General features: G+C 42.1%; 2 protein-coding genes across 16 annotated transcripts; one reads left to right on the forward strand and one right to left on the reverse strand.

Annotated features, from left to right (window-relative positions):
* Positions 1-14,089: 14,089 nt before the first annotated feature.
* On the forward strand, positions 14,090-24,981 carry Mettl21a (methyltransferase like 21A). 4 transcript variants are annotated; one of them, XM_028886693.2, is made up of 4 exons: positions 14,090-14,452; positions 15,222-15,406; positions 16,497-16,608; positions 23,294-24,981. In XM_028886693.2, exons 2-4 carry the CDS (start codon positions 15,260-15,262, stop codon positions 23,689-23,691), a joined length of 657 nt encoding a protein of 218 aa, XP_028742526.1. In that variant the 5' UTR covers positions 14,090-14,452; positions 15,222-15,259; the 3' UTR covers positions 23,692-24,981. The 4 variants fall into 4 exon arrangements, with proteins under 4 accessions (XP_028742526.1, XP_037066234.1, XP_028742528.1 ...); XM_037210339.1 differs by having other exon boundaries at positions 14,444-14,524; XM_028886695.2 differs by lacking the exon at positions 14,090-14,452 and adding an exon at positions 14,661-14,776.
* A 4,369-nt stretch (positions 24,982-29,350) lies between these two features.
* Creb1 (cAMP responsive element binding protein 1) lies at positions 29,351-96,409 on the reverse strand. Of its 12 annotated transcripts, none has more exons than XR_003736346.2 (10): positions 96,208-96,291; positions 77,185-77,306; positions 70,702-70,848; positions 69,965-70,006; positions 63,091-63,191; positions 58,243-58,385; positions 53,179-53,361; positions 51,134-51,284; positions 34,848-35,258; positions 29,351-33,452 (listed from the first exon to the last, which is right to left on the reverse strand). XR_003736346.2 is itself a non-coding variant. In XM_028886685.2 (10 exons), exons 3-10 carry the CDS (start codon positions 77,296-77,298, stop codon positions 35,114-35,116), a joined length of 1,026 nt encoding a protein of 341 aa, XP_028742518.1. In that variant the 5' UTR covers positions 77,299-77,306; positions 77,501-77,730; positions 96,208-96,293; the 3' UTR covers positions 29,351-35,113. The 12 variants fall into 12 exon arrangements, 11 of the variants coding, with proteins under 11 accessions (XP_028742518.1, XP_028742522.1, XP_037066233.1 ...); XM_028886685.2 differs by adding an exon at positions 77,501-77,730 and having other exon boundaries at positions 29,351-35,258; positions 96,208-96,293; XM_028886689.2 differs by lacking the exon at positions 96,208-96,291 and adding an exon at positions 96,324-96,409 and having other exon boundaries at positions 29,351-35,258.
* Between the last annotated feature and the right edge of the window lie 47,770 nt (positions 96,410-144,179).

Here is a 144,179-nt window from a genome sequence, read left to right on the forward strand (position 1 = left end):
TGTCTTCTCTGTGGTGAGGCACTGAGAAATCAGTGAAGAACTTAGAAAAGGCAGTGACTCTGCTGTTAAAGACTGGCCCCATGGGGTTCTTACATGACATCAACTTGAACTGGATTATTTCTGGCTTGAAAATAGATTATTTTGGTCACGTAATATCTCCTGATTACTGTTTTCCTTCCCTCTACCCCTCACACCTCCTCTCCCATCTGGATCCACCCCCTTTCTGTCTCTTACTAGAAAATAAACAGCCTTTTAGGGATAATAAAATAAAATAAAACAAAGCAAAAACTAACACATTGGAATAGGACAAAACAAACAGAAGGAAAAGAACCCAAGAAAAGACACAAGAAACAAATATAGATGCAGAGACCCAATTCTTTGCACACTCAGGAATCCTGTAAAAACATTAAACTGAAAGCTATATACACAAAGGACCTGCAGGGTGAAAAGACAGAATATATGTAGATATATATGTCTATATATGTGTGCGTATATATGATCTCTCTATATATTTGTATATATGATCTAAATATATATATGAATGCATGGTCTGAAAAGCCCTAATATGACACTATGAGAAAAGGAACCTCCAAAGATGCCACTGAATTCCTTTTCTGTTGGCTATCTACTGCTGGGCATGCAACCTACCCTTTAGAGTAGTTTTTCTCCCCCAGTGAGACTCCCTTGGAGAAAAATAAATTTCTGTTTGCAAGTGGTTATCAACAGGACATAGCTTCTGGGTTAGGGATGGGGGCACATGTCCGCTTCTCCTTTCAGCTCTAAGGCCCTGTTTAGTGCAGACCTATGTAGTCCCTGTGCATACTGCTTCAATCTCTGTGAGTGAAGTCCTTGGTTTTATCCTAGGTCCCTGGCCTATCTAGTCTCAGACTCTTGGTCACCCAAGTAGTGTTGGGTATGGTTCTGCCTTGTGGAGGAGACTTTAAGTAAAAATCTGTAGTGGTATTTGCTCTGCCCATGACCTTGGGCTATAGGGCCCAAAGGAGGCGGTGCTTCCTGCTGTTATAAGTGGCCTCTCAAAAGGAGAAGGGTCACATGTCCCTTCTCCCTGCTCTTGCCTGTGAGGTGGATTTGCTCCCAGTCAGATCAGAGGATGACTTCAGTTGTCTACTCCATTCTATATTCATAAGTATATTTCCTCAATTTACCTTAATAAATTTCCCCAATACTTCTTAAACAGACTCCCGTAGATTTATTGCTTTATGGCTAGCTCAGTTGGTAGAGCATAGGACTCCTAATCTCAGGGTCATGGTTCATGCCTCTCATTGGGTGCCAAATTGTAGACAGAAATTTCTCTGGTCCTGCCTTGCCCAGTAGTCTGGACAAATCTCTTCCACCTGTGGTCCCGCAGCTGCCTATAAAATAATTACTCAGAGGCTTATATTAATTACAAACTGTATGGCCTATGGATTCAGTTTCTTGCTAGCTAGCTCTTTCATCTTAAATTAACCCATTCCTATTAATCTATATGTTGCCACATGGCCATGGCATTACCGGTCTGCTGGCATCTCTCTCTTGACTCTGCCCCTCTCTCTGTATCTCTGCTTGGATTTCCTGCGTGGTTGTAAGCTTTCTCGCCATAGGCCAAAACAGCTTTATTTATTATCCAGTGGAAGCCAAACATATTTACAGCAGACAGAAAGACATCCCACAGCACAAATCAGATATAGTTTGGTTACTCCCACAAGCTTTGTGCCGCCATTGCCTTAGCATATCTTGCAGGCACGGCATCATTGCAGTTCAAAGGGTTTGTGGCTGGGTTGGTGTTTACTTTTCTCTTTTGGTAGCATGCAGAGTACCTTTCTGTACCAAAGATTCTAGAATATAGGTACAAAGGCTGTATGTAGGCACCAGCTCAACTTCCATATGGTTAGCCAGTGGTACAGAAGTTGGTTTCAGCAATGGGTCCTTACTGTCAGTTTGTGGAGCAGCCTACAGTCTTGGGAACAGCTTGGACTGTTTGGAGGTTCCTATGGGACCACTTTGGCCAACAGCTCAATGAGATGTAACCAATTCCTGGTACCAGAAGCTTCATTTGCTAACAAGATATCCACTTGGGGCTCTGTCTTCCCCATTATTTGCAATTTTCATTTAGATCACCTTCATCTATGTATTTTAGGAAGCTTCTACTGTATTAGGTTTCCATACTACACCTCAAATGGCCCTTAATCTTGGCTTTCTTTTCCTTATTCCCTTCCTCATCATCCTATCCCCTCTCATCCCCCTCTCCACTTGATTCTCCTGTTCCAGCCCCCCACCCACCCATAACTATTCTATTTTACTTTTCCAGAGAGATCTATTTTCCCCCACCCCAGTCCCTTACTCTATTCCTAACCTCTGGTTCTACAGACTATAGCTTAGTTATCATTGGCTTATACCAAATATATACCATATTTGTCTTTCTGGGTTAAAGGTTACCTCACTCAGGATGATTTTTTTTCTAGTTCCATCTATTTAACCACAAATTTCATGATGTCATTTTTTTAAACAACTGAGTAATACTCCACTGTATAATTGTACCACATTTTCTTTATCTACTTTGCTGGGGACATCTAGGTTGTTTTCAATGTCTGGCTATTCTGAATAGAGCTGCAATGAACATGGTTGAGCAAGGGTCTCTGTGGTAGGATAAAGTGTCCTTTGGGTATATGCACAATAATGATAAGCTGGATCTTGTGGTAGATCTATTCCCATCCTCCTGAGGAACCACCACGCAGAGTTCCAAGTGGCTGTACAAGTTTACACTCCGGCCAGCAATGGATGAGTACTCCCCTTACTCCATATCCTCACCAGCATGAGCTGTTATTTGTTTTGTTGATCTTAGCCATTCTGACAGGTGTGAGATGAAATCTCAAAGTAGTTTTGATTTGGTCTTTCTTTTCTGGTCCAGTCTATTTAGTGTTCTGTAAGCTTCTTGTGCCTTGACAGTCATCTCCTTCATTAGGCTGGGGTCATTTTCTTCTATGGTTTTATTGAAAATATTTTCTGTGTCTTTGACCTGGGTTTTTTCTCTTTCCTCTCTTTCTATTATTCTTAGTTTTGGTCTTTTCATAGTGTCCCAGATTTCCTAGTGGTTTCATGCCAAGATGATGATGATGATGATGATGATATTATTTAGATTTAACATTTTCTTTGACAGATGTATGTGCTACAGAGCTGGGGGTGAGAATGGGAAATTAAATTTGGGGAAATGGAGGGAGAGGTGAAGGTCTTCAATTAGCCTGTGTCCCTAGTCTGAGTGGCCTTTGGGTTCCCAGGCAGTTCTTGTTGGAGTCAGGGGCTGGGATAAAATGATGAGTGGGAGGAGGGAATTTGAGAGGGGAAGATCTGTGTGATCCATCTGAGGTGAGGGTAATGGAGGAGGGAGGTCTCAGCATGTATTCTGCTACAGAGCGAGGGGTGAGTCTGGGGAATTGGATTTGGAGGAGAAGAGGGAGGGGTGAAGATCTGCAGTTAGCACACCTGCCCAATGTAGACATGTGCTTGTTAATGCTGTGTGTGTGTGTGTGTGTGTGTGTGTGTGTGTGTGTGTGTGTGTAGGCGTGTGACTCTGCACCTGTATACATGCATGTGGTGGCCAGAGCTGGACATCTGTTTTCTTCTCTGTTGCTTCCCACCTTATTGCCTTGAAACATTTTTCTCGAAGGACCAGAAGTTTGCCAACTAAGCATCAAGTGGCCTGGATTACAGTTTGGAAACACCAGCAACTCGAAGATGTCTCCTTACTTTTCTGTGTGTTGGAGATTCATAGCCTAACCAATTTACCTGGGCTTGCACTAATGAAATTTTACCACAGACTAAACTTTCTGGCAACAAAACTAATTTTTGACTGTATACTCTGTAAACAGTTTTTAAACTTTGAATGATGGTATATTTTGCTACCCTCAATATGATAAGCTTAGGGGTTAGGGGATGGAGATAGCCTGGTTAGTAAAGCACTAACTTGCCTTACAGGTGTGGGGACCTAACTTTGATCCCAAGCATCCATGGGAAAACCATAGAAAGCAAGGCATGGTAGTGTACATATGAAATCTCAGCGATGGTGGGATGGAGGCTGAGAGTGTGAGCCCTGGAACTCCATGTCTGGCTGGCCTTGCCTATGAGGGGACGTTCCAGGCCACTGAGAGGCTCTGTCTCAAACAAAAGGTAGGAAGTGCCTGAGGACTGACACCCGATCTCCACATGCACAAACGTGAACCTGTGCACACACACACGAGCACACACACAGACATACAGACACACATTGGTTTAAGTAAAATTCCTTTCTTTCTTTCTTCCTTTCTTCCTTCCTTCCTTCCTTCCTTCCTTCCTTCCTTCCTTCCTTCCTTCCTTCCTTTCTTTCTTTCTTTCTGGTTTTTTGAGACAGGGTTTCTCTGTATAGTTTTGGTGTCTGTCCTGGAACTCACTCTGTAGACCAGGCTGGCCTCGAACTCACAGAGATCTGCCTGCCTCTGCCTCCCGGGTGCTGGGATTAAAGGCGTGCGCTGCTGCTGCTGCTGCTGCTGTTGCCGCCGCCGCCGCCGCCGCCGCCGCCGCCGCCGCCGCCGCCACCACCACCACCACCACCACCACATGGCAAAATTACTTTCTTATAGCCCACTACAGAAGCTTATCACAGCAATGTGATATTTATAATCACGTGACCTTAACATAGATCGTAAGCTATGGGCTGCGGGTGCAAAGGATGCAGTTTACAAAATGACAGCTAAGATTTGCCCGAGTACACCATAGTGCTTGACTTAGGGTTTGATAACAAGGGATTTATTTAAAGTATTTTTAACGTTCTGATTCTAGAAAACTAAAACCAAACGAAACAAAGCAGTAAGTCAGCATTACCCACTACTGCTGTGAGTTAATAACAGCCAAGTCCAGTGGAGCAAGGACTTGCTGTGGGTAGGTGCTGTGTGGCAACTGACACGTTTTTATCTGGTTTGCCCTTACTTTCCAGTTCTCCGGTGATGGAGATGTTACTGTCGTGTTTTACAAATGTGAAGAAGTTGATCTTGAAGATTTAAACCCAGGCACTGGCCCACGCCTGTTTACAGTGTAAAATGGCGGAGTTCAAACAAATGCATATTTTGTGAATATTTTCATCAAATTGTCCTTACCCGTCTGTCTTTGCAGTTTGGGTTACTGGCTATTTCGTCTCCCGGGCCTCATGGAGAAGAGCTGAAGTCCTAAGCACCCTGTATCAGTTACTTTTCTGTGGCTGTGACAGAGCATCGTGACCAAAAGCATCTTACGGGAGAAAGAGATTATTTGGCTTATGGTTCCAGAGGGAGAGTCCACAGCGGGGTGGGGAGGTGGGGAGGTGGGGGGTGGGGAGGTGGGGGGGGGATGGGACATCATAGCTGCAGGCAGCCAGAGGAGGAAGCTGACCGAGAACATCTCAGTCATAGACAGGAAGCAGAGACACCAGACCGGAAGCAGGGCAAGGCTGTAAGCTCACAAAGCCAGCCTCCAGCGGCACAGGTGGAGTATTTCCTCCAGCAGGGCTGGACCTCCTGAAGGTTCCAGAAGCCACCCACACAGCACCGACTGGAGACCAAGTGTTTCAACACCTGAGCCTACTGGGAGCGTTTCTCATTCAGACCACCACACACCCTGACCTGGGAATGTGGCAGTGTCTGCAAATACAGATGTTCCTTAAGGTATGGGATTGGCTCCCTATAAATCAATCATAAGTTGAAAATGTTTTGAGTCAAGCATGCATTGAAGAGATGACATGGTGTTACAGGCCTAGAATTCTAGCTACGTGAGAGGCTGGGGCAGGAGGCCAGCCTGGACTTACAGAATCAGTCTAAGGCTAACCCTAGGCAACTTAGTGAAACCCTGTTTCCAAGTCTCCGAAAAGTAAAAAGAGGGCTGGGATATTGCTCAGCGGAGTGCTTGCCTTGCATGCTTGAAGCTACAGGGTTAATCCCTAGGACCAGGAAAGAGGGAGGCGCTGAATAGTACTCAGCCTAGGGAACATCACAACTGAGCAGTATGGTGCACGGTGGTGTGTGTATGGCTTCTCCCTAAGATCAAGAGGTTGACTGTGAGATGATGGCCAGCATCTCAAGTCACTCACCCAACACTGCTAGCCGGGAAAGGGGGCGGGGCAAACAAACTTGGAAGTGCAGTTTCTACTGAACACACACACTGCGTTCCCTACTGCTGCACCAAACCACTATAAGTCAGGGACCATCCAGACTCATTTGCAGATATAATAAAATAAAGATGAGGTAGTATGGAGTTAGGGTGGGTCCAAAACCCAGTAACCGAAGTCCTATGAAAAAAAGAGAGCTCACATACAGGGAGAAGATGCCATGTGAAGGTGGCAATAGCCTGGCCTTGTCCTATAGCCAAGGAACATATCCACGGCCACCAGAGGCAAAGGAGGATCCTTTCCTGGTACCTATGGAGGGAACATGGCCCTGCTGATTTGTGACTTCCAAAATTCTTTGTATGTACACGGGCATATTTTAAGCTAACTAGCTTGTTGTCATGGCAGCCCTGGGAATTAATATAGTGGCCTGCTGGCCTGGAGCCAGTTGAATGTAAAATCTGGAGAACGAGGTCATGACCCTGTCCTGCTGTGGCAGGCGCAAGTGGATTCTTCTGGAGAGATGGTCATGGTAAGAGCAGTAGCTAGAATGAACTGAACTCCTCATGTGATGCTGTATGACTTTTCTGGGGGAGATGTAAACACTCAGGATAGTGTACTGGCAACAGACTCAAGCCTGACTGCACCCCTCTAGGGTAGTCAAACAGTGAGTTATTGGGGTCACTTACAGGGGTATGGATGACTCAGAGGCAGCTGCAGCCCTCAAAAGCCCACCCCAGCCCGAGTGGTGAGTCATGAAAGCCACATTCTCAGAGGCTGCTGCCCAGCCTAAAGGCAGCTCTGTGATGTGAGGGGAGAGACTCCTCTCCTGAGAAATTCTTGCTGCTTTTGTAACCTTGAGAAGGGGCCGTTATGAACACTGATTTGTTTACTTTTTGAGTCTTTCCCAGTCCCAAGAGGGAATGTTCTAATTTGGAGGAAATAGCTGCTCAGCATCCGGTCCTGACTCTGAGCAGATTTTAATGGTCTAGTTATGGAGTGAGGTCACTGAGAATGGAGCAATGAGATCCTGCCTCAGGTATTTGCTGGTGTAAGGTGAGGAGTGGTATATTAAATTCGACACAATAAACTTCAAGGCAACGAGGAGCGCTTGGAAACATGCACAGGCAACAGAGAGGGGTAGGGTCGGGGATGTGGCGGGGCGGTGGTTGTTCCAAGGAGAGGACCACAGAGGAGGTGATCTGGAGGGAAGACCTAGAGAGGTGGAGCACTGACCAATGGCTGCGACTCCCTGTGATGCCCCAAGAGCTGAGGATTTGCCCCCTCAGGTCACCCCAGGACAGTGCCAGCCTGGCCACCCCTAGCTGCTGCTGCTGCTGGCACACAGACGGGAAGGTGGCCGGTCTAGAAATAATAGTGTTTGCCTCAGAGGGGGAAGGGTGGCTTCAGGGAGAAGCAAGGGGACTTCTGCCATGCATGAAGGACCAAGTTCAGACGAAGAAGCCGAAAGCTGGCAAGTGATTGAAGCCCTTCACAGGACCTTCAGGACGCCACAGCCAGGGCTGCAGGAGGCCAAGGTAAAGGGAGATGGAGGCGTGGGCTTCTTTCCTGGGGGCGGCTCTGGCGAGAGTCCCATTGAGGACGGAGGCCACCTGGGATTACAGAAGCTCTCACTGAGCAGATGTAAAATGTTGACACTTGAGAGGCAAGAAGGGGTGAAGTGTGACTCTCTCAGGTTACAAATCCGGTTTTCTGGGGGAAAGCTGGCCCAGCACTTTCCCAGTCTCCGAGCGTGTGCAGATCACCTTCCCCGTCATGGGCCATCAGTACTTGTCCCTACTCTGCAGATGAGGAAAACGACATACAGAAATGCTAAAGTCCCCAAAGGTGCACTATGAGAAAGACAGCCAGGTGTTTAACCGTGGTGCCTTAATTCCTGTTGCTGGTCTGAATTAGGATTAGTACATGCCGCACTGCCCAGTGGGCTTTTCCATACAGTGCAGGATGGACCTCATCAGTAACTCCATACAGTACAGGATGGACCTCATCACTAACCCCATACAGTGCAGGATGGACCTCATCACTAACCCCATACAGTATAGGATGGACCTCATCACTAACCCCATACAGTATAGGATGGACCTCATCACTAACCCCATACAGTACAGGATGGACCTCATCACTAACCCATACAGTACAGGATGGACCTCATCACTAACCCCATACAGTACAGGATGGACCTCATCACTAACCCCATACAGTACAGGATGGACCTCATCACTAACCCCATACAGTACAGGATGGACCTCATCACTAACCCCATACAGTACAGGATGGACCTCATCACTAGCCCCATACAGTGCAGGATGGACCTCATCACTAGCCCCATACAGTACAGGATGGACCTCATCACTAGCCCCATACAGTGCAGGATGGACCTCATCACTAACCCCATACAGTACAGGATGGACCTCATCACTAACCTTCCCCACAGTACAGGATGGACCTCATCACTAACCCCATACAGTGCAGGATGGACCTCATCACTAACCCCATACAGTACAGGATGGACCTCATCACTAGCCCCATACAGTGCAGGATGGACCTCATCACTAACTCCACACAGTACAGGATGGACCTCATCACTAACCCCATACAGTGCAGGATGGACCTCATCACTAACCCCATACAGTGCAGGATGGACCTCATCACTAGCCCCCCTCTCCAGAACAGGAAACAAGCTCACCGAGTTTTAGTGAACTCCACCAAGGTCACACTGTTAGAGAACACAGCACAAGTTCAAGCCCTATCCTAGCAAATGCTCTGTTCTTTCCAAGGCATCACTCAGGTTGCTGCAGAGGACCTGGCTTGTTTTAAGATGCACTTGTGAACAAATTAGATTTGAGTAAAGTGGCCCAGTCCGCAGGGTTGTAGGAAAAAAAATGAAAAGCGAGCTTCCTTGGAAGCAGCATCCTAGGGAAAGCCTGGAGGCAGTGTTAGGGAAGTAGGACAAAGGCAAGACCGGAGATAGTTGCTCCAAATGTCCCAGAAGAAAGCTGTGAGGCCAGCAGGGCCCCCTTAAGTGCTGTAGAAAAGTCTGAGGGTGACGGAGGATGAGGCAGGGCCAGGATCTGGGGGGTGGCTGGGTTTGGCCCAGTGGCTCAAGGAAGATATCTTCACAGCGTTCAGAGAGCAGAGGACAGACTGCAGGGAGGGGACCAGGCCACAAGAACTCTGAGGCAAGTCGGGGTCACTTACAATCCTGACCATGTTGGAAAGGAAGAGAGAAGAGCAGAGAGAAGGTTCCCTAAAGGGAACAGGAGACAGTTGGTGTGTGCTTCCTCAGGACCAGGGAGGGGACCAGGCTGGACCAGTCTCTAGGGCATTTGTGCTAGTGTACTATTTTGTCCTAGAATGGACGTGCTTCATGCCACAGCTGTTTTTTTTTTTTTTTTTTTTTTTTTTTTTTTTTTTTTTTTTGAGACACTGTCTCACTGTATATGTGAGAACTGAACAGGTCTGAACTTACTATGTAGACAGAGATCCGCCTGCCTCTGCCTCCTGAGTGCTGGGATTAAAGGCGTGCACCATCACACCTGGCCTGCCGTGCCATAAATGTTTATGGAGCCTATTCTAACCCGAGCCATTTGCTGACTGCGTGGTAGGAACCGGATGTCTGTGGACACACCTTCATCTTTTAGGACAAGGTTGCTTTGGCAAATGTGATGCCCAGTTAGCATCACTAAGTCATGTTTGTGTTCTGTCTACATGACTTACTGAAACACAAGAACAAAAACCAAACTACAGTTCACCTATTCATTAGGATCCTGGGCTGTATGTCTCAGATAATCAAGCAGCATTAAGCATAAAGGACACTTTATCCCATTACTCTGGTACCCACGGGGTCCCAGGAGTCCACATGTATCCAGGAAGGGCTTAGTACTAGAAATACTTGGCAGCCTAGCAGCTCTGCCCCTGGGTTTCTGCAGGCATCTGCTTCTCCATTTCCAGAGCACTCTGACAATCATGAGCTTGATTTTTTTTAGCATGATTTTTTTTATCTTCTTTGTTCAAGGGATCAGCCAGACTGAATACATTACGACAGTTTTCCTTCTACAGAAAAACAACACCAAAAAAAACATCTCAAAGGGTGTAATCTAATTAAAGAATTTAATGGCTCACATAATGGAAAATTCTAGGCTGACTGGATCCAGGTGGGTAGAGGGCAGTAACAGAAACCACCTCTCCTTCTGTCGTGACCATACCCTACTGGTTCAGTTCTCTTGGGAGCAGAGACTGGACCACTTCAAGCTTCTCTCCTTCACCTGACTATCTGCGTGTGCCAACCAGCCTTACGGTGGGCTCTGGTCAAGCCTCGCTTTATCCACACATTCACTTCTACTGCACATCTGTTTCAGAGGGAAGGAATGTGCCCAACAGCCAGGCCTGGGACCTGTGCCTACTCATAGAATTGGGTCCCAGGATAGTACACCCCAAATATAGAGCAGGAACAGCAACTATTATATGTGGTGTCCTGTTTAGGGGGCCAGTTCTCACTAGGAACTCAGTACCTTCTTCATTTTTTAATTCAGTCACCTCATTATTCTTATTTTATATATGGACAACTGAGACATGAGCCCTCACAGCTAATACAACTCCCAACTTGTAATAATTTGACCTTACATCGCTGTAAAAATGATGTGCATTTAATAGAAACCATACTTTGAGCTTGGCGCTTTTCCCAGGCTGGTGATATATGCAGCAGGAACCTCCCTAGGGATGCTGAACAGGGCAGCAAGCTGCAGCTTCCAGTCAGCCGCATGGTCACAAGGAGAAACAACGGACTGTCTGCAGCATTCTGGGTTCCTAAGCCGTATGACGTTAGGTTCAGGGTAGTCTGTTCATTTTCAATGCCCGGTATTTTTGATTGACAATGGGCTTATTTGAGTGGAACCACTTGGTAAGCAGAGGGGCATCTGTAAGGTGTAGACTGGGAGCTGACTCAGAACCTGGATCCTAGAAGCAGGGGTTCTGACCATTAGCAGGAGAACTGCTCCAGGAAAACAGGAAACAGACGCTGAGCAGGCAATGACAGCAGATGGCCACAGAAACTCTGAAGTCTACATAAAGCCTCGGGTTGGGCTCCCATTTGGTGGGAGGTGAGAGGAGAAAGAAACCAAGTTGTAGTAAGGTGATGATGACTGCTCCTGTGACCTCAAACATGGAAGAATTCCAGAAAACAGGAAGGACAAAAGAAGCGCCCTCCTTGATTCTTCTTGGAGATGCTGCATCATGGGAGTAGGCAGTTTTTGTTCGGTTGATAAAAATAAAACAAGTATGGCAGAGCTAGGGGGATGGTTCCGTGGGCAGGGCTTGATTTTGGATCCCCAGGACCACTAAGGCCATGTGTCTGTAATCCCAGTGTTCCTACAGTGACACAGAGAAGCCAGGAGGGGGCTCCCAGAAGCTTGCAGGCCAGCCAACATGGCACCTGCTGCTGCGGACAATGCCATCCTGTCCCAGACGAGGAAAGTGAAGACTATCCACACAAAGGTGCTTTCTTTCCACAAAGGTGCCATGGCACACATGCCATGTGTACACACACACATGCGCGCGCGCGCACGCACACACACACACACACACACACACACACACACACACACACACACACAGAGTTATTGCAGCAGGGAGGGATCTTTCCACTTACCTATCTCTGAAGGTTTAATGATCGTGTCTTTGAGTGCACTGACCGCAGACAGACTGAGAGGGAAAGGCAATTCTGTTGTATGCAGGGTGAACCAGAGGAAAGGAAAGTGAATACCTTTAAGCCTCTGAGATCTGGAAATTTAGAGGACCCTGGACTACAGAAAGCAACAGGAGAAGAAGGAAACCTGAGAGAAAGCCCCCTAGTAACCTCAGTAGAAAATAACATCCCCAGCCTTTCCACTTCAGGGTGGCATTCCCCGAACTCCTTCACTCTCAACTAATGGCCTCTGCCCTATGTGAACGCTAGCCTACCCTGAGTGTGCAGGAAGGTGGCCACCTGTCATCCTGTGAAGGTGCACAGGGAGGCTGCCCATCTGGAGGAGGCACCAAGCAGGTTCCCTGTCTGGTTCTAATGTCCCAGGAAGACCACAGAAATGAGCCCAGGCCATCTTTCTAGAAGGAAAAAAAGCACAATTCTATGGATCATTATATTTAAATGCACTTTAGAATCATCCCCAGACAACACAAAGAGTAGACCCTTTTGCATATCCCCAACAAGACTGAAAGTAAGGCCAGGTATGGTGGCTCACACATACGATACCAGCATTCAGCAAGCTGAGGCAGGAGGATTGTCATGAGTTCCAGAAAAGGCCAGGCTATAGAGGGAGAGCCTGCCTGAAACAAAACTAAACAATCATGTATTTGGCATTTTCTTTGGGCTGACAACCAAAGACAACCAATAAAGACATGGAGACTTATTGTGAATGCTGGGCCTTAGCATAGGCTTATCCCACTAGCTCTTTTAACTTAATTTAATCTGTTTCTATTCATTTACATTTTGCCTCCGGGCTGTTTACCTTCCTTTCATTTGTATATCCTACTTTCTTGTTTCCTCTGTGTCTGTCTGTCTGGCCCCTGGTGTCTCCCTGTCCTCTCTTTTTCTCTCTGCCCCCAGCCTAAGTTCCTCCTCCTCCTTACTCTCCCTGTCTATACTTCCTCCCTCGCTATTGGCCATTCAGCTCTCTATTAGACCAATCAGGTGCCTTAGGCAGGCAAGGTAAAACAGCAACACATCTTTACACAGTTAAACAAATAATGCGCAACACAACCAAAACCCAGTCAAATGAGGCTGTCGGTGAAGTGTCTTCTCAGTTCTTAGAACTGCAGTTTAATTAGTGAGTCCTCCTCTGATGCTGACACTGAGTCAAGTGGACAACCAGGAAGTTCTTATATGCCTGGAGAGTCTCCAAAAGAATTCCTACCTAGCCAAACAGCTCAACACCCACACTCAAACATTTACCTCATTTAAACTTCTTTTCTATGCCTTGTGTGTGTGTGTGTGTGTGTGTGTGTGTGTGTGTGTGTGTGACTCTTTTGACTGTACATATATATATGTGCACCCTATGCGTGCTTGGTACCTGCAGGGGCCAGAAGAAGGCACTGGGCCCCTGGAACTGGAGTCTTGGGTGTTTGTGAGCCATTAGGTGGGTGCTGGGTACTGAACCTGCGTCCTCTGCAAGAGCAACAGGTGTTCTCAAAGCTCTAAGTCGTCACTCCAGGCCCCTGTACCCCCACTTTTGAAGTCTCCAAGCTTGCTCACACCCCTGTTCCGCTGCCCCTAAGTAACGCCGCAACATCCCCAGATGGCCACAATTACAGCAAAGGTTTCTATCTCACTTTGGCTTCAGTTCTGCTCCAACTGGGGACCTTGTACTAAAGAGCTCCTGAGTGTAAGACCCAAGTCCTTTAAGTATTCACTGAATAAATCAGAGTAATTAACATTTCTCCTAGCGGAAAACCAGTGAGATTTAAAAATAAGGAAAGGAAAAGGGGGAGCTGAGAGGCTGAGACAGCACAGACCCATGGAGCAAGTAAGGCGAAGACGTACTAAGAGAAAAATGGAGAGGAAAAAAAAAATGACCCACACAGAACACTCAGTAACTTGAGGAAAAGGATCTTACTGGCTTACTGGTTTCCACAGTTTCCTCCAAGTCACCTGTCCCTAGTCCTGCGTGGGCTGGTGCTGGAAATGCGGAGGTCAGGCACGCCGCCTGCCGGCTGGGTGAGGCGAGGCACCCGGAGACCCTCGGGTGGCGGGGTCGGGGTCGGGGTCGGGGTTGGGGTCGGGGGTTTGCAGCCCAGGCCGTAGGGCAGAATCTAGAAAGGTGGCCGCGTCGGCCGGCTGGGTGTCGGCCGGCGGAGCGAGGCGAGCGCCCGAGCCGGCTGCACGTGGTCCGGCTCCAAACCCGGCCGGGGCGCCGCCCGGCCCCTCCACCCCATCCCACCCCCCACCCCACCCCACCCGCGCCGTAGTAAAGGGATGCTCGGCGTGACTTTCCCACTTCACGGCCACAAAACGGACAGTGACTTCGCTTCGTACCCTACTTGTTGGCCACGCGTCCCCGGGAACCAACTGCACCACGACCTGTCCACTTTGAAAAATAAGATCGGCACAAGAGCTTAGCCGGTGCAGAGTATCCCACGCCCCTGCGCGCTCGCCCTCCCTTCCTGGCGGCCCCCCAAAACCGTGGGGGCCCTACGAAAAGAGGAACGAAAGAACCGGGGCGGTCAACCCAGTGCTGCGCCATTAAAGTGACGGACCGGAAGCCGCCCCGCCCGCCTCCAGTCCATCGGCCTTTTTAAGGCGGAGCTTTGCACGCGAGGGAACCTCCGGGAAGAGTGAGTGTCACAGCCTTGAGTCGCCGTCGCCGCAGGGTGGCTTGCGAGCTCCGTCTCCTCCCTTCCGCCAAGGTCCCAGAGGGCGGGGGTGGATCGCCCTGCCGAGTCCTCTTTCCACCCGCGGCGGGTTCTCGGGACCCTGCCGTGGGCATGAGGACGGCGCATCTGTTGGCCCCGAGGTGGCGGGCGGGACCGGGGTGGGGTGGGGTGGGGGGATCCTGCAGATGTGCTTCGGTGCTCAGCGCGATTTCTGCCAGTGTGGTCGACTCCAGCCTTCAGAGTGACCCTCCACCACCGCCATAGCGAGCCAGCGAGGATCGAAAGGCAGGGCGGACCGTTAAGATTCAGCCTAACTATCCATTCGGCTCCCTTGTCCCAGCTAGACGTGGGGATGTAGGCGGGAAGACCAAGAAAACAGCAAAAATACGGAAGTCGGGAAGTGGTTGTTCTGTCGTGTCGGGACAGGTCAGATGCCCAGGGCTGTCACTTCTTGCACCTTTATGGAGCTCCAGACCCATGCAGAGTAGCAGGAGCCTGTATGTAGGGCGCCCCTCACGGAGTTGGCGAGGTCTGGGTGTCCCCCACCCCCCCAGAGGTTATCAGTTGACAGGAACTCAGAGCCAAATTTCACTCCCCGTAAGACTCAGGAAAAGTTGTCGAAGAAACTGGATGTACCTCAACCTGTTTCTTTGAGCTTGTAGAATAGCTTCAATAGCTTTTTAAAGTTACTTAGGATACGGCGTCACTCAGGATTCTTTTTGCATGACAGGTCTCAGCCAGTTGCGGAGTTAGTTAGACTCAGGAGAAATGGCCCTGGTGCCCTATGACGAGAGCGCGGGCATAGGACTCCAGAAATTCCACAAGCCTCTTGCCACTTTCTCTTTTGCGAACCACACCATCCAGATCCGTCAGGACTGGAGGCAGCTGGGAGTCGCAGCGGTGGTTTGGGATGCGGTAAGTCAGCTCTGGAGGGTCTCTGGAAATGTCCACCACCATAAGACTGATTGAGATCTAATTCACATATGCTCTCCGCCAATGTAAAGTATGCAGAAATCACTGGGTTGTTCAGTGTATTCATGGCAGTGCACCCATTACTACCCCAGTTTACAAGCTTTTCATCATCTCTGCGTCCTCTTACACATCGCGTTTTGAAAGCTGAGGGAAGTGAAATGACCGACCAGTGATTGCCCAGTGAATATCAGAAAACTGACAGGAAAGCAGGAGCCTATTTGCCCTGGTCACTCATTAAGTTAGTTTCTGAAATACCACACAAAGAACGTGTAGAGACAGAGCTCGACAACATCTTGCCTTAATTTTTCCATAGTTCAAAGAGATTCTTTGAACTTCTGATAGTTCTGTCTTTGGCTGTTAAATAAATGATCGTCATGAAGACATTCCATTATACTCCTAGTATATAGTTGTGGGGGGAAAAAGAGTAAAAAGGATGGGATTGTAAGCAAATGCTCACTGAACATGTGGAATTCTAAAACTTTTGGTGAAAACCTACCTTCTGATGCCCACCCAGCACATGACCAGGGTCTCTGTTGGGCAGTGACCCAGCAGCAGAGCCCAGAGAGCCGTGGGTGTTATAATGCTTCTTTTTAGTTTGGCTCAGGAACTGGACATTGCCTGGAGGAAAACCAAAGATCATTCAAATCATTTCTTCCAGAATAGTTTCTAAACCTCACAGAATGTGCTGTGACACATAAATCATTAAGCTTTTCAGATATAGCTGTTCACTGGTTAGCATGTACTCTACATAAGGAGTGCTGGGCACATGGTGCCTGTGTCTGCTCTAATAGGTTACCTCACAGCAGCAGGTAAGGTCCTGTTCTTGAGGAATTAAACTTTGCAGGCAGGGAGGGAGGGAGGAAGGAAAGGGAAGAGAGGAGGGAAGGGGGAAGAGAGGGAGAGAGAGAGAGAGATGAATGTGGATATGGATATGTTTGGTCATTGTTCTTCCTGACAGCGTTTGGCATCTTGAAGCCATACAGCTCTGTGACTGGCTGACCTTAATCATAATCACATTGTGTCTTTGACTCAGGCCATTGTTCTTTCCACGTATCTGGAGATGGGTGCTGTGGAGCTCCGAGGCCGCTCTGCCGTGGAGCTGGGTGCTGGCACAGGGCTGGTGGGCATCGTGGCTGCCCTGCTGGGTGAGTGCAATGGGCTAGCTCACTCCCTCGGGAGCAGAGCTCACCGAGAGCCACGCTTGCTGTGCCCTGACTGTGTGAACGTCTTCCTCCCATGCTTATGAGCTGTGGGCCGCCTGCCGGTGCTCTCCGCACTGGGGGCCGACAGTCGTTTCTTCTCCTTCTGTCGTCCTCTCATTCACACTTCTACTGAGAGGTCACCTTGCTCTCTGATTGTATGATGCACACGGTAGAACTGGACAACAGCCCTGTGCACAGCTTCTTTGGCTTAAAGTGCTAAGTCCAGAGACCACTAGACCCGATCCTGTGAGGTAAGGGAACAGTCATTGCCCTTCATTGTTGAGAAAGGGGCTGGTTGTTCCCTCCTAGGGAGGATGGGTCCCTCAAGTGTACACTGACATCTTATTTTAAGAAATTATATTCATGGTGTGCAAGTCTTAGTTGATACCAACCTATCTATCACTCTTCATCTGATACGGGGATTAGTTTTTTTTTTTTTTTTCTTGTTGTGTCTTACAGTGCTGGCCAGGCTGGCCTTGAATTTGTAAGCCTCCGAAGTAGCTGGGATTACAGGCATGTTGTACCACTGTGCTTGGCTGCTTAGAACATTTTATTTATATTTATTTATTTATTGCCTAGAACATTTGAAAGTTTCCTTTTTTTTTTTTTTTTACTTGCTGTTGACGTCTTCCTACAACTTCTGACTTGTTGTTCAAGTTAACCAGTGATAAAGACACACTAACTTCTAGGGTTTCATCTGTCCTATCAGCCACCTAAGTATTGTCACCTGGGGTTCTTCTTACAGAGTGGTTTCTGGTTCATGGCTTGGGAGGGGGATTCAGGAGTTTGCATTTGTAAAAAGCTCCCAGGCTAATAATCCCAACGCTGCTGGTTCTTGGGGAAACTGACCTGGGGCAGGGGCGGGGGTGGGAGTGGGGTGGGGGTGGGGTGGGGGGTGGGTGGTGGTGGTGGTGGGGGGTGGGGGGAGTGGGAGGGGTGGGGGTGGTGGTGGTGGTGGTGGTGGTGGTGGTGGTGGTGCATCTGGAGTTGCAGAACATTGAATTATTTGTCCTGTACGGGTATTTTAGGCCTAAGCTAAACCCCTCTTGTCCCACCCTTTTCTCTGATGACTTATTATTTTTCAGTATTCTCTTTTCTGTTTCCGGTCTAAAGTCTGTATTGTTTTCTTCAGTCTTGACTGGAGAGCAGTGTCGGGGTTAGTGGATAAAAGTACCCGTAGAGAGAGGGACGGCTCAGGAGTTAGAACACTGCTGCTCTTTCAGAGGACCTGGGTTGGATTCCCAGTGCCCCTGTGGCTGTCCACAAAAGCCTATGACCTCAGTGCCAGGGGGTCCAGCACACTTTTCTGATTCTTTTTTTTTTTTTTTCTTCGAGACAGGGTTTCTCTGTGTAGCTTTGTGCCTTTCCTGGAACTCACTTGGTAGCCCAGGCTGGCCTTGAACTCACAAGGATCCGCCTGCCTCTGCCTCCGGAGTGATGGGATTAAAGGCGTGCGCCACCACCGCCCAGCTCACTTTTCTGATTCTGTAGAAACTGTGCACGTGGTACACAGACGTCCGTGCAGGTAGAACTCCCATACACATAACATAAAAACCAAGGTTAAAAAAAATTTAAGGTACACATTAATTAATTGTTCTGTCTGTCTAGAAGCAAAACCATAATGATGTTTTTCTTTTGGTTTAGCGGCTGCACATGAATCTACTGATATTTTAATTGTTGTCTGTGGCCTCACAGCCCAGGACACCCCACCCACAACACCATTAAGTCATTGGTGAGACTCTTGTTGGCCCGTGTTGTTTATTATCCTTAGATGATCCTTCAGACATTGCCATGTATGTTCTACATTACTTTTAATTTTATTTTCAGCTGAAACTGGTATTTTGAGACAGTCAGCCACGATCAGCATCCTTATCAGCAGAGATCTGAGACTCAAAAGCAGTCTTGCCAGGCACAGGAGCTCACATTAAGGTTCTTTGTATGTTACCCCGCACCTACCCCACCCTCCGTTTTCGCCTGTAAACACAGGCAAAATTTTGTTGGCTGGTGTAGAGACATGTTAGTGCATACATATATGGTTATAGTTGGAACTAATGTTGATACCTTGATTGTTCCCGCTGTTTGATCCTGGGCACAGTGTTTAACCTCTAACAGTGACGTCTCTGTCTGTAAAATGGGGACAGTGACAGTACTGGCTCCCCAGTGCGGCTCAGGATGGGCTGGTCACCGTCCATCCCTAGTAGCTAGAGTAGCTCATTAGCCGACAGAAGGTGTACCGTGGGGTGTGCGCGTGTGCGTGCGTGTGCTGCTATTCTTGGTGCTGCTTTTTCTAAGGAGAAATCTAGACGGAGGGGGGTGAAGAAGTGAGGATAAAATTCTTCAAACACTAGTTCGGAATGAAGTGAAACCATGACTCGTTCTGTGTCCTTGACCCTTGAACAGTACCAGCCACTCAGATACTGGGATAATTGTATAGTTTGGGAATAAGTCATGAAGGAACTGGGGGCTAGAGATGGCTAGGTAGAGAAGAGCATGTTGCGATGACCTACTTCTTGCACGGGACCTGATTGGTTCCCAACACCCACTTCAGGTTCACAACTGACTGTAACTCCAGCTCCAAGGGATCCAGCCCGCCCTTCTAGACTCTAGGGACACTTGCACTCACACATGCATACACATACATACATACATACATACATACATACATACACATAGCTTAAAACTTAAAAACAAGCCGGGTGGTGACGACACCTGCCTTTAATCCCAGCACTTGAGAGGCAGAGACAGGAGGATCTTAGTGAATTCAAGGCCAGCCTGGTCTACAAAGTGAGTTTCAGGGCAGCTAGAACTATTACACAGAGAAACTCTGCCTCGAAAAACCAAAACCAAACAAATAAACAAACTTACATGAACCAACTAGATTGATGACTTTTTGGAAGTCATGAAAAATAATAATACTGATGCAACTCTGTTGTAAAAATAATTATCATTGCAGCAGAACTCCTGTTTGCATTTGGATGTATTTCCTTTTGTTTTCTTTTCTCCATCTGTATTTTACATACTCGCGGTTGTCATTATGGTTTTATAGGTCTGTGTATGTGTGTTTCTTCATATGCCTGTCATAAGCATTTGTGTGGCTGCATGATTTTCATACTCACTATAAAGTATTAGATTGGAGAAATTTCAATGTTAAAAACAGAAAAATGTTTTAAAAACAGTAACAGAAGTAAAACGTGATTTTGAAACATTTTGGAAAGGGATTGGTTATTCTCTCTTTAAAGGTCATGGTTTGGTACCCAGTCATTTATCCCTGAGTCCAGGAATTACCTACCAAGTGCCTGCTGGGACAGTGTGGGGAGCATAGGGTGACCAGGCAGGTAGATGGGCATCTTAGGAAGCGGCTTACATTCTAAGTCCCGAGGGAAGGACTTGGTAAAGACAGATTGCATAAAAAGTAGATGATGCTTTGCCGGTGTTAGTACTGGGCATGAGGCTTCCTCAGGAAGAGGAGCCTTCTCGTGTGCGGTTGGGCTGTATCTTCCCCGTATCAGTCTCAGAGTGGACTTGCTCATGGGTTTTCCTCAAGTGTTGACAAAGAGTTAATAGAGAGTAAATGACCTTGCCCAGGCTTGCAAAGCTATGGATTATGGCAAGACTTTGAATCTAGTTCTGACTTTCAAACTAGGGTTTTAGTTTGAAAATCTCCTGAATCTTTATGCTACTTGGGAACAATTTATAAATGGGGTAAAAATCCCATTTTGAAGCTAGGATTCTGTTAGTTGGGTTAGGTTAGAGAATCTGCATTTTAAAAATCTCCCATGTAATTTGGTGCCCAGTTAGGCCTGGAGACGCCTGTCCTGAAATCCGTGCTCAGGAAGATGTCTGATGACTTGCTGTCGTTCCACACAGCGGCTGAGCCGTGGACCCGGGAAACTAGCACCACTCCTTGGCTATTTCCTAGTACCTCAGGCGGCACGAGATAAACCCGGCGTTTCCTCCCTTGTTCGGAGTTAGTATCCTTGTCCAGGTAGTCACCGGAGTTGAGGGATGGATGTATAGTCAGTCTCATCCTGCTTGACACGTAGAGCCGATCTGCTCTCTTCATCTGCTATAATGAATGGACCACAGAGTTAATGGGCTGCGGTTCCGAATTCAACAGCCCTGAGTTCTGTGGAGTCTATCTTAACTATTTCTCTAATGCTGACTCCAGCCCTCACCATCTGTCCCCTGCATGACTGTAGCCTCCTCCCACCTGGTCTCTCTGCTTTCTCACTTCCTGGAGTAGCTGCCAGATGCTTATCTGAAAGGTGCAATTAATTGATGGTGTGGTCTGTGTTTAAACATCCATGCCTTTTCGTTGCTGCAGACCACATCCCCAGCTTGTTGGCAAGGCTTTGTCATCTCCTCCCGCACAGCTCCTCAGCTTCTTTCAGGCTTTGAGAAGTTCCCAGGACCCGCACTGCTCATGCCTGCCGCCTTTTGCCTTGAAGGACCTTTCTCCTTCCCCAGCTCCTGGCCTTATCTTAGCGTGAGTTCAGGTTTCTCTTCCTTTGGCCTCTTCCTCTCTTGAGGAATTTCTGACTGTGTGATTCCTGGTGCACAGCACATTCCTGCTGCTCTGCCTCCCACTGCATCGTGGTTCTTAGCTTTCTCTCACTCATGAGATTTTGCTCCAGGTGAGGATCTTCTTGCTCAGCTTTGTGTTTCTAGCACATGGTTATGTTTGAATGTTTAATCAAAAGTAAATCAGTGCTTATAAAACAAAAACTGTGCTAGGCAGTGGTGGTGCACACCTCTGATCCCAGGCCTCAGGGAGGCAGAGGCAGGCGGATCTCTGAATTCAAGGCCAGCTTGGTCTACAGGGTGAGTTCCAGGGCAGTCAGGGCTACACAGAGAAACCCTGCCTCAAAAAACCAAAACCAAAACAAACAAACAAACAAACAAAAGAAGAAAACTGAAACTAAAAGTGACGACAGAGGTTTCCACATTGTTTTTCCATTCCGGAGTGACAGCCCTGGGGTTTTCACTAGGCCCCTCCCCTTTCCATTGTCCTTTATGAACAATAGTAGCTTGCTTTTCTACTTGTAGTACATCTCTTACAGGAAACCATTTTATATCTTCTTGTTTGGTCCAACATCATGCCCTTCCTTACCACATCTTATTGACCAGGCTGTAACCAACCTGGGTCAAATGCAGGTTTTCCTACCAGGCCTGTGCTGGCTCAGCTGAGTGTGCCTGGGGTGAGCACTGTGCTGGGGCTCCCTGGCTGGTAGTAGTCACTTAGATATATGTAGACTTGGTAGATGTTCAGGGTAATGTTCGGTTGCCATTAAGATACTACGCCAGCTCTGGAATACCTAGTAAGTTAGTAGTACTTAGTAGGTAGAGATCCCCAGGATAGGCATTAGGTTTCTCAGAGAAAGTACCGAGCTGAAGCTTAGATGATTAGATCACTCTGGTATTGCCAGGAGAGTGCTCTGTATCCTGCCAAGAAATACACATTAAAAGTACTAATTCAAACCAGGAAGGCTGCGTGCTGTTTTCCTTCTCAGAGAACAGTCACTGAATTCTGCTTTTTGGGCAACACAGCCTGTCAGTGAATCATAGAGTGGTAGGTCCAGGCTTGAAGACTCAGCTTGAGCATTTTTATGGGTGTCTCCATCTAGACCTGTAACCTCAGATTTAATTCCACACTGCCTTAGTGTTTTATCAAGATAAGAAACACCTGGTGCAAGCTGCCACGGGGAAGGTGCCGGGATCCTTTGGGAGATTAGAAAACATACAAAAGAAAGATACTATTATGAAGGAATAAAACACTTAACTTTCAAACTTTCTCATGTCAAAGCTAGACATGATTACACTTTATAGATAAGCTATAATAAGACTAACCTAATATGGATGGTTGGCTGTGGTTCAGTTTTCTCTTTTCCCACATTGGTTAAAAGCAAATAGATCTTACAGTTCACTCAGTAACCCATAAAGACAGATGGATAAATACTGTGCCAGTAATCTCCTCATTTGCATGTGGAGCAGCACGTGGAGAACATGAACTAGCGTTTAACATGATACCCAGTACATACCAAGGCTGTCCAGTGACTCGGAGGACAGTTTTTCAGTAGATATGCATGTATCCCACAACAGCCTAGCTGCTTCAGAGCAGCGCGACGGTCCCCTGCAGGTTCTCAGTAGCTGAGCTGTCTCTTGTGAAAACTGTTTTGACTTCAGTCCCTCCGAAGCAGACTTTTGGTTTGTCTCTTCTCATCTTGATGGCCATATTCTGCTTCTCCATTTTCCATTCTTGGATTTTATTTTACCCTGAGCCCTACTGATTGGAAGGTTATAACCCACTGATTGAGTTGAATGGTGGGTACTCCTGAAGGTTGGGTCAGCTCCACTTGGAGAATTCGGAGCATCAGCGTGTGTCACTCTGGGAGGCTACAGTTTACTAGAACCGCTTTGGCAAACAGTAGGTGTGCCACAGAAGGAAGCTGAAGGTTTACTTTTATTTACACAGCATAAACGGAGTTTGTTCTGGACTGGTGACCAGGTCGTGGTACTCTGCATACCATCTGGGATGTTTAGATAAGGCCTGTTTTAACCGGAGCAGACCCTCTCTGTCCACTGTGGTCCTATGATGTTCACCTAACTTTCTGTTTGTTCCACATTGTAGGTGCTCATGTGACTATCACGGATCGACAAGTAGCATTAGAATTTCTTAAGTCAAATGTTGAAGCCAACTTACCTCCCCATATCAAACCCAAAGTTGTTGTTAAGGAGTTGACTTGGGGACAAAATTTGGAAAGGTTTTCACCTGGAGAATTTGATCTCATACTTGGAGCTGATGTCATATACTTAGAAGATACCTTCACAGATCTTCTTCAAACACTGGGACATCTCTGTAGCAACCGCTCTGTGATTCTTTTAGCTTGCCGAATTCGCTATGAACGGGACAATAACTTCGTAACAATGCTGGAGAGGCAATTTACTGTGAGTAAGGTTCACTACGATCCGGAGAAGGATGTACATATTTACAAAGCACAAAAGAGAAACCAGCAGAAGGACTTGTAGTGGCATTATTTTCTAAGAATTGAGTGTGTCAGCTAAGGTTTTACAACTAGAACTCCCTTGCTCATGTGATGGCAGACCGCAAGTCCGTCCAACCAGAGCTGCTCAAGGAAGAGAGAACATGTGTTCTGTGTAGACAGATTCATACCTTGTCCCATTGCCGTAACTGTTATGATTGGCTCACTGCCGAGCAGTAAATGTGCACGTGAGGCTTGGATGATGTTCTTTCCTTACCCAGCGTGCCCTCTTGGGAAGCAGTTTCCACTGACGATCTGAAAAGAACGGTGTAAAGGTGTCTTTGAACTGGTGAGATTCAGTCATACATGGGCTGTATGTTTGTCTCAGTTTCTCGTCTGCTGAGTGTAAACAGGGTTTCCTGCACATACTCCTCAAAGGGTTGTGCTGTTGAAGTCTCTTACTTTTTTTGTGAGATAAGGCCTTACTCTGTAGCCCTGGCTGGGTCCGAAACTGTGTAGACCAGGCCGACCTCAGACTTAGAATGATTCTCTTGCCGCTCCCTCTGAGTGCTGGGATTACTTACAGGTGTGGGCCACGACACCCCGCTTACATGAGCTGAAGAAGAACTTTCTGTTTCTCATATCATACCTTTTTGCCAGATTTCAGGGGTAAGTATGTAAGCAAAGGAATAAATGAAAATAAATTTTTACATTTCAAATGACATAAAACTGTGGGCTGCAAGTTTCTTCCACGGGGATTCTGTCTCAGCTTTGCTGACTCTCAATGTGGTATCTAGTTCTAGGTGGTTTTTTTTTTCCTTTTAATATGTCAGTTTGTAACAGTTAACTCTCACTTCTTCACAAAGGTTAGCTCCCAAGGTACAAACCCTGTATTATAACCTATAATCGCTCCTCGGATAGCAGGCTCCCTGGTGGGTTGCGAGCTGCTGGAGGCCTCTTTCCTTTTCCTTCTCTAGTTTCAGTAAAAAGCATAGAACCATGTGAGCAGGGTAGATTCTGTTTAGAGGCCCCTGCTGTTCTGTGCTGCTAGGGACCAAATCCAAGGTTGTGCACGTACTAGGCAAACACTAACCCCGAGTTATAACATCCCTAGCCAGAGGTTACTGGGTTTTCTCTGAGTAGACTTTATGAATAAAGTTATCAGTACAAGCTTTTCTTCTACATTAAAGTCTAACTAAAAACTTAAGCACTGTAGACCATAGCACATTATGATCTCACAATGGCATTTGGTAATAGAAATTTGTTGAATTTGTTGTATAGACTACTGAAGGCCTCATTTTCTTTTAATAAATATTTTGGATATCAGAATACCTGACATTGTTGTCTTCTACATCTATTTAAAATTGTAGTTGTATTAGTCAGGGTCCCCTCTGGAGGAACAGAATGGGGGGGAGGAGAGAGGAGAGGAGGGGAGACTAGAGTGGCTTGCAGGCTGTGGTTCACCTAGTCCACAGTGGCTGTCTACCAGTGGAAGGTCCAGGAATCCACTAGTTGGTCAGTCCACAAGGCTGGCTGTCTCAGCTGGTCTGCAGTAGATGCCAGAATCCCAGAGGAGGAGGCCCGAATGCAGGTGAAGGAATGGACTTGCCAGTGAGTGAGGGCAAGCAGGCAGAGGGAGGGCTTCCTTCTTCCATGTCCTTTATACAGGCTGCCCCCTGAAGCTATGGCCCACATTAGGTGGATCTTCCCACCTCAAAACATCTGTATTTAGAGGGAGTCTTCCCGCATCAGTTTAATTAAGAAAAATCCTTCACAGGTATACCCAGCCCCTTAGATTTTAGTTAATTTTAGATGTAGTCAAGTTAAAGTTTTACTTTAATAAAGGTGAGCTAAAAGCTATCAGCATTTGGTGATGTCCTGTCTCAACAGTTCTGATAAATGACATGAAATGGGGGTGTACATAGCTTACTGACTGAAATACTACTGTACCATGACATTGAAGCTCTCTGAAACAAATGAAAGCCTGACAGTGTCACCAACACTGCAAAGACAACCCAATGCTGTTGGGTTCAGTCCCTGTAAGGTCGCAGACTTTGGGAAAAGGTAATCAAGTGAGGTGGGGTGAGCTGGGGAACTGAGACACCTGCTGCTCTACCAGGGCTGCTAAGACGTTAGTTACTAGACTTCTTGTGATCTCATAACTACTAACCAAGGATCAGGAAAGGTTGGACGGACTGCCACCCTACTCCATGTGTACTACAAATAGTGTGTGTGTGTGTGTGTGTGTGTGTGTGTGTGAGAGAGAGAGAGAGAGAGAGACAGAGAGAGAGAGACAGAGAGACAGACAGAGACAGAGAGAGACAGAGAGGGAGAGAAAGGTTGGTTATTATAAGTGAAAATCAAGTTCTTTTATTGGTTTGGGGTTTGGGATCTTTTTCCAAGTCAGATTCCCTCAGGGAACGAACACACACACACACACACACACACACACACACACACACACACACACACTGGCCTTTACATCTCTGTGTGGTTTGGCCATTGGTTGTAAGGGGCACAACCTTGGGCTGAAGAAAATACCTGTAGAGGGGTACAGTTGTTAGAAAATGATTCTTTTTCATAGAAATCAGAATTGTAATAGTTGTCCAAGTAAATTAATGGAATACTAGATTTTAAAAATTGGTTTTAATTATGTGTGCCTGTGCGCAGGCATATACATGTTTGTGTAGAAGCTGGAGTGGTTGGATCTTCTGGAGCTAGAATTACAGGGTATTGTGAGCTGTCTGGGTGCTGGGAATTGAACTTGGTCCTCTGAAAGAACAGCAAGTGCTCCTTACCACTGAGCCACCTCTCCAGCCCTGAATGCTAGATTCTTTTGGGGATAGAAGCATAACTGTTACTACATTTAGACAGCTCAGCCGTGCTGTCCAGGCTGACCAGAAACAACTACCTCCACCTCTCCAGCAACAGGATTACAGATGTATACCATCACTCCCAGCTTGCCTGCAACATTCCTAACAGATACGAGTTATACTGGGAATACAGTATACCACTAAATTTTAAGTAGTCATAAAGGCAGCTAGCTTGATAACCCTGATACCAAAAAAAAAAAAAAAATCATTATGGATGATTTACCTAAATGGATCACTTCATTTTTGTTTTTCTCTCTCCTTCCCCAAGGTGTATCTCCAAGAAATACTCTCAGGCTATTAAAATAACAAAACATACTCTCAATAATGAAACTGCATGAATGTATATTTACCAATAACCAGTGCCATTTAACTGCTCTAATTTTCTTTGCCACTTGAGACCTGGTCTCACTATATAGTCCAGGATGATCTTAAACCAATCCTCCTGTCTCAGTCTCCTATACACTTTTCTATAACCCCAGATAACTGCTATACTTTATTGGAAGCATCGTCTACCAGTTCTTTAGCAGAACAAAACTTTAGGGTACTTTAAGACCCACCAATGTACTCAGTATTGGTAACTGAGTTGGTAGAAGGCAAGCGTTTATGTTGTAACCTTTCTGCTGCCCATAACCACCCTAGGGAAAACAGCACCCGAGTTCTTTAAAGACCATGGGCAGTCATTGTAGTGAGAGGCTTGCACTAGCAAACTGGAGGCGTGTTCTCACACTTGCACGAGCTGAGCAATCTAGGCAGTCCTGAGCTGTGCTTCAACATCAGAAGCCTTGTTAGCCCAAAGGTCCTTAATGCTGTAAAACTATAAACATTTCTTGGTATAATCAGGAAAGTCTTACGATTGAAAATTCCGAGACAGTCCAAGCAAAGGAATACTGTCAACATGGGATGCTAATTATGAGGGTAGAAAGCAAAACTAAGACTAGAAAAGTCTACCCATGCCATAACCTTGTGTGGAAGTAGTAGCTCTGCTATTTCAGTTTTTCTTCCCAAACCAGCAAGGATGGTGGAGTCAGCTAGGAAAGAAGTTAACGGAGTGCAGTTCAGTGGTAGATTACTTGCCTAGCATGCAGGACCCCAGGGTTTAGTCCCCACATACTTGAAGGTACAGGATGTGACAGAGCACTTGACTTGTATGACCAGGGTACGGGGTTGAATTCCAGTGTCAGAAACACGTTTAATGGAAAAAGCTAGACACAAAGTCATACGCATTATGTGGATGATACTTGAAATTACTCAGAATTGGTAAATTCCCAGAAAGCAGATTGTCGGTCGCCAGAGCTCTGAAGGAAGAAAAAAGGGAAGCTAAGCATTTAGTGGGAGTAAGAGTTTATCCAGGTGCTGGAAATGTTTGTGAAGTGTACAGAAACGGTGGTTGCACAAGTGTGTGAATGCACTGCTACTGCCGAGCGGTTCACTTTCAAACATAACCTTGCTACTTGTATCAATTAAAAAGCAAAAATAATATTCACTCCCGGAAACGAGCCTGCCTTCTACTGATGTTAGTCCCCATCTGATGACGTATCTAACGGGCAAGGTGGCACGGATGAAGACAGGACTTCCCTGGGATTGACAATCTAATGGGAAGTGGCAGCATTTATGACATGGAAAATGCCTGAAGGGACAGGTTTGGAGAAATGAGAAGTTCTGTGTTTGGGACCTGTGCTTTGCAGTGAGTGTAACACACGAAGTCTAGAATTCATTGCAGAGGGAAGGGGTGCCAACTATACAAAGTTATTACAATTACATTTGAGGAATGTTTTTAGAATTTGAGAAAAAGGACTGTCACTCCAGTTTCTAGAGGTGTGCCCTCAAATGAATGTCAGGGGACAGCCAATATGAAGACAGGTATTCTCATTATTCCAGAGGTCCACAGCTTACAAGTAATATGATCACAGGATTGAAATGCTTGGCACAACTCTGGTTACACCTCGTCCTCACAAAATTGATAGCATCCTTTCAATGTTTTTCCCTCTGGTGTTTTAAGAAAGGGTCTCACTATGTAGTTCTGACTGCCCTGGAACTCACTATGTAGATCAGGCCTGCCCCTGCCTTCCAAGTGCTGGGATTAAAGGTGTGCACCACCATACCAGGTCCCATTCTTTCCCTCTGCAAGTCTGCAATTCAGTGAAGTGTGATTGTTCTGTAGAAGGGAGAAACATAAATCCAAGTGACTCAAGCTTCAAGACTGCATTTGATGACCAGGAAACATTACACAGCTTAGGAGTAACCTGTTAACTTTTTACAAGTTTCAGAACTTACCTCAGAATATTACCGATACCTTTTATTCTTGGTTCTTTGACAACAGTAACCACACCCACTCAGAACCACTCGTCCACACCCTTCCCACTTTCCCCATAGGACCTTACTGGAGATAACCCAACCAAGCCTTTGGTTCTGCCTCCTGTGGTCCTGAGTCTGGAATTACAAGAGCATGCTATTGTATCCACCTTCTGTTGCAATTTGCACAATTATTAATTCAGAATAAAGGCGATCTGAGAGGTTATGTTATCAGTCAGTACACTAACTGTAAGCTGCTGTACATGCCTCCATTAGTTACTCAACAGCAGCACTTAGAAATCTTTAGGTCACTGCTCAGCACCACTAAAAAAAAGTGCTAAAAGTAAGTTCAGCAAAATTGACTCTAGACGTGTTGTATGAATTACAATCTTCTGTTGCTAAGCATTACAAAAGCTTGTGATATAGTCAATACAAACTTTGCTCATTTAACCAAATTAATATACTCAAATCCAAGAAAATGGGTAAAAATGTATTAGCTGGAAGAAAAAAAGGTTCCCCACCCAAAAAAGAGACATTACAGCGTTTTAAAAGCATGTTTATGTGTCTGCACATAAATGTCTGTGTAAAAAGGGTATTATGACAGTTGATACCACAAAGATCACAGTAAGAAAAGCACGGTATGACAATATTTCACAAATTCACAAGGATCACTTTAATATACAAAGCAACTGCTACCATTCTGAACACAAAGCAGCCAGTATGTACATAGTGTTAATAAAATGCACGGTAGTTTAGTACCTTTATTCTTTACACATAAAGCACAAAAAGATTTAGGTAAAAAAATTTAAACAGGGATGTTTCTCGATTGTAGGGAATTTTATTAGAAATGTATTTCCCTCCTCATAGTTATTAGTACTCAACTCCAATGGAAACATCAGAGTTAGAAGCTGATACCCTGTTTTGTGCTGACAGTTCTAGGGGAGGTATTCTCTACTCCAGTACTCAAGGAAAAACCAAAAGCCAAAGAGCATCCTAGGACTTCCCTGGTTAGTTATCTTTTCAGAAGTTTCAAGTGACATGTCTGGGTTGGAAACGATCCCTTCTGCTGGGGGCATTGTAACCACTGTGCACAGATCAGCTGAAGACAGCTTCACACAGAAAACTGCTAACTAACACACTTCGCCATCCTAATAAATCTACATGCACAGAGAAATGTTGACAAACTTCCCACTTTTAATATAAATAATTTTATTACATACACATTGAAGTGGCACCTGGGTAAAAATACGTCTATAAAGCATTTACCAATTCAATTTTAAAAAACATAAGAAAATAAAACCTCCCAAATATAATAAATCATTTCATGTGGCCAACATAGATCATGATCTGCAGAGACATTTCTTCCCTACTGTTTTTTTTTTTAAAAAATCTCAGATTTACTCCCATCTCTGAGATGCCCCTCAGCAGAAGCTTAGAAATGCTGGACTTCTATGGGCAAGCGTGACTCATGCCTGGGAAGTAGGAGTTCCTACTGTTCGAACCTTCTCACATACTCCTATAGATTACTCACCTTCCTCTTACTTGCTGGTAATAACTGACACTTACCCACCTGGGACCTGCCCCCACAACTACCAGAATGAGGACTGGCCAGCATTGGCTCCGCCTGTTCTTATACCACCAACTTGCTTCCCAAACTTGTCTCTCCTACTTATTTTTTTAATTTTTCTTTTTTTAAAAAATAAATTTCAAGCTAAAACACCTGAAATATAACTCCTCCATTCAAATGTTTCTGGTCCTTGTTAACGTTTGTTTGTCTGCCCCTGAGGACGCATACATTCACTCATCAGCAAACATACCATGGGCAGACGAGTCAGCCGGAACTTCAGCACCCTGTTAATTTGTTTGAAATTCTTCCACGCTGACTCAACTTCATGCTATGTCCAACCCCTCAAGGACTATATGCCTCTCTCGGCCACTGATTCTAGAAAGTCAAGGAAACCAGTTCCTAGTACATAACAGTGACTGTTAACTTAAAAGTCAACATTATTAACATTGAAAGTAATCAAGACACATAAGCCACCCACCAGAAACTCTAGTTGTGCTTTGTACAACTCTGTGAACAAGTTTATTCTGTAGTAATAATTCACCTGTACAGGCCTAACAAAGCGTACTTCTCCCTCATCTGAAACCAGTCAAGTTTAGGCAGCATTTCTTTGAAGTTAACAAAGCCGAATTTAAAATGGAAATACTTTAGTAACAATGATTATTACATGGTTTCCCGTGATGACAATAAGTTAACTGTTTAACAAAGTCTGTACTATCCTGGAAAATTTTTTGGCATAGTCTACATAGAATTAATAATGGGTTGAGGATGAAATTTAAAGTTACAGGTATTTATTTTTCCTTCAGTATTTACTCATGATGAAAAAGTCTCAGCTCACTTTTTAATTAACTGGACTAGTCAACTCTAATTCCCAGATATTTAGCTTTTATAACATGCTTTAGACCAGCTATGACATTGTAATCACTGAAGAGCTTCCATTAAGGAGTCATGATTTGAAGAGAGGAGGAAGACAAAGCATCAGTGGAGAACTAACCCATGAGGGAATTTCCCAAGTTGCTGATACCCAAACTGGGTCATTAAAAAAAAAGTGCAAGTTACACCGAACATTTACAAAGAACTAATGTAAATACAACCCCAAGTAAATATACAACCTTTGTATTGGGCCCCAGGGAATGATATGCCAATAGTTTTCAGTGTTACAGAGGCAGAACAAAGAAAGCCTCTGGAAGGGACCGAAACGAAGCAGCTATTGGCAGAGAAACAAACTCGTGCGTGCTACTAGCTGACTGGAGTCGGCAGAGAATGAAAGCTTCTTAACAGGAAAGAAGACTTTGGGTTGAAGTCACTCCAAGTAATTAAAAGCACCCAAGGTAGAGAACTCCATTTGTTTCTAGGCCCCAATCTTTGTAAGATCCCATGTCACCCTAAATGGTGGCAAACAGCAGGGAGGAGTCCTGAGAGACAGACAAACTCCAGCCAGATGACTTGTGACGGGACAGCCTGTCTGACTGGCTTTGTGCTTTAGACACATGCTTGCTGACCTGCCTTCAAAACACATTTCCTGATGAAAATCCCTGTTCAAATGAAACACCAGAAGTCTGCCCAATGTGATTCTCAAAAGAAAAAAAAAAATCTCTTAAAAGCTATTTTCAAAACGTTCTTGCCAATTCTATAGCTGCCAGAAACAAAGCAGGAAGAAACAAAAACAAAAGAGCTTTGGGGGTTAGGAGTTTTCAAGTGACTGGTAACATACCAGAAGCCAAGCCAAAGAAAACTAATGAAAAACTGGAAGAAAAATAAAGGATAAAAAGCAGTTATGAGTGCTGGAGTAATACAGCCACTGAACCCCCAGAAGAGATGCGGGAGAACACACAGAGTGTGGAATTTCATCTGACCTCACTATGCTGTAATCCTCAGCATTCCTGACATAACAGCTCTCTCAGAGCGTTTAGATGATATACTGTATGTATGTATATATGTACACATATATTACAAAATGCCACTTCCCCACCCATTCTATAACATCTAAACAAGCACAGCACCTATGACAATATGACGGTTGCTAATATGGTATTTGCTTTTGATAAAGAACTTAAATTGTGTCTCATCAATTTTTTTAATATGAACATTGGATCTAGCCCTTTCTAAATCACTTTTCAGTTAAACACTATCAAAGCTTGAAAACTCAGAAGAGTAATATATCAAAAATAAACCCCTTCCCATTTCATTTTTATTAGAGTTAATCTGTCCTATAGATAAAAGTGCCACCTGGCCCTATATATGCAAAGTGAGCAATACCAAACTTGCTAGTTTCTAGGCAAATCAGTAGCATATGTACAGATTCCTATGACAACATTTTCATTCCCTTTTGGCCAATATCAAGAAAAACATCACTGGTAATATGGCCACATACAATCTTGGATATAAGAGTTTTTAAAAAATTATGTCATTTTCTTAATAAAGATTCTCCAAGTAGCTCAAAAACAAAGCATTTTTTTTTCTAATTCTTATATTAAAAAAACAGCTTGCATTAAAGATGCTTGATTTCTTTCGGTATAAACTGAAAATTTCAAGTCAGATTTAGCAACACCATGTATTTCTCACCTTATTAAATAACCAGCTTCAAACCAGTGCAGCCAGGCTCCAGGCACAACGGCTCAGGCCTCTGGGAATTCAAATCCATCCATCTAGTTAGTAGGTATGCCTGAGACTGCCTGGGCGTGTAAAGGCTAAGAAGACCATCGATTTCCTTAGTTATGTAGAAAGCCTCAACTTTTGCAGACACCTAGAAATTACAACTTCTACACACTGGCAATTTTTTCACTTGTGACATTTTAAAATGCTCAATCTGACATTTTGACTTAATGTGAAGTAATTCCAGCTCGTAAACAGATTTGTGATTTTGTTTCATTTCTGTTTAACCAGGTTTAGCAAATGATATATCTACATGCTGGTATACAGACAGTTCTTATGCTATCTCTTTCCAGTAAGCTCAGCAGGACAAACATCAAACTTTATAGTTGTTTGAAAGCCTTCTTGAGAATCTGGTGAACTGTCCAAACATAAGGATTACATCACTCAAGTCTTAGAATGATGCTCCTTCACAAACTGTTCATCCTTGAAAAAAGACAATGGTTTGTTACAAACAAGATAAAACATTTACAGATAGTAACCTAAAGTCTTATTTTAAAAAAAAGAGGCCAAATATCTAGTGCTCATATGTATATACTGCCATTAAAACCAGCATTCTTAATATCCCATGAGCAAATATAAAACAACCTTCTGAGTTCAAATTCTTTCTCAAACAGAAGTTATCTAACATGCCAACCTCCACCTTCCTCATATTTGTCTTTTAAAGAGTAACTTTTAGATTTTATCAGACTTACTGAATAAAATGAGTTATTACTAAGTTTTTATCAGAACATTACACATAAATGCAGACTATTGAGTCAGGATTTAAGTAGGGAGCTTCTTTAGAAACAACAGAATAGCTACTGGATAGCTAAAGCAGTACCACCTTTTATGGGAGGAAAAGAGTGTTTTGCCAAATTCTGTAGCACAGCAGACACTCCAATGCCTGAAGAAAACTGCTTTTCTTGTGTGCATTTAATACTACACTTTAGAATCACAACTTTGTAATTCTTTCATTTAAAAAATCCCAAGAGATCTTCTGATCAACTCTTCGAATACAGAAAAGGTTATACATTTAGTCCTTCTCTAGAGCAGTCACCCTGCTTGGACATCTTGAAAGCTTTCCCAATGGTGGCACAACGTAAATACAACAGGGAATTACAAATAGCTTTTTAGGCAAATGAGTGACAATATAAGGATTCTGAAAGCAAGGACAAAAGCTTTTATTTATTAAAACCTTGTTATAGATAACTCAAGGAGCTGGCTTCCTGGCCAGTGTCTGTTCATTAAGATTTAGTACTAACCCAAATAAGCTTTGCACTTGGATTTTAACTGAACTCACAATTCAAATACCATCTTGTTTTCACTTGGTTACTTCTTTTAATGTGCTCCAACTGCCGAACACACAGAACTGAGTTCAGAAGTAACAACTGCCCTATAGAACAGCTGTGCCTAACACAGAAGTCTGCTCAGAACCAAGGATAACTTAGTTAGTACTGAAGAAAAGTATCCACATCCGTGGACCGTTTACTCCTCAACATCGAACTAAAATCTGTTTTTAGAGGGTATGTCTTTCAACAGTTCTACATAATTCACAATGAAACTAAAAACATCGACTTGGCAATCAACCTTTCTTCACTGCACCTTACCTACTTTCCTCATATGCCCCACACATTACTTCAGCTCAAAAGGTTGGGTAATTCTGTCCCTAAGGCAATCATGGAGCTCAGCACAAACCTTGAAATCATCAAAAGGAAACAAAACAAAACAAAACAAACAAACAAACAAACAAACATAACCAAACCTAAAACAAAACCAAAAAAAGCCAAGATTTCATTTTCCTCATTTCCCCCAACAATTTACAAATAAACACATTATTACTTCTTGAGGAGGGTGGGCGATGGAGAGCAGAAGTCTCTTCATGATTCCTGGTGCTGCACATGTCTTGAGGGAGAAGTGGAAGCAGGTGCTGGAACATTCACAGTTTAATGCAAAAGCAGAAATGAACGAGATTCTGTAGTTGCTTTCAGGCAGTTTTGCGCATAGAAAAAAAGAAATGTTTAGAAAATAAATGTTTATTTTGTCTTTCTGTTTGTGGCCAATCCAGTCCATTTTCCACCGTAACAGGTGAAAATTTAAATCCCAAATTAATCTGATTTGTGGCAGTAAAGGTCCTTAAGTGCTTTTAGTTCCTCAATCAATGTCTTGTTTTGGTTTTCAAGCACTGCCACTCTGTTCTCTAAACATTTCACATATTCTTTCTTCTTTCTACGACATTCTCTTGCTGCTTCCCTAAAAATGAAAACACAAAAAATTTTGTGTTCATGAATTCCATTCCACTAGTTTTAGAATATAATTTTTTCCAGAGAAACAGCTGAAATGAACAAGTGGTCAGTGTTGTACATACAATAAATACTCAATAAATGAAGTTGAGGTTGCCTGGTGAGATCTCACGTATGTAATGGCCCTTATTTCCACCCTGAGTTTAACCCCTGGATCCCATGTGGAAGAAGGTGAGAACCTACTTCCTTTTCTTTCCACATGTGCTTGCATACTCACAGATACACACACACACACACACACACACACACACACACACACACACACACACAACGTTAAAAACATTCTTTCAACTACTTAAACAATGTTTCAGGGCGCAGAGGAAACAGCCGGTAGGCAGAGTGCCAGACACACTAGCAGGAGGACTGGACTCCTATCCCTAGCAGCCTGGGAAAAGCCAACAGTGGGGAGCGACAGAAGACAGAAAGAAGGACCCGTGGAGGGAACTGGCCATAAGGCCTAGCTCAGTCACTGAGCTCCAGGTTTAGGACTGTCTCGAAGAGGAAGGTTGGTGGGAGCGAGTGTGCTACCTGCACATCTCCCCGCACCTTTGCTCCAGCTCCACTGATCACAGCTCTCCCCTTCCAGCCGCCCTCCCCCACTCATTACTATGTCCCAGATCCCAACTCCAGCAGGCACTCGTGGGAATCCACAGGCCACTCTGACCAGGGAAACAGGCAGGCTAACTGCAGAGCTTTACCGATCTCTCCTCTCCTCCAAATCTAATCTAATCCCCCAGTCTCATCCACGGTTCTGCAGCAGATCACCTGCTGAGGCCTAGACCATCCCTATTCCTAAGTATCAGACCCCAATACCTACACATACACATTTTACCCTGAACCCCCAGTGGCCACACCTATCAGAATCCCAGAAGAATTTCTTACTAGGCAACATAGAGCAACCACACTCTCCTAAGAACCAGAGGGCAACAGAAACCAAGGAATAAAACCCTCCCAAAGCAAGACCAGATACCAGCACCTAAAATGACATTCTTCTCCAAGCAGACGCCGAGATGGCGGCATAGAAACAGCAACAGCCAGGACAATGTCTCCAGGAGAGCCAGGAGCCCTAGCACCCTGAGCACTGCAACAGAGCTGAAGCACAACAGAGACTTAGAAATAGCCTTTATCAATAGAACAGAGGTCCTTAAAGACATCTCTGACAACACAGTGCAAGGAAAGATTCAACAGCTCAAAACTGAGAGTGGAAATAGACTTAACAAAGCAAATCCACACTGAGAGAAAGCTAGAAAATGAAAACTTTAGGAACTTGGACAAGACATAGACTAATAGAATGGATGAGAAAAGAGGATCCTTCCTGCTGCATTCAAGAAACACACCTTGACATCAACTCAGGGTAATGGACCGAAAAAGGAACCCCTAGAAGGAAGCTGGTGTAACCATTTTAGTACCTGACAAAATAGACTTCAAACCAAATTTAATCAGAAGAGATAGGGAAGGATATTACATACTCAAAGGAAAATTCCACTAAGAGGGCATTGCAATCCTCAACATCTATATACCAAACATAAGGGCATCCAAGCTCATAAAACAATCACTACTACAACAGCTTAAGTCACATACTGAATCTCACATCTGGATAGTGGGAGACTGCAATCATCCACTTCGCCAATAGACAGGGCATCCAGACAAAAACTACAAGAGAACTGCTGGCACTAATGGACATCATAGACAAAATGGACTTAACAGGGATCTACAGAACATTTCACCCAAACACAAAAGAATCTTCTTTTCAGCAGAGAACATGTAATGTTCTCCAAAACTGATCACATACTTGGACACAAAACAATTCTCAACAGATAAAAGAAAACCGAAATAACACCCTGCATTCTATCTGACCACCCTAGATTAAAGTTAGGAATCAACAGCAGTAGAAATAACAGAAAGCTTACAAACTCATGAAAACTGAACAACTCACTGCTGAATGAAAAATAGATGGAGAGAAATTAAGAACGAAATCAAAGACTTTCTAGACTTGAATGAAAATGAATACACAACATACCCAAACATATGGACATAAAGACGGTGGTTCAAAGAGGCAAGTTCATAGCACTAAGTGCCTATATTAAAAAAAAAAAAAAAAGAAAGAAAGAAAGAAACTTTGCAGATATCTACAAGTAACTTGACAGCACACATGAAAGCTCTAGAATAAAAGAAGAAAGGGCAAGAAATAATCAAACTTGGGGCTGAGACCAATAAAATAGAAATAAACAAAATAAAGAATCAGTGAAACAAGGAATTGGTTCTTTGAGAAATATCAGTAAGATTGACAAACCCTTATCCAAATTAATTAAAGGGCAGAGCGAGAATATCCAAATTAACAAAATTAAAAATGAAAAGTGGTAGATGACAGCAGACACCGAGGAAACCCGGAGACTCATAAAAACATACTTTATTTATTTATTTTTTTAAAAACAGGGTTTTTCTGGGTAGCCCTGGCTGTCCTGGAACTTGTGCTGTAGACCAGGCTGACCTTGAACTCAGAGATCTATCTGCCTCTGCCTCTGCAGTGCTGGGTTTAAAGGTATTCATCACCATCACCCAACTAAAGGTTTTTATTTTATTTTATTTTTGGTTTAGGACCGACTTGAAAAATGGTTATTCTACAAAACTGGAAAAACCTAAAAGAAATGGCTAATTTTCTTGATAGATACTACTTACTAAGGTTAAATCAAGATCAGATAAGCAATTTCAATAGACCTTGAAATTGAAGCAGTCATTAACTGCCTCCCAACCAAAATAAAAAGCCAAGGACCAGATGATGGTTTTAGCATAGAATTCTATCAGACTTTCAAAGAAGAGTTAATGCCAACATTCCTCAAATTTTTCTGTAAAACAGAAAAAGGAACACTGCCCAATTTGTTTTGCAAGGCCATAGTTACTCTGATACCCAAACCACATACAGACCCAACAAAGAGAGAGAATTACAGACCTATTTCCCATAATGAACATAGATGCAAAAATTCTCAATAAAATACTTGCAAACTGAATCCAAGAACAAATCAAAAAGATCATCCACAATGATCAAGTAGGCTTCATCCCATTGATGCAGGGATGGTTCAACATATATAAATCAATAAATATAATCCATCATATAAACAAATGGAAAGACAAAAACCACATGGTCATCTCATAAGATACAGGAAAGGCCTTTGACAAAATCCAATGACCCTTCACGATCAAAGTCTTAGAGAGAATAGGGATACAAGGGACATACATCTATATAATAAAGGCAGTTTATAGTAAGCCCATAGCCAAAATTAATTTAAATGGAGAGAAACTCAAAGCAATTCCATTGAAATCAGGAACAAGACAAGGTAGACCACTCTTTCCACATCTATTCAATATAATACCTGAAATTTTAGCTAGAGCAATAAGACAACTGAAGATCAAGGGCATACAAATAGAAAAGGAAAAAGTCAAAGTATCTTTACTCACAGATGATATAATAGTATACATAAATGACTCAAACAGTTCCACCAGGAAACTCCTACAGCCGAAAAACACTTTCAGCAAAGTTGTTGGATATAAAATTAACTCATAAAAATCAGTAGCTCTCCTATACAAACGACAAATGGACTGAGAAAGAAATCAGGGGAACAACACCTTTCATAACAGTCTCAAATAATATAAAGTATCTTGGGTAACTACCCAAGCTAGTGAAAGACTTGTGTGATAAAAACTTTAAGACACTGAAGAAAGAAATTGAAGAAGATATCAGAAGATGGGAAGATCTTGGCCATCCTACCAAAAGCAATCTACAGATTCACTGCAATCTCCATCAAAATTCCAACACAATTCTACACAGATCTTCACACACACACACACACACACACACACACACACACACACACACACCCCAAACAAACAGGATAGCTAAAACCATCCTGAATAAAAAAAAAGAACTGTGGGCGGTATCACTATCCCTGGCCTCATCTTGTATACAAAGCTATGGTAATAACAACAGCATGGTTGTGGTACAAGAGCAGACACACTGGTCAATGAAATTTAATTAAAAACCCAGACATAAATCCACACATCTATGGACACCTGATTTTTTATAAGGAATCCAGAAATACACACTGGAATAAGGTCAGTATCTTCAACAAATGGTACTGGTCAAGCTGAATGGCTGCATGGGGAAGAGTCCAAATAGATCCGTGCTTATCACCCTGCACAAACTTCAACTCCAAACGGATCGAAGATCTGAATATAAAACCAGATCCACTGAATCTGATACAAAAGAAAGTGGGGAATAGCCTTGAAATCATTGGCATAGGACTTTCTGAACAGTACACCATTAGTATAGGCATTAAGATCAACAGTTAATAAAGGAGCCCTCATAAAACCGAAAAGCTTGTGCATGGCAAAGGACACCATCATTCGGACGAAGTGGCAGCCTACGGAATGAGAAAAGATTTTTACCAACTATACATCAGATAATGGGATAATATCCAAAATATATAGAAGAACCAAAAGAAAAGAAAAGAAAAAAAAAAAAAGATGTCAAGAAAACCAATAACACAATTAAAAAATGGAGCCGGGTGGTGGCAGTGCACGCCTTTAATCTCAGCACTTGGGAGGCAGAGGCAGGCGGATCTCTGAAGGCTAGTCTGGTCTTTACAGTGAATTCTGGGGCAGACGGGGATACACTGGGAAACTCTCTTGAAAAACAAAAAAACAAACAAAAAAGGGAAGGGGGTGCAGATACAGATCTAAATAGAGAATTTTCAAAAGTGGAAACTCAAACTCAAATGGCTGAGAAACATACAAACATTCAACATCCTTAGTCATCAGAGAAATGCAAATCAAAACTACTTTGAGATTTCATCTTACACCTGTCAGAATGGCTAAGATCAACAAAACAAATGACAGCTCATGCTGGTGAGGATATGGAGTAAGGGGAGTACTCATCCATTGCTGGCCGGAGTGCAAACTTGTACAGCCACTTGGAACTCTGTGTGGTGGTTCCTCAGGAGGATGGGAATAGATCTACCACAAGATCCAGCTTATCATTCTTGTGCATATACCCAAAGGACACTTTATCCTACCACAGAGACCCTTGCTCAACCATGTTCACTGCACTCTATTCATAATAGCCAGAAACTGGAAACAACCTAGATGTTTGTGAACCAGAAATACAAATATAGTATGTATTTGCTTACATGAAGATATTAGCTGTTAAGTCAATGATAGCCAGGCTACAATCTGTAAAACCACAGAGGTCAGGTTAGGGAATGGGCAGTGGACAGATAGATCTCATTTGGAAAGCAAACTAGAATATAATTTTTGATGGATGGAGGTGTGTGTGGCTGGGATAGAAAGATCAAATGGGAAGAGGGACAGGAGAGGACAAGGGAGAGACTATGGGGAAAGACAGCTAAAATCAAGGGCCATTTGAAGAGTACAGAAATCTGATACAGTAGAAGGGTCCCAAAATACATACGTATATGAAGGCGATCTACATAAAATCATCAAATAATAAAGTAGAGCCCCAACTGGATATCTCTTGTCACTAAATGAAGCTTCCAGTACTGGAACTGGGTTACATCTAACTGAGTTGTTAGCTAAAGTACTCCCATGGGACCCCCAAACAACTCAGTGTGTTGCCCTGCTCTCTATAAACTGGTGGTACTGATCCACTGCTGAAACCAACATCTACTCATTGACCAAACTGAAGTGAGCTGGTGCCTACATGGAATCTTCATGTGTATGTTCCAGCATGTTCTGTTTGTTTTTTATTTTTTTTGTACAGGAAGGTACTCTGGAAGCTACCAAAGGAGAAACATTAACATCAACACAGTCACACTTTCAAACTACAAGTGTATTCTGAATGCAAGACATGCTAGGACCATGGTGGCATGAAGTCTGCGGGAGTAACCAAACAATATCTGAACTGACTTTAGGCTCACTCCACAAGATGGAACCCATACCTACACTGCTTTGGTTAACAAGAATCTGAGATCTTTACATATCTGTTTCTAAAACACTCTTCACAATATTCACAATACACAAAAGCAATCCGAGTGTCCCTTGACGGATAAAGAAAATGTGGTACATACATAAATGAAATGTTACTTGGCCTTTACAATGAAGGAAATCTTGATAAATGCTGTATGTGGACACTGCTATTTGAAATAAATTAGTCATGAAAGACAAAATTGTAGAATTCTACTTCTAAGAGGTAGCTGAAATAAAAATTCATAGGACTGAATAGGGCTGCCAAGGGATAGGGATAGGGGTAGTGGGGAGTTAAGTACAGAGAGGGTTTTAGGGTTGTTGCTTTGAGATGGGATCTCACGCTACAGCTCAGGATAGCCTGGAACTCACTATGCAGCCTGGGTTGGTCTCAAACTCAGAGCAAACCTTCTACCGCAGACACCTGGGTAGCTGAGATTACAGGCATGAGCCATCAGGCTGAGTGCTTGGCAAAATAAAAATGTCCTGCAAATCTATTAAACCATGATGACAAATACATAGCATTACTGAACTGTAAATTTAAAAATAGTCAAGATATTAAATTTTGCTTTTTTGTTTTTTGTTTTGATTTTTCAAGACAGGGTTTCTTGTGTAGTTTTGGTGCCTGTCCTGGATCTCGCTCTGTAGACCAGGCTGGCCTCAAACTCACAGAGATCCACTTGGGTCTGCCTCCTGAGTGCTGGGATTAAAGGCATGTGCCACCACTGCCCGGCTTGTGTCATTTTTTATAGTGATTAAAATAAAGGTTAGAAAAAATCTTAACAGATTAAGAGAATAAAAATTTATTCTTTAGTAAGCTTCAACACAAATTCACAAACTCAAAAGCTACATCTATTGTTCAATGATCCTAGCAATTAGAAGTACAGACTCTAGTTTTGTAAAAGATGGAAAACTGAGCAATTTTACAGCCAATCATTTATAATGAAAGCAGATATACATGTCCCTTACGAATTATGCAAGGAAGAGGTAAAGTACTCAGCCTTATTACTGAGTATAAAAAGAGATGACAATGTTATGTACCTCAAAAGTTTTACACGGAATACATAAACCAATATGTAAAACACATAAAGCACTGCCTGTTATGTTATTATTTCTAGATAATTCAAGTGGTGATATGGCTATGACAGATGTGAACATCACACTAACACTGAAGAAAGTTTCTCCAGAAATGAGACTTAGAAAATCCAGCATTCCACTAGACAATAAGGAAGGCAAGTGGAGTGCTTCAGGGCCCAGAGGACGGGGCTGGTCTGAAGAGGAGGACAGTGGGAATGAGTCAGGTCAATTCAGTATTCGGTTTATACTTTCTTCAGCATCTTCAATCCTTCCACACTACCACCTTTTCTCTTCTGCCTACAAACTTATACAAGTTTTAACTGGGTGTGGTGATACGTGTTTACAAAACCTAGTACCTATGAGGCTAAAGCAGGAAGAGTGTACATCTGAGTCATGTACTGTACACCAGGTCAACCTGTGCTACACAAAAACATCCCATCTAAAATACAGTTTCTACAGGTCTTTCCAATCTTGATCTGCATTAATGATTCAACTAAAAACTATGTGTCCTGGGGACTGAGGAGATGGTTCAGTTGGTAGGGTTTGCCTTACAAGCATGGAGACACAAGTTTGACCCCAGAGCCAAGTAAAAAAACCAGGCATGGTGGCCATGTGTTTGTAATGCCACCACTGGGGAGGCAGAGACAGAGGGTACCTAGAGCTTGCTGGCCAGCCAGTCAAGCTTGCTTGATGAGCTCCAGACCAATGAGAGAAATATGGATGATACCTGAGACACCAGCAGAGATGTTTTCTGGACTCCACACACAAATAAAAAATGTGCATTGGTTCTGGCTTTTGCCCCAGGATGGAGTGAAAGGATTAGTCACTCCTACTCTAACTGTTATAAAGAGGGTTACTAAAATTTAAGGTGACAAATCACACCATCACTTGGGATAGAGGCAACTGGCTAACAGTAAATGTATTTTATCGATTCACCTGAAATAGGTGAAATTTACAGGAGGGTAGTTTTAACCTCTGAAGAATACAGAAAACGGAGCAATGTGCACGCTTTACATGTTTTCTTCTCTAGGCACCCCATCAGGCAGTTAAGGAAAGAATTCTATGTAGTACACACAGAGGTGGGGGAACAAGAAACTGTGGTGAGTGACGTGCATGACAGCACATCTCTCCTCCTCCCCAGACTCTAGCTCAGTAGATCAGGCTGGCCTCAAAAATCTCAGTCCTCTGACCCGAGTGCTGGGATTACAGGAGCCCACCACGCCCTGGTTTAAAGAATGAAGGGAAGGCAACATTTCTGGCTTTAGGGAACTGGCAATGAGCACTCACTGTAGCTGAGAGAAATGTGTGTGGTCCAGCACTTAGAGAGAGAGAGAGAGAGAGAGAGAGAGAGAGAGAGAGAGAGAGAGAGAGAGAGAGAGAGAGAGAGATATGGATGCCTGAGGCTAAACCTTAATCAGAACAGACACCCTACAACTCCTGGAAAAATCACTCTAACTATAAATACCTTATGTAAGCCACAGTACAAAAATCCAAATCAAACAGCTAAGGCTCTTTAGACTATTCCTTACCCTAAAAACAAACTAGTTCTCCACACACCTGAAGCCTGTGGTATAGTGACAGTGACCCTAACAGAACAGTCCAACTCCTCCCCTAGGCACCACCAGTGCCCTCCTTCCAGAGAGACAATGTGCCTACTTCCAGGCTTAAATGACCCATCCCAGTTATTTAAAGTCCTTTGTCCTTATGTCTGACTTTCTTTTCTTTTTTTTTTTTGAGACAGGGTTTCTCTGTGTAGCTTTGCACCTTTCCTGACACTCGCTCTGTAGCCCAGGCTGGCCTTGAACTCACAGAGATCCACCTGCCTCTGCCTCCCAAGTGCTGGGATTGAAGGCGTGCGCCACCAACACCGGCTGTCTGACTTTCAAGTACTGAACAGATTTGAATAAGCAAGCAAATTCACAAACTATGACCCAGATGTCGGAAATATTTAATGGAAAATACAAGGTAACTAAAACTAATAGGCTAATGTCCCAGAAAAGGTGCATGGCATGCATATCAGAAGGTCATTTCAGCAGTGCGGTGGACACTAACAGCAACAGATCAAAAGCCACTGATCTCGTCATATGAATGGAAGTGACAGAGCTGAAGAAACAAACCATCAGTGTGGTCGAAGACAGGCCACTAGAAACTACTCCAAGAGAAAACTGAGGGGAAAATAACCAAGGACTGTGCCGTGGTCTCAAACACTAACCTATGTGACACCAAACTGTTAGAAATGCGATGGAGAAAACTTCAGAATTAACGATAATATAACACAGGCATTTCTAGAACTCACAGGTAAAACTGAAGACAGAAAAAACTATCTTAAATGTGATCAAATATTTTCTCAGTGCTGGGAAGAATTCACTGCCAATGGATGCATATTTCTGAGAAATAGATTTGAAATTAGTTTTTGAGGAAAAAAACAATATATCAGCCTAACCATGGACTTAAAAAAAAAAAACCCGTAAAGTTGAATATATTAAAAATTTTCAATTTTTAAAAATATTCTAAAAAAGATGTGTCCAACCCATGACACACAGGCTGCATGTGTCCCAGGGTCCTTACCCAGGGCAGACTCCATATGTTACAATACCATTCTGTTTGGCAAAACAGCCCATAGGTGTGTGAAACAGCGGCATGACTGTTACATAAGAGGCAAAACCTTCTTTCTGATTGGACTCAAGGCCTGCTCCACAGGAGGAAATTCATGCCTGCTAGGGTAAACATGTTCAAATGCCCATGGCCCGGGAGGATACAGTCCCTAAGCACGGACACATGTCCCTAGTATGTGACAATCTAGTACAGCTGTTTGGCTGGATGGGCACAGATTGTTAAACTGACTTCCAACTGTATGTTTATACCCATAGATTAGTGCTGTTCTTAACCTTTTTTTGCAGTGGGCAGCAGTCAATACAGAGGCTCCTAACTGAACAAAAGTGTTTTGACTGTTGAATGCTCTGCCCTAAATAAAACCTCGATGCTATGTCTTACAAAGCTCAGGGAGTATCCCAGGCGGAGGCAGGAAGAGAGAGCGAGATGGAGCATGCAGAGGAGTGCTGGGTAGTGCTAGCTTCTTGGATCTAAGGTAACCACCGCACTCCTCAACTCCCAACAGCTATAGACACTTGCCTAAGATCTTCCTTAAAGTTGAGCCAATGTGTTTCTTAGTTTTGATAAATGTGCTCTGGTTATATAATAATTCAAATGACAGAAAGTTGAAGGAAGAGTATTTGGAACTAATTTTTTTTTTTTTAGACAGGATTTCCCAATGTAGCGTTGGCTGTCCTAGAACTCAGACATCCTCCTGCCTCTGCCTCCTAGTGCTGAGATGAAAGACCTGTGGTACCATGCTTGGCTTAGAACTCATTTTTTCTCATTCTATTGTAAATCTAAAAGTATTTCAAATAAAAGGTTAAAAATTACACACCAAAATGTGTATGTTTATATGTACACACACACACACACACACACACACACACACACGGCAGGATTTTAATATTGTAGATGGAACAGTCAAGAGGCAGTTAAACTTTTTCTTTATGCTTAAATTTATAAGAAGCATGTTTTTCTTTTATTTTTTTTCACTTGTAGTGAATTGCAAAAATGATAATTTTTTGGTAACTTGATTTTCTTCCACAAAGAATATTCTAAGATATATTTTTATTTTTAATGGCAAGCTATATACAATTGGAAGGAGGCACCTTGCTTAGAATTTTTCATAATTTTTACCATATTCATTTTCCGTAAATATGCATCCGTATCTTCAATTCTAACCTGACATTGTTAAAATGCCTAATTTAATGCTTACTTTGCTATTTTTCTTTTGTTCTTCACAGAACAAAGGTTTTTAAATTTAATAAGGACAAATCTATTTAACTGTTTATTACCTCCATCTTTGAAAAAAATCTATTGAAATCCCTGTATACTATAGGTTATGTAATAGTAAACTGTATTACTCTTAGAATCATCCCCTCTGTGGGAAGAAACACCATCTACACCATACAGACTCCAGTGCCATATAGTGGAACACAAGTGGACCCAGAGCCATGATTTAAAAAGCAGTGGTAGGCTGGGGAGACCTGCCAGGGATAAAGGCACATGTGGAGCAAGCCTACAGTGCACTCCATCTGCATGTCAAAGCTGGATTTGTAGCCCAGCACTCCCAGTGCAGTGCAAGGGGAGAAGTGAGAGACTGTGCCTCCTTAGCCCTACCCTACCCACTCGGGCATCCCCTCAAATGCAGAAATAAAAGCAGTACCGCCCTTTCCTTGTTACCACAGAAAGGCTATGTCCTAGAGGTGCTTCTTCCTCAGTGGGGATCCAGGAAGCAGCTGGCAATGAAGATGAGCTATGAAGACAAGCCATGGCAACCAACTTGGAGCTGTCAAGTTGGAAGTGAGAGGAAGAGGTCATGTTGTTCTAAAACATTGAGATTTTGCAACTGTTGCTGTAGTAACACAGAATGCTTGCAAACTACTTTTACTCTGGAATAAATGACAATTTGGACACAGTAGAATTTTGGGGCTCCCCAACTTTTTCTTGTTCAGTATAAGGCAGGCTGTGCTCGATGGACACAAGGGTCACTACTCTGGTGATGCTGCTCTAACTTGTCTACTGAAGCACCCCCAGTAAAGAGGACACCGACACAGGGACTCTGGGGACAGCCTAAAGCAATCACTACAGTATCAATTTCTTCTGAACCTCGTGTTTCACCTGAAAATCGGAGTTTATTTCTCTGACTCTTTAAGCAAAATGGGTATCCAGGAAAGCATTCTACATTTATTTCCTGGTGCTGTGTATCTCCTGACATAGTACTTTTTACTCTGCTTAGAGGCACAGCAGGGAAGTAACATGTTCATTGTTCATTTATCACCAGACACAAGTTCAAATCTGCCTTATAGGTTCCTTAAAATACAGGACCTTTGAATGCATGTTTAGCTTTTTTCTGATATTTACCTTCCTTTTCCTCTGCAAAGTGGGAATAAGATTTTATCCTGCTATGAAGAGATTTGTGTGTGTGTGTGTGTGTGTGTGTGTGTGTGTGTATAGGTTGAGTGCCTAATACACACTATAATTTAGCATAAACCAAAGAAGAGTAGGGTAATAAGCATTCAAAAATTGGATACTCCACAGAGGTAAAATTAAACGAGAAGAACATACTAGACTTATGAGGTATATGGCGGAGCCCGTACTTTTCTAGACACATGTAAGTGATTTGATAGTCACAGAAGCCAGATTCTCGTAACGCTTAAAAAGTAACCTGGGAAAAGAAAGGGAACCACTTCAGAGTGTGGAAAATGTTCCTTTGACGGATAGTAGAACTAAATCTATGCAAAGGCATTTTATTACCATCCATGTTTTTAATGCCAGGCAGCTTTGTAGACTTCATGTAAGCAACTATCTTAAGAACTGTGGCCCTACAGGGCGGTGGTGGCTCACGCCTTTAATCCCAGCACTCCCAGCACTCGGGAGGCAGGAGCAGGCAGATCTCTGTGAGTTCGAAGCCAGCGTGGGCTACAGAGTGAGATCCAGGACAGGACAGGCTCCAAAGCTACAGAGAGAAATCCTGTCTTGAAAAAAACCAAAAACCAAAAACCCACACTGTGGCCATTCCTAACGTGGTGTGTGCTGGAGGTGGTTATAATATAACACAGTATGTTATAGTTTCACCTGGAATGCTGCTCAAAAGGCTTGACTACTGGTACAGCAAAGTTCTGAGGAGTTCCTCAATTACGAGGCTCCTGACCTCATTCAAGGATTAATCCATGGATAGGTTCATACCTGCATAGAGAAATTTAGGAGGTGGAGCTTAGCTGAAGGGAAATGAGTCATTATGGTGTGCTCTTGGGGACTAGGTGGTAATTTCCAGTCACAACAACTTACATTCACTCATTCATATCAGTGTGTGGTATAAGCATGTGTAATGTTCATATGTGCACATGTGTGTACAGGTACACGTGCATGTATGCTTGTGGAAACCAGGTCAATGAGTGTCTTCTTCAATCACTTCCTACACTACCACCTTTCAATTTTCACTCACTCACTCACTCACTCACTCATTCACTCACTCACTCACTCACGGTTGACTGACTGACTGATTGATTTAGTGTGTAGAAGAGGTGACTGGGGCCCATGTACGCTGCAGCACACACAAGGAGACCAGAGGACAGTTTGGGAGAGCCCATCCTCTCTCTCCCCCATGTGAGATCCACTACTAGTCCCCAAATACTTCCTTCTGTCTCTGCCTCTGGTCTGCTATGAAGTGGGCCACTCTGTTCCACTGCAGGATCCTGGCTATGATGTTTTGCCTTACCAGGGCCCAAAACAATGGTGCCAAGTGAGCACAGACTGCTGAAACTGAGTCAAATAACCCTTTTCTTCTTTAAATTGATTTCTCAGGTATTTTTGTCACAGTGACTTTCAGAACGCCAACACAGAGAAAATTCAAATCTGAAGAGAAAAATGAATGGAGAAAAAGTGAAATGTAACAGGTATTTATAAACGGGCAATGCTCTGAGCAGGTAAGAAGCTGTTAATGCTAGTAGGCTTGCCTGGCACAGGTTTATAATCTCAGCTACTCAGGAGTCTGAGAAAGGAAGACTGAAAGTAGCCTGCTTAGGCTACAGAGTGACTCAGGTCAGTCTGCATAAAGGCAAGACCCTTTTTAACAATTAGAAAAGGGCTGGGGGCGGGGTCCAGATCAGTGGCAGAGTGCTCGCCTTACATGACAATGGCCCCCAGGTCAATCCCCAGTATGCAAGGAAGGGAAGGGGGGGAAAGAAGCTGGAGCGCTGCCTCTTCCTGCTCATGGTCCCAGACTCTCCATCTTTCTCTGTAAGGGATGGATCTCTGTTCAACAGAGATAATCCAAAGTCCTTTTTAATTCTGACTACTGTCTACTTACAACTGTTTGCTTTAGTAAGTGCTGCTGCCTTCAATTTTATAATTAGGTCTTTACTTTTACTTTAGGAAAGGTCAACCATTTCTTAACAAATACTTTAAAACTGAACTTATTAATTAGTAATTTCATTCGTCTTTTCAAATACATGTAAATAAAAGTTAGGCATTTACATTTCTATTATGACTTAACCACTTACAGTTGTTTGGTGCACAAATAAAGGTCACCAGGTGTCTCTCCAACTTTCCCCTAGTGTCTCAGCACGGCTCTCCTCTTTCTCAGAGCTAGATATAATTGACTAAGACTGTGACAGTTAAGACTATTTTAGGAACAAAGAGGCTGATCCACCGAAACATGGAACTACTCAAAGAGAATCATGAGTTCTTTCAGAACCACAGCTGAAGAGTGAAGTTAGGTCTTGAAGTGAGATCTTCTAAGTCAGTTTGTTTCATTCACTTTATCAGAGTATACAGACTCTCGGGGTAAATACAAGAATTTCACCAAATACTTTCCATCTTTGTCTACTCCTGGTTCACCCCACCCTCACCCACCTGACTACATTATTTTCACTTTTGTTGTTGTTGTTGTTAGTGGAGACTATCTTCCTTGATGTTTTACTCCCAGCTTAATCTTTCGTGACAGAGTTTCTTAAAAACCAGAACTCACAGAAACAGGCAGTTTAACTTAACCGGCTTGCCCTAGGAACCCCATCTCTGCCATCCGACTAGAATTACAGGCCCTACCAAGCATTTCCCATGGGTTCTGGGGGTCTGAACTCCAGTGCTCTTGCTTATGTGGCAAGCACTTTAACAAATGAGCTACTTCCCCAGAGCATTTGTTTTGGTTTGTTTTTTCTTAATCATATCCACATTAATAACTTCCTTTTGTTTTTAGATGGCAAAACCACTGAAAGCAAGTAAGTTCCTAAGAAAGGCTTATGTATGTTTTATAGATTCTTCTATTGACACTTTAATTACTCACAACGAAAACTAAGTGTACATTAAGGCTCTGTCAGGAATACCATATTTTTTAGAATTAATCTATTTTCAAAGAGTGTTTGAATGGTAAATTATCATTGTGAGTAAATAAAATGAATGCTCCCTAAAGCCTGGCACGGTAGCACAGGCATGTAAACCCAGCACTCACAGACTGAGGCAGGAGGATCAAGAGTTCCAGGCTACTCTAGCCCACATAGCAAGACTCTAATTCAGAAATACCAAACAAGGGGCTGGAGAGAGAGAGCTGAGCAGTTAAGAGCACTTACTATTCTTGCAGAGGACCTGGGTCCAGTTCAAATCACCCACATCAGGTGGATGACAACTACCTGTCACTCTAGTTCCAAGAGATCTAATGCCTTCTTTGGCCTGTGTGGGCACCAGGTATTAATATGGTACTTCATACACACATACAGGCATTCACACATATGCCTAAAATATACATAAATAAATCTTAAGTGAATAAAAAATGCAAAAGGAAGCATTCATTAAAAGAAAAAAGGCAACCATACATTTACTATAAAGAAACTTAATGCAAATAAACTATGACACTTTGATGAATATTACTAATGAAAAAAAGTTTAATTAACCTACCCAGTTGGTTGGGATAAAGTACAAATTCATTAAAGCTATGTATTAAATCTCTTGTGGAAATACTATTAAAAAAAAAACAACTTTATGATTGAAGTTCCATTAGCTACCTTATAAATGTAGTTTAATAAATAAAGAAGCTTCAGCAAGATCCATTAGTTCTACCAGAAAGAAAAAAAAAATCAATGTACAGAACCTACTGTGAGTAGATGTAAAGGTACCCATGGAGGAATGTATAGACATACTTGACCCACAGCAGCATTTAAGTATCTGGGGTATCTATACCTGTTCTTCATTAGACGAACCTCTCTCTTCCGTGCTGCTTCTTCGGCAGGCTGTGTAGGAAGTGCTGGGGAGGATGCCATAACAACTCCAGGGGCGATAGTGCTAGTGGGTGCTGTGCGAATCTGGTATGTTTGTACATCGCCAGAGGCAGCTGCAACAAAGAACGAACACGTGTAAGATACTGAAACACTACAATTTAATTTAAGTGTGTGTCAATCAATCTAAACATACTTGGATTATGAGGGAAACGGAACAGATGATTCTGACTAAAAAGAAGATGCCAATTTACTGTCCTATTAGTACAGGTAAGGATGTTTTAATGTCTCTGCTGGGTCTTACATTTATGTTTTATTGGAATGGAGATCTAGTCTGTGGTTAACATGCTTACCAACCTTAAGTCTAAAAGGAAAGTGAGGCCCAGCATAGATGATCTTCCTAGATATAGTCCTCAGTGTCTTCCTTTGATTTGGATAAATTCATATTAAAAAATTTCAAGCAGACTCTTGCCACGACATAAAAACGACCATGACTTTTCATAAATAACAAAATGAAAGAGAAAATAAGCATATGGTCAACTATTATAAATTTCTAATTCAAATAAAACTCAAAGCATGAAAAAGTGGGCTATTGGGTGCTAATCATGGTTAATGTAAACATTATTTTAATGTAAGTGATAATAAATAAAGTCAAGCTGGATTTTTTTTTTCTTTTCCTTTTTGGTTTTCTGGTACAGGGTCTCACTATGTTGTCCTGGCACTTACTCTGTAGACCAAGCTGGTCTAGAACTCAAGAGATTCACCTGCCTTTGCCTCCCAAGGGCTGGGATTAAGATGTCCACCACTTTGCCTGGCTTTGGGTTTTTCTAACCATACAATCTACCATATGTGAAAAGAAACATAATCACAGTTTGTCAATTATTTGCTTCTAAAAACAGCTTAATGACATACTGTCCTAATAAGTAACCTAACACTATGTGAGAGATTTTGAAGGTCTCGATAAAATCATCATATCAGTTAAAAATATCAATTGTATCGTTTGAGTGACAAAGATTTATATACTAAACATGTTACCATCTTCAAACTGACGTTGAGAATTCAAATTCACTGACATCCTGCTTTACAATTTTTTGAGTACCTGCATGTAAAGTGAAAAGGTGTTTTACTCCCATTAATAAGCAAAATATTTTTTCAAATATCATTGGTCTAATAACAGGATATATTGTATAAATATATTAGGGATTTCTACTTGGTGTTTTGGTACCATTCAAAAGTAATTATCCATGGTGAAAGGATGTAACTCTCATTAACACAGGCAACATTCGTTATTATTAACAAAAATATTTTTAGAAGCAAATGTTATTATTTCTCAGCCTATCCATCTTTAATCTGGTATAAACTATGAACTGTTCAAATAATTAATGGAGAATAGTTAACTCTCCAGACTCCTGAAATGAAGGGAAAAACCCCCAAATTCTTTAGTCCACTGAGGACGTAAGAACAATTTCCAAAGAGCAGAAGATTTACATAATGATATATGTTCTTTGGAATGTTTTTATCTGAAATCAAAATTCACAACTTTAGGGGGAAAAAACTAAGCTTCTTTTAAATAAAAAAAATAATAATAATTAAAAAAAAAAACCCAACAGAGAACAGTCCACTAAAAACTTTTCATAGTGACTTAGCACACATGAGGTAGGGCCCACAGTAGTTGGGTGTTACTTAAGTCATATAGCCTAGCTGGGATTGCCTCAGTTTTCTTCTCATTTATGCTATTTCTCCTAGCCCTGAATACTGAAGGTATTAAAGACAGGTATTTCCCCTCTAAAGCTCCAAGATAGTTGTTTTTATGCCATGACATTTTCGTCCAAGTGAAAAAATAGAAAACTTCACGAGAAATATTTATGTATTAAATGCATACATAGCTAATCTTTAATATCTAAATCTATACTGAAGAAACTACTTTAATAGTGCTTTGCAGTATACTTACTTTTCCTGAGTGTACACAATAAGTTTTAAAAGAATGGATCATACTGTGTACTCCATTACCTTGAACAACAACTTGGTTGCTGGGCACTAGGATCTGCTGTCCATCAGTGGTCTGTGCGTACTGTAGAATAGTGGTACCCGGCTGAGTGGCAGCTGCATTGGTCATGGTTAACGTCTGAAGGCCCTGTACCCCATCGGTGCCATTGTTAGCCAGCTGGATTGCTCCTCCTTGGGTAATGGCAACTAAAACCCAATGAATTTGATTGTTACAAGTTTAATTAATATCATGTAAGACTTTCAAAACACACTAAACTCATGCAATTAGAAAAGCATAATGTAGGAGAAATTATTATAGACAGCAGCATCACTAAGAAAGACTTGTTATATTTAAGTAAATGTGTTCTCAGGAAAGTATACCCAGTTTTTATAAGAGAAATATACTCTATGAACTGTACTATAATGAATAATGTGTGATAATATAAAAATTAAGTGAAAAATTCAAATTCTTTTTTAACGTATTTAAACTCTTGAGGAAGTCTTCCTTCACAATGATACTTTACAGCACCATTAATTGCCTCATCTATTACTTAATATCTGTTACCTTAGTCATAAATACATTTCTTGTAGGTAGGAAATTAATTAATTAATATAGGAGGCACCCAATAAATGCTCATTAAAATATAATTAATAGAGCCATCTATCAGTGAAGTATATTTTCTAACTCTTAGAGTGATTTATAAATCTGTCGGTAGTACACTTAAACATCCATGTGAATGGCATGAAACTTCTTAAGGGGTTAAGGCAGAGAATTCACTTGAGTTAGGAGTTTTGAGACCGGCCTGGGAAAAAATAGTAATATCTCATCTCAAACAAATAAACTAAATAAGTAATTTTTTAAAAAAATAAAAAGAAGAATGCAGTAATACACTGCTTGACATGAATGTTTAAGGTCTTGGGCTCAGTCTCTAGCACAGGCTACCAATCATATTTTTTTTTGGTTTTGTTTTTTCAAGACAGGGTTTCTCTGTGTAGCTTTGGAGCCTGTCCTAGAACTCACTCTGTGGACCAAGCTGGCCTAGAACTCACAGAGATCCACCTTCCTCTGCCTCCCAAGTGCTGGGATTAAAGAAATGTGCCATCACCGCCCGGCTGCTACCAATCATCTTCAACAAAAATTTCATCAATGAAAGAAATGAACTGGCCTGGACCTTCGTCATTATGAGTGTCTTATAAAGTTTATGATCATTAAGATCACCACTTGGATAAAGTATCTCACTACATTCTAAGCTCCATCTCTAATTCCTCATACAAGGTCCTCCATTGATTGCTCAATAAACACATTTGCCACTACCTGGCAAATGGAAATTAATGAATACATACTTAATAGATATTTCATTCTTAACCTAAATCACCTTTATACAAAAATACACAGGAAAAGCTAATTGACACCAAAACAACACAGAGAAACCCTCTCAAAAAAAAAAAAAAAGGCTAATTGAAACATAAGTTATTATCTTATTTGGAAGACATTATCCTTTAGATACCAGAGTTGGGAAAAAAAAAAAAAAAAGATTGAATCCTTCTCAGACAACTCTTACTAAGGATCAAGTCCCCCCCCTCCCAAAAAAAAAAGACTACTTGAACAACTCCACTGTGTGTATATATGCACATGCACGTGCAGGAAATCAAACCCAGAACCTCACACATGGCAGAAATGCACTCTATCAACTGAGTTATGTTGCCAGCTCTCCATAAGAAAAAAACACGTGGTACCAATGTATCTGATTTAAGTATGTTACCATTTATCACAGGGGAGTTAGTTTGGGATCAGTAAGCTCTGGGGAACTATATCATCCTGAGTGATGTGCACCTAGAAAATTCACTGCGCAATCAAGAGATATGAGTTAATGGTGATTATTTGGTTACTTTAGCAAGATGAAAAACTTGTGGAAATTAACACACTAGCATATACAATCCTTCTATGTTAGCTAAGCCAAGGCTTTACTATCTTGGATGTGAAAAAGAAGTCTTAAGAATTATTCTACAACTAATTTTTTAAGATTCCTGAAAGTGGCTGGAGAGATGGCCCAGCAGTTAAGAGTACTGGTTGCTCTTTCAGAGGACCTAGGTTCTATTCCCAACACCCACGGGGAGGCTCTTGGCCATTTGCAAGCAGTTCTAAAGGACTGGACAGTCTCTTTTGGCCTCTGTAGGCATACACACATATAGTGCACAGGCAAACTATCCTTACACATAAAATAAAAATACATAAAAAAGGTTTACTTGAGCCAGGCAGTGATGGCACACGCCTTTAATCCCAGCACTCGGGAGGCAGAGCCAGGCAGATCTCTGTGAGTTCAAGGCCAGCCTGGGCTACAGAGTGAGTTCCAGGAAAAGGCGCAAAGCTACACAGAGAAACCCTGTCTCGAAAAACCAAATGTTTACTTGAAAGTATCATAAAGGTAACAGAATCAAATCTTCATTTTTCATATAGAGTTAACTTGCAAATTCAAATGTATTTAACACTCCACTTTTTTCTTAGTTACAAGAGCAACGAGCTCAAAGTGAAAGGAAGAAAGGAACCATATATGAAAAGCTATGGACTCTTGTCTGTAAGCAATAGTTTGATCCTGTTACTTTTCTTGGAAATCTAAAGCATCTGATCGTAGAGATGTGTAGTTGTTGTAAACATTAAATAAGGTCACATATATATAAAATTCTTTGAAAATGTTTCATCTAAGACTTAAACATGTTTTTTAACTGTGTAATATTTACTTGAACACTTGATTATTTTAAAAGAGTAAGATAGTTTCAACAAAACCAAATTCATTCAAACAAGAATAGAAGACAATCATATTTCTAGGTATACTTTAATGACTACCAAGAATACAAACTAAGGAAATATATTTTAACTTAATCTAAATACAATTAAATTGTATTAGCTGAGATTCTGTACATGTATAGGACAGCTTAAGTAAAAATGAGAATGAAAAAAAGGAGGGATATATACAATCCTTTCTACTGGGAAAGGATGAGAGAGGTTTATAGATTATAGATATCATAAAGCTCTAAACGTTAGATTTTGGTAACCATGTTAATTAGGTTAAAAATACAGGGCTGTAGAGATGACTGAGAGGTTAAGAGCACTGACTATTCTTCCAAAAGACCCTAGTTCAAGCCAGCACCTACATGGTAGCTAACAACCATCTATAACTACAGTTCCAGAGGATCCAACGCCCTCTTCTGGCCTCCATAGGCACTGCATACATGTGGTGTTGACATACATGTAGACAAACCACTCATACACATAAAATAAAAATAATAAATTTCAAAATAAACAAGTTACAAAATATAGAGTTCGATATATATGTGAGTATTCATTATGATGTTTCTTAGGGGCAAACATCAAGAACATAATGCTACATCAGTTTCATCAAAGGCACACATGTGTGCAAAGATGATGGTGGATACAATGAATAAATCGTAAGAAAAACTCAAAGAACTAGTATATATAAACTATAAATATTCAGTTTTTGCAAGAGTTTGAAAACTAAAGTATCTAAGGGATGGCAGGTAATCCTATACTTTACTTCTTCCTTTCAGTTTCTGTATGGTTCTTCTGAAAATCATCCTTTCTAGTTCAAGTGAGAATCTGCAGTAGTGAATCTACTGCTGAAAGGAATGTATTATATCCTTTAGTATGTTCATGCTGGGGGAGAATGAAGTCTTGTACAATGTCAGAGAGGAACCATCTAGAATACTGAAAATTATCTGGATATGAAATTACCTTAAACTAAACACAGAGAGAGGGATACTCTTTTACAGCTGCCAATAAAAAATTTAAGAAAGAAAAAACTCATTTTTTGCACATAAATTTATTCAGGCACACACACACATAAATAAAAATAATAAATCTTAAAAAAAAATCCCTTCCTTATAAATAACATCAAAAGTTTCAGTGTTGGAAAAGCTAAAGTTATTGCTTTAGGTATCGATTTTAATATAGCAGGAATGCAAATTGCAGGCAGGCAAACCAACATTATGCTGAAATTAAAAAGCTAGTAGTTTGTGTGTGAATCATGTAAGAGATACACTGGAAGGCAAGGATGGGGTGGGGGGAAAAGTGACATTTACACAAATGCCTTTTATCAAAAGTACTTTCTAACAACTCAAGAAAAAGACGAAAAAAGAGGAGAGGTAAGACAGAATTAAATGCAGGACAGATATGAAATGGAAACTAATGGTTGTCAAAGTCCTTCCTTTCAGAATAGCACAGCAGGACTGGCAGGCGGCTCACCGGGTGGAGCACTTCTTGCCTTTTCAAAGGGCCCTGACCAGTTCCCAGCACCGCACAGTGACTCACAACCATCTATAACTCCAGTTCCAGGATTCTGACTCATCTTCTGACCTCAGTAGGCACCAGGTACAGCCATGGTGCACAGACAGACATGCAGACAAAACATTAATATACACAGTATTTTTTTTTCTTTTCTTTTTGAGACAGGGTCTCTCTATGCAGTCTTAGCTGTCCTGTAACTATGTAGGCCAGGCTGACCTTGAACTCACAGAGATCTACCTGGCCCTGCCTCCTGAGTGCTGGGATTAAAGTCGTGCACCACAATGCCTGGCACACGCAGGACTTTTGTAAACTAAGCAGTGTCAGGATTGTCAGTTTTAGCAGTTCTTATGTTTCCAGTGTCGTCATTCACTACACTGACCACAACGGCAGACTATAACCAAGCCACACCTACCTGAAACACCAAACACAAAGATTTTTTAAATGCTATTTTTAGGAGGTAGGATTAAATAAAAATAGTTAAAATAACAGAACTACTTTTGGTCTTCATCTTCATTATCTGAAGAAAACATATCTTAACATTATGAGAATTAAATCTAGATATTTAGTCCTTCAAAAACTTTCAGACTGTGTCAGGAATCTATACTAAACTGAAGAAAATGTAACTGACTTACTGACTTACACACTCACGTACTCCTAGCCTTTTCATTACCGATTTCTGATAACACAGCAAACAGCAACGGCAGCAAAAGCCTTGGCATTTGCCGTTTCTTTAGAGACTGCAGCAGCTTCCCTCTCACTTCCCCACAGAGAGAGTTATCACTCACTGTACTGCCCACTGCTGGTCTGGTAGATCGGAGTCGGCACCGTCACAGTGGTGATGGCGGGGGCTGACGTCTCCTCTTCCGACTTTTCCTCTTCGATCCTTGGCACTCCTGGTGCATCAGAAGATAAGTCATTCAAAATTTTCCTAGAAAAATAAGGAGCTATTTTAATTAAGAAAAAATTCACTAAGTATAAAAAATAAACATTAGAAAACTGCTAATGTATATGACAAAAGTTTAAAACACATGAATTATATGGTAAACTCCAACAAGAAGTAGGTGTGTGTGGGGGGGCTAAAATAAATAAACTGCCCGGGTTTTTGTTTCAAATGTTAGGCCTTTGGGTGTTTTGTTTCCATGTGCCTAGTGCCTACAGAGACCAGAAGAGAGTGCTGCACTCTATGACTAGAGTTGGACGGTGTGTGTTAGCTGGGTGGCTCTTTTCAAGAGGCCCTGCTACCAAACACTTAACAAAGTTTATAAGCAGCATGTGGCATGATACTCGGTGGCAGCATGGACCAAAAACCTTCTCAGAGCTGGAGCAGTAAACATGGCTTTCAGAGCTGGAGGTCAAAGTGCCTCTGCCATGAAATTAGTTTCTCAAGGAACCAAGGATTGGGGTGGAGCCAGCAACCAAAGCCACAGCTTTATTCCTAGTCATGACTGCTTAGCAGTTTAAATGCTCATGTGGTCAGAAAAAGATAGAAATATGCAGTAAAGACAGATTCAAACAAACAAACAAAACAAAACAAAACCTCTGAGTGGGTTACAGTGTGTTTAAAAATACACGTAGGCAGCTGGGCGGTGGTGGCGCACGCCTTTAATCCCAGCACTCGGGAGGCAGAGGCAGGCGGATCTCTGTGAGTTCGAGGCCAGCCTGGTCTACAGAGTGAGTCCCAGGAAAGGCGCAAAGCTACACAGAGAAACCCTGTCTCGAAAAAACCAAAAAAAAAAAAAAAAAAAAAAAAAAAAAAAAAAAAAAAAAAAAAAAAAAAGTACGTAGGCTTGGGAGAGTAAAGAGAAAGTATAGACAGTCATAAAAAATATAGTTTTAAAATAATAAAGTTAAAGTCCTTAAAAGGGAGTAAAGTAATATAAAAAAGAGCCATGTAAAGATGGAAAATACACAGTCTGGATACTGTAAGCTATTGTGTTGTCTTTGAATTGTCTGGCAGCTGAGGAAGGAGCAACAGCTGCTAAGAGACATTTGATTATAAATGTTGCTGGATTAATCCAACCTATGTATTTTGAAAATGTCTTGACTTCAAAATTTAAGTCAAAAGATATGTTACTTTGGGAAAGAAGTTCTGCTTTTATTTCCACAGGAAATGAGAGGCTGTGGATTCATTCTGTGTTAAGAAAAATCAGATTTGATCGAGGAAGACCCCCTGAAAAATCTCTAATGGGAACAGATGTTAATCTTACATATTTTACATCAGTATGAATTTTAGTTTATTGATACAAATTTAAAGTTAATTTTGTTACACTGTATGTATATTTCAAACTCTTATTTAGAGTATTATGTTTATGCAGATCATTTAAAAATGAAATATATAATTAGGAAATACAGACTACTAGTCATCTATAATAGCAAACTTACAGGCATGTTAAGTTATGTTTTCAAGGTCATACAGATATATTTCATATAGACAGGCAATCTTCAAACACTTCAAAGACCTAAGAATATGGCATTTAAAATGTTTTAAGAACTTAGACTTTTCTGGACAGTGAGACAGCTTCTGGCAGCACCAATTACTTCAAAGAAGATGACGGGCATCGAAGAAACTCCATATGGCATTTGTTTTCTTTATGGCAAAAGCTAGCCATATGGGCAAAGAAAGTGCCCTTGCCCTGACTACTGACAGTATGCTGTACAAACTGGACAAGCAGGACACAAAGAAAGCGACTGCAAAACTTTGCCAAGACAAGGTGGACAGTTCTTCAAAATTTCTGCTTCAAAATAAGTCTGTCAGGTATGATAGGCCTGTAGGCCAAAGACAGATGCCCCAATGTTGCAGAGGAACTTTGGGTGACTGTCCAGGCAGCCTGATGTCCCTGTCATTAAGTAACATTACATCCTTCTGGAGTCTTTGATGGAGTTGAAGACTAGATAGTTACAGTCATAGTTTTCTTTAGTTATAATAAAAGAGAAATTAGACATAAAACTTTAGACTAACCAAGATAATTAAGTATTTTCTCTAATTTTGCCAAATGCAAATGGATTAGTGTTACTATAATTCTTACTTATTAGCTGTCTTTTTTAAAAATATATAATCTTACTTTGTTAAAGTTAAAACCTTCCATTTTAATTAGACAAAAAGGGGGGAAATGCTGTGGAATAATCCTCTTGTACACTGTAAAGATTTGTCACTCAAAAAAAAAAAAGGAAAAAAAAAAGATTTGTCACTTTAATAAAACACTGATTGGCCTGCAGCCGGGCAGGAAGATAGGCAGGAAAGCCAAACTCAGAATGCTGGGGAAAAGGAGGGTGGAGTCAAGGAGTTGCCAGCCAGATGCAGAGGAAGCAAGATGAGAATGCCTTTTTGAGAAAAGGTACCAAGCCAAGTGGCTAAACATAGATAAGAATTATGGGTTAATTTAAGTGTAAGAGCTGGTTAGTAATAAGCCTGAGCTACTGGCTGAGCATTTATAAGTAATATTAAGCCTTGGAGTCAATTACTTAAGAAGTAGCTGCCAGGTATTTGGGAACAGGAGGTAGGAGAGAAACTTCCACCTACAAATTACTGGTAAAAATACCAAGTCAAATAAAACCAAATGGAGCACCTTCCTGTTGCCTACAAATCAACTGCTTTTTAAGGATCGGTTGTTCTAATAAAAACCTATTTTATATTATGAATCAATTTCATTTTTCCAACCATGCAAACATGTTATAAGCTTCTGTTAGACAGTTTGCTGTAATCTAGATATAAAGGCTACTTTTCAGGAACTCAAACTTCATATAAATATTACCCCAGTGTGAAAGTCTCATTATAAGGCAAAGTAATAACCATTATAATCCTTTCTTTACATGTTTGGTCTCTAGAGTTTTTGTTTGATTATTAAAAGCAAAATTTATTTAAATAACATTTGCTAGGATTTGGGCCAGAAAAAATTAAGGCAAATTTTGTCTTCAATATAAAGCTGGTATCTTTGTGGGTTTTTTGTTGTTGTTGTTTGTTTGTTTGTTTGTTTAGTGTGAATATGGTAGGAAGCATTTGTGTGGAGGCCACAGGACAAATCTGAAGTTGGTTTTTTCCTTCCACCCTTACATAGATGGAACTCAAGTCACTAGGAATAAGCAAGCATGTTTATCTGCTGGGGCCATCTGGCTGACTTGCAGCTATGATTTGCATAAGGTTTACAGAACTCGTGTGACTTGTTTCTTAATACTTTGTTGGATTTGCTTCAGGATCAATGGTATTATATACTAACATGAGACATACTTCAATGTCCTCAGAATCTAACACCTGCTATATTTAAAACAAAAGAAAAGGGCTAGAGAAATGGCTCAGCAGTTACTAGCTTCAACTTCCAGCAGCAATGGCAGCTCACACTGTTTATAACTCCAGTCACAGAGGATCTGGCATCTTTTTTTAGTCCCTCCAGGTACTTTATGCCCATGTACACAGAAATACATTCAAACACTCATATAAACAAAATAAAAAAAATTAGATTATACATATTGCCTATAATATATGTCCCACAGCATAAAATTTCTTAAGACCTCAAAATCAATTGACTAATAATATTGAGAAGTAATAATTTGTGAGGATAGAAAAAAAGCTTAGTAGCAACTACAAGTGAAGTACATGGAGGAAGGTAAAGTATCAACTATGCTTTAAAAAAAGGAACAAGGCTAGAGAGAAGGCTCAGTCGTTAAGAGCATTGGCTGCTCTTCTATAGGACCCGGGTTTGATTCTCAGCATCCACAGGGCAGCTCATAACCATGTCTAACTCCAGTTCTAGGGAATCCAGTATCCTCTTCTGACCTCTGTTGGCACCATGCATACGACTGGTATATAGACACAGGCAGACAAAACACTCATACACATAAAACAAAATAAATCTAAAATAAATGACAAATAATAGGAGCTTAGATAAATAGGCATTTATAGGGAAGATAAATAGGGAAGGTAACTGTAAAATTGTGAAGTTTACTGAATTCTAGAGTAAGCTTCAGAGAGTAGTAGGCATGTTGTTTCTAGATATACTTAACATGGAGCCAACTGATATACATACTGTTCTTGACCTTTCTTCAAGGAGGCAAGGCATAGACAAGGTTGAACCCAAACTAGAGGATGTGAGCAAAGCACTACCCTGCAAACTGTTAAATACAGGTGTTCGCTAAGTACCACGACATAGAAAACACCTGTAAATGTATAGCTAAGTAGATCACTAGTGTATACCCAGAACAATGCTATAATTCAAGTGTATCCCAAATTAAAAGGGAGAGCAGCAGTCAGCACAGCTACAAAAACAGAATGAGGGGGAAACTGTCTTCCCACAACTATTGAGAGCGGCTGTTCTCAACCTTCCCGATGCTGTGCCCCTTAGGCTGTGGTGACCACAACCATAACATCTGTCTCAGTGCTCTTTCAGCACTGCCATTTTGCAAGTGTATGAACTGTAATGTAAATATCCGTGCATTCCAACGGTCATTTGGGGGCTACGACCCCCAGGTTGAGAACCACTGGTTTAGAGGAAGAAGTAGTCTTATTTTGTACAGTAGACATCAACTTATATGAGAAGTAACTCCAGAGAAATAATCTACACGGTACTGGCCTGAGCAGTTTTAGCGGTGTTCTGACACCCAATATCTGCAGGTCTCTGACTAACTGTTAAAGTATGTACCTGTAAGAAGGCCTCCTGGAAAGGATTTCCCTTCGCTTTTGGGAATCCGTTACACTATCCACAGACTCCTGTGAATCTTCACTTTCTGCAATAGTTGAAATCTGAAAACATAAAGAACAACTTTATCTTGATTATCAAATTTAGTTCCCATAAAATATTTAAGTCCAATACAAAGAATGTATATATAACTCTTACATACACTTTTAGTTTTTAATGGAGACAACTATACCAGTAAAACTCATTTCCTACAGACTAAAATGACAAGGAAACATTTGTCCTAAAAATGACTTTGAATTTCTCCCAAGCAACCAATCCTGAATATATCACTAACAGCAATTATTTCTTGCAGTTGTTAGAACAGAATTGCCAACCAAAATAAGTTTTCTGACAGTAGAACAAGAACAAATAGTTAGCCCTAAGTCTCTAACAATATGTTTTCCTATAATTGTTATGCAAACACATATTTACAGATGTACAATTAAGTCAGTGATTCTTTATCACACTGTAGATTATTTGTCCTGGCTAGTTTTATATCAACTTGCACAAGCTGGAGTCATCAGAGAGGAAGGAGCCTCAACTGAGAAAATACCTCAAAAGATTGGGCTGTAGGCAAGCCTGTGGGACATTTTCTTAATTAATGATTGACATAGGAGGGCTCAGCCCACTGAGGGTGGGGTCACCCCTAGGCTAGTGGTCCTGTTTCTGTAAGAAGGCAGGCTGAGCAAGCCACAGGGAACAAGTCAGTAAGCAGCACCTCTCCATGGCCTCCAGGTTCCTGCCCTGTTTGAGTTCCTGTCCTGACTTCCTTTGACGATGATCAGTGATATGAAAGTGTAAGCCAAATAAATCCTTTCCTCCCCAAGTTGCTTTGGTCATGGTGTTTCATCACAGCAATAGCAATCCTAACAAAGACACTGTTTTCCTGCAAGTCAGTAAACATCCTTTACTATACATAAACGTGCTTCAAAGTTGGCATTCTACAATTATTTTTGAGTAAAACTTCAAGGTAATGAGCTATGCATTTCTGTTAAGGGCCCTTAGACTGGAAAATGAGGATTAAAGACTATGTGGGGTAGCAGAAACTAGAATTTACTAATAACTTATTATGCCAGATATCATGCTAACACATCTATACAGTTCATTATCTCATACAGTAAACACCAGGTACCAGAAGAGTCCTGGTCTCATGCTCATAGAAGACAGAAGAACTGAGACACAAGCAGAGCAGGCAACTAACTCACTGTGGCCACCAAGCTAAGGAGTGTGGCCCCCGTTCACTCAATACTTCCACTTTAGACTTTACCAACATAAAATCCTGGTGGTCCCAGAGTCAGTGTTGCTAGAAGCAACAATCTTGGAGCACTTTAGACCACTCTAGATTCAAAGTCCACTCATCTGTGGATGCTTGTTTATAAAATTTATATTATCAAGTGTTTCTAGCCTACACTGTAAGGGCCTCATGTGCTTACTTCCATGAGTTACACATGATGCTGTCATACTGAGAAGCAGACTTAAACAAGACAAGAGGGCCTGTGTGGGTTAGTACCACCTCAAAATAGTCAATAGCAGCAATAAGGAAAACTATATTCAGACAAAAGAGAAATTCCAAAGGAACTCCACATGCAGGCTGGCCCCAAACAGACAATTCTCCCAGCCCTGCTTCCACGTGCTGGGGTTATAGGTATGTACCACCATGCCTTGCTCTTAACAGCTATCAAGATCTTAAGGACACACATGAACACAGAAGACCTCACTCCCGTTGAAACTCACGAAAACAAGCTCGATGAGCTAGATACTTACATACTGGGCTTGGGGATGTAGCTCAGTTGGTAGTGTTTGCTTAGTATGAACAAAAACCATGGGTTTGATCCCCAGCACCATATGAAAGTAGGTATGGTGGCTTATGACTGTAAACCTAGCACTGGGGAGGTGGAGGCAGGAGGATCAGTAAGTAGTTCAAGGTTATCCATGCTATATAGTAGGTACATAGCCAACCTGGGATGTATGATTCAACAACAAAGTCAAAATGTATAAATTAGTAAACAAAGCACACACTGGTTTTGAGGTGAAATACTGCTTTTTCAGTTGTAGCTTTGTCCCTTACACCAACTCAAGTGGATTGTGTTGCCCTTCTCCAAATTTTGACAGAAAAGAATGAACTCAATGAAAAAACCCAACCACATGGCTATAAAATGTACAACACTGAGAGAAGCCTGTGTGCCATCTTTATACTTGGAGTTAGATGAGGATGGTGCAGCTGAAGCACATGGAGCACTGTAGGGTGTTAACATGAAAGAGCTGTGCACGGGGCCAGGACTACATGGGAAACTCTAACTCTCCAATTCACTAGGAAACAAGCTGCTCTGGAAAAATGAAATCAAAGAAAAAAAACCCACACAGGATCCATGATTTCACACTAATAAAAATATCAAAATCCAATTTAATAAGTATTCATAAACATATAAGAATTAAAACCCAGCTGGGCGGTGGTGGCGCCCGCCTTTAATCCCAGCACTCGGGAGGCAGAGCCAGGCGGATCTCTGTGAGTTCAAGGCCAGCCTGGGCTACCAAGTGAGTTCCAGGAAAGGCGCAAAGCTACACAGAGAAACCCTGTCTCGAAAAACCAAAAAAAAAAAAAAGGAAAAAAAAAAGAATTAAAACCCAAATACAGACTCCATGATCATCACACTCCATCAGCAGAACTCGCCCTGACATGTCCTCACCTGCTGACATGACCACTAACGTCTGTCTCCCCAAGTTCCTTAAACAGGTCTTTAGCTTTGGCCGTTGGTAACAGTCTAGACATTTTAAAAACCCAAACTATTATTTATTTTTAAAATTTGACATTTCAAAACAACTACATAGTGGTTATAGAAATAAAGAAATATTAAAACTATAAAATCCTTTTGCAAACTTAAAAGTGTTGTAATTGGCTACAGTTAAGACTCCTGGTTTAGATAATTTTTCACTCAAAAAAGCTTAGTAAAGCCTAGAATACTGATCTTAAAACTTGCTCTGCTTATCTCCCTTACAAACAAGGAAACTGGGGTTTGGAGAAATGGCTCAGGTAAGAGCACCAGCTGCTCTTTTAAAGGATCTGATTCAATTCTCAGCACCCACATGGCAACTCACAACCACCTGTAACTCCAGTCCCAAGGACACCCTCTTATGGCATCCACAGGTACCAGGCATGCACATCTTGTACAGGCATACATGCAGGCAAATAAGGAAATCTCACATAAGGATATATATATTTGTAAATTTTAAATGTTATTTATAAAGAAGTTCTTAGGATAGGCATAAATAATAAATACTAAAAGAACAATGTCCTTAAATGTGCTTCATTGAAATATCATTTGAAAAAGAAAGGAAGGAAGGAAGGAAGGAAGGAAGGAAGGAAGGAAGGAAGGAAGGAAGGAAGGAAGGGGAAAAATGTCATTAACGTCTTTTTTTTGTTGTTTTGTTTTGTTTTGTTTTTTGAGACAGAAGGTTTCTCTGTGTAGTTTTGGTGCCTGTCCTGGATCTCTCTGTGTAGACCAGGCTGGCCTCGAACTCACAGAGATCTGCCTGGCTCTGCCTCCCAAGTGCTGGGATTAAAGGCATGCGCCACCACCACCCTCATTAACGTCTTTCAACAGTGATTCTGGTCAGGTATGGATGTGCATGCCTTTAATTTCCAGCATTGAGGCAGAGCCTGCGAGAGCTGCCTATACAGCAGTACTTACTTATACCCTGTCCACCTAGGCTTAAATTTCTGGAAATGTGATTGGATATCTACTAGTTTAAAAGAGAACTCTAAATGTAGGGATTAAGAAAACTAAGCGCCTTTTAGCTGTGCTTAAAATTTTTTTTTTCATTTCTATCAATGAGGTAAGCTGTCAATGAGATTTATCCAGTGTATTTGATCTCTGGATCTAAACTGGTTATTTTGCTCTAGCAAGGAGGTATGGCTTTTTTCTTTTTTGTAACAGGATCTCATTATATATAGCTCTGGCTGGCCTGGACCTTGCCTTGTAGACCAGGCCTGCCTTCAACTCACAGACATCCATCCCCCTTTCTGCCTCGTGAAGCCAGTGTTTAAGATGTGGTCTCCATGCCCAGCTAGTTTCATATTATCAGGGAAGTTCAGCAGCTACTGAGACTGAGACTTCTGGAAAACTGAGAAAAGTCTAAGGTTTTAAAGTGTACAGAGTTTTTAATTGTTAACCATGAAAAAAGTTTAAAAACCATCTTCAAATTTCTCTCCACAGCTTAAATTTCTTCTAAAAAGTAATTATTCTTTCATTTGTGGCTAACCTTCCCCCTACCCCCAAGAAATGATAGTACAAATGGATTTCTTTTAAAAAAAAAAAAAAAAAAAAAAAAAATCTACCAGGTAAAATATCCCTTCAAAGACCTTGCTTGCCATCACCAAGATCAGAAACTCTGGAATACTTTTGTGTTGGGTAAACAAAACAAAAGCCCCCCACAGCCCATTCTTAAATCAGACGACAGCGATGCTGTATACTGACCACAGAACCACACTATGTTGTATAAGGTGTTTACTATACTATGTTGTATAAGGTGTTTACTGCTGTCCCCATCACATCACAAAGCATTCAAGAAGAGTCTATCAACATGGAGTCTCCAGCTGTTTTCCTCCTCCTCCTTACTCTACTTAGGGGACCAGCAGTTCTAATCATGCTATTCTTTCAAATTCCAAACATACCCATGTCCACATCTTTGGACTGTTTTTATCAATAGCTTGGCTCAGCTGCCTTTGTTGCCTTCTGGTGTCTACTCACTGTGTTCCCCAGCCACCTTAGATGAATGCAGCACCTTCCCTTCGCCTCTTTCCCTACCCTTTCCCCTGTGTTATTGACCTCTGAGCACTGATCCTCACCTGACATATTTTATTTTCTCATAGTCTGTCTCTCTTCACTCAAATGTGATCTTCATGAGAACAGAGATGTACTGTTTGTTCACTGCTGCCTTTGACAGCACCTAGAACAATGACTGGCACACAGTATGTCATCAATTAACATTTGTTAAGAAATGGATGTAATAATTTAAAGTAATAAAATACATAAATCCTTTCTGGTACATTTAGACAGCACTACACTGAAATGTGGCCCAAACTGGTAAGTGCCACTACCAACCCTGTATACACTGTGAAAGTGCCATTATTTTTGCAAGGATTCTCACATTATCTATGAGATGTGATTTATACATGCAAGAATAAATTAAGGCAGCAAAGTGGAGCTGTACACGACATATTACTGCAGCTCAGTTTCTGATATCAACCCAAGTCCCCCTGTTCTTATTCTTCCATTAAAAGACGTATACCTTGCATATTTTGGGAACTTTGTTATATAACACTAACATTCCACCGTCTAGAAGTTTGAGGGACACTTTCACTCTCTGCTTAATAACTTCTTATAAACCACTACTTCCTGGTTAACACTAACCATTGTTAGCTGGCTCAAATAACCATCCAAGTTTAACAGATTCTCCTGGTTTAGAGTATCTAACATTAAAAAAGAAACACACACACACACACACACACACACACACACACACACACATTTCCATATAGTTCAGGCTTCAAGGAGTCTGACTTTCCTCTTTTATATATATATATATATATTAAAAATTATATACCTCATTGTGATGAAAATATTCTTGAAAAGATAAATACATATTTCTAACAAAGTTAAGGACATTTACTACCCGGGTTTAAGTTATGTTGCCTCAAAATTAGATTAAGAATACAAGCAACAATCAAAACCACATTTTCTTAATTAAAAATTGTAATATACATCTTGTGGCCTAGTTTTATTTTTAATTAAAACCTTCTATAGTGAAAAAGAAAGGGCCAATGTGTTCAATGTCACTTGACTTATTACAATCCAAACAAAGTAGGTCTGATCTCTAAAACTCTTGACTAGCAGACCAAGTTCTCTCCATTATGTTCTGAGAAAAATTCAGTATGGAATTAGTAATGATGGAGGATGACAAGGTAGCATTCAATGAAACAAAAACTAAGTCAAGACTACTTCTTATCATTGTGGTTTCTAGAAATTGGCCTTTATTTGAATACTACTGTCATAACTTGTTAATAAAGTCCATTCCCAGTATCTTCAGGAAGTTGCTAACTTCAGGATTTCACACGATAACAGTTCTCTACCCACAAAGTGTTAAAGCCAACCACAAGCACAAAGGAGAGAAAAAAGGACAAAAGGTAACAGCAGCTCAATACCACAGCATAAAGCTGACAAAACTTGACATGGGTTTTGATGACATTGACAGAATGGTTCCAGGACAAAGGAGGACGCACCCTCCCCCTGCCAATGTCAATCAGTTCTGGCTACCATACAAGGAAAAGCAACAGCTCTCATCACAAACATTACGGCTGAGCAAGAGAAATCAAAGGTACACCATATAATAAACGCAGAAGCAAAGGAGAGGCTTGTTGACTCTGGAAACTTTCTTTCAAGTGGGAAGGGTGTGGGGAAGGAAGGGAGACGAAGGCGTTCCACAGGAAAGAATTAGACTGCTTAGTTCTCAGGATCACCAGGTCACGGTACCAGAAAGGCATACTCTGGCTAGCCACACAGAATGTCAGCAATCAGGCTTCACTTCTAACTGTGCAGCCCCCAGGAGGTACGGCTTCCTTCCTTTTTTTCAGTGTTCATGCAATTCTGGACTACCAGTTGGAGGAGAAACAGCATAGAGAAATTAAGCAATAACCAAGCAATGAGTAGGTACAATACTCAGGCCGAGAGTTTGACTCAATCTTGAAATTCCATGTTCATAGAGAAGGACAAAGACATAAATAATTTCTCACCTTCCTTTCTAAAAATAGTTTTCTTCAAATCTAGGACCTAGGACTCACCTGAGTTCCGGAGAAAAGTCTTTTTAAGTCCTTACAGGAAGACTGTGAAGTAAAAAATATGAAACGGGAGGCTGGGGTTATGGCCTACTTGCATGAATGTTCAGTCTTTGTTTTTTTTCTTCAATCAGCTGAACTGCAAAGATTACACTGCTACCGCTCTTGGGCCCTAGGCCTATGCAGTCACCTTCAGAAGTCTAGAGTGTCTGAACTCCCTTCTACCCCAAAGGAACACACTCTCCAAAGAATCAGCCAGTACATGTGATACAGTTAACATCCTTCCGATGTACCTCCTGAACACATTATTATTTAAAAGTTATATACTCTACCTAAAAGCTCTAAACGGCCAATATCATGTCTGATGTGATCTTTAAGTACAAATTCTATCTCAGGTAAGGTCATCAATTTTTATCAAGTCTTCCCCCATACAGACTTTGGTTCATGTTCCTTAATTGAGGTACACCAGTACAGTAAGTCTTTCCCAAATATTTCCATTTATCACATGTATTTGCTATCTCTCTAAATAAATGCTTTTTCTTCTGTAGATTAAAAAATAAGGTAATTTCCTTTAGGTCTGTCCTTACATATAAAACAGATCTATACAGAATCAATATACTCCTTTACTATGAAGTATAATAAATCTAAACTGGATGTGTCCTTATTTTCACAACTAATAAAAGGAGACAGAAATGGCTATAAACAAGTTATTAAAGCATATGCAGAACTTTTTATACACATACCTGAACTGTCTGGACTTGTGGAGACTGAATAACTGATGGCTGGGCCGCCTGAATAACTCCATGAACTTGGACGGTCTGCCCATTGGGCAGCTGCACTAAGGTTACAGTGGGAGCGGATGATGTCGCATGAGCTGCTGGCATGGATACCTATAGAAACAGGGAAAGCAATTACCATCACAGAACCTGCGTGAGACTACTCAGGTTCAATATTAAGTAACTTCTAATTAGCAAAAATATGACTTTCCTGCTTGATAAGTATTTCAACAATGTGAAAGAAATCAGTGAAAAAAAAATGAAAACCCTATACAAATTCTTCTCCCCTCTACTTTTAAGCTTGTCCCAGGTGACAATAAAAAGAAAAAAGCCTGTCATCTCATGTAGCATCAATACACGCAACCCAGGCATCCTCTGAAGGCCACTTCATTCATATGGTGCTCCACATTTTCCTGCCTGCTTTTCTATCCAATTTTCTTTCTTTTTTTAAATTAAAGGCTGAGTAATAAGAATTATCTTTACTTAAAAACAAAAACATTCTAAGAGATTAATTCATCCAAGGTCAACAATAGACATGCTGGCCTTAAGCATAAAAGTTTTCAGAAAAACCATGTTTTAAAACCTTAACTTTTCAAATTTGGGCAAATAGGACTTACTAAGTCTAGAACAACACATTCTAAAATATGTATATTTTAATAGTCTAGTTTAGACTAATTACAAGCATGTCTTTTCATTAATAAGAAAGTAATTAATAATTTCAATCCCTCCCATTCAGAAAAAAAAAAAAAAACACTAAACTGGTTAACAGGTGGTATTTTAAGATGCGTGCCAGCGTGCATGCGTGTGTGCCTGTAAGAGAGGGAAAGACACACACCACTGCTCAATGTCAGAAGCGGAGATACAGAGGTTCAAAAAGGCTTCAATGGTCTAGTCATAAAAACCTCTTTATATGTCACCTTAAAAAGCTTTCAAGCCAGGCAGTGGCACATGCCTTTAAAGCCAGTATTCAGTAGGCAGATGTAGGCACATCTCTGTAAGTTCCACATCAGTCAAGGGTGCAGTGAGATGCTGTCTCAAAATAAACAAACAAAAATCTTACATTTTAATCAGTCAGAACGACATCTGCTCATACTATCAATACTAAAGAGGCTGAGGCAGGAGGATTGCTGCAAGTTTAAGCAATGCCAGCCTAAGCTACCATTCGAGCCCTGTCTGAAAAACAAAACAACTTTCATCTATTCTGAGAATATAGGAGGAATGCTGTGGTTTTTTTGTTTTGTTTTGTTTTGTGTTTTTGTTTTTAATCAAATAGCATGTTGAAGTTTCCATTTTAGATGAATCGCTTTAGTGGCTGAATAAGAGACATACATCTCAGAGGAAGAAAACGGGAGGTGGGGGACCATGAGAAAGCCCCTCTAGTGGTCAGGGTAAGGTGATAAAGGCCAGAGATAGGGTAGTCGGTGGTAAGGAAGGGCTTTTTGAATGACTAGCTGAAGAGAGGAATTCAAGGTGACAGAAGTGGCAAATATGCCAACTGGAAGAGAATGAAAGCGAGACAAGGTCTGGCACAGCTGGGGTCGGAGCGAGAGCTGTAGTGCTGAATGTCAGTTTGGAGAGACGCACAGCAGAAGTGGATGTTCCAGGGAAGCTGGGGACAGATCGTTGGAAGACAAGTTATCTTCAGCACATAGATTAAAACTAAAAGTTTTCTTTTCTGAGACGGCTACAACACCTTTCCTTATTAGTCCTATTCTCTCTGGTCACTTCATGTTATGTTTACCTGGTTTTCTAAATGAGGTGCTAGACTATCTGCAGAGTCACAAAGGTTGTCCTGTTTATAACATCAGAATCTAAGAGGAAACTAAGGAAGGATATTGTCCTCTTTAGTTTGAAAGGTTCAGCCATAAAGTTACTATGAGCTCAATGTCTCATCTTAATTCCATGGAAAGCTGTTTGAATATCTGAAGCAATTACAGAATCAGGTCTTCTTCCATGCATCCTTTAAAGGCAAACATAATAAGCTGACTTAGTGATTTCTACCCTAGTTATTCGTAAGTTTCCATAGACATGTAAACCTAACATAAAGTACTATACTGCCTGACCCCTTTCTTGTGTCTGTGGGCAGGAAACAGACAAGTAATCTAGCACGAGATGTATCTCCAGCTCTCCTTTTTTCACTTTTAAGACAGGGTCTCACTTGATTACCCAGGCTGACCTTGAACTTGTGGTCTTCCTGCCTCAGACTCCCAAGCAACAGTTACTACGGACCTGTCCTAAAGGCCTGGCCCAAAATCCCATATATTCTTAGCACACCAACTAACACAGCATTTTTACCATTTTTCATTTTATTTTTCTAGCTATTTTTATTCAATGCCAAAGATTAAACTCAGGACCTGTGCCTGCTAGGCAAGCACTCTATCCTGAGGCGCATTCCTATCACAGGTGTCCTACTCTCTGACACAGTGATGTTGCCATGTACAAAAGTGTTGGGCCACATTCACAACTATCTTGGGAAGCATGTGGCCCGGTCCCAAGTGAGACATGTTTTAACAGATGTTTCTCAAGACACACAGATGCATTCAATTTTTATAACACATACCATGGAACCTATTTTTCAGTTTTAAAATCTATTACAAATATCTCTGCACAGTCTTACTAAAAATATGGCTATACAATAGAATGTATTATAGGATTTGTTTAATAAAGTCCTATCATTACTCTTTCAAGTTTTACATTTTCATCTGGGTGTGGTGGTGAATGTCTGTAGTCCTAGGACTGAAGAAGGTGAGGCCAGCCTAGGGACACAGAGGCGCACTGTCTAGTAAACTAAAATTGGACATGATTCTCGTCATCAAGACCACAGGCTTCTTTCCACTTTATATTCTGAAAGTAAAATAAGTGTATTTTATGTTGATTATCTTTCTTCTTCTACTGCTTGGACTGATTTTGTTTTCTTATCCCTCCTATTCATTGACAAAATTGTAATCATCTTGCCTTAGCTTTACAATGTTTTCCTAGTATTCAAAAGTTGTCTGGAGTCAGAATTAAGAGGAAGTTATGTTCAAATCTACGATATACACTTCCCTCAAAGGCTCAGGGAACACAGAGAAAGAGGACGTAGAGAGAATGGACGAGTCAGAGGATGGGGAGGAATGCTGTGACACTCTGCTCTCGACATGGCACTACTGTCACACTAACAAACTCAGAACAGCTCTGATTACCTGCATAGGGTATGTGCAAGATGGAGCCTGGAACATTCTAGCATGGAGGGAATTGGGGTAGGGCTTCCTAAGCTCCCTGAGGAACTATTAGCAATGAATTGTTGCTGGGAGAAGGACAGACATTTTCTTTAGCAGTATAGCCATTTGCAAATTGTCCATACTTCAGTAAGTAATTCCCCACTCAAGTTCATGTAAGCAGCCATAATTAAACTCAGTGGGTCACAGCAATAACAACAAAAGACATCAGAATAGAAGACAACTTGGAAAGAAAGGTCTGGTGGGAGTGAAAGGGTAAAGAGGTCATGAACGTGACCCAAATACATTATATGAATGTATCAAACTGTCAAAAAAAAAGAATATTTTTTAAAGTGTGGCATATTTGTTAAGGAACTTGGATGATCAAATAAAAAATACAATTGTAACTAGATAATAAAAAAGGAGAAAAGATACGCTTTCTTAAAGTTCAAGTTTGACTACACATTCTACTTTAAGTATTCAATGCTGGAGGGCTGCCTAATGATAAACCGAACATGTTCCCTTTTGAATTCTGAATTACATTTCATCAAATTAATTTCACTTTTACATGTATAATCATATAAATGTGGAAACTAGGAAAGGAGGCAACAGAGTTTTGTAGGCTGAAGAGCAGATGGATCAGTAGTAACAAACTAAGAAGACCGCAGATGGCCAATTCATGGAGGAAGGGAAAGCCTGATTTGTACCACAAAAATCCAGATGCTTAGGATCTCCAACACTGTATAGGTAACATGAAGAAAAGGGCTGAAAGTAAATAGAAGGGTGGGTTGGAAGCTCTTTAGGAGCAGACGAATCCTTTCTCAATGCCTGTGGAAGAAAAGTCTGGCCCACTGTGGGAGAACAGTGGAGAACTCCTACACATAATGGGTCGTAACCACATAACACCAGGCTGACCGAAAGTCACCATTAAACCCCAGCCCTCTTCTCTCCCTTGGCACCCAGGCCCTTTCCATATAAATAGGATGAGTGAAACCTCTGGGGACCTGACAAACTCAAGGAGAAGGCCCAAGACAGTAACAGTTAAGACCACCACTGTCCTACAGTTAAGTTGACGGTTTGGAACTGTTGGACTCCAAACATATCCATGAAGCTTCCAAAGTAGTTTCTTAGTCATTTACACCTATCATTTATCATTTCATGTTTGGGCATAAGACCAGGGCTTTACATGTGATAAGTGTGTGCCCGACCGTTAAGCTACAATCCTACCTCCTAGTCTCTTCCCCCATCCAGAGGGTTAAGAATTTGGTGAAAGCCTCTACTAGGAAAGAGAGATTAAAACAAATGGAAATGGAGATGAAGAGCTATATGGCCTGGTGAAGAATAGGAACTCAAAATAAGCACCAAAACAAGGCAAAAAACAAAAACAAACCCTCAAACAAACAAACAAACCCCCTCCCCCTGAGGACACTACCCTATGAAATGGGATACTATGAAAACACCAAAGGACTACCCAGGGAACAAACAGAACTCTTGGAAACATGATAGCAAAATAAAAATTCAGCAGGCAGAATGGAGTATGTAACAACAGAGCAAAAAGGATGAAAAACAGCAAAGAAAATATGAGGAAAATGAAGAAACAAACAAAAACAGTCCCAGAAGCAGAACATCTGGATCACAAGGATCCTACATGAAAGACAAAACCACCAACTAATTGAAAGAAATGTTCCCAAACTGAGGATATGAGTTTTCACTATAAAAGGACCACTGAATGCAGAGACTAGAAATGAACCAATTCATTCATATTCATTGTAAGTAGAGACCTAAGGTGTTTTATAATAAACCAGTTATGAGAAATGAATGTAATCTCCTTAAATTGTGTAAACAACACTAAGTGAACCATAGAAAACAACAGAAAATTTCCAAAGGAAAAGTCTTCTTACCAGGAATTCTTATCCTAGTGAATCTTTTCTTTGCAAAGATTCTGTTAGCTACATGCTCTACCTATGAAGAATACAAATTCCCCGAGAAAAAGTCATGAGAGCAGAAAGAATTTCCAAGATGACTCTATACAGCCAACTGAGGGAACAACCAAACCAGAATAACAGTGACCAGGATACAACACGTGCTGAAGGCTGTCATCATCAAGGGACCTGCTCAGCTAAGCTCAGAGGAGCCCCCACTTCTCTGTGCGGGTTGTACTAGCCTGTACTGACTAAGTGCTGCCTCATCTGATATATTAACTTATCCCCGAGTATATCTGGCTTGTCTTACTCAGGAGATCTACAGGGAAAGCCCGTTTTCTTAGGAGAAGACAAGGCAGCCTGCCTCCTCGTTCTTGTTGCATTCCTGCTGGAGCTCCAGCCTCTGACTCACTCCCACCCTCATCCCAGCTGTGGTGAGCCCTGTATTTTCCCAGGACTTGTGCTGAGCAGCCACCTCCATCACAGAGCCTTAACTCTTAGAGAAACTGAGCCGGGCAAAGCCAAGCCTCTCAGGACCACTCTGCTGGGGAGCCTTCCAGTTAAAGAGGCACCAGCCAGGCGTGGTGGTGCACGCCTTTAATCTTAGCACTGTGGAGGCGAGGAAGGTGGATCTCTGGGAGTGTGAGACCAGCCAGGGCTACACAGAGACATTCTGTCTCTAAAAACAAGGAAAGAAAATATCAGTCCTATCCTACAGGTTTCTATGATTTGGTCTTTATATTAAGCACGTTTTTACTAATATCGAGGTAAAGATTTGTTAATACAGGAAAAACAGATGAGAACAAAACAGTAAGTGCAGAGATGACGGCCTTAAGGACAGGATGCTTCAAACAAAACCAGACTAAACTTCTGTACTTCAAATGCAGAGGGGAGAAAAACGGCTATCGGTCTTAGGACTGATTCACACATTAATTTACTTGCTTAATCTGCTTTTTAGTATTAGACTGTAAAAACTTAGGCTTGCAAATATATCAGCACCTCCAGGTCCCAAAATAAGTGTGTGCGGTATTAAAACAAAAACAAAAACACAAGGCAGCTGTCATCAAGGTTTTATCACCTTGAGAGGGCCCATTAATTTATGTTAGTAAAAAGGTAATTATTTCTGGATCATGTCACTACATACTATATTAATGTTTAATGGTGCAGTTTACTGTTCATTAATCATTACTATCATTTCTACACATAAGCTAATACTACCAATGAATCGGAATTCTGATAGTCTTAAAATTTCCATCACTTTATGTCTATTTTTATTAAAAATGAAATTCTCTTGGAAGAGACACAGCCTGGAGTCTCCGTGGACTTTATACCTGGGCTAATGTGGCAATCTGTGGTTGGGCTTGAGCTGTCATTTGTTGGTTTTCAGCTTCTGTTACAGCAGCATCTCCACTCTGCTGGTTGTCTGCTCCAGATTCCATGGTCATTTAGTTACCTACAATAATATGGAAGAGTGTTACGAGCACTACAGTGCCTTGTACTTGCGTGACTTTAAAGGCAAACTTCAAGTTATAAATAGGTCTATGTGATGGTTAGGTTAGTAAACGCACTTAGAAAGCTAGTTAAAACAGAAGAGAGCTGACCTTTTACTCAACTTGTTCAAATCTGCTGAGCTATAAACCCTAGTACCTTCAAAGAACAAACAATGAAGAAATGCAAGTCTTCTTTTGGGTGTTTCTTGCTAACAGGAAATAGGAATGGTCCCTCTCGTGACTCTTCCTTTACTAACGAGGAGGGCAGGTGGCAGCAAAGCTGACTTTCTCAAGCTGCACCAGTCAGGTTCAGAAAGAGGGTAGAAAGCAGGAGCGAGCGTCAGGTCTGAGATACTGGCTTCAGATCCCTCCTCTAGGCATTTCCTCCTGTCAGAGTAAGAAGCAGAGCAACTGTAAGACACTCCCTAGCAGATAATGGTAACAAGGCAAATCAGCCCAATTGGCACAAGTCCACGTGGTGGGACATGGAGGTAAAAAGGTAGTGAGAGTAAGGCCAGAGCCTAATCAGAGACTCCAAATACTGAGAAAGTCATGGTGCTCCACTCCCCACCCATGGCAGAGCTCAACATAGAAGCAAAACACCTTTTCATATATTTGATTATAAGCTCTGGATAAGTCAATACTGGACTCTTGTACATTTTAGACCCTGTTTTGCTAAGTGTTTTGCATCTGTGTAGTGCTCTGGCACCTCACAGCAGCAAAGTCAGTGGAGAAAGCTCCTAGAAGCAGGAGTTACATGCAGATTAGTACAGTTTCAGATAACTGGGGAAGCAACCCTTTCTAAATATTTTTTTGGTGGGGGAAGGGAATACTTCCGGTGTATCCCTCTTCTAACTCAATGCCTACATATTACCAGACAAAAATAGATATTATGAGCAATATCTATACTCATCCCTCATGTAACAGAAATCTCAATGCTTTACCAAACAACTCTAAAACTAAGAATCAAAATTGGCATCTATCCTCATGATCATTATATACTATCAAAATGTATCCAATATTTAACATATCATTATCTATAAGTAATAGGTTAAATTAGATAAAATGTTTCTTCAGAAATGAATATAAAAAGTTAGAAGTACCAGCATCTACAAAACACAGACGACAAAGTAAAAAGGTCACCAGACTTGATAACATAGTTATTTAAAACAGTCATAAAGCTCCCAAGACACTGGGAAAAATAACTGCCATGAACGCCACAAAATCATCCGAAGTGGAAATATGAGTCAGTATGAAACTCAATGTTTAGTTTACAAAAATGCAGTTCAAAAGTATCTGATGTGGAATTTGGTTTTTAACACCAGAAAACCATCTTTAGGAGGGCTATGAAAAGAATTACTTCAGTAAAAAGAAACCTGTCTACAACGTAATGACATTAAATGGAAGGGAATCCCATTCATGTTAAAAAAAAAAAAAAAAAAGGAAAACAACAGCTGTGAAGGTGCATGCATGGAAAGAGTGTGGAGTGCTATCTACAGAACTTCTATAGGATGGCAAGTCTCATCATCTGGTATTCTTTTTACAATCTTTACTATCAGTGGTTGATTTTTTTTTCCTTCTAGGGATTCAAGAGTGTTTGTACAGCTTAAAGAAAAAAAAAAAAAAACTCATCAATATCACAAGTCATGAATAACATTTGTGAGCTATGAACCCAAACTATATTTCAGTAGTGATTTGAAGATACCCACTGACATTTTCTCAAATCTCACTTGTTTTTGGCTGACTGTTTGCTCTGTATTTACGAAGGGGGGGGGGACCTGAAATAACCTGGTGATTATCATTCATGAAAATTTAAATTATCATAAGTTATACTCTAAGATTTTTAAGAAAAACATGCTATGTAAATATAGAAAAACAATTGATCTATACTTTTGACCTGGAGGAAATGGCATGTGGTATATATAAAGCAGTCCTTTTGGGAGCAATAAATGAGTACTGGACTACCTCCTTTGCAGATAAAGGAGACACAATCATTTACAAGGACTGTTCAGCCCACACACATTCTCACAGCTGTGCTGCCATCCACAGTTTCCCTCTACCATTTGATCAAAGGCAGTCTACAGACGGGCCACCTTTTCTGTTTCTATTACAACACACTCAGACTACTTTAAAAAAAATTTAAGGTATAAGGCTTCTTTATGAGATTTTGGTTCAGAAAATAAGATTCATTACTAAATCACAATAAAAGATGAGAAAATTTAATTATAGCCACAGACACTCAAGACAGGGCTATGATTTTCTTCACACCCCCCCTCCCTAACTAGATAATACTCTTTCTCATTGGAAGCTATAGTTTTTCCAATGGTTACAAGCCCCCAACTAAACTACCAGTATTTTATTACCACTTCATTCAGATGGCTACCAACCCTTATTCAGGGTAGGGATCAGCCTTAAACTGTTAACTTCTAGCTTAAACAGACACCAACCAAGTGGGCAACAGCACCAATAGTGTCTTTCATAAGCAAACAGTGCTGGTAAGAATTACTATGGCAGGTGAGACGGTTCCTGGACTCAACCACAACAGACACTCTTCTTTTGGTTTTCACCTTGAAGGCACTACAACAGCGATCTGCCAGTTGGACTGAGCTGACATTTGAAGTGGGGTCATTTATGTCACACTTCAAAACTTGTGCCTGTTTATGTCCTCTAGTATGGGAAGAACAGACATGTGGAGTCTTCAGTTTTATCATTAATCTAACTGTCGTATCCAGGCACAGATTAACCTATCAGAAACAATTTGTGGGATCTTGAACAAGTAAGAACATAGAAATTAGCCTCTGGGGCGAAGGCAAAGCAGGTAAAGGTGCTTGCCATGCAAGCCTGACAACCTGCATTTGATCCCTGGAAGCCTCAAGGGAGAAACAACAACAAACAAACAAACAAAACGGACTCCACAAAGCCATTCTTCAAATGCCATCCCTACCACTCCATAACAAACACAGTAATGATTTTAAAATCATAACTCTCAAAGTTACTGGACTTGGAATTTTTAAAGTGCAATGGGCTAATTCACAACAAAATCATTCCCTTTACTAATATACTTTGCTAATAATAGTCTTAAATTTTATCAATTTACATGATACACATTATGCATATATGAAAACACTATATCTAAACATGCTGGCCATTGTTGAAGCTACTAAGAGAAAACAGAACAGAATGAAACTTTAGACAACTTTTCCTTATTGTGCTTACATTCTGCTGGGCAGGAGCAGAGCAAAAGAGCAGGCAAACAAGATGTCTACCACGTCAGAGGGTAGGAGTGTGCAGGGAAATCAGACTAGTAAAAATAGAGGTGATAGTGTGTGGCACACTGGTCAGTGTCATGAAGGCTGACCACTGGATCTGTCCTAACAAGGTAGCCTTAAATTCCCTAAGCAGCACCCACACAGAAGTGTGCTGAATCAGAAATAAATCTGGCAGCACTACCTCCCTATCTGTCTACATCAAGTTAACACAAATTGTCATCAAACTGCAAATTAAAGCTCATCAAAGCTAGCCAAGCTGCCACTTTGACAATCACTAAATGAAAAGAAGGTTGTGAACCTTCACTTCTTCTTCCTGATTTTTATTCCTTTCCTAAGAACCTCAGTCCGTAAGATCCTCAATAGTCCACAAGTTTTTGAAAAGTAAATCCATCTTCAGGGGCTGGAGATGGTTGAGCAGTTCAGAGTACACACTGGCGGCTCTTGGAGAGCCCCAAGTTTGGTTCCCAGCACCCACATCAGGCAGCTCACAAAAACCTCTAACTCCAACTCCAGGGGATCTGAGGCTGTCTCCTGGCTTCTGCTAGTACCTGCACAAACATGCCTAGTCTCACACACGCAGACACATATTTAAAATAAATCTTTTTAAAAAAAGAACAGATTCATCCTTCTCATAACCTGGCTATTTAAGCCCCTAAACTCACAAATTTAATTATTTTAAAGATGCGAGATAAGAGTTCAAAGAAATGCATTTCTAACTAATGGACCGCATGCTGTTTGTTAAAATGGAAATGACCTCAACTAGAAATGAGAAACAGGTTCCCCAGCACAAGAACAAGCTCACAACTCATCTTCAACTATTTAAACTCCAGGGATTTAAGGAAACCACATAAACAGAACTCGGAGGTTTCCAGGGCAACTCTGGCAATAGGCATATTTGGGCACATAATTTAAAAGCTGACTAGTGTTAAGAGATGACTCAGCAGTTAAGAGTGTGTGCTGCTCATTCAGAGGGGCTGTGCTTGTTTCCTGGCAGTCACATGACCAGCAGCTCTAATTCCACTCTAGGATCTGACACCTCTGGCCTCAGTATGGACCTACACTTACATGTACATATCTACACACACACACACACACACACACACACACACACACAACCCTTAAAGATAAATCTTTAAAATAAACCTTACAACTCTGTTGTCATAAATACATTACAAACGTCCTGCAGAGGTACACCCACTCTTACATGGGATACAATCATTTCTGGTTCTTTTGTACTTGGTTTCAGTTTCCTGAAGAGTCTGAAAGTCTTGTCAATGCATCCTTCCCCCTCTGCTACGTGCTTCTTGCTGAAATGTTACTGGAGAGTGGGAAAGCTCAGCTTCTGTGTGGCACAAGTTATTTCACAGCCGATAACCACGTGGCACTGCCTGGACTCCTCCACCTTCGCCCCTGCTTTCTGCTTCTTTCTGGTTGTTGCCTTGAATTCACATTTGCCATTTGGCTGTTTTGGTATGTCTAGTCTATCAGAATTGAGATGTATGTAATCAACACTCCAAACAGAGCAATGTTCCAATTTTCTGAGACTAATAATAGTCTCTTGGTGGTAAATACAGCATCCCTTCATTGAAACCAGGTAAGAAAGTCATATTCAGTCATCATATGCATACCATTTTAGACACATACCCAACTCAATACTTATTAACCCCAACTGTCTAAACCCAAGATTTGGTCAGACTGTTTATATTCTTAAAAAAAAAAATCAAAGTGTATTGATTTTAAAAGAATGAATCAAGACAGGCAATGAAATCAACTAAAATAAATAGCTATCTACACCAAGTTGATTAAATTCTGTTCTAAACTCAGTTCAAACAGAGAATAAATCTATACTTAAGTCTCTTCTCTAGATAAAAGAAGATAAGAAAAGTTGCATGTAACATGAAGGTGATTGTACTGTAATGACTTAAATTAATTCTAGGGGCTGGAGAGAGAGTTCAACAGTTAAAAGTGTTTGCTTACTCTTCCCCGATCAGTTAGGTCCCAGGACACCAGGTGGTTTACAATAGCTTGTCACTCTTGTTCTAGGAAATGAGACACACTCTGATTGATGCTGCAGGTACCCAAAAATGTGTGGTGTATGCGCTCCCGCTCCCGCGCTCGTGCTCTCTCTCTCAGTCATACACACACACACACACACACACACCTTATAAATAAATAAATACTTGAATAAATTCTAGAAAGGCTTTAGTTTTCATACTTTCATAGACAATCTGTACCAACAGTAAATACCAGTATAACCTAACCACCACTCCAAATGGAGACAGCAAATAGCAACACACTGCAATATTACTTAATAAAGTACGATTTATTTGCTTAACTCAGAGAAATTTTAATTTCAGTATTTTATGGTTTACTGCAGTTTTGTAATTACCATGCTATTGGAAAGCCAGTTTTAAAAGGTTGAACATGTAGTATAGCTTAAGAAAAGGCAGTTCTCAAAGCAAGCATTCAGCAAGAGTGAATTGGGAAAGTGTTATGTGATTTGTGTGAACATTGTGTGACTTATGGCAGTCATTTGTGAGTATCAAGTATACAGTTCTTTTCAACAAGAAAGCTGAGAAATCCAAGTTTCTTATCTTCTTTTTCAACTACAGGCAACATTCACTTGCCTTGTTTTCTTTCAGGTGAGACTCCACAGGGCTCTGAGAACAAGCTTTCTGCTATCTGGTCACCAGGAGACAGTGTTGCCTGGCAAGCAACTGCGACTGCGCAGCATTTGAAACGGTCATGTCTTTAACGACGGTATTAGTGCCTTTAAAAACCAAACATTTATTTACCATGCGCATGCACAAGTAGGGCAGCCAGGGAGCAGGCTGGGGGGTTCTCACCTCCTGCTAGTAGGTTCCTGAGACCGAGCTCAGGTCACCGGGCCTGGCAGCAAGCACCTTTACCCAAGGGCCTCACATGGCCACGTGTTTAGCCCGCCTCTTCCCAGTGAACTTTCTTTGCAAACACTCACCTCATACAGCTTTTTACACTGAGCCTTTTCAAAAAGCTGACACTAGGCAATGTCTACATGTAAAGTGCTACAAATGGACCTGGAAGCTTGTTTCTTAAAAAAGACTATACACCTTCAAAAAGCAGTTACTTTTACAAAAGTAGTTTTCACATTGAAGGAGAGTGAAACTGTCTTTAAATTTTAAGTTCTGCTTTATAAACTAGTCCAATTCCCAAACTGTAAGGATCCCAAAGTTATGACCTGAAGTTAAATATTTAGTATTCTATTTGACGTGGTTAGCAAAACCTAAGTGACTATGTGAGATCACTACATTCAATGGACACTGAATGTCCACGTATTTTAACATAGTTTAAACAGCATCTTAGTTATTTTGAACTAAGTCTTGAAATGCTACTCTTGGTGAAATGTTGACATGTCAGATACGGAACAGTGAAAGCTCAGCTCCCCGAGGTGAGACTGCATGCTAGGGCAGGGGTCAGAAGACACACATTCTGGCTTTAGCTCTGACCTCACAGACAACTACAGATGCTGAGAGGTCTGTAAGGAATTTATAGGTTGCAGGGCTATCCTCACAGCCATCAATATTATAAAAGTGGAAAACTGTATGTATGGTAAACATTGAAACTCTACAGTCTAACAAAATATGCGACAATCATTTTAATTATGTGTTGCCCACCAGTCAGTCAGCAAGTGAAAACAAAACAAAACAAAACCCAAGGATCTAGCAGACTATATTTAAAACAGACATGGATATTCTAAAAAGCTGACAAACGGCATGCAGACAAGGGTACACGTTTTTATTTTATTTACTTATTTTTTTACATTAGGGTTTATTACTGGTGTAACACACTGTGAATCTGGACAAATATATAATGACATGCATTCACCATTAAAGTATTATACAGAATATTTCTCTTTATGTATGGTTTTGATAGAAGACATGGTTCAGTATTTTTATCTTTAGTCTTGAAGTAATCAACTTCAAGTCTAACCTTCCAGGTAGACATATATTTTTTATTATCATGATACTGATTTCTCAAAAAGTCATTTTGATTAACACAATTTCAATATCATTCTTAGGTTTCAGAGGAAGATAACACTATGTAAACCATCAGAATTAATGAAAACTCAAAGTACAAAACATTTTTTTATGCCACAAAAAATAAATTTCCTCTTTAGGTTAAAAAAAAAATCTGCAATTAAACCAGGCCTGGTGGTACACACCTTTAATCTCAGCACTTGAGTGTGTGAATGTGAGTGTGAATGTGAGTGTGAGTGTGAGTGTGAGTGTGTGTGTGTGTGTGTGTGTGTGTGTGTGCGCGCGCGCGCGCGCGCGCGCGCGCGCGAGAGCAGAAGCAGGTAGATCTGAGTTAGTTCCAGGGCAGTCAGGGCTCCACAGAGAAACCCTGCCAGGGTTGTGTGAGGGTGGAAGTGGGGTGGGGGTGTTCTGTGCTTCCTGCACAGTGGATGTTCTGCTAAAAAACCAGAAAGGCAATGGATTAAAACACACAAGAACATTTTCTCAAAGAGCTTACAATTTAAAGATGAAATATTGTATCAAAGGAGACAAGTATAAAGTAAACTTATGTTCTATCTCCCTATAAATATTCCCTCTAACAAATACTACTGTTTAAAACCACACACTTCTATCTGGAAATGATGACTGGGATATAAGAAATTGGGGGGGGGAAGGGTTACATGACCTGGCACTTACTGTAATCTCTCCACTGATACAGATCTAACTAAAAACATACTGAAATTAATTCATTTTTCCATGACCTACGCTAGAATTTTTCCTCCAAGTGATCAATTTATAAACTAAAACTGATACTTCTTAGAGACAAACTTTAGCAGTTATTAATAAAACAAGAGCCTTGAAAACTTTTTCACAGAGAGAAAATGCTACAAAAAACAAATGCTTTCCTATGACAGTGAGTACATCATTTACATTCCAAAGGGCCAGTTCAGTTTTTCTAAAAGAAAATGAACACACTATCACTCACCTCATGTTTAAGTTTAAAGTTTAAGTTTAAAACTGAATTTCCCAAATAGAATAATTTATAAGTAAATACATGGCACCCACACTAACACCATAAATTCACTCACAAAGTAGCCAATGACTATGTTATGCTCAAAACTGTCACTTCTTGGCTCTTCATTTTCATTTTCTTTCATCAGTCACTTCAAAAAAGGTTATGGACACAGATTAATGGAGAAGAGCAGGAGGTAGGATGCAGCTCCACATACATTAGACTTCAATTGTTTTTCACTACAGTGGTATTGTTTGCTAGGCTTTCAGACTTATCTGGAAATTGTGACATTAAAAAAAAAAAGGAAAAGAAAAAGATTCAGCTAGGCAGTGGTGGTGGAAAACTTTAATCCCAGCACTTTGGAGGCAGAGACAGGCAAATCTCTGTAAGTTTGAGGCCAGCCTGGTCTACAAAGTGAGTTCCAGGATAGCCAGAGCTGTTACACAGAGAAATCCTGTCTCGAATAAACAACCCCTTCCCCCACAAAAAAGATTACGAAGGCACAAGCAAAAAAGAAAAGAACTGATGAACTAGAAATAAAAATGAAACTATTCACACCTTAAATAATAATATCAAGAAAGTGAGGGCAGCAGTGGCACACACCTTTAAGCCCAGCACTTGGGAGGCAGAGGCAGGTGGATCTCTGTGAGTTCAAGGCCAGTCTGGTCTACAGAGAGATCTAGGACAGGCACCAAAACTACACAGAGAAACCCTGTCGAAAGAAAGAAAGAAAGAAAGAAAGAAAGAAAGAAAGAAAGAAAGAAAGAAAGAAAGAAAGAAAGAAAGAAAGAGAGAGAGAGAGAGAGAAAGAAAGAAAGAGAGAAAGAAAGAAAGAGAGAAAGAGAGAAAGAGAGAAAGAAAGAAAGAGAGAAAGAGAGAAAGAGAGAAAGAGAGAAAGAAAGAAAGAGAGAAAGAAAGAAAGAGAGAAAGAAAGAGAGAAAGAAAGAAAGAGAGAAAGAAAGAAAGAGAGAAAGAAAGAAAGAGAGAGAGAAAGAAAGAAAGAGAGAAAGAAAGAGAGAGAGAAAGAAAGAAAGAGAGAAAGAGAGAAAGAGAGAAAGAGAGAAAGAGAGAAAGAAAGAAAGAAAGAAAGAAAGAAAGAAAGAAAGAAAGAAAGAGAGAGGGAGGGAGGGAGGGAGGGAGGGAGGGAGGAAGGAAGGAAGGAAGAAAGAAAGAAAGAAAGAAAGAAAGAAAGAAAGAAAGAAAGAAAGAAAGAAAGAAAGAAAGAAAGAAAGAAAGAAAGTGATGGATGGGGCTGGAGAGATGGCTCAGTGGTTAAGAGCACTGGCTGCTCATACAGAGGTCCTGAGTTCAATTCCCAGCAACCACATGGTGGCTCACAACTATAATAGAATATGATGCCCTCTTCTGGCGTGCAGGTCTACATGTATGCAGAGCATTCATGCATAAAATATAAATACATAAAAGTAATTAAAAAAAAAAGTGATGGAGCAGGGCGTAGTGGCACACACCTCTAATCCCAGCACTTGGGAGGCAGAGGCAGATGGGCATCTGTAAGTCTGAGGCCAGCATGGTCTGCATAGTGAGTTCCAGGACAGCCAGAGCTATATAGTGAGACACTGTCTCAAAAAAAAAAAAAAAAAAAAAAAAAAAAAAAAAAAAAAAAAAAAAAAAAAGAAAAGAAAAGAAAAGAAAAGAAAAGAAAAGAAAAAAGAAAGTGAAATGACAATCGATAGGAGAGAGAAAAATGTAAATTATGTAACTGGTAAGGCACTTATACCCAGAATGATAATTCAATTTAAAAACAGGCAAAGGATCTAAATAGATACTTCTCAAAGATATATAAAGGACCAATAAACACGTTTGAAAAAATGTCTGATATCATTAGGGAAATAAAAATTAAAACCATATGGCATAGCTTTCTTGGCACCCACAAGAACAGACACAATGGGAAACTAGAGTAACAAGTGTTAATGAGGACATGGAGACACCAGGACCTCATACACTGCTGGCTGGAATGTAAAATACATGCAGTGACTTTAGAAAACCACCTGACAGTTCCTCAAACAGCTACAACAGGGTTAACACTCAGTTCAACACTTTCCTGGATAGATGCAAGGTAAGTGAAATGTCTACATTAGTATCATTTAGTCAAAAAGTGTCCATGAACTAATGAGTAAATAATGAGTATAATATAGACTATTATTTGGTAACAAAAATTAATACTGATACATATTATATGAGTAAACTTTGAAAATAATATGGTAAGAAGCTCATCATGATTAAGAATACATTGTATGAAAAAAAAGAATACATTGTATGAGTTTATCCATATGAAATGTCCAAAACAGGTAATTTATAAAGCACAAAGCAGATTAGCAGTTGTCTAGGGCTGCTATGCAGGGAGCTTAGGGGATGATGGTTTCTATCTGAAGTAATGAGTATGTTCCAGGGCTGACTGTAGTAGCAGATGTATACTTTGGTCACATTACAAACCACTGAACTGTATCTGCCAAACAGGTGAATTATACATAGCAATAACACTTCATAAAGCTGATAGAGAAGCTATGATGTCCTTTATAATACACTAGAGGTCAAGAAATCTACATATTAAAATAATTCACTGTGTTTTCCAGCTGTATGTATGTATGTATGGTGTGTGTGTGTGTGTGTGTGTGTGTGTGTGTGTGTGTGTGTGTGTGTGTGTATCTTGCTTCTTACAAAAACTTAAATTTGTGTTTCATATTCAGGATTCCTTATAATGTCAATCTACGGTTAATCTAACACTCTCTTCACCAATGTGTACATATATCAAATTCACTGTCCTCATTTCATAGTGTATTTTGCTGCCTACTTCTACAGATTCTTCAATATTCCATTTGAATGCTGCCTGCCCACCAAGACTTGCTGCATGAATTTTCTTCTCTTCTAAACTCCATAGCTCTTCAGGACAGCAGTGAGCACGCATGTGTCCTTGCATCAGCACCCCTCCAGGATGTACTGCAAGTTCTTTGTGGTTAGGAGACACATATGGACACTGTACTTACAGCACCTAAACAACCTTCACTTCATACCTGGGAATTATTTTCTTAACTACTTGAGTACATTTTCTTGTGATTATCCCACCAAATGTCCCATGAACAAATTAGGCTGATAAACAGCAGCACATAACAGCAGATTACTATTATTATTTGCAGCAAACTATAAGGCTTCTACTGATTCAAGACAATGGCACCCCTTTAAGAGTAACAACAGCTGGCGGTGGTGGGGCATGCCTTTAATCCCAGCACTCAGCACAGGAGGCAGGTAGATAGGAGGTAGGTAGATCCCTAGATCTGAGGCCAACCTGGTCCACAAAGTGAGTTCCTGGCCAGCCAAGCCACAAGGGAGACTTTTGTCTCAAAACAAACAAACAAATCACAAAAAAAAAGAAAAAAAAAAAACAACTAAGAAGAATATAAATGCTTCCAAATAAGCAATAATTATCACCTTAGTGATGAAAATAAGATGCCTCCAAGTTTCTTCCTGTCAATTGCTAAAACAAGCAGGGGATAAATTTTTCAAAAATGTTTTTATTATATCCTGGCTAAATTAAACAGTGTTTGTTACATCTATATCGTAATTGCAACCAGAATCTCACGTGCAAATAATCAGCTTATTAGGATACAACTCAAACTGATTGAACAAGTCCTAGTTTCAAAGAAGACCATTAGCGTTTGGGAAGGAAACCTTCCATCACTGCTGACATCGTTAACTTTCGGATCCACCCTTCATTTCTGCATCAAGGTCATTACTTAGCCATTTTATCTTCCCACTCAACTTACTATTCTTCAACTAAGGATCAATCTTTTCTCCTGTCAGAAAAAAATTCTGTCAATCTCCTAGATTACCTCCTTACCAAACCTTGCTTCAAGTTATTTAGATCAAAACCTTGTTCATGATAGGCAAGTGCTCTCAAGGAGTTATATGTCCAGTTCTAACTACTGTTTGGTTTATGTAAACAGTCTCAGGAATTAAGTACTTAGTAGTTCTGGAAAATGTTTCATGGCTAGAATGTCTAATGTGCGAATAAATAAAATAGTATGTATTAGGGGAGTTACCACTTTATATATATATATATATATATATCTGTTAAAAATGAAAGAGAATATGAAAGACGTTAGTTTTTTTTTTTTTTTAGTAATCCAATAGATAATCAAAAATCTGGGCAAAATATAATAAAATATATTTTTCAATGGATTTGTCTGGAAGAATTAAGAAAAGAGAACATAAGACAAACAAAACCATAACTTGAGATAAGAGTGTGCACAAATTAAGGGAAGAATTGAATTTTGAATGTTGGAAAAAAACTAAATGGCTGCCCTTATTCAAAGTTTTATTTTTAAAACCCACATTTATAGATGTAATGAGTTTATACTTAGTTTAAAACAATGATTCTAAGCCAGCCATGCCTTTAATCCCAACATTTGGGAAGCAGAATTCAAGGCCAGCCTGGTCTACAGTACAAGTTCCAGGACAGCCAGGGCTATCCAGAGGAACCCTGTCTCAAAAAGAAAAGAAAAGAAAAGAAAAGACACAATTACACTGAAGGAAGAATGTAACAAAATAGCTATTTTCACACTGTCAGCTTGTTGTACATCAGTGAGCTCTGATTCCACACCAGGAAGCAACTCAAACACACTGAGAAAACATTTACTTTACTGATAGCTTGCAAATACTCACAAGTCATCTGCCTTCATTCTTACCAAATCTGTACAAATGCTTTGTGCACACCTTAATTATGCAGCAGGTAAAAATAGCATGTTAATATTTTATAATACTAAGAAAACCTCCAAGCAACAGTTAAGTCTTATAAAACTATAGCCTGCATGGCCGCAAAACTTTCATTCTCAATTTAAAACCTTGTACCTACAATTAAGTCTACCATGACAGCTTTACTTAGTAAGTGAAGAAAAAAGTGGGATGCACTGTTTAGAAAATCAGTCACATGTATACATAAAATGCACTACAGCTTAATGCTGCTTTGAAGAGCAAAGAAGGAAACAAAGAGCTATTGAGATTTGTTCTGTGCTTGGGTTGAAATGCATTTTACTTAGTCCAGCTGACTGACTAGGGGCTTTCAAAAAAAATAGTAGTGTGAATCTCAGGAGACAGACATGAGTCAAGCTATTCATTTCTATTTAAGCAAGAAATACAAAACTTACTGATTAATTACACTAAATAATAATAATAAAAACACAAAAAAACCATCAGAGTACTATGACCCCAAAAGGCTACAAGAAGCTAAGTCTGAATGATTTCAAGTCTGAAGTCAACCTGGGGTACATAATGAGTTCTAGAAAAGTCTTAGACTACACAATAAGACCCTCTCTCAAACAACCAAAATGGATAGAAAGAAAAGAACCATCATCCCTTCCAAACAAAACAAAACACTAGACTAAATGAAACACTCTTATTTTATCAATAGAAAAAAATTGCTGGGGTTGGGGATTTAGCTCAGTGGTAGAGCGCTTGCCTAGCTGGGTTCGGTCCTCAGCTTTGGAAAAAAAGAGAGAGAGAGAGAGAGAGGAGAGAGAGAGAGAGAGAGAGAGAGAGAGAGAGAGAGAGAGAGAGAGAGAGAGAGAGAAAACTGCTAATACTTTTTTGGTCAAAATAATTGAAAGTTCAGGATGGTAATGACGCAAAGTTAAAGTCAGACTAACCTCACCTTTTGAGTTAACTTCCTACACATCTTGCTTGTCCCTAGTCATCTTAGTCTTTTAACTAAAGCAGCTAAAACTAAGGCAGTTTAAATGTCAACTTCCTTTCACAAACTACCCCATTATTTTTCACTCAAATGATTCTTGCTTAAATAAGTTTCTGTTTATTTGTTTGAGACCAAGTTTCACTAGGTAGCCCTGGCTAGAACTTACTTGACTTGTAGACCAGGCTGGCCTTGAATTCAGAGATCCAGCTGCCTTTGCCCCCTGGGTGCTGGACTAAGGGCGTGCACTACTACCAAGCTTGGTGGCATAATTTAAAAGGTCATGTATGTCCTAGAACCAGTTCACTAGAAGGTTAATAGATTTAAGCACATCCATATAAAAAATGCTGTTTAATGGGCTGGAGAGATGGCTCAGAGGCTAAGAGCACTCACTGACTGCTCTTCCAGAGGTCCTGAGTTCAATTCCCAGCAACCACATGGTGGCTCACAACCATCTGTAGTGAGATCTGGCGCCCTCTTCTGGCCTGCAGTCATACATGCTGTATACATAATAAATAAATAAATCTTAAAAAAAAAAAAATTAAAAAAAAAAAAAAAAAAAAAAAAGCTGTTTAAAAGAGGTCCAAGCTGGAGAGATGGCCCGAGTGGTTAAGAGGACCCAGGTTGGGTTCCAACATCCACATGATAGTTCACTACTGCCTGTAACTCCAGTTCCAGGGGATTGACCCAATGTTCTCTTCAGACCATCTCAGGCTTCTGCACACGCACAGTACCCATTCATACAATACAATCAACCATCCACATACATACGTAAAATTTAAAGATCTTTTTAAAAGGCCTTTGTGTGCTTATACAAACCAATTGCTAAGCTATAGTAATCAGCCTGGGAAACAAGTGTCAGAGGGACAGACAGGTAAGGGATAACAGAGTTTAAGACAGTCTGTATTGTGTGCTATTATTTGTATGAAGTGGGAGATACAAATACATATTTCCTTGTATATGAATAGTGTTTCTGAAGACATGTGGGCAACAGTGGATAAGAGAATAGAGGCAATGCCGGGCGGTGGTGGCGCACGCCTTTAATCCCAGCACTCGGGAGGCAGAGCCAGGCGGATCTCTGTGAGTTCGAGGCCAGCCTGGGCTACCAAGTGAGCTCCAGGAAAGGCGCAAAGCTACGCAGAGAAACCCTGCCTCGAAAAATCAAAAAAAAAAAAAAAAAAAAGAGAATAGAGGCAAATATTTTGTTATACTTTGTTTTTTACTATAACTATTTGAATAATTAAAAAAACAAAACTGAAAATGCAAAAATGGAGGGGAGGGACTTCTTTTTACTTCACCAAGAGTGTTCTCTTTCCTTTGATTGTTTTCTAATGATAAATAACTGCTCCCAACAGTTCCTTGAGAGTCAAGAGAGTGAAATTCCTCACTGGATTTGAGGGACTTTTCTGGCCTAGTGCATTTTTTTTTTTTTTTTTTTTGCTTTGTTTTTGTTTTTTCGAGACAGGGTTTCTCTGTGTAGCTTTGCGCCTTTCCTGGATCTCGCTCTCTAGACCAGGCTGGCCTCAAACTCACAAAGATCCGCCTGCCTCTGCCTCCCGAGTGCTGGGATTAAAGGCGTGTGCCACCACCGCCCGGCCTGGTCTAGTGTATTAAACATGGTAAGTCTGAAGAGATAAAGACACCTGTAAGAAGGCCTCAGAGGTAGGAAATTAAAGCTAAGATGAACAGTTATAATTTGCTGCAGGCCCACATTAGGGGAAAAAAAGTACTTTCTATTTCTCTAAAAACACCAGAAGTACCTGCTATTCTTCTAATTGTACAAATGAGGGAGCTGAGGCAGAGAAAGTAGACACTTTCCCTTGGTCACAAAATGCCCAGTTGCAGGCATGTGAAGACTGGCAATGCTAGGATTCAAAGCCGACTTGTCATGTTTCCAAACCAGATAGATGCTCTTTCATGACACTGTCTGCCACGGGAAGTGTTGAACATTCAAATCACCATGGACTGCAGTCAAGTGTTACAACAGTATGGTCAAGTTCACACATGCACCAAGAACTAACTGCTGCAATTATCTACTTTCTGATATTATCTGCTATATTCTTAAGCTCAGACTTGAGCTCTAACTATTCAAAATACAGAAGCCAGTGCTGAAGTAACTCAGCAAGAAAGACAGTGACATGAGTGTGTAACTGGAAACTTTATACGGCTGTATCTGCCTATCTACCTGTTTATGGAATTATTAACATTTTACTTTTCAGTGACAGACCTATCTACCTGTTTATGGAATTATTAACATTCTATTTTTCAGTGACAGAGCCAAAGTATTGTCACAAGTAAACCATGTTCTCTGCTGTTTAAAAAGAGTATAGAAGGTGAGACTAAAAAAAAAATACAACTACTCACAACCAACAAAAACCAATGCCTTAGGAGAGACACTGCTACTTTTCTAAGAGAAAACTCCTAATTTAGAGCTGATAAATGAGTTTCAGAAAGTGGGAAAAGGAAATTTATGTATTGGGTTTCTGTTTCTTAGGGCTCTTGAGTATTTGCAATTTTGTTCAAAAGTGATTAACACTAGTTTCAAATTCCAAAAGAAATGTTCATTTAGTATCCACTAGATAAATTCTTTCAAATAATTCATTAGCTTTCTAAATGCACAGGTCCATCCATAAATAAATACATAACTAAATAAAAGCCAGAAAGAAGGAAGAGGAGGTAAACAGACACTTCTGTAATTCTTACTGGCCCCGAAAGAATTACAATTTAGTGCCAGGTTCCAGGTGAATGCTTGAAAATTAATGCAGACAGAAAGTGTTCCAAGTTTTACTTGCAATTGCTGAGAATCAGTTTGATTCTCCATAAATAAAATTTAAAATATCTTTTGATCACGACTGAAGAAAGGACGCATCAGAAAAAAAAATTTATTCTCAGAAGGGAAAAATTCATCTTCATATATCATCTCTACTGGCTGGTAAAAAATCTCTGGGAAAAACTATTTTACTATTATCACCATGTATAAAATTTCACTGGGTGGAAATAAAACTGTCTTCTCAATCCTATGGAAACATTATCTCCATTGCATCTTAATTTTCTTGACAATGGCAAATTGCTGGGTGCTAAAGACTAGCAATGCAACAAAGTTTCCGAGTTCTTACTGACACACAGGAAAATCAAACACAATGATTCTATTGTCAATCAATGTTTATTCCTAACCAAAACCCTTGTATGTATCAGTCACAATTCAATTGGAAAGTAACTGGTTGTTTTAAAAAACAAACTGTGCATCTTTCAAAACAGCGAAAATAATGATTTGGGGCTTTGCTTTTTAAGTTGGGAAATGATCACTAGGTGCACAAGATTTTAATAGATGGCCCCAAAGTATCTTCTGCTAAACCTTTAGAAGGCAGAGGGGATGCAAACTGAGACTAGAATCAAACTGTAACTTTTGAGAAAATACGGCAGGTTTAAACAGGTCACATTGCAATGCTCTTTGAAAATCTTTCAATATTTAATGTGTCGATGACTTTTTGACAGTCCCGTTTGCCAACATTGTAGGTGAAGGAAAGGAACGCCACAACCAGCGCTGGCTTAAATTGTCACCAACCTCAGACTGGGATTACCTGCTGCATAATACATAAATAATGGACCGTTTCAATGACTATTTTTAGAGTGAGAATTCTATCAATCTTCTATTAAAGTTTAGACAGAAGTGTGTGAGAAACATGGTGAGTGAGTGAGCAAGATTAAGGGGAGATCTGATGACTCAAAAAACCTTGGCAAGACTGCCTCCCCCAATGATATAAAACAAAAAGTACCTCAGCTAATATTCGTTTCTAAGAAGGGTTTCAAAATGATTGACTTCAAGTGATTATTATCTTATTGAAAAGAGTTAAAACCGAAACCGTTTTCAAACCCCAGCTTCCCTTTTACAAGATCCCAACAGTTTCTGTAAAAAGTTATTACAAATATGTTTTCTTAGCACCCCTTTCCTTCCCAAAAGAATGCATTTCCATGACTACGGAGTAGTTGTCGTCTTTTTTTTTTTTTTTTAATTCTTCATCTTCAAACCCTATGTGAGGGACATAGTCAAAAATCCCTCCTCGGAGCAGCCAAGGGCAGAAAACAGCATTTTCTCCAACCGCGTGGGAGCAGGGGGAGAGGGGCAAGAATGAAATACGGCACCAGAGAAAACCTTGGGTTTCGAACTTTATTGCACAAAGAGCGGAGAGGAAAAGCAGGTCGGACGCGGCTGCGGCTCCTCCGCTCGCGCCGAGCCGGCACCGCCGCGAAGGCGGCAGGGAGAGAGAGCAGCACCTTCACCTCCTCTGCCCTCAACTGTCGCCTTCTTCTTCCTCCTCCTCCTCCTCCTCCTCCACCCCCCACGGGCACCCAGGCGGCGGCCCGGGCGGCCAGCCCGGCACAGCCGGGGCGAACGAGGGAGCGAGCGAGCGGGCGGGCGGGCGGCGGCGAGCAAGCAAGCAAGCAAGCGGGCGGGCGGGCGGCCTCCCCCGGGGCGGCTGCACTCCGCTCCGGCTCCGGCTCCGCGCCTGGCCCGGCCCGGCCCGGCCCGGCCCGGCGGCAGCGGCGGGAACGCGGGCGCCAGCTTGCCGCGGCCGGCCGGCCGGCTGCTCGCCCGCCCGCCCGCCCGCTCGCACCCCGCCCCGGCCGCCCCCCGCCATGAGCGCCGCCGCTGGCTGCAAGGCAGAGTCGCTGCCGCCCGGCCGCCGCTGGCTCCAGTCCGCCGCCATTATTCTTTGTTCGCTGCGAGCGGCGGCGGTGTTGTGGGGCTCGGGCGGAGGCTCCATCTTTACCGCGGCCCCTCCTGCGAGGGGGAAGGCCCCGAGCGCGGGTGTCCGGCGCCTCCCCGGCCCCCCTCCGTCCCCCCGGCTCTCTCCGGCTCCTGCCTCCTCCTCCTGCTCCTCTTACCGGTGGTACAAGCTCCTCCGTCACTGCTTTCGTTCGCGGCCCGGATCTCGCTGGAGTTTTATTCTCTCCCCCACGTAACACACCGCGTCAAACTACACCTCCGCCGCGTCACTCACCAACACTCCGCTTCTCCCAGCCGCCCGGGCCACAGGCAGCAGCAGCCGCCGCCGACTGAGGAGCCGCAGCCAGGGAGCCAGCCAGCGCCGCCCAGTGCCGAGTGCGCAGCGGCCACTCACGGAAACAGCCGAGCTCGGGCCCGGAGTCGCTCGACAGGCCCCGCCCCCACGCGCCGGCGGCGGAACCTGCCGAAGGCCTTCGGCCTCTTCCGGGAGCCGCGCAGAAGGGACGGCTGGTGGCAGGCAGGTGTGGGCGGGCTGAGACCGGCTCTGGAGGAGCGGGGTCCAAACCTCAATGCGGCGTGCGGAGGCTTCAAACGCCGGCCGAGGAAATTTGGAGGAAGCGGGGTTTGTGTGTGGCCAGATGGGGGGATTCCCGGGGTGGCGGGGACTTGATGGAAACCCCCCGCGCGGTCTGATCCTGCGGCGGATGCAGACCGCCCGGGAACTTTGACATGCCGCGAGGGCCCGGAGCCGCCCGGGCGGCGCTGGAAGGGCAAGCAGATAACCGGCCACCGGCCAGGGGAATCTGCAGAGAACGGTCTGCAGCGGGCCGAGCTGATTCTTTGCAGGGATGAAAGCTACGGAACACGTGGCGCGTGAGATTCAGCTGCGCTGCGGGTACAGCCAAAGCCCTGGGGGACGTTGTCCTCCCTCTGAGGCCGGAGAAGTGATCTGCTCTGGCCGATGCTGCTGCTAATACTCGAGATAGACTCTCACCCTACCTGCCTGCCTTTTTTTTTTTTTTCTTTTTCAGGCAACATCCTGTGTTGCCTTTTCTCAGCCATTTCTGCAGCGGTGGCTTGCAGCTGCGGCGCGGTGGCGCGGCTTCCATCCTTTGCACCCCTAGAACTTGACAGAGTGTGACTTCCGTAGCCAGCCAGGGCAGCTGCTCTCTGAGGTTACCCCTCAGCACCAGCTCTCCACCCCTCTTTTTTGAACCTCTCAGTCTTCTCCCTATAATTTTTTTCCTACTGGACTCTGGCCCTTATTGACATTTTGGAACACTGAGCTTGTCTCCGTTCTGTGTCCTACCCCTTCCTGCTTTTCCAGGGACATTGCCGCTGAAGAGTATCTTGGTTTTTCCTTTTGGTTCTAACCAGAACTGTAAACATGCTAATGCCTCTTCCTTTCTTTGAAAATACTCTCCTGGGACCGGTGAGATGGATAAAGACCCTTGCCACCTAACCCAGCCTCTTAATCTGGGATTACTTGCCTGAACCCACAAGGCAGGAGGAGAGAACCCACGCCCCTCAATTGCCCTTTGACCTCAGCACTTACATCATAGTACACAGTAGTAGTATATGTGGCCAATAAATAATGTCAAAAAGCTTCCTCCCTCAGTCTCTCTCAGCGCTCCGCCTGTCCTTCACTATTCCTCTCCATTTGCAGTGGCTCTGCATAGTCACATTCTTCCTGTTTCTCTAGTTTTCAGTCTTCCTTTTAGAAGACCATCCCAGCATTTGACCTTGTTGGCCATCTTCCAGATACAGTCTTGGCTCTTCTCCTGCCAGTTTTCCCCTTACCCCAACTCTTCAACAACTAGCTTCTCCTGGGCTGGAATCATCTGAGCCCTGAGCTCAGAGAGCCCCCTGATAGTCTCTTTCCTCGGTGGATTCATCCTCTTCTGCTACGTCCTCTCTCGGAGCTCCAGTCCTCATTTAAGCCTTGCCCCGGAACTCTAAATTCATTTTTGCAGCAGCCTCTGCTGCAGGTCCACATGGATGGATGGCCAGAATATGTCAGCTCTACTCAACAGTCCTTCCTAACCTCCCTCCCACCGTTCTTAGCTCAGTAAAGGGTCGGGACAACCATTCAGATACTCTAGGAACCTAGCACACTCCCGATTCGAGTTAGGGTCGCCTGGATTGTCTGCTTCCTGAAGATGTGCGTGTATGACCTCTGTCGCCACGTCATCCATTCCTTTGCCGCCACTCTCCGCTAAGCTGCCTTTCTGTCTTGCCTGCGGTCCTGCAGTGGCCACTGTCCGCGTTCTCCAAAACTGCTGTTGCCTCACTCCAGTCTGTTTACCACACTGCTGCCAGATGAACTGTAAGGACACAGATCCGGTCGGGCCACTGTTCTTCCCAAAGCCCTTCCATGCTTTCATTTTGCTTGGTGTACGCCGGCTAAAGCTCCATTATGTGGACTTGTTTCTCCCACCTTCTCCAGCTGCCTCCTTTATTCTCTGTTCTCCAGTCATGTTAACTAGTCTCTATTTCTCAGGCTCTTCCCCTTTCCCTTCTAGGACAGGCTCTGACCTCAGGGGGTTGCGCTTGCCATCCCCTTCCCCCAGCATACTCTTATCAAGTTGTGATCTGTCACTTTCTTTTCTGATTTTTCATAGCTGTCGTTTATTTGTCCATTTTCCTTGTAATGTGTGTACAGGGCAGGATTCCCTCTGTCTTTTTACTGCCTGCTTCCCATCCCTAGCAACGTGATATCTAGAATATAGCAGTGCTCATTAAATATTTATTGAACAAACTGGATTTCTGTGTGGTTCCAGTCTATTTTTTTTTAAATAACATCTTTGGGTTCAAATCCTACTCTTAGTGAATTTGGGTTGTTGTAAAAGCATTTAGATTTAGTGGTTTACAAACAAGTTTCTTCCAATTCTGGCATCTGGAAGTCTGAGAGCAGACTACCAGGATGGCCAGGCTCTGAACCTAGCTCTTTTCTGGGGTGCAAATGGCCATTTTCTCCTTGCAGCCTCACAATGTGAAAAAGCGGTGAGAACTCTCGGGTTCCTTTTTTAAGGGTACTACTGACTGGGTGGAAAGACGGGCCAGCGATTAAGTGCGCTTGCAGAGGAACCAGGTTTATTGCCAGCACCCACATGGCAGCCTGCAGCAGCCTGTAACTCCAGTTCCAGGGCATCTGTTGCCATCTTCTACCTTAACCTGCATGGCTTTAGAGTTGACCTGTGTGGAGCAACAGGGAATGAAGAAATGGCAGACACAAGTGACGTAAAGCTGGGATGGGCTACGCCTTGCACTTGTATGGAGAGGCACCACCACCAGCAGGGAAACGTCTATTATATGTAACACAAAAGAGGCGGCCAGCAGGGGAGCAGTCTGAGGCTGCAGGCATGAGGATGAGGGAGCTGCAGTAGGTACTTTATGCATGTTCTGGCCTAAGCTAAAGGACAGTCTTTCATCAATGAATATCCATACTTGGAACAAAGGGAAGGAAGGCCTTGCTGTTCCCATGGGTCTGAGGCTTTGGTATCCTTGACATGGTGGTGCTCATGTCAACAACACACATTCACTCAGGACTTCATCTACTCCTCACTCTCTTCTAGCCTCCATGGGCACCACGTGGTGCACATACATACATATATGCAGCCAAAGATACACTAAATAAATCTTTAAGGATATCTCCTGGTTATTACCAACAACACAAACCTAGACATACCCGGGAAGAGAGAATCTCATTTGAGGAACTGCCTCCATCAAACTGGTCTGTGGGCATGTTCTTGGGGCATGTTTTTATTTAATGATTGGTGTGGGAGGGCCAGCCCACTGTGCTTGGTGCCACCCCTGGCAGATGGTCTTAGGTTGTAGAAGAAGGCAAGCTGAGCAAGTCATGCAGAGCAAGCCAGTATGCAGCATTCCTGCATTGTCTCTGCTTCCGCCTCGCCCTCCAGCTTCCTGCCTCAGTTCCCCTTGCTGGTGATGGGCTGGGAGCTGTAAGATGGAATAAACCCTTCCCTGCCCAAATTGCTTTGGCTCAGCACTTTCGCACAACCACAGAGAAGCCAAGTAGGAACCACATTCCTAGAGGCTCCGCTATCGTGACCCATTTACCTCCAAAAGCTCCACCGACATGTTGGTGGATGGGATTTCTTCAGCAGGAGCACAAACATTTCATTCATTGTACTAGCTCAACAACTTAGCTAAGGACCCTGGGCAAATGGCTTACTCTTGTGACTCAGTATCCCCCTCTGTAAAACAAGGAGAATAGCACCTGCCTCATAATGCTGTTGTGATGAAACGAGGAAATAAATGTGAAGTGTACTAAGAGCAGTGTTTCACATGTCTTGAATTCATAAAAATGTTGGCGCCTACTAGTTTTATTTGGATCACTGTCCTTATGTCAGATACGTTTTTAAAACTGGGTTTGTTATCATCCTGCTGTTTTTCTTGCTCTGGCCTTACATATGATTCTAACATCTTAGAATTGTCTATCCATGTCATATATTACTCTCTGTGCTCATCATCATCATCATCATCATCATCATCATCATCATCATCAGTATTGTCAACTTGACACAGCTAGGATCATCTGAAAAGAGGGAACTTCAACTTAGAAAATGGCTCCGGGAGGCAGAGCCAGGCGGATTTCTGTGAGTTCGAGGCCAGCCTGGTCTACAGAGCGAGATCCAGGAAAGGCGCAAAGCTACACAGAGAAACCCTGTCTCAAAAAACAAACAACAACAAAACATAAATAAATAAAAGAAAATGGCTCCATCAGACTGGCATACGGGCAAGTCTATGGGGGCATTTTCTTGATTAATGCCTGAATGGGGGAGGGGGCACTGTAGACAGTTCCAGCCCTGGTCAAGTGGCCCTGGAGTGCATAAGAAAGGAACCTGAAAGCCGGGCGGTGGTGGCGCACGCCTTTAATCCCAACACTCAGGAGGCAGAGGCAGGCAGATCTCTGTGAGTTCGAGGCCAGCCTGGTCTACAGAGCGAGATCCAGAAAAGGCGCAAAGCTACACAGAGAAATCCTGTCTCGAAAAAGAAAAAAAAAAAAAAAAAAGGAACCTGAGCACGCCACTAAGCAACATTCTTCTGTGGCCTCTGCTTCAGTTCCTGCCTTGAAGTCCTACCCTGCCTTCTCTTAGTTGAACTATGACCTGGGAGTTGTAAGCTGAATAAACCCCTCCGCTCCAAGTTGGTTTGGGGCAGCAATGGAAAGTGTACTAAGACACCTGCCAAACGTTTAAACTTGTGTTTGTGTTCTCTTTTCCCTTTCATTCACACCGACCTTCGTTTAGACCTTATTTTTCCCCCACATTTACTAATTCTAAAGTGCGTTCAAACAGCAGGTCTGTTTTGTTGTTTGCACCCACATCAGACAACCAGACCATTGGGACTTAAGTCATGCTTTCTATCCGGTGGCCTCTTCACCCACATAACTTTGCTCATTCGTATCCATTCATTCAACGCAAGTTATTTGCCCATACTTGGGTGTAATCTCAGTTTGAAACCCAGCCTTCTAATGTTCACTCCACTTTAGCTTAAGTCTGTGCACCAGAGATATAAACCAGGAGTGCCAAACTTTCAAACACACAGTTGGTGTTTCTGGGACTTGAACTCACCTGCATTTTTTTCAAATCCAGTCTCTATTGGAAGGTAGGGTCCATACTGGGGGTGCAGAAGGAGATGGAAGTAGGCCACGTGGCTATCATTTGACACAGTCAGAGATGCCGTTGTCTTCAAAGAGGCCCAGGTGGGGGGTCGTCCCATGAGACAACTGTAAAAGACTTCGAGCAGAAAGTGTGCTGGAGAGCTGTTCTCTAACCACAGCTTCCTTTTTCTGTTATTTCCTCTCTGGCTTCTACTGTTAGACCTACTTTTCACCTTCATAGGGTTCAAGTTCCTTGAACCTGCTTATGGAGGTTCATTACTTCTTACAACTTGGTTTCCTTCCTATCTAACCCCAAGGCTCCGATGAGGTACTTCATTCAACCTGAGATTTTTCTGGTGAGCACCAGCTTTGTGCCATGCACTTTTCTAGAAATCGGAGTGACAGCCGTGAATAGATCTGATTGTCTCTGCTCTCCCCGGGACCAAAATCTTCAAACTGTCTGTTTTTGTTCATTCCTTTGTGTTTTCAACCAGTATCGTGATGGGCTCCATTGACCGTAATGTCTACTAGTATCTAATTCACAATACACCAATTTTCATGGTCCTAAATCACTCTCCCAAACTGAGACTCATTTAAACAGCTTCCTCTTAGATGTTGTCTTGGCTCATGCTCTCCCAGAAGGCAGACCTGAGGCAAAAGTATCTGTACTATTTTCTTAGAGAGCAGAATCTCAGGAAACAGGAGGAAAGGAGAGGCCAAGATTCAGTCAAAGGCATGCTTATACCACTCTCCCTGCATCTCAGTAACACACACACACTTCCATGTTGTGTGGGTGTTCAGCTCTCTAAAGATGTGTCGCCTGGGCACAGGGCAGAGTGCTGTTGGGTCTGCAGCCTGTGGTCAGTTGTCCAGGAGCAGTAGGACAGTAAGTAGTCAAAGGCCCTAGAGAGCCACAAGCAAGGCTGTGACATTGTAAGGTGGAACAAACGACTACCAGACTTCAAATTCAGTCCACCCAAAATAGATGGTTTGGTTCCGTCAGACAACTTTAACCTTTCCCATCTTAATGAGTGAAGTTAAAATGTTGGCCTGATTCATAGAGCCCTTCTTTATCCCATATCTGTTCCAGCAGGGCACCTCATTGGTACCTGAAAAATCTATCTCCAGACTGACTCTCACTAGTACAAGTGAGTCTGGTCCACACTAACCTTCACTCTTTGCTGGATTGTTACAAAGTGTCTTAAGAAACCTGTATGCCATCCCTCACTTCCTGCTTTTGGAGTCTTGGGCTGTTCGTTTACTCAAAAGGTCTGTTTTTCAAAGAGGCAACACTGTTCTATCCTTCAAATCTTTCCACTGAGCAGGTCTGAGGTTCTACTTTCTCATACAAATTAAAATCGCAACTTGACACCCTATGTACCCTCACATCAGTTTTCTGGAATCCCTTTGCCTTGTTCTCTCTCTCTCTCTCTCTCTCTCTCTCTCTCTCTCTCTCTCTCTCTCTCTTTCTAATGGGATGTGACATCAAACACACTTTTAATTTACTACATTTTATGTTTAATGGTGAGTAGTCCCCTGCTAAAATTCTAAAGGCCAATATCTGGAACCGTTCCCTGATAATAACAAATACTCTATATGTTGTCAAACGAATTTGCAACTTGCCTGTTTTAAGTCTAGGTTTATTTTCTTGGTTACTCCACAATCAAAATGAAGTGAAATATGGAAGGGGTATTTATTTAGTAAGATTTCCTTTAGTCTTAATGTGACAATTGAAATCCTAAATATTTTTCTTTAAGAGCCTCAACACCATGAATGGCCCAAAAGTCTTCACTACTGAATAGTAAATCACATAATTCACTGTTGCCTCTTATATGTACAATGCCTTAGTTACCTTTTTATTGCTATTAGGAGACATCATGACTAAGGCAACTTATAAGAGAAAGCATTTAATTTGGGGCTCAGATACCAGTAGAGTCCATGACCATCATGGTGAAGAACATGGCAGCAGGCAGGCAGGCATGGTGTTGGAGCAGTAGCTGAGAGTCTCAGTCACTGTTCTATTGCTGTGAAGAGACACCGTGACCACAGCAACTCTTACCAAACAAAGGGTTTAATTGGGACTTGCTTACAGTTTCAGAGGTTTGGTCTATTATTATCATGATGGGGAGCCTGGTGACATGCAGGCAGGCATGGTACTAGAGAAGAAGCTGAAAGTTCTTCATTCAGATCTGCAGGCAGAAGGAAGAAAGACACTGGGCCTGGCTTGGGCTTTTAAACCTCAAAGCCCACCCCCAGTGACACACTTCCTCCAACAAGGCCACACCTCCTAGTTCTTTTTCAAATAGTGCCACTCCCTTATAACTAAGCATTTAAATATATGAGCCTACGAGGTCTATTCTTATTCAAACCACCACAGAGAACATACATGTTGAGACAACAACCACAAGGCAGAGAGAGAGAGAGAGAGAGAGAGAGAGAGAGAGAGAGAGAGAGAGAGAGAGAACAAGCTAGCTCTAGGAGTCATTCTCATTCAAACTACCACATACATGTTCATCTTTATCCATTAAAGCATTCTAATTACACATTCACTCACTTGTTCTTATTGCCCCATGAGCTCTTTGAAGGCAAAGTGTTGCATGAATCCTAATTGGTCTTAATAAAAACCTAGAGTCAGATATTGGGGTAAATGCTAAAAGATCAAAGGAGAGAAGCCACAGCCACTTCTCACCTCACCAGCTCCTCAGCCAAAAGGGGAAGATCCCGTCTCCACAAATCCTCAGACTGAATGCCCTAGTCCTCACCAAAAGGGCGACGAACTCCTGTCCCCCCCCCCACCTTATATTCCTTTCTCCTCCCAGCCATATCACTTCCTGTCTCAACCTTCCTAGTGCTGGGATTAAAGATAGGTAACTCTCAAGAACTAGGATTAAAGGCCCGAGCCACCACTGCCTGGCCTCTGTGGCTAACTCTGTGGCTGGCTCTGCCCTCTGATCTTCAGACAAGCTTTATTTGTTAGAGCACATACAAAATATCACCACAGCAAAGTTTGCTTCATTGAACTTGCCTCACTAGTCACTGGTCATAATAGATGTTCGATAATTTTTCCCCTTGCACTGGGGATTGAACTTAACATCCCCATATCACACACTGTTTCGTGAATGAAAGAATGAATGGATGGTTAGAGTTTCTCTGGGAGGTGTGCCCTACTCAGCCATTTCAAACATCTGGTCCATTCATTACTTCTTTCCCAGCAGTATAGATGGATGCTTGAGACTATTCATAGTGGAAATCAGCACAAGAAGGAAATGTTATAAATGCTGACTAAGTCATCTGTGATTTTGACTTTCTAAAAACAGAAATCACTGATGTACTCATGACTATTCCTGATCTATTTACCAGTTACACTTTCCCATGTTAATTCATGTGTTTTGTCTTAAAATCAGTTTATGAGAGAGAAGGGGGAAGGGAGAAAGAAGGAGAGACAGACAGACAGATGGAGACAGAGACAGAGAGAGACAGAGCGAGGATGGGAGATGATGAATGAGAATTAGAGGTAAAAACTCTAAGAGAATCAAAAGCCCTTGACGTCTACCTCCCCTTACAGCTCCAGTGCCATTTTCTTATTCTTTATAGTGAATTTGTTGTTCCAGTTCCTTTTTCTGGAGTTAAATCCTCAACCAGCTTAACGCCCAGTGTTCTGCTGAAACTGCTCTCCATGGTACGGAACCCCACGGCCAGTTCCCATGTCTGTCTTGACCTATCAGTCATAACTGTCACAGTTTCTTACTTGCCCCTCCTTGAATATTTTCTTTACATAGCTCACAAAGACACTTCACTCTCCGGGTTCATTCCTCTGCTACTGTTCTTAATCTTCCTCGCATCTTGACCAATCCATATTGGAGTATGTCCCAAGACTCTGCCCTTGAACCGCTCCCCATTTCTTTCTACACTCCCTGAGTGCTCTCAATCTTATGACTTCAATTCGTGAGCTCCCTCATCTGAAGTCCAGACTCAATTCCACTTCTTTAATACCTCTACCAGGATGTTTAACAGTCCTATCGGTTTTGTTATATCCTAAGCTAAATTCCTGGCTGACACTTTCCCTCAAGATCTTTTCTACTTGTAACCTTCACTATCTCAGTTAACAGCGAGTCCAACAGTTGATGGCTGGGGTTAATTCAGCAGTTGTTTTGTTTTTCAGGGCTTCACACATGCTAGGCAAATGCTCTACCACCGAGTCTCATCTCTACCACCTCAACCACTCTTCCATATCCTCAAACAGTTCATAATCAAATCCTCTCTTCAGAATAGATGACCATCTCTTCTGAAAGCCTGTGGCTCCAGGCCACTGTTGCATGTGACACAGATTTACTAGCCAGCCTGAACCTACATTCTGTCCTCAACATAGCAGCTAGGAAGGTTATGTTAAAATAAAAGCATGCGCTGGCAAGATAACTCCTAAAGGTAAATTGCTTTAGAAGCCTGCCTGCCTGGGTTTGATCCTCAGAAACCCTGTAAATGTGGGTGGAGCAAAACAACTCTCCAAAGTTGTGCTCTGACTTCTGCCTGGGTACCTGACATTCCCCTGTTATTAATAAATAAATGTGAAGCATTTACATATTATACCGTGTGACTTTTTAAAAGTTTCTAGCAGCTCCCCTCTACACCCAGAGTAAGAGCCAACAGTCTTACATTTGATCCTTTAAGACCTTATATCTCCTCATTTTACTTCCTGCTCTTACTGCCCAGCCCACCTCCATTTGGCGGTAAAGGCCCGGTGACTCTTGTAGGTCTCTCCTCTAGACTTTGCACATGCCCTTGTTTCTGCTCTGACGGCTTTGCACGGTCAGTTCCTTGCTTCTTAAATGCCCCCATCCACATGACACCTATACTCAGATTCACCGTTTGTCTTAGTCAGGGTTTCTATCGCTGTGAACACAACATGACCGTGGAAACTCTTATAATGGAAAACACTCAGTTGGGGCTGGCTTACGGGTTCAGAGGTTTGGTCCATTATTGTCATGGTGGGACAGGCAGACAAGGTGCTGGAGAAGAAGCAGGAAGAAGGAAGAGAGAGAAACACTGGACCTGGCTTAGGGTTCTAAAACCTCAAAGTCCACCCCCAAATGACACACTTCTTCCAACAAAGCCACACCCACTTCTACAAGGCCACACCTCCTAATAGTGCCACTTCCTGGTGACCAAGCATTCAAACCTATGAGTCTACAGAAGTCATTTTTTTTTTTTTTTGGTTTTGTTTTGTTTTTTTTGAGGCAGAGTTTCTGTGTAGCTTTGGAGCCTGTCCTGGAACTTGCTCTGTAGACTAGGCTGACCTCGAACTCAGAGATCGGCCTGCCTCTCAGCTTCCGGAGTCCTGGGATTAAAGGCGTGCATCACTACCACCCGGTGCCATTCTTTTTCAAACCACCATACCATTCATCCTTAGGCAGGCAGCTCTTTGAGAATGACAGGGCCAATGCTGGTGTGCATAACCCCCGAGAACTAAGGCACCAGATGGCCAAGGGTCAACAGATTCACCCTGAGCCAGTGGCTCCTGAGTTTGTTGTCTCACAATGACGTGAGACATAACACAGTAAAATTAGGCTTATTATTAGGTTTATTATTTCTGAGTACTGTGGCAGAATGGACAGAGACTGAGGCTTTTTTTTTTTATTATTAAGACTGGTTAATTCTCTGAGCATATTACTGGCTAAACCAATGGGTGCACGCACACACACACACACACACACACACACACACACACACACACACTGTGCATGTCCCTTGGCTGTCCACCCAGTAAGGGCATCATCATGTTTGGTGGGCATTTGTGTTCATATTTTTGACCGTGGCTAGATCTACTAGCTGTTCATTAAAATGTTCTCTCTTTATTCTCAGGTTTTGGGACCAACTTGTACTCTACCTGAGACTCTTGCTTTTACAGTCTCTAGGGAGGTAATCCTTGCCCCGCTGCTTACTCCCGCCTCACCTCCACCTCCACCTTTCTGTTCGTTTTCTGTCCTTATCTCTCTTTTCTCACTGTTACGGGACTTTTCCTGGGAAAATGTGTACAGACATCTAATCATCCCTGATAGAGCACTGAGGGCAGGAGAGAGAGAGAGGAAATTCTGTGGTGATATACTTTTTTTTTGTACTCTAACAAACAAAGCTTGCCTGAAGATCAGAGGGCAGAGCTAGCTGCTGGAGGCCAGGCAGTGGTAGCACACACCTTTAATTCCAGCACTTGGGAGGAGGAAGCATGAAGATAGGAGTTCAAAGCCACCCTGGGCTACATGAGATTGTATCTGTCTAAAAGAGAAACAGAGCCAGGTCAGGGTGGTGGCTCACAATTTTAATTCCAGCACTCGGTGAGTGGAGACAGGATCTCAGCCCTTTCAGGTTGAGGATTTGGTAGAGATAAGAAGTCTCTCTCATGGCTGGCTCGTTTACTGCTCTTTCAGCGTTTACCCCAATATCTGGCTTTGGGTTTTTTATTATTAAGACCAATTAGGATTCATGCTACAGATTTCCACTCAAGTCTAGCTTGGTGACTTTCGGGAGCATCAGTGACTTGAAGGCCACTGCATCACCACAAAGCCCTCTCCAGTGTGGCTGACAGCTCAGGAAAGCTGAGTCCCTGGAACAACTTCAGGCACCTCCCCCATACCTATCTGCTGCTTATACAACCTTGGGGAGCAGCCTTGTGACTCTCAGGATTTTTTGAGGTTCTCAAGCCTTGTCTGTTTCCTTAGCCTCTTGAGTCTCATGAGCCTCTCTCCTGCTCTGGGAGGCCATGTTTCAATAGTTACGCAACACTTGCTTTCTTTTCTTTCATAGTACCATTGCTTTCTGGTATTCTGTGTGTTGATTCAATTATTGTTTGCATTCTCCGGGACAGGCACTACCCCACGGTCCCTACTTTACCTTTCCTATCTAAACGAGTGGCGGGGACACAGCTGATTAATCAAATATTTGTTGAATGAATGCAACTGAGATTCTAGTTTTAACCTTCTGGCCATTTGGCGCACACAGCAAGTGTCCCTCAGATGGACCACGCCTGGGTGCATCTGTGTGTTCTGCATTGCAGCCAGAATCCGGTGGGCTCCACTACGGTGTCACTTTCTTGAGGACCTGCTTTAGACACAGCTGGTTGTATTTAGCAGCTTTGTTTCTATCCCATAAAGTGTGAAAGATGGGACCTCAGTGAAGCCTCTTGGATTTCCTGGGACTCAGAGTCAGAATTGCAGAAGCGATCAGCAAGATTCTGAGAAGGTTGCTTGGCATTATTATTTCAGGTACCAGATGGTAATGCGCTGTTGCTCTTCTCCACTGTGTCTGCAACTGAAAACAATGCCTTAAGGAAACCCAAAGGGTCCGTTATCCTTCTTGAAAAATGTTTGCAAGGCCAGTCATTGGCAATTAAAAACAATAATAGTAACAAAGATTTACTGAATGTTTCCTTTGTGGCAGCCACTGCTCCAGACACTTTTAAATGCATTATCTAATTTATTTGTCATAACAACGCAGTGAGAGAAAATATTGATGTTGGGAATACTTTACAGATGAGGGACCAGAAGTCATAGGGAAAATATGTCTGGGTCCTTAGAGCTGGCGAGCGGCAGTTTGCCCAAGGTCTGTGCACTTCATTCTGTGCTCCGAGGCCTGCCTGTTAGCTGCAGCAGGCCTGGGGGAAGGGGAGCTTGCTTTGAAAAGCAAGCAAAGGAATCCCAAGACTCGGAGGAACCATAGCAACAGAAACACTGTCTTCTCGAGTGAGCCCTGTTGCTATTTCCCTCCTTGACACCAGAATCAGATGAAAGACCTCCAAGAGACCCTTTCCCTCTTCCGAGCAAAGAAACAGAATGCACGAAGCTCTTGTCCCAAGTTCTTCCTCCATCTTGCCTGCAGGAGCCCCTGCTCTTCAGTTGAGTTCTGAGAGGTGTTGGTGACAGTGAGGCCCCTGCCTAAAATCCTTCCCCTGGCCCCGTGCCAACACGCTGTTTACTTGGGCTTAGGTGTTGGAACTCTATTCCCTTCAAAGCCCGTGCCACAGGTGCTTTTTCCTGGTTGTTTAATGTCTGGTAACTCTAACCTCCGTGTGGGCAGACATCATATCTTACTCATGCCTTCTCCATCACATCCTTCATGCCCAGCATGATGTTAGCATGTAGGAAGAGTTCAGCAAATTCTTTTGAATGACTTGAAGGGGTACTTCTGTAGAGTGTCTGCAATCATAACCCGTATGTTACACATTTTCTGTGGCTAGACTAGTCCATCCTTTCAGAAATAGTGAAGTTGTTTTTTTCTTTTCTTTTGGTTTTTTGAGACAGGGTTTCTCTGTGTAGCTTTGCGCCTTTCCTGGATCTCGCTCTGTAGTCCAGGCTGTTCTCGAACTCACAGAGATCCACCTGGCTCTGCCTCCCGAGTGCTGGGATTAAAGGCGTGCGCCGCCGCCGCCGCCGCCGCCGCCGCCGCCGCCGCCGCCGCCGCCGCCACCACCTGGCAGATGTTTTTTCTTTAGGCTGCCTTCTAGCTATTGGATTTTTGTGTTGTGATCTCACCGCCAATGTCTTTGGGCTTCAATTTCCTCTGCTATATAATGAAAATACTTAACGGGCTTGTGCGAGATCAAACTGTGAGTTTGAGAATTAAGATCTGAGTTTAGAACTTGCAGCTATAAATTATTTTTTTTTAAAAAAGATTTTTAAAATAATTTTTATGGCCAGGCAGTGGTGGCACACATCTTTAATCTCAGCACTTGGGAGGCAAAGGCAGGAGGATCTCTTGAGTTCAAGGCCAGCCGGGTCTACAGAGCGAGGACAGTCAGGGCTACATAGAGCAACCCTGTCTTGAAAAAACAAAGGTGCCGGGCGGTGGTGGCGGCGGCGGCGGCGGCGGTGGTGGCGGCGGCGGCGCACGCCTTTAATCCCAGCACTCGGGAAGCAGAGGCAGGCGGATCTCTGTGAGTTCGAGGCCAGCCTGGGCTACCAAGTGAGCTCCAGGAAAGGCGCAAAGCTACACAGAGAAACCCTGTCTCGAAAAATCAAAAAAAAAAAAAAAAAAGAAAGAAAGAAAAGAAAAAACAAACAAACAAACAAACAAACAACATAATAATTTATGAATGTGGGTATTTTTCCTGCATGTATGTGTATGCATTGTATGTATGCCTGGTACCGGTGGAGGCCAAGAGAGGGCACAGGATTTCTTAGAACTGGAGTTACAGATGGTTATGAACCACCGTGTGGGTGCTGGGAACTGAACCTGGGTCCTCTGCAAGACCAGAAAGTACTCTTAACCATTGAGCCGTCTCTCTAGCCTTCTAGATTGTCTTTTTTTAAAAATGTATTGCCTCACTCTTTCCAACTTTCCCCATCCCTGTCTACTGCTTCACAGCTAGCACTCAAATTATTAAGTGACATATTTTTCATAATATTTGCATGCACATCTTTTAAAAACACATTTCGTCTCCCCTTATTTCTTTTTCCATTTTTACTCATGTTCTTCTCATTTTTACTGTCAGCTTCTTTCCCAAGCACTAGTGGGATTTACAAAAACCTTTCTAAGACCAGTCATAACCTCGTGAATGGCTGGCAGGCTTTCTTGAGGTTGGGTGATTTCTATTATGATGTTTATGCTCTTGGTATGTTTATATCAGAAATAGATGTGCGAAGAGTCTCAGTGACTAGAATCAGGACATAAACTATTCGGGCTCCTGGTCAAACAAAGTGATTGAGCCTATGCTTTTGCTCTGCTTTTTCCTGACCCTCCACAGTAAAGGAATAAAAGACCTTGTGTGAGGCAGAGCAATGGTCTCCCCAAAGATACTCTTATACAAACACAAGGCTTCCAAAGCCCCAGAGTGTCCATGAAGACACCAAAGAAAGAAGTTGGAGAGCTCTGAGGGGAGTTTGAGAATCTTGAATCACTTATGCAATCTTCAAGGCAGCTGGGAGACAAAGACCCTTGTGACCCTACAAGCAGCAGCAACATGACACAAACGCAGACCCGAGAGAACAGGGTCCCAGTGTCAGGGTGTAGCTGACCATTAATGGATATGCGCCGTCTGCCGGGCCTTATCTCTCTACTTGCTCCACCTTCTTCAAAGGAGAGAAATAGCAAGCCACCCTCTCTCCGCACAGCTTACTCTCCCAATCGGCAGAACTCTGTCCAAGGTCACTGTGGCTGTCTCAGATGCTGACACTGGAAAGTTCCCCACAGATGACCATGTCCTAATTGTCAAAACTTCTAAATATTCATATCATCCGGTAGAAAGGATTTTTGTATATATGATGACGTAAGGGATTTGAGATGGGGAGATTCTCCTGGGATGTGTGGCTTGGTGATTACACTGATCCTTAAAGAGAAAAAGAGAAGAGGGGCGTTAGTCAAGTCAGAATTTGCTCTCCTGCTGGTATTGAAGATGGAGGATGAGGCCATGAAAGAAGGAATTCCGACAGCTTGCAAGGGCTAGAAAAGCCAAAAGAAACGGTGTCTGGTAGAATTTCCAGTGTCTGCTACTTAGTATCTTGACTTTTGCATAATGAGATGGATTGAACTCCAAACCTCTAGGACTATAGGTATTAAACATGTTTTAAGTCATCAAATTTGTGTTACTTAGTAACAGTGTCCATTAGAAAATAATGCAGCATCCACCTTCACCAACATGGGGGCAGGAAAGGAAATAATAGAAGCTGAGATAATTTATCATCTTTGGAAAATAGGAAGTGAATGGAGGTCACACACCTGACCTGGCAGAGTAGGAAGCCAGAACCTGAGCTTGTGGAAGGAACTGGAGGCCACACCTTCTGCAAACTATTCCCAGATTCAGGAAAAGAGTATATAAGGAGTATACAGAGCATTTAGCTAGATATTTGAAAGTTATGAATCCAGGTAGCAAAGTACTGATGAGTGGACACACTCTCTCCTCCTGTCCTGAAAGAGACAGAAGAACCGTCTTCCAATAGTGGCTTCTGCTCACTTCCCAGTTACTCTCAGTGATTTCCAGTTGCCAAGTCCTGGTCATGTACACAGACCTTCACTTGGTCATTTTAGTGCCTTGTTCTTTTTTTTTTTAATTAACTTTTAAATTCTATTAGTTTTTACTTTATGTGCCTGAGTGTTTTATCTGTGTAACAGATTCAGAAAGGGCTTTGCATGGAGTGGGAAAGAGAGCACATAACTCTTGTCTACAGTTCTGCCAACATGCATGACTTCCACGTGGCTGCCTTTCTGGTGGGCGCTGGAAAGACAGGGGAAGGGTGAGGTAGGAGACGGCCAATTTCCAATCAGCTTTCCTTTTCACTAAATGAATTTCCATCTCATCAGCCACATAATACTGCTGTGGATGATTGATTGATAAATAAAGCACTGATTGGCCAGTAGCCAGGCAGAAAGTATAGGGGGACTAGCAGAGAGGGGAATTGGGAGAACAGAAAAGTGGAAAAGAGGAGACGCCAGCCTGCCATCCAGGGAGCATCACATAGAGGCACCAAGTAAAGCCACAAAACACGTGACAACATATAGATTAACAGACATGGGCTGAGTAATAGAGTAAGAGTCAGACAATGGTAGGCCTGAGCTAATGGCTGAGCAGTTTAAATAATATAAGCCTCTGTATGTTTATTTTATAAGTGGGCTACAGGACTGCCAGGGTTTGGTGGGACCTGGAGAGAAAAATTCTAGCTACATAATACAGTTACTCATAACATGCTTCTCTTCCTCCACCCTTTGCTAAGGTATCTGGAAAGAAACCAAAGAAAGCGATACTGTTTCCTAAGAAGCCAGGAGCAAACAGTGTTGGTGACTCTGAGATGTTGAATTGTGTAATGGTAACAAGTTTTCTGTTTTATAATCCTATTCAAATTCTGCCTCTGACCACACTATTCTCATTCTGATGCTGGTAGTCAAATCACCTGAGCCTGCTAGTAATCACACAAAGCAAGAGAGGGGCTTGCCTTCCAGAATGGCTCTCCAGGGTTTTGTTCCTTTCTCTCAGGCTTTATCTATGCCACACAATGTTTACTGAAAGAAAGGTAAGTCCACACTGATGACCGCTTAGACCAATTTATCATAGGATGAATTTCAAAAGCACCAGAGAATATTTAAGAATACTTGAGATTTCTTTCAGTATATAAATAAAGCGGATCAAATGGTCAGTAACTCAGTCTTAACATAGCAGTTCGTATGCATCCAGACAAAACTGTTCTGTGCTAGGTTTCGTTGTCAGGGGAGATGTCTTGGTAACACTGGAAAACATATCATAGTGGATTCATTCCCTAATAGGAATCCTGATGACCCAAACCCAGGTATGGGATACCATGTAAGAAGCTGCAGCCAGTCTCTGCATTTGAAAAGGGTAACAGAATGCCTAGCCTGTAATGTAGAGTTCCTATATGTCCCCCCAACTAATTATATTGAGGTATCTAACTTACGTCTTCAGACATTTAAGAAGACCTTCTCAGGTTTTCTTTTTCAGATACATTTCCACCAATAACATCTACAGATAGAGCAAAGGAAAGGATTGCTGTATTTAAAACTCCTTCCACCAAGACTCGGTCTCTCCACACATTCACCTTGATGGGGATTTAAGAGATGTTTCTTATTTGTATGTAATGATAATAGGAAAGGAGAAATACATTATTATTTGTTACTGTTTTGAAACTGAATTTCCCTTGATAATAAGACTAAAGCATTACACCTCTATTTGAGATCTATCCCCTTCCCATCTTTGTGAAGATATAATTGAAAATAATAATTATGTATATTTAAAAGCACAGAGTGATGTTTGTGAATTGATTCAATAAGTTGTTAGCATTTTGATCACCAAACATTCTTTAAAAAAATTTGTGGTGAGACCAGTTAGGATTCACTCTGCCATGTATGACATTGTTATTAATTCTAATTACTGTGCTGTGCAAAACATTCTCTAGAACTGGAGTGCTTTTAAAAATAATTTATTCATTTTTATTTCATGTGCATTCATTTTTTGCCTGCATGTATGTCTGTGTAAAGGTGTCAGATCTCCTGAAACTGGAGTTAGAGACAGTTATGAGTTGCCATGTGGGTGCTGGGAATTGAACCTGGTTACTCTGGAAGAGCAGCCTGGGCTCTTAATTGCTGAGCCATCTCTCCAGCCCCAGAAATAAAAGTGTTTTTAATCTGTGCACTTTCCTACAAGTGAGAATAAGTGTTGGTGGATTTTTTATTAGAACTGTTGGCTCCCCAGCAATGACATGGAGACTTATTATTAATTATGAAAGCTTGGCTAATAGCTTAGGCTTGTTTCTAACTAGCTCTTATAACTTTAATTAATCAATTTAATTAACCCATTTCTATTAATTTACTTTCTGCCTCATGGCTTTATTACCTCATCTCCCCATAGTGCCCATTCTGCTTGCTCTATGTCCCTTCTTCTTCCCAGCATCCTCTCTGCCCCCAAAATCCTGCCTAGCTAATGTCCATTCAGCTTTTTATTAAACCAATCTGAGTGACACATCTTCACAGTGTACAAAAATATTATTCTACATTTCCCCCTTTTTGACTAAATAAAAAGGAAAAGGTTTAACTCTAACATAACATAGTAAAATCATATACAATAAGAACAATTATCAAATAAGAATTACATTCACAATGTCCAATCCATTTTTATTTGGCAAATTTAGAGAAAATACTCCATTACCTATCCTCTCTTGATGAGTCCAAAGTTTTGTATCTAATTTATTTTTATCATAACTAAGGAAAACTGTAACTATAACTATCTCATCTTCAACTCCATCAGAGACACGAGAAGGAAACAATATTACCTGAGTAAATAGCAAGTGTAGAGCAGACAACTTCCAAAACTATGAAACAAGAGACATCTGGCTGCCTGGAAAGTCACTCCAGGGTTCCTCTGCAATGCTGGGGCATCCATCTTTGGCCAATGGGCCTAAAATATCTGACAGACCTTTCTGTGAAGCAGGAATTTTGAAGGACTGTCCTACCTTGTCTTGGCAAAGTTCACCAGTTGCCTACTTTTGTGTCCTGCTTGTCCAGTTTGGACAGCATACTATCAGCATTCAAGGAAAGAGCAGTCTCTTGCCCAAATAGCTAGCTTTGCCACAAAGAAAGCAAACTCTGTATGGAGGTTCTTCCATGCCTGTCATCCTTTTATGAAGCAGATTGGTGCTGCCAAGAGTAGACATGTCTCACTGTCATGAAAAGCCTTGTTATTAAAACATGAAAATGCCATAGTCTGTAGGTCTCTGAAGTGTTTGAAATTTAAAATATGTCTCAGATTGACATTGAAAACATACCTAACATGACTATAAGTTTGTTACAGATGATTAACTATTAACCTGTATTTCTTTATTATCCTAGATAGCTTTCAAGGACTAGAACTTTAAATATATAAATGAGCTACATAGATATAATACCTCAAACAAGAAATAGAAACATATAATACAGTATAACAAAAATAACCTTAAATTTGTATCAATATACAAAAATACCTTACACAAGAGTAGAAACATACATACATTATAACAAAAGTAACTTTAAATTTGTATCAATATACAAAAATAACTTAAACAAGAATAGAAACATATATATAGTATAAGGAAATAACTGTAAATTTGTATCAGTACACAGAAATCTATACAATGTAAAATACTTAAGACTAGTAGTTTCTTTTTTTAGTTTAAAAGTAGATTCAATAATCTACCCTTGCTGGCTGAGGTGGCACACACCTTTAATCTCAGCACTTGGGAGGCAGAGCCAGGCAGATCTCTGTGAGTTCAAGGCCAGCCTGGTCTACAGAGTGAGATCCAGGACAGGCACCAAAGGTACACAGAGAAACCCTGTCTTGAAAAACAAAAACAAACAAACAAACAAACAAAAATGGTGGCACACACCTGTAATTCCAGCACTCGCAAGGCAGAGGCAGGTGGATTTCTGTGAGTCTGAGGCCAGCCTGGTCTACAGAGCTAGTCCAGGACAGGCTTCAAAGCTACAGAGAAACCCTGTCTCAGAAACCCCCCCCCCAAAAAAAAAAACTACCCTTTTATTCTATCATTTCTATATCCCCCTTTTTTCTTTTTCAGATCCCTGAATCTAATCTCCTTTGTTTAGCTTTTTTCCTGACCATGACCAATAACAACTTGTAAGCAATCCCCCTAAACAGTGACAAACATCCATAATCCATTAAATGACCAAAACCACCCACTCTACCTCTTGGAAATGTGGGCACTTTGTTCTCTAAACTGCTTCCTATTCTCTTGGGGCACTGGCATCTTTGGGGGACCCTGAGAAAATTAGGATAATGGACAAGTCCTGGTTAGAATAGTCTGTGAGCCTGGATCATCTCAGCTAGCAACTTTGAAGTTGTTTTGGATGCAGAATTTTGAGGAAACTGCAACAGAGGCATTCTGAGGCTGAATCACTGGGGCTACTTGTTTTCATTGGTGTCTGGTTCCTTTGTTCTGAAAACACAAAAACTTTTAAAGGTAACATATATATATCTGCTTTAACACAAGTATGGAATGTGTGTTGTGTACAAGTCAGCTAAAGATGATTTTTTTTTGTTTTATTTTTGAGCAGGTAAAAGGCATCTGCCAACTTTGTAAGTTTATTTGGACTATATAACCAAACCTCTATCCATGCCATATGAAAGAATAGCTTGTAATCATAAGTCATGAGGACTCTATAGCCAACAAGATTTATCATGTTTTATCTCATCTCTGAGCTGTTTCCGTGTAGAGGAATCAGCTTACATGTCACCTGTTCTGTAGTTTTTCTTGGCTTCCTCCTGCATATCTGTAGCCAAGATACTCAGGAGGTCTCCCTCTGTCAAATTTGATCTCTATTACCTGGAAGGAATCCATAGCATTTTTTTTCCCCTGTGGAAACAAAAGCATAACCTCTTTCTTCCCCAATGTAATACATTTTCTGACTTCCATTTTAATACTAAGGCATTTTAAAAATATATAGCATGGTTTAATTTAGTAGTTTTCACAATTCCACGTCTCTCAGCAGCTATTGTCTGTTCATTAATATTCAAAAAATTCAAAATTAACAAAGCACCATATAAGGTACAAACTTCCTGTGTTATAATATATTTACCATTTTTATGTAGCTTTTTTATTACTTTACTTCTCTCTTTAAAGACTTTATTACTTTTAAACTTTTTTTAATGACTGTCTATATCCTTTTTCCTTTGTTTTCCTTAACCCTATGCATATTGTTCAACACAGTGTTGCTGTGGGATGGTTTTTCTGTATGCTGTGAATATGTGTTGTTACCATTGCTTAATAAAGAGGGTGCTTTGGCTAGGTCAAGGCAGGATAGTGCCAGGCAGGAAAGCCAAACTGAATAGAGAGAGAAAGAAGGGCAAAGTCGAGGTTGATGCCATCCAGCTGCCCAAGGAACAAGATACCAGCAAGACCGGTAATGCCACAGACACGTGGCAAAATATAGATTAATAGACATGGGTTAATTTAAGGTGTAAGAGCTAGCCAGCAATAAGCCTGAGCCATGGACCCAAACAGTTTGTAATTAATATTAAGCCTGTGAGTGATTATTTTATAAGCTGCTGTGGGACTGCAGGCCTGAGAGGGACAGAGAAAAGGCTCTGGTTACACTGTAACCTGTTTAGAGGTTTTTTGTTTTTTTGTTTTCCCAGTCTGAACCTGCTTTACTGCATATGTCACCTTTTCTGTTTACATGAGCGAACTCTTAAACCACTGCAGAGCTGGGCTTATGGCCCGGTGGCGGCTCAAGCCCACAGATAGTGTCTGGGAGATGTATCTCTGTACCGCAGCCTGTGTGAGAGACTGCAGAACCAGGAAGCCACGTTCAGCTCCATTTTTGTGTGTTTGGAATCCTTTTTTTGCCCCCAAGCTTTCTCAGGTATCATGTGGAAATACGTGTCCCCATGTTGGACACCATTCGTAGGCAGACTTTTCATCAGAACCCTTGACTCCCCAATAATGACATGAAGACTTATTATTAATTTTGAAAGCTCTGCTGATAGATTAGTTTTGTTTCTAACTAGCTCTTATAACTTAAATGAACACATTTCTTTTAAATTACTTTCTGCCTCGTGGCTTTATTAATTCATCTCCATATTGCCCATCCTGCTTGCTTTGTGTCCCTGGTGTCTCCCTCTTCTTCCCAGCATCCTCTCTGCCTTGAAAATCCTGCCTAGCGATTGGCCATTCAGCTTTTTATTAAACCAATCAGAGTGACACATCTTCACAATGTATAAAAAGATCATTCTATAACAAGTAAGAACCTTTACCAACAGAGTCTTGAGTATGAATGTCCCCTTTCTGTGCAGATTTTTCTTAGCCAGCCATCTGCTGAATGGATTTCCGGTTTCTGCTAAGTTTTTTTTTTTTAAGGATGCCTGCCCAAAATAACAGTAATTTGGTGTATGAGTTTGTATATGTTGTGTAAACTACAATGTCATCTTCCAGGATATGTCTTAACAGCCAGACATAGAGGAGAGCATGCATGTCTATGCCTTTTCAGTACAAGGGACTTTTCTATCTGTGAATCAGACAAAAACAATTCTGATGAGATGGCCAGCTGGTAATGGCACCTACTATCAAGCCTGAATCTAAGTTCAAGTCCCAGGGTCCATGCAGTAGAAGGAGACAATTGACTCTACAAACTTATCCTCTGACTGACTGCCACGTGCTCACTGTGGCACATGACCTTATCCCTAGATAGATAGGTAGATAGAAGATAGATATAGATAGATAAATAGATGATAGATAGATATATGTTTTAAGAAGTCTGTTCCAAGCCGGGCGGTGGTGGCGCACGCCTTTAATCCCAGCACTCGGGAGGCAGAGACAGGCGGATCTCTGTGAGTTCAAGGCCAGCCTGGGCTACCAAGTGAGTCCCAGGAAAGGCGCAAAGCTACACAGAGAAACCCTGTCTCGAAAAACCAAAAAAAAAAAAAAAAAAAAAAAAAAAAAGAAGTCTGTTCCATCACAAGCCATTGGTTGGAGCAGATATACCCTCAGTTCTGAGGTCCTTTTAAGATAAGAGACCCGTTGGTGTAGCTAGAGTTTTCCTGTGTCCCACCTGGCCCACGGGCAGGACAAATCTCTCTCACCTGCCAGTCCTGCAGCCACTTAGACCCAACCAAGTAAACACACAGAGACTTATATTGCTTATAAACTGTATGGCCGCAGCAGGTTTCTTGTTATCTAGTTCTTATATCTTTTTTTTTTCTACAGTGGCTGGAGAGACAGCCGTGGGTGCTGGGAACCGAACTCTTATATTTTTGGTTGTGAGCCTAGCCTTTAACGGCTGAGCCATCTCTCCAGCCCTAGTTCTTATATCTTAAATTAACCCATTTCTATTAGTCTGTAAGTTGCCACATGGCTCGTGGCTTACCGGTACCTTACATCTCGCTTGTCATGGCGGCGGCTGGCAGCGTCTCCTGACTCAGCCTTCCTGTTTCCAGAATTCTCTTCTCTGCTTGTCCTGCCTATACTTCCTGCCTGGCTACAGGCCAATTAGCATTTTATTTATACAGAGCGATATCTACAGCACGTTGGCATACATATTCTCAAATATGAATGAAGGTGATAAGCTGTCTTAACAGAACTGTGATCTTTCAATGTGGACTATTCATGGACCAAACCTGCAAATATGTTACTGTCTAATGTGCTGTAAAACTTACTTTCTCCTATCTAGTCTATGGTACTGTGCTAAGTGGGTTTTTTTGTTTGTTTGTTTTTGTTTTTTTTTCTTTTTTTGTTTTTTCAAGACAGGGTTTCTCTGTGTAGCTTTGCGCCTTTCCTGGAACTCACTCTGTAGCCCAGGCTGGCCTCAAACTCATGGAGATCTGCCTGGCTCTGCCTCCCAAGTGCTGGGATTAAAGGCATGCACCACCACCGCCTAGCTGTTTTTCTTTTTTTTTTAAACTGAGGTTTTGAGCTAGACCAGTAGAATGCTTTTGTAATTGTTTGTCAGGATTCCTTGTGCTTTTCACAGGAAGCTGGAACTGAATCATCTTCAGAACTTTTATATAACCTGGTCTACCATCTTTAGTTCAAGATTAAACAAATACCATATGCTCTCGTGGCCTACATCATATGAGATGTGAAAAGCTATAACTGAAACACTCTGTAAGTGGGTCGCTACAGTCAGCGATTCTTGCTTGAAAGATCCGTAATACAAGGTGAAGCCAAAAGAGTTTGAAACACATTCTTCTCTTTCCCCCAGGGCTTACCTTGAATTGTCCCTTTAATGCCAGAGCATACCGTATCAGAGGCAAGGTACCTGTCATGGGTTATGCACTCTCTTACCCATTCATGCAATTGTCTAGCCTATAACCTTTAAGTACCTCAAAACCAGGAACAAAGTTTTATTCATTCTTCTAGCCTCAATACCCTCTTTGGCTCTGATATAGCCTTTCTTGCTTATTGGCCTGGGTAGAGGGGAGGAAAACCGTAGGACACAGAAGAGGCTGATTTGGAGCGGAGAGAGCATCCAGATGTGGGGTGACAGATGGAATTGGTGGGGAAGGTCCTCACTAAGGATTTTGTTCTCGGGGTTCTTAACAGCGAGGAATTACAGGGATGTCTAAGTTTAGAGTGTTGTACCTACTTTGTTGTGTTTCGCAGATCCCTCACCCTCAACCCCTCAAGTTGAAGGTCTGTGGCAATTCTGTGTTGAGTAAACCTATCAGCTTACTTCTTGACTCTGGGTCACATTCTGGTAATTCTCACAGCATTTCAAACTTTTTAATTATCATTTTTAATCTGTTGTGATGAACTGCAGTCAGTGATCCTTGAGGTCAACATCACAATTGTTTCGGGGTGTCATGACCTTACTCATACTGGTCAGCTGAGTCCATCGTGTTCAGACTGTTCCAAAGATCAGCTTTTCCCCATATCCTTCTCTACTCCAGCCTTTCTAGTTGCTGAGACACAGCAACACTGAAATGTTGGATGAATCTTAAATGGTCTTATAATAAAATCCTGGAGCCAGATATTGGGGTAAATGCTGAAAGATCAGAGAGACAAAGGAACAAGCCATAGCCACTTCTCTCCTCACCAACTCCACGAATCCTCTGACGGAAAGCCCTTGAGACCTCAGTCGAAAGGGCCTCTAGTTCCTGTCTCCTCCTGCCTTAAATGTCTTTCTCTTCCTGGCCATTCCACTTCCTATCTCAACCTTCCTAGTGTTGTGATTAATGGCGTGTGTGCTCCCCAAATACTGGGGTTAAAGGTGTGTTCCACCACTGCCTGACTCTGTTTCTCTTTTAAACTGGATGAATCTCGTGTAGTCCAGGGTGGCTTTGAACTCACAGAGATTCAGACAGATCTCTGCCTCCCAAGTCCTAGGATTAAATGTGGGGGCTATCACTGCCTGACCTCTGTGGAGAAATCAGTGGCTGCTGGCTCTGTCCTCTGATCTTCAGGCAAGCTTTATTAGAGTACAACAAAATATCACCACACTGAAATTACACCAGTTAGTAGCCCTCCAGTGCCCTTTATGTGTTCTAGGGAAAGGAAGAGTCACACACCTCTCACTTCAAATCAAAACCTAGAAATTGTTAAGCCAAGGGAGGATGGCATGTAGAAAAGCCAGGCGAGGCTGAAAGCTAGGTAGGCTTCTTGAATCAAACAGCTAAGTAGTGGATGTAATGGAAAAGGTCACCCAAAGGCCACAAAAGTGAAATGTCTTATTGATGATACAAAGACTGAATGGTCTAGGTAGACCAAGCCAGTCCAATATTCCCCTAGCCAATGCCTGTCCTCAGTAAGACCCTGCCTCTCTTTGATTTTACAAAGTCAGAGAGAAAAGATGAAGCTGCAGAAGAGAAGTTGGAAGTTCCTAGGGCTTGGTTTATTTCGGGCCAGACAGATGGTTTCGCAGCAAGAATGGATGCTCAAGTTGGGTTCCCAGCACCCACATTGGATGCCTCACAGCTACCTGTAACTCCAGCTCCAGATGGAGATGTACAGAGGCTCATGTTGTTTTCATGTCTGCTAACACAACAGCTACTCTGTAGCCATAAATCAAGGAGTAATTTTGATCTCAACTCTTACTATTTTTTATTTTATTTTATTTTACAATACCATTCAGTTCTACATATCAGCCACGGGTTCCCCTATTCTCCCCCCTCCCACTCCCTCCCCTTACCCCCAGCCACCCCCCATTCCCACCTCCTCCAGGGCAAATCCTCCCCCGAGGACTGCGATCAACCTGGTAGATTCAGTCTAGGCAGGTCCAGTCCCTTCCTCCCAGACTGAGCCAAGTGTCCCTGCATAAGCTCCAGGTTCTAAACAGCCAACTCATGCAATGAGCACAGAACTTGGTCCCACTGCCTAGTTGCCTCCCAAACTGATCAAGCCAATCAACTGTCTCACCTATTCAGAGGGCCTGATCCAGCTGGGGGCCCCTCAGCCTTTGGTTCATAGTTCATGTGTTTCCATTCATTTGGCTATTTTTTTCAATAATTGAGTAAAACCAAAATTTATTATAAGCCACAGTCGTCCTAGGGACCTCCATGCTATATATATATATATATATATATATATATATATATATATATATATATATATATATATATAACCTCCATGGTTCTATGGGTTGTGATCTGATTGTTCTTTATTTTATATCTAGAATCCACTTATGAGTGAGTACATACCATGACTGTCTTTCTGGGTTTGGGTTACCTCACTCAGGATGATTTTTTCTAGTTCCATCCATTTGCCTGCAAATTTCATGCTTTCATTGTTTTTCTCTGCTGAGAAAAATAATCTCCATTGTGTATATGTACCACATTTTTTTCATCCATTCTTCCGTTGACGGGCATCTAGGTTGTTTCCAGGTTCTGGCTATTACAAATAGTGCTGCTATGAACATAGCTGAGCATGTATCTTTATGGTATGAATCAGCATTCCTTGGGTATATGCCCAAGAGTGGGATGGCTGGATCTTGAGGTAGTTCGATTCCTAATTTTCTGAGAAACCGCCATACTGATTTCCACAGTGGTTGTACAAGTTTACATTTCCACCAACAGTGGAGGAGTGTTCCCTTTGCTCCACATCCTCTCCAACATTGACTGTCATTGGTGTTTTTGATCGTAGCCAATCTGACAGGTGTAAGGTGGTATCTCAGAGTCATTTTGATTTGCATTTCTCTGATGATTAAGGATGTTGAGCATTTCTTTAAATGTCTTTCAGCCATTTGTGATTCTTGTTTTGTGAATTCTCTGTTTAGCTCTTTAGCCCATTTTTTAATTGGACGGTTCAGTATTTTGATGTCTAGTTTCTTGAGTTCTTTATATACTGTGGAGATCAATCCTCTGTCAGATGTGGGGTTGGTGAAGAATTTTTCCCATTCTGTTGGCTGTCTTTTTGTCTTATTGACTGTGTCTGTTGCCCTGCAAAAGCTTCTCAATTTTGAGAGGTCCCATTTATTAATTGTTTTGCTCAGGGTCTGTGCTGTTGGTGTTTTATTTAGGAAATGGTCTCTGGTGCCAATGTGTTCAAGAGTGCTTCCTACTTTCTTTTCTATTAAGTTTAGAGTAACTGGATTTATGTTCAGGTCTTTGATCCACTTGGACTTGAGTTTTGTGCATGGTGACAGATATGGGTCTATTTGTAATCTTTTACATATTGAGATCCAGTTATGCCAGCACCATTTGTTGAAGATACTTTCTTTTTAATTCTTACTATTTAAGAGACATATTTCACACGAAATATATAGACAGTAATTCCTCTGATGGTGTTGGACAGTAACAATGAAAATTTGTATGCTTATTAATAACAATTGTAAAATTTATACAACAATAAGAGTAAAGCAGGGTTGCTGTATTTTGCTACTCTTGGTGGTACACAAATATGAAAATAAAAGGCCATGTGTCTGCTATTGAGCACATATTAATTACTCTTATGAATAGAAATACCATGGGTATTTCATTTGAATTTATTCATGAAGGGAGTATGTATGTCCATGTTGTATACTGTGTCTTCTAATATTTTGTAGTCAAAACCAACCAGTAGTTTAACAGACACAAACTGCACTTCTTATCAGGTTTTGTTGTTGTTGTTGTTTGTTTTTTGTTTTTTTCAAGACAGGGTTTCTCTGTGTAGTTTTGGTGCCTGTCCTGGATCTCACTCTGTAGACCAGGCTAGCCTTGAACTCAAGAGTTCCGCCTGGCTCTGCCTCCTGAGTGCTGGGATTAAAGGTGTGTGCCACCACTGCTGCCCAGCTTCTTAGCAGTTTTGATGACTTCATTGTTAACAGGATGAATCAGTAAGTTGTGAGGTCTAAAATAAAAAGCCAACAGAAAGAAGAACAACCAGTATTAAGGTGAATTTTAGTCCACTAACATGAGGAAAATCACCACAGATGACTGTGGAGTGGTTGAAGTTTCAGGGGAGGAACCAATACAGACGCAGTGGGAATTAGCAGCAGAAGTGAAGGCCTGAAAATGGAATTGGGTTGCTGCAATCCCATGAGAAAACCTTAGTGATGGGTTGTTTCTTACGGATGAGCAAAGAAAATAGTCTGAGCCTTATCTCAAGTTTATTCCTGGTGAAGATGTTGAGATGACAACAGATTTGAATATTACATAATCTCAGCTGGTAAAGCAGTGATGGATAGGGCTTGGCAATATTGGCTTTTATTATGAAAAATTATATAAATCTAAATATCTGTATATCTATCTATCTATCTATCTATCTATCTATCTATCTATACATCCATCCATCCATCCATCCATCCATCCATCCATCCATCTATACCTGGGTGTGGTGGCACTCTCCCACAATTCCAGCCTTGAAAGATGGACAGGACGGACAATCAAGGGTTCAACATTGTCCTTAGCTATTACTCAGTTCAAGGCCAGCCTTGGTTATTTGAAAACTGTGTCAACAAGCAAACACATGCTATCAAACAACTTCACAGGGTATTCACAGAGAAATACTTTGTGAAGGGAAGATATAATATTGTGCAGACTTTCCTTATGTCTTTCTTATGTGAAGAAGTTGCTGTATCCCAACTTTCAGCAACCAACACAGCCAGTCAGCAACCTTCAACCACCCAGGTAAAATCTTCTACAAGCAAAAAGATTACTACCCACTAAAGACTCTGATGGTGATCAGCGATTTTGAGCAATGAACTACTTTAAAATTAAGGTGTCATACTAACAACTTGATACTCTGTGAAAAAAATACCTGGCCAATGCAACTTAAGTGGGAGAGGTTGGTTTCGGTTCAAGCTAGAGGGCACGTACAGTCCACAATGTCAGAGAAGATGGCATGGATAGAAGCAGAAGCAGAGGGCGGCAGGTCACAGTGCAGTCATAGCCAGCAAGCAGAGAGAGATGAAAGCTGGTGCCCAGCTCACATTCTTTTTTGAATTCACTCCAGGACCCTTACCCAGGGAATGGAACAGCTCACGTTAAGGGTAGTCTTTTCAACTCGGCTTCCCTAATCTGGACAACACCTCATGGCCATGTCTAGTGCTCATTTTAAATCTCATCAATCAAGGTTAACCACTACAGGCATGTCCATTTCTTATTTTTAGACATAACGAACCGACACACTTGTGTAAACATGACTCCTCCTTGCACTTAGAAACAGAAAAGAGTGTGGAACTTGCTTTATGCATTATTAACTTTAAAAGCTTTAATGAGGTGGTTTGAAACCAACCTGCAATATCTGATGTGTTCTTCTATTAGATAACAACTGACTTATTTTTTAAAGTACAAAGATCATATAAGACATGCAGAAGATTTTCTCCACGTCTAAATGTTCTCAAGGGGGGAATTGATGACAAAGGCATCACAGGATTGTTTTGAGGGTGAAGTGGGAAGACCCATGTACATCACACAACACCGACCCCCTGGAAGGGACAAGCGAGAGTGGGTACCGCCATTACTGCTGTCGCCAGTTAAATGGATATTTTTGTATCAAGAAAAAGTGAATTGTCTCTTCAACTATTACCTGAATTTTTGTCAGTGAAGTTATATTTATTGATAAACTTCTAGAATTTTTTTGTGTAGAATTTGAAAATCATAAACTTTATTCTTGTGCAATATATAAGAAGACAAGTACAGGCAAATTATTTTAAGCAGTTTTGGGAATTTTTCATCTTCAGAGTTTGTCTTTGTTTATTTGTTTGTTTGAGACAGGGTTTCTCTTTGTAACAATCCCAGCTATCCTGAAACTCACTCTGTAGACCAGGCTGGCCTTGAACTCACAGAGATCTACCTGGCTCTGCCTCCCGAGTGCTGGGATTAAAGGTGTGCTCCCATGTCTTTTTTTTTTTTTTTTGAGTTTTAGTTTTTAAAAATCACTTTTAGCTTCAGAGATGTTGGTTTGGGTGCACTTTTTTCTTCTTGCAATGTCGCTTCTCCATCAGGAGTGTTGGAAAGGAGCACCGAGCATGTCTGAAATGAGCCCCTCCGCTGAACTCAGACTTTCTTTCAGTTCACAGACACCTACTCTCCTTGTGCTCCCTCTGTCTTACCAGAAAGTGCCAATGGAAGGTTGCCAAGCAACCACATTGGTATTCTTTCCTCAAGTCCTGCTATTTGCATTCTTAAGATTTTTTTAAAATTATAATATAATTACATCATTTCCACCTTCTCTTTCCTTCCTTCAAATCCTCCACCCGTGTAGCCCATCTTGCTCACTTTCAAATATGTGGCCTCTTTCCCCTTCAGTGATGTTGTGTGTGTGTGTGTGTGTGTGTGTGTGTGTGTGTGTGTGTGTTCCTAAATATATAAATACAACATGCTAAATCCGAATAATATTCCTCGCATGTATAGGTTTTCAGGGCTGTCTACTCTCCACATTCTTATGCCATCATCCTCTCTCCTCAGCTCATGGCAACTCCCGTGTGGTAGCCTCTCAGAATGAAATCTCTGGCATCGCTCTTGGCTCCTCTCTGTCACTTACACCCCATATCCCACTGGTGCATCCAGGGTCGGAATCCAGGATCCGCCTTCCACTGTTCACACTGTTCTGGCCGGCAGCCGCCTCGTCCCTCACCTATAACCCCCCTTAACAGGTTTTTCTGCCTTGGTCTCAGCCACGCAACAATCCTGTTCTCAGAATTGGCTAGAACAAATCTCGGGACAGTCGGATCATGGCTTTCCTCTACTTAAACCCCCACTTCCTGTTTCGCTCAGAGGAAAAGGCAATCAGGCCATGGCCCACAGGCCTTATAAATTCCATTCTCCCTGCTTCCCCTTTCTTCTCCACACCTGCTGGCCCCTTGGCCATTTCTCAATTTCTCAGTCCTGCAGCGCACACTTCCGCCGGAGGGTCTTTGCTCTAGTTCTTCTGTCTTCCGGGACTAGTTTCCTTCCAGGACTAGTTTCCTTCCAGCACCTGCAGAATTAACTCCTGTCCTAGCGTGTTCTCTGTCACTTGTGAACATGTGCCATGGACACCATGGGCACAACCAACTCGGGGAGGAAAGGGTTTATTTCCGTTTCTAGGTTACAGTGGTTTACGAAGGGAAGCCAGGGCAGGGGCTCAACGCAGGAGCTTGAAGCAGAAAGCACAGAGGACACGCTGACTGAAGGGCTTTGGAGCTTCTTGTTCGGCTGCCTCTTACATTGCCCAGGCTCACCTGCCTAGGGATGGCACTGTCCACAGTGTGCTGGGCCCGCCAACATTAATTAGCAATTAAGTAAATGCCTTACGGGTACCGGCCATCTGATCTAGGCAATTCTCTAGCTGAGAGTCCTAGGGGACTCTGTCTCAGGCTGACAGCTGAAGCTATGATAGTCTACCCTTTGTCAGTTTTGACATACGAACACAGCACTTTTCCTTTCATGTCTATAAGATGTCATACTAATAACACAATATAAAACATAATTCAGCTTTAAAAGCCCCTTCAAAATTTCAAGGTCTCTTTAAAAATTCAAAGTCTCTGCCAGGCGGTGGTGGTGCACGCCTTTAATCTCAGCACTTGGGAGGCAGAGCCAGGCGGATCTCTGTGAGTTTGAGGCCAGCCTGGGCTATCAAGTGAGCTCCAGGAAAGGCGAAAAGCTACACAGAGGAACTCTGTCTCGAAAAACCACACACACACACACAAAATAATAATAAAAAAAATTCAAAGTCTCTTAACTGGGTTCCTGTAAAATCCAAAATAAGTGACATACATTTTGGGCAGAGGGGTGTGTTTCAGCTTATCATCAGGAAGCCCATCATCAAGGGAAGTCGAGGCAGAGAATTAAGGCTAGGACTTGAACAAAGAGACCACAATTCAGAATGCTGCTTACTGGCTTGCCACCAAGCTTATTCAACTACCTTTCTCGTATAGCCCATAACCAGCTGCCTAGAGATAGCACTGCCCACAGTGGCATGGACCCTTCTCCATCAATTAGTAATTAAGAAAATGCCTCACAGACCACAAGACCACAGGCCAATCTGATCTAGGCAATTCCTCAGTTGAGGTCCCCTCTTTCTGGGTTACTCTAATTTGTGCAAATTGACAGCTGAAGGTAACTATGACGACTCCCCCACTTTCTTCTAAAATTTGCTTCTATCTCATGTCTTTCCTGGAACATACCCTAGCCATCTTATTAAAGACTGCAGCCTGGGCACTAGGGGGATCGCCCAGTGGGTAAAGCGCTTGCCTATGCAACCATAAGGACCTAAGTTCAGATCCTCAGGACCCATGCAAAGGCCAGGTGTCATAGCACACACACGTAGCTGCAGAATGGTGGAAATAGGCAGATATCTGCAGTTCATGGGAAAGTATGAAAATGGTCCACACAGAACAGGTGAGAAGGATTAAGTGTGCTTGGGTCTCAGTTGAACTTTCAAGAATAAAGTGAAGCTGGTGAAAGGCCCATGCAATGCAATGAAATCATAGATGTAAATACTTCCCTGTGCCTTGGTTAGTTTGGGCTATTACTACAAAATATCATGAACTGGTTGACTTAAGACTTCAATTCTCACAGTTGTAGAGGCTTCAGGCAGCTCAAAGCCATGAGATCCAGATCTGGCACCTGAGAGTGAATGCCCTTTTCATTGTGTTTCCTGACAAGCAAAGAGAGATCTCCGGGGTCTCTTATAAGACTGCTTACCCATTCACAAGGACCCCATCTTTATGACCTAATTACCTCACTACCGTCTCACGCTAACATATGGGGGGGTGCTGTGGGATGTATGTCAAATTGCTCTGATTGGTCAATAAATAAAACACTGATTGGCCAGTGGCCAGGCAGGAAGTAGGTGGGACAAGGAGAGAGGAGAGTTCTGGGAAACAGAAGACTGAGGCAGAGAAACTGCCAGCCGCCACCATGACAAGCTGCATGTGAAGACACCGGTAAGCCACAAGCCACGTGGCAAGGTATAGATTTATGGAAATAGATTAATTTAAGCTATAAGAACAGTTAGCAAGAAGCCTGCCACAGCCATACAGTTTGTAAGCAATATAAGTCTCTGTGTTTACTTGGTCGTGTCTGAGCGGCTGTGGGACTGGTGGGTGACAGAGATTTGTCCTGACTGTGGGCAAGGCAGGAAAACTCTAGCTACGGGGGTGGGAGGGGGCACAGTAGGACTTCAGCATATGATTTTGGTAGCAGGATACATTCAGTCTATTACACTTGGGTTTTTTTCCAGGTGATTATTTAGCTTGAATACTGCTCATTGATATTAATTCAGACTTTGGAAGTCAAACTCAATGAAAATACCTTTTGTAGAATGTGTCTTCGAAGTACAATATGTAGAAAAATAGCGGGAATTTCAGCTTGACCAGTTACAGTGCTGTGTGTTTAGGGTGGTGGCTGGTAATGAAAATGCTATGTCCTGCCAAAATATAAGTTACAGGAGCCTGGGGAATTGGCTCAACAGTTAAAATACAGATTATGAAAATTTACATTGGGCTGGAGAGATGGCTCAGCGGTTAAGAACACTGGCTGTTCTTCCAGAGGTCCGGAGTTCAATTCCCAGCAACCGCATGGTGGCTCACAACCATTTGTAATGAGATCTGGTGCCCTCTTCTGGCCTGCAAGGACACGTGCAGACATTACACTGTATGTATATATATATATATAATAAATCTTAAAAAAAGAAAATTTACATTGTGTATCGTTAGAGGGGAGTTCTATGGCACATTTTGCTAACTGAAAGTATTCTCTAAACATAGAAAAAAGGATGTATTTGGCTTTTGTTATATTGACACATGGGATAAGACAAACCCTTTCTTGAATCAGCCTTTTAGTTTATAATGTATGAGTTCTCTGTTCTTAACAATAGGTTAGTTTCATTGTGAATAATTATCCAAGCCCAGTCGTTTTTAGTTGTTGAAGGATTGCATGAACTGTCAACATGCAAATATGACGTTTTAGAATTGCACATGCTTGAAAAGGTTTTCCTGTGACTCTTAAGCTTCAGTAGACAAGTGCATTTTGACTCAGGGAATTTTGCTCAGAGTCACTGAAATTCAGTCCCTTGCTGGCACATAATAATTGATTCGCATAATTTAAATGACTGGATCAAATAAATTTGATTCAGACAAAATGTTTAGGCATGTGCGTCCAGGACACAGATTAAGGTACCTGTGAAGTAGGGTTTGTCATATATTGGTCTTTATGAGACTATACATTTACACAAGTTAATTATATAATAGTCTCTGGCACATTTCTGTTGTCAGCACACCAATTTTTTTTTTACAGCTATTTGTTCACTGGTGTGTGCAAGCACACATTCATGCCAGAGCATGAGTGTGGAGGTTGAGGGACAAATTGTGGAAGTCTGCTTTCTTCTTCTACAGTGGGGGTTCTGGGGAATCAGACTCGGGAGGTCAGGCTTCGTGGCAAGTGTCTTCACTTGCTGAGCCATCTCGCCTGCCCCAGTAAACTATTTTCTAAGAACAGTTTTAAACTTGCTGAGCAAGTGAGCAGGTGCTATCGAGATTCATAGGTCCCCTCTCTGCCCCACCTTGTTCACAGTTTTCCTATTAACAATAGACTTCATTAATGATAAATGCTTGTCTCTGGGTGGTGGTGGTGGTGGCGGCGGCGGCGGCGGCGGCGGCGGCGGCGGCGGCGCACGCCTTTTAATTCCAGCACTTGGGAGGCAGAGGCAGGTGGATCTTTGTGAGTTTGAGGCCAGCCTGGTCCACAAAGTGAGTTCTAGGACAGCCAGTGCTTTTACACAGAGAAACCCTGTCTCAAAAAAAAAAAAAAAAAAAAAAAAAGGCTCCCCACCCCCATTTTTAAAAATAAATAAATACTTGTCATAATGAACCAGTTCGGATTACATGAGAATTATTGCCTAAAGTCTATAGTTTCTGCAGAAGTTCCTGGGGTTTGCCTCTTATTATTTACTAGGTCAGGATCCCATCCTGTTATTTTCATGGTCTTTGCTCTTTAGCCTCTACCGGCTCTGACAGTTTCTCAGATTTTTCTCCTTCAATGAACCCAAGAGTTTAAAGAAACCTGGTATCGTGGAAGGCCTCTCCTTCATTACTAATGTCCAAGGCATCCAAACTTGTTGGTTACTGTTGTCCCATGTTCAAATTAAAATGTGGAATGGAAGTGTGATGTGGATAGTGCAGAGTATTGGGACGAAAGGCTTATTTTTGAAGCTTCTTCAGTTTATTAGGGTTGAAAGCCTGGAGGAAATTTGGCTTGCCTGTACTCACCCTTCCATCTGTCCAGTCAGCTTGGCAGGTGCTCACTGAGCCTCTGTTGGGAGGACAGAAGTGTGCTGGATGTTGGGTTTGTTCAATGATAAGGGAAACAAACTGCCCCCATGAAACTACAGGCCAAGAAGAGGGGCAGTTAATAAACAACCAGAGAAACAGATAACTTGTGACAAGTACAGAAAATAAAGCATTCTTATATTAAAGAATATCTCAGGAAGTAAGGGGAGCAGAGACTTACCTGGTTAAAAGGATACATTGGTTATACTCTTATCGTAACTGTATGAGACATCACTTGAATTAACAGGCAGAATTATTCTTTGTTCAGAACATTAGAGTCATTCAATGCAGAGCTGATGTGATAGCTCCCCACAGTGCCAGTGTCCCAGTTGCCTTCCATTTTGTTGCTCAGACTTGCATGAATTTATTTCCCAACATCATCTCATGCCTAAGACAGTTTCCAGGGATCTAGCCATCACACTTGGATTCTTGCTGCTGAAGTCAAAATGGACAAAGAACTCCTATTTTTCCACTTCTATTTAGTTCTTACTGGCCAGAATTTAGTTGGTTGTGTATGCCTACTAAATAGCAGTAGCTTTCTTGCTATAGAACAGAGACTCACAAACTACAACATGCTCCAGAATGACCCATAAGGTGTGCTGACATATGGAATACTGGACTACATCTCTAGTTTCTCATTAGTAGGAGATTAGGAACTTGTTTTCCCAAAAGGTTTGGACACATGGCTGATAATGCTAGTCTAGGACCATATTTTGGATCACTGCCATCAAAAAAGAAAGCCTGGGTCTTTTTAAGAACTGAGCCCATTGATGTTGAGGAATGTCAGTGAGCAGTGTTTGTCGATCCCTATTATTTGGTTGTTGTTGTTTTTGTTGTTGTTGTTGTTGTTGTTGTTGTTGTTGTGTGTGTGTGTGTGTGTGTGTGTGTCTGTCTGTCTGTCTGTCTGTCTGTCTATCTATCTGTCAATCTTTCCATTCTTTTGATTTGCTGGTCTGGGATTATTATTTATTCCCTATGTTTTCTTGAGAGTGGATAACTTCTTTAGGTTGGAGTTTTCTTTCTTGCATCTTCTATTGGGCTGGATTTGTAAACAGATGTTGTTAAAATTTGGCTTTTAACATAGAATGTCTATTTTCTCCATCTGTGTGATAGAAAAATTTTCTGGGTATAGCAGTCTATGGTCTCTTAGAGTCTCCAGAACATCTCTTCATGCCCTTCTGGTTTTGTACTTTTGTTTGTTTGTTTTTTTTGAGACAGAGTTTCTCTGTGTAACAGTCCTGGCTGTTCAGGAACTCACTTTGTAGACCAGGCTGGCCTCAAACTGTAGATTAATTTATAAATGGTCTTATTAATAGAAAACACGGAGCCAGATATAGGGGTGAAAACCTGAGAGAAATCAGAGGAATAGGAACAGTCACATGCTAACCTCCCCTCACCAACTCCGCAGCTTCCAAAAGTGAGATACTTCCTGTCTACCCACGCCTATATGCCTTGCTGTTCTGCCATCTGATTTGCTCTCTCTGTCCAGCTACATCACTTTCTCTTCCTGCCCTGCTCTGTCACTTCCTGTCTGTCTGTACAGACCTCCAGACCTCCACGGTTAGCTAGTATTGAAGTTTAAGGCGTGTGCCACCATGCCTGGCTCTGTTCCCAGTGTGGCCTTGAACTCACATAGATCCAGACAGATCCCTGCCTCCCAAGCGATAGGATTAAAGGCGCGTGCTAACATTGCATGACTTCTGTGTTTACTTATAATGGCTGGCTTTTTCCTCTGATGTCAAGGCAAGCTTTATTTATTAAAGCACAAATAAAATATCACATCAAACTCATAGAGATCTGCCTTCCTCTGCCTCCTGAGTGCTGGGATTAAAGGCATCCACCACCACCATCCAACCTGTTCAGGTCCTTTTAGCTTTTAGAGTCTTCATTAAGAAGTCAGGTATTTTCCTAACAGGTCTGCCTTTGTATGTTACATGGTCTTTTTCCCTTCCAGCTTTTAATATTATTTGTTCTGCACAGTTAGTGTTTTGATTATCAAGTTCTGAGGGGACTTTCTTTTCTGATTCAGTCTATGTGGTGTTCTGCACGTTTCTTGTACCTTGATAGGCATCATCTTCTTCAGATTAGGAGAATTTTCTCCTATGATTTTGTTGAAAATCCTTTCTGTGCCTTTGACCTGTGTCTTTTCTCCTTCTTTTATTCCTATTACTCTTAGATTTGGTCTTTTCATAGTGTCCCAAATTTCCTGGATATCTTGTGCCAGGAATTTTTAAATTCAACATTTTCTTTGACTGAGGTATCCATTTCTTCTAATGTGTTCTCAAAGCCTGAGATTCTTTCTTTCACCTCTTGTGTTCTGTTGATGAGGATTGATCTGAGATACCTGTTCCAGTTCCTACATTTTTCACTTCCAGATTTCCTTCAGTCTGGGTTTTCTTTATTGATTCTATTTCCACTTTCAGATCTTTGTTTTATTTTTTTCTTCCACTGTTTGTTTATGTTTTCATAGATTTCTTTAAGGGATTTATTTTTTTTGTTTGTTTTTTGAGAAAGGGTTTCTCTGTGTAGCTTTGCGCCTTACCTGGAACTCACTCTGTAGCCCAGGCTGGCCTCGAACTCACAGAGATCCGCCTGCCTCTGCCTCCCGAGTGCTAGGATTAAAGGCTTTCCTTGTTAAGAACCTCTGTCATAGCCAGGCAGTGGTGGTGCACACCTTTAATTCCAGCACTTATGAGGCAGAGCCAGGCAGATCTCTGTGAGTTCAAGGCCAGCCTGGTTTACAGAGTAAGATCCAGGACAGGCACCAAAACTACACAGAGAAAACCTGTTTCAAAAAAAACAAAAACAAAAACACCCCCCCCCCCAACAAAACAAAACCAAAAAGAAGAAGAAGAAGAACCTCTGTCATGTCTATAAAGGCTATTTTAAGGTCTTTTTCTTGTGTTTAGGTTATGTTGCAATACTCAGGGCATGCTGCGGTTAGGTGGCTGGGCTCTAGTAGAGCCATATTATCCTGGCTGTTACTGATGTGTTTCTATTGTGGCATTTAGGCATCTGGGTTTGGGAAGATTGTAATTCTAGGTGCTGATATCTGGTGTTGTCTTTGTTGGGTGGGTGTTTTGTTGCTTGGTTTCTGTTTCTTTCTCTGGTTCTTAGGAGACTGTAGTGGCTGTGTGTTGCCTGGTAGGGAATTCTTCTGGGATCCTGGTAAGTGTGGCCACTGGGAGTTCCATGTAAAACGTGTTTCTCGGAGCTAACATTTAGGCCTGGGGATGGCTTAGGAGGAGGGGTTGAGGTGTTTCATAGGAGAGAGGGAAGCAGGGTGTCCACCAGGATCTTATTAAGTCTCCTGGAAATGGGTCCAGAGAGTGAGGAGAGGCCACAGCTGGTGGTCTGCTAGAGATCTGGGGATGAAAATGGTGGATTGAACTTGGAGGACAGGAGGGAGAATGAGGATCTGAAGCTCACCTATCTCCTTTGCTGGCCTACTTGTCTCTCTGTCAGGCTTGGCTAGCCCAAGCTGGGGTTGGGATACAGCTAGGAGTCTCAGAGGGAAGGGAGGTGAGGAGGGGAAGATCTGTGTGATTCATTGGAGATGGGGGCAGGGAGGCAAGGGAGACCTGCTTGTGGTAGAGCTGGGGATGAGCCAGGAGGATTGGGTTTGGGTGAGGGAAGGGAAAGGTGAATGTCTGCAGGTAACCTGTCTGTGTCCCTGGCTGCAGTGGCCTGCTGGCTCCTAGGGAATGGCTGCTGTCAACACCAGCTGGTTGGGGTGAAACAATGAGTTGGGGAAGGAGGTTTGGAGGAAAAGGTCTGTGTGATCTACTGGAGAAGGGCGCTGATATTCTCTTAATAGATGTTACATTACAAGTACATTTTTTTTTTCAAGTCAAGGTTTCTCTGTGTAGTATTGGTGCCTGTCCTAGATCTCACTCTGTAAACCAGGCTGACCTCAAACTCACAGAGATCTGCCTGGCTCTGCCTCCCGAGTGCTGGGATTAAAGGCTTGCACCACCACTGCCCGGCTACAAGTACATTCTTAACAAGATATGACAGAAACACTCATATCAATCATAACCCTTGTTTCTGCAAGTGGTCACGTGGCCCTAGCCAGTTTACCATTTTCATTGCCAGCTCTGTAGCAGACCTGCTGTGGCCTTTCCTCACTCTGTGTCTCCATTCCCTAGGGACTAAACAGACTCTGGTAGAATACCCTGTTTCCCCCTCTCCTGTGAGCCACCTCAGACCCTCCTCCTAAGCCATCCCCTTGCCTAAGTGTCAGCTCCCAATACCTAGAAACACCTTTTACCTGTAATCCCCAGTGGCCACACCTATCAGGATCCCAGAAGAATGTCCTACCAGGCAACACAGAGCAAACACACCCTCCTAAGAACCAGAGAAGGGAACAGAAACCAAGGAACAAAACACCCACCCAACAAAGACAACACCAGATATCAATCAGCACCTAGAATTACAGTCTTCCCAAACCCAGATTCCGAAATGCCACCATAGACACACATTGGTAACAGCCAGGACAATATGTCTCTTTCCTGTACTACCTACCCATTCCGTATTTCCTCCACCCTCAGCAAGCACGTCAGCAGGTCTTGGCTCTTTTCCTGGAGAAGTGGCCCATGACTTCATTCCTGATGGGTCTGTGCCTTTTGACATTCTGCCCAGATTAAGTTGTTGGAGTTTCCCATTGACTTTAAACGCAGGGTATGGTAGCATCAAGAAACACCCTAAAGATGTAATCTTTCTTACCTCCACTGTGGAGAAAGTGATGCAATTTCCCCTTGATAATCTACCTGGATCAATGACTCCTCCTAACACTGTTATTTCTTCCTTCACTTGTTGGTTTATGGACCTTAGAAGCCCAAAGTGACCAGGAGGAAGTCTGACCTTCCAGTTCAATGGAACGTTTGTTGTGGGTCCTGGCAAGAACACTCCCTACTCTGGAACCAAAACTCCTAGGTCAACAGAATTTAAGAAGGCAGGAGCAACCAGGTGGTGGTGGTGCATGCCTTTAATCCCAGTACTCAGGAGGCAGAGGTGGGTGGATTTCTGTGAGTTCAAGACCAGCCTGGTTTACAGAGTGAGTTCCAGGGCAACCAGAGCTACACCGAGAAACTCTGTCTCAGAAAACAAAACAAAACAAAACCAAAAACAATAAAAGATTGGAGGATCAGGAAACAATTTTTTTTTTTCCTAGTGGGGCATGATGGTCACTAGGAACCATTCCATTTTCCAGCTTGATTCCTGGACCTATGGATCTTGGCTATGGGAGAAACTATACCATATATTGGATGCTGGTGCAAAGCATATACCACCTTCTGGAGAACCATGTCCCAGTTCTCCAGGCTGATGCCACCTAATTAGCACTATACTGTGTCTCCAAAAGACCATTCCACCTTTCTATCAGGTCAGCTGCTTCAGGACAGTGAGGAACATGGTAAGACCAGTGGATTCCATGATTGTGCGCACCCTTGTGGCACTTCCCTGGCTGTGAAATGAGCTCCTTGGTCAGCAGTAATACTGTGTGGAATACCATGTTGATGTACAAGGCATTCTGTAAGTCCACAGATGGTGGTTTTGGCAGAAGCATCATATGCAGGAAAGGCAAATCCATAACCAGAATGAATATCTACTCCAATAAGGACGAAGTATTTTCCTTTCCATGGAGAAGTGATCCAGCTTAGCCAACCTGCTACCAGGTCACTGGTTGGTCACCCCAGGAAATGGTGCCATAGCTGGAGCTCAGTGTTGGTCTTTGATGCCAGCAGATATGGCACTCAACAACAGCTCTAGCCTGTCCAGCTGTGATGAGTGGTGTCCATGTTGTGGAGCCCACATATAACCTTCATCTCTGCTACCATGGACCCTTTGTTCATGGACCCATTGGGCAATGGCAGGGATGGCCAGTGAAAGAGGCTGATTGTCCACAGTGTAAGCATTACAGCCCGGATGGAAAGGTATCCTGGCAGCCAGGAGCAAGAAATACCATAAAGTCACCGCACAACAAACCTCACACAAGAGATTTATTGGGAGGGAAAAACAAAACAAAACAAAACAAAACATGAGGGTGGCTGCCTCTGCTTGAGTGAGAAACAGCAGCAAACTGAACAGGACACAGGGCTTATATAGAGTTTCTTGGGAAGTGGGTGGAATGTTCCAGGGTGGAGATTAGTGGGATTTCATGTCCAGAGATTTTTTTTTTTCTGTTCTGTAGGATTGGTAGGGTCCAGCAGTTAGGGAAGTTAGTGCTCTGTGGGTGGAACCCAGCAGTTAGAGGTCCTTGGGGGAGGGGCCTGGCCGCCCATGTGACTCAAGGGGTCTACATGCCCCCCTTTTTTTATTATTGATAAACAGTCAGGTCACAGGAAAGGGGGTGATGTCGTCATTAGATTACTTCCTGCTGAATCAGGGCGTGGAGGTTCTTGGGAGACAATCTTAATCTTCATCATTAGGATATAACCAGGTGCTGCAGGTCTCTGGCTCCATAGCTAGGGGCTGGTAATCTTGTAATAGTAACTGGCTAAAAGTCTGATTAGAAATCTTTTGGATCTGTTGTTGAAGAAATCTAGACAAGAATTTTATAAGGCAGGGTGCGACTAGTAGGATTAAGGAAGGCAGGAGAAAGGGGGTGAAGAAGGGTAGTATCCAATTCCATATGCTGGTAGACAGGCTATACCTGTAGGTGTTACAGCTCCTGAGGGAAAGGTATCCTGGCTCTCGGGAAGTCAGGCTATACTTAGAGCTCTGAAGAGAAAGGTATCCTTGTACACCCGTGTGGCTTTTGCAGTAAGAGTAAACAAAGCAGGGACTCCATAGAGACACCTACCCAGGAGAAGGGGAGAAACCAGTGGTTAGAGCAGGTAGAGGCAAAAATAGCTGGAGAAGTGCAAACGTCTTCGTAGAATTGCACACAGGGTGGGGCCTGAAGGGCATTGCAGGGAGTATGCCTGTGTGGATGTCCAAAGGGCGTAGAAGGTTCTTTCTTAAAAGATCAGAGATAAGAGGTTTAAGACCCCCAAGGCTATGGAGAGAGAAAGTGGATATTGATCCTGGGTGATACAGTTGGTGGGGTTTGATGAGGCTGGTAAAGCTGTCACTCTACCCTGACAATAGAGGGAACAAGAAGATGTGGGTCCCTAAAACTCCGCCAGGACTAAATACATGGATCCAGTGTCCAGAAGGAGAGAGATAAATCTCCCTGATACTGTGATGTCTACCTGAGGCTCCCAGTGTGTGATGGCAGTGGTCAGGCCAAGGGAGCCCAGGTCCCCTCTGTCATCCATGGCCAGATCTAGGTCAGCTGAAGGGCCATCTGGGCTTGATGTCCCCATGCCACAAGGGACATGGAGGTCAGTCAACACCCCAATGTCCTTCTTGATGGCACTTTGGATATGGTTTGTGCTGTGGGATGTTCTCTATGCTGTGAATGTGTTGTTCTGGTTGGTTAATAAATAAAGTACTGATTGGCCAGGCAGGAAGTATAGGTGGGACAAACAGAGAAAAGAATGCTGGGAAGTGGAAGGCTGAGGAGAGAGAGCTGCCAGCCGCCGCCAGGACAACCAAGATGTAAGGTACCTGTAAGCCACGAGCCACGTGGCAACTTATAGATTAATAGAAATGGGTTAATTTAAGATAAAGGAAGTAGATAACAAGAAGCCTGCCACGGCCATACAGTTTATAAGTAATATAAGTGTCTAAATGATTATTTTTATACGTGGGTTGTGGGACTGCGGGGCTTGGCAGAACCCGGAGAGAAGCTCACCAGCTACAGGTTTGGGTTGTTTATGAGGGATCAGACAGGCCTGGGCCCAGTGACCCTCCTGACTGTATTTGAAACAGGGACCCAGAGGTTCTCAGGCTTTGGGAGACTAGGGAGCCTGGGCAGTTGCTAAAAGGCCTTTGCTAGCAACAGGTATTTTTGTTTTCAGGTTTTTTTTCATCTCTTCCATGGTACACTCAAGACACCACTAAGACTTCTGCCTGTCAAGTCAGGGGTCCTTTCTCTAGACATTTAATTTTGGCCCTAATAGCAGGGAAACTCTGGGAGAAGAAGTAGGTCATAAGGAGTTGCTTTCCATCTGGGGTCTTGGGACCCAGATTGGTAGATTATAAAAGGGCCTTTGTAAGATCTAGGAATTGCTATGGGTTATCATGTTTGTCCTGGATGACCTCTTGGATTTTTTCATAATTTACCTCTTTTTTTTTTTTAAAGATTTATTTATTTATTATATATACAGCATGTATGACTGCAGGCCAGAAGAGGGCATCAGATCTTGTTATAGATGGTTGTGAGCCACCATGTGGTTGCTGGGAATTAAACTCAGGACCTCTGGAAGAGCAGTCAGTGCTCTTAATCTCTGAGCCATCTCTCCAGCCCCCATAATTTACCTCTTTAAGGGTGGTTAGCCAGGAGGCAAGTTACAAACTGATCCCTAGTATGGATGCCCCCTGGGGTATCGTAATTCCATTCAGAGTCCTGGTCAGGGAGTGTCCCAGCCTTGACTGGGTGGGTAACCTGTTGCTGAGAAGGGAGAAAGGGAAACTAGAGAGGCTGGAGAGGAAGAGAAGGGACTGTGGGTTGGGACTTGTTAGCGTGATCAAAAATAGTGGAAGAATCATCTGGTTTGGGCCTCACAGCTAGGAGGAGTTATTTTTCCTTGGATGGCTTATATCATGTGGTCACTTTTATCAAGATGGGAGTGCCATAGATACATTTCAATTAGGTAGGTAATCTTCAAACACATCAACGACCTCAGAAGGATATAATATCACCTAAGTGAATAGGAAATGCATTGTAAGCAACTTTCAAAATTCTGGAAATGACAGAGACAGCTGCCTGCCTGGACAGTCATCCAAAGCTCCTCTGTAACATTGGGGCATCCATCTTTAGCCAATAGTCCTAGAGTTTTTTAGTGGCTTCTCCCTGTATCCTGTAGAATATTTGGCAGTTTTCTCTGTGAAGCAGCAACCTGAAGAATCATTTCACCTTGCAAAGTTTAGTGGTCACTTTTCTATGGGACCTGCTTGTCCAGTATATAACATATTATCAGCAGTCCAGGCAAGAACAGTTTCTTACCCAAATGGCTATTTTTGCCAAGAAGAAGATAAATTCCATATAGAGTGTCTTCGATGCCCATCTTTCTCTTTGAAGTAAATTGGTGCTGCCAGGAGCAGACATGTCTCACTGTCGAGAAACTCTAAGTTTTTAAAACATTTTAAATGACATATTCTGTAGGCCTTTGAAGTGTTTGAAGATTATCTACCTAATTGAAATATATTTATGTATACCTAGAAAACTTAACTAACATAACTATAAGTTTGACTATCATAGAAGACTAATTATTAATCTGTATTTCTTAATTATCCATTAAAATTTAAATGAGTTACATAAACATAATACCTTAAATGAGAGTATATATATATATATATATATATATACATTATAACAAAATTAACTTTAAATTTGTATCAATAAACTAAAATCCATAGCAATGTAAAACATTTTTAAATAAGCTGTAGCTCTTTAAAAGTAGGTTGAATAATCTACCCTTTCATCCTATCATATCTATACTATCCACTTTTCTTCTTTGGAAAGAGATTGCATTCATAATCAACCCCCTTATTAATAAACATTTATAAACAATATTTTGGGGATTTGGGCATAGCTTCTCATACTACTTCCTGCTGGATGGGGGTGCTGGCAATTTAATGGGGATCCTGAGAAAATTAAGAATTATGATCAAGTCCTGACTGGAGTAGTCTGTGAGGCTGCATTGTCTGAGCCAGTTGTCTTGAAGCTCATCTGGATGTTGGAACATCTGGAGATCTCTCAGAGGGTCTTCCTTGATCAAATCATCTTAGCTTGGAAGCAATCCATAGGTTCTCATCTTCTGAGGAAACAAATGTAGAACTTATTTTCCAAAGCAACATATCCTTCAACACAAATTTTGAAGTTAAGATAACTTTAGAATATATATATATTGATTTAACTCAACAGCCTTTACAATCAAATGTCTTTCTGCAGTTAAAAATCCCAATGACGGCCAGGCGGTGGTGGCACATGCCTTTAATCCCAGCACTGGGAGGCAGAGGCAGGTGGATCTCTGTGAGTTCGAGGCCAGCCTGGACTACCAAGTGAGTTTCAGAAAAAGGCGCAAAGCTACACAGAGAAACCCTGTCTCAAAAAAAAAAAAAAAAATCCCAAAGACAACACAATCCAGATTCTCTGTGTAATATCCATCTTTACATGGCTTATTTTTTTATATTACCTTTACTGTCTCTTTAAAGACTTTATTTTTTAAAACTATTTCTTTATATAACTGTCTATATTCATTTTCTTCTCTCTTCCAAGCCTATGTGCATTTGTACATACACTGTAACCATTTAAAGTCTAATTCCATGTGAATCTGCCTTATTGTGAATCTATTGCTTTAACTGCAGTAGCTAGTACTAAAGCAGAAGCCTTGGCTGCTGACTTCACCCACTTCAGCTTCCCAATATGGCAGTGGTACATTTACCACCAGCTCTGGAAGCCATGTGCACCACCAAATCTTGGAAGCAGTGGGTCTATGCCTCCATCAAAGCAGCATGTAGCCCAGAAACCATTTTTTTTTTCCTATACTAGCAAAAGCTAAACCACCATGCAGTGTGCTGCACAGCTTGGAGAAACCTCTGTGTAACTTGGCAGGAATCCGCCATGCTGTACCTCCAGCCTACATGTCATGAGCCTACCACAGTTGGGGTCACATCACTGTACCTTGGCCCACCATGACATGAACTAGGAAGGTGCTCTTAGCTACATTTATAATCTCAAGCTTGCTCAGGTTTTAGGTGGAAACTCTTGCCACCACATGAGTGCCATTTGTAGTAGGAAGGTTTCTCTGGTCCTGCCAGGTCCCCCGAGGTCCTGTGGCCTGCTTATAAAATAATCACTCAGAAGCATATATTAATTATAACTGCTTAGCCATTAGCTCAGGCTTAATACTGACTAGCTCTTATACTTAAATTAACCCATAATTCTTATCTATGTTTAGCCATGTGGTTTGGTACCTTTTCTCAGTTCTGCCTTGACATCTTGCTTCTTCTGTGTCTGGCTGGTGACTCCTGACTCAACCGTCCCTCTTCCCAGAATTCTACTCATCTGCTTGCTGTGCTTATACTTCCTGCCTGGCTACTGGCCAATCAGTGTTTTATTAAACCAGTGTACAAAAGCATTATCCCACAGCAGGAGTGAGGTCAACATGGCAAAGTTCATCCTTTCCAACCCTACCAAAGATGGTTGTCAGCCACATGGCTACCTCCACTCAAGCAGGGGACAGCAGCTGAGATGGCAGCAAGTCACATGTTTCCTTTAAGATTACCTTCGATAGACTTTTAGCTATCAATTCTGGTGTTATGAGTTTCAAATTAATCCTTTTGTTACAGATTTTAGAGGGTTTTAATCATACCCAATATGCTTACAAATTTTGAGGTACAAGAAGTTTGTACAATAGTTTTACAATTCTTGAGATAAGATTTATATGTTAGCAAAAGTTTTAGAGAGTTAAACCAAAACCAAAGGAGTATGAGATGAGTACAGTAGTCCCTATTGGAAATGGTCTGTTCCTTTATTTTGTTTTGCTCTCCTTTCTGTGGCACACAGCAGGTGGCTCGCCTGATATGGGACAGAGATTTTGGAAGAAACATTTAAACAAGCATGCTTGGGTCTAGAGAAGGGGGAGCCATACCCTAACTCCAGAGCTAGGTTTTAACTCAAGTGGGACAGCACAAAACAACAGTCTGGTGCCACTCATTTCTAAAAGACACCCGAGTCCCTGTAAAACTGACTCCAGTAAGCTGAGAACAAAGAAGGCTGAGAGATAGGAAAGTTTTGAGTCCTGGCTA

This window comes from Peromyscus leucopus, chromosome 13 (assembly GCF_004664715.2).
Source record: "Peromyscus leucopus breed LL Stock chromosome 13, UCI_PerLeu_2.1, whole genome shotgun sequence".
NCBI classification, from domain to species: domain Eukaryota; kingdom Metazoa; phylum Chordata; class Mammalia; order Rodentia; family Cricetidae; genus Peromyscus; species Peromyscus leucopus.

Excerpts from the sequence above, each read along its gene's own strand:
- Creb1 (XM_028886689.2), bottom strand. The coding sequence starts at position 77,298 with ATGACCATGGAATCTGGAGCAGACAACCAGCAGAGTGGAGATGCTGCT. Across the intron at positions 70,849-77,184 it reads AGATTGCCACATTAGCCCAG|GTATCCATGCCAGCAGCTCA; the intron begins GTATAAAGTCCA and ends CTGTTTCTATAG. Across the intron at positions 63,192-69,964 it reads GACTTTTCTCCGGAACTCAG|ATTTCAACTATTGCAGAAAG; the intron begins GTGAGTCCTAGG and ends TTATGTTTTCAG.
- Mettl21a (XM_028886693.2), top strand. The coding sequence starts at position 15,260 with ATGGCCCTGGTGCCCTATGACGAGAGCGCGGGCATAGGACTCCAGAAA. Across the intron at positions 15,407-16,496 it reads CAGCGGTGGTTTGGGATGCG|GCCATTGTTCTTTCCACGTA; the intron begins GTAAGTCAGCTC and ends TCTTTGACTCAG. Across the intron at positions 16,609-23,293 it reads CATCGTGGCTGCCCTGCTGG|GTGCTCATGTGACTATCACG; the intron begins GTGAGTGCAATG and ends TCCACATTGTAG.